Genomic DNA, 144,179 nt, shown 5'->3' with positions numbered 1-144,179 from the left:
ATAGGGACCTCTCAGACCCATGAGACATCAGTTGTGGGACTGCCTCCTGGACAGTTTATATAGCATATACTCTTAGGTCCCCAGGATTATGGCTGCAAGCTGTTGCTATATAGCTATACCAATAGCTACGGCCTGATTGGTACCTGTATTGGTTATGGTCATCAGGAGTAATGTCAATGCCACCAAAAGTAGTGCTGTTACTGCAGGATTTTTCTATGCTCTGTATTTTACAGGTTTCCTACCACTGTGCAAATATACTACTCACACTATTGCCATTAGCACACATGCTCTCAAACTGATTCTGCAACCCGGCTAGTGGAACTTCCAGTGAGATGTGTGTAAGGGGGCATCATTTAGGATGGTACCTGGACCTGTCCATTACCTTTTACGGACTTGCTGCACATTTTCTTGCGATCTTCACTGCCCTCACTCGGTTCCAGAATGTTTTCCATGGGATGACGATATATTGATTCTAATGCATATGTTCTGGGTGTGTCCATTAGCACCATGATCTCTTCATGCCCTATGCAGCATTGGCCTGCTAAACCCAGGGTTGTGAGTTCAATCCTTGAAGAGGCCCCTTAGGGATCTGGGGCAAAAATTGGTCCTGCTAGTGAAGGCAGGGGGCGGGACTTCATGACCTTTCAAGGTCCCTTCCAGTTCTAGGAGATTGGTATATCTCCAATTATTATATTAAGACTGGAATTTATCACTAATCCATAAAATGGTCCAGTGCTTAGCAGTTGGCTGAAGCTCACTAACAGTCAAAAATCCCATCATTCCCAAATTATGCAAATCTTGCATTTGGACACCCTGACAGTGTGTTTGGCTTCTCTAAGCCTCGGTAATGCAATTCCCATGTGGTTCAGGTGATCTTGCTAGGCTTCACTAAAGAAAGTCAAGTCATCTAAGTTGGCCGTAGTGAAGGTCTGTAAACCCTGAGGCACTTCATTGATAAGCCTCTGAAAGATAGCTCCTGAATTAATTAATCCAAAACTCATATAGGCCAGATTCCACTATTAAAGCTGATTTTTCCTGGTCATCTGCATCTAAGGGAATTTGCCAGAACCTAGGAGTCAAATCCAGAGTGTTTATGAATTTTGCAACCCTCAGCAGATCCAACAGGCCTTCTATCTGGGGCATGAGGTAAGGCTCAGGTTGGGTGATGGCACTTAACCCTTCTAAAATCTACAGAAAATCTCATGGTTTTATCTCTTCTAGATACCATCACAACAGGGGATGCCCACCCATGTTTAGCATGTTCTCAATTTCCTCCTGGATTTGTCTTTGCATCTCACCTTTAGCACAATATGCTTGGCTAGGGGCACTGTGTGGCCCTGTAATCTTAACGGAATGCACTTTTTGTCAGTTAAACCTGACAAGCTGGAAAATACCTACCTCTGATGTTTTAAAAGGGCCAACATCTCCTGCTTTTGGGTTGGGTTCCTACCCTCCCAAATCTCAATGCTCTCCAGAGGAGTCTCTTCCTTACTCTCCTGGACCAAATCAATTAAAGGGGCAATGAATGTTCCCTCATCAGAACAACATATCATATTCACTCCCCACCTCTCTTTTATAGTAAGCCTTCAGTCTTTTGACATGTACTGTTTGCACAGCACAGCTCCCCTGCCGTGGGGCTTTCTTACATCCTAAGCGATCTCATCCACTCTCTCTATCACCTTGAAAGGTCCCTCTCAACAATCTTGCATCTTGTTTTTCCTCACCGGAATAAACACTAGCACCAAATCACCCAGATCAAAAGATCTTTCTCCAGCATGCCTGTCCTACCAAGCTTTCTGAGACACCTGACTCCTTTCAAGGTTCTGATGCACCAAATCCATCATAGCCTTTAAGTTCTCTTTAAAATGAGTGACATACTCCCCAACAGGATATCCTGACTCTTCTATACTTCCCTCCTAAGAGCCTCAAATTACATCTAGGGGTCCCCTCTCTTGCAGGACCACCCGGGGGGGGGGGAAAGAGGGGCAATTTGCCCCAGGCCCTGGGTCCCGCCGGGGCCCCCACGAGAGTTTTTTGGGCGCCCTGGAGCGGGGTCCTTCACTCGCTCCGGGGGGCCCAGAAAACTCTTGCAGGGCCGGGCCCAGGAGCTTCTTCTGCTCCCGGTCTTTGCCGGCGGGGGGTCCTTCCGCTCCGGGGCGGAAGGACCCCCCACTGGCGAATTACCGGCGAAGCGGGACCCACCGCCGAAGTTCAGCTCAGTCTTCGGCAGTAATTCGGCGGCGGGGGGGCCCTTCCGTTCTGGGACCCGCCGCCAAAGTACCCCGAAGACCCGCGGCGGGGGCTCCCCGCCGCCGAATTACCGCCGAAGACCGGGCTGCACTTCGGCGGCGGGTCCCGCTTCGGCGGTAATTCGGCGGTGGGGGGGCCCCCGCCGCGGGTCTTCAGGGCACTTTGGTGGCGGGTCCCGGAACGGAAGGGCCCCCCGCTGCCGAAGACCCCAGGCCACCGGAATCCTCTGGGCGGCCCTGCTCTCTTGTCTCCTGTAAAGAGGGTGAACCCCATGAACTCTTGGTGTACACTACTGTATGCAAATAAGGGAGCAACATATCCCAGTCACTCTCTCGCCTGGTAACATAATCCTCAGCATAGATATCAGTGTCTCATTGAATCTTTCTACCAGACAATTGGTTTCTGGATGATGGGGGTGGCCTCACTCCACACAACTCCTATAACTTTTTGAAAACTGCAGACATGAAATTTGCACCACAGTCTGACAGGATTTCCCTGGGGAAACCTACTCTGCTAAGAAACGGTAATTAGGGCAGTAGCCACAGTTTCAGCTTCTATATTAGATAGAGCAGTGGCTTCAGGGTATCTGGTGGCAGAATCCACCACAACCAGTGGACATTCCTTTCCATTTCTGGAAGTCTGGATCAGGGTCCCACAATATCTACAGACACTCTGGCAAATACCTCCTTAATGATGGGCAATGGCTGCCTTGTAGGGCCCTTTTAACCCCTTACCCTTCTGACATAAGACAAAACTCTTACAGTAATTTTTTACTGACTCAAAGATGTGAGGCCGATAGAAATTCCGTTGGAGTCTATCATAGATTCTCTCCACTCCTAAGCATCCATCAAAGGGGAAATCACGAGCTACCTGCAGCAATTCTTTCTCGTACTTATTAGGCACAAGCACCTGCTTGCAAACCTCACCAGGGTACTTCTTTTTCCCTATGGGAGCCTCCCTGTACAACAAACCTCCCTCTAGAATCAATCTGCCCTTCCCTATCCCAGTTGGGAGTATTGTTTTGAGCCATATTTCTCTCCTTGTCTAGGCCTCTTGAGCTTCGAACTCCTTTTGAATTGCACTTAAGAGCAGAATCTGGCAAAGCAGTGGCATCTCCAAACCCCTTCTCTGTTACTTTCAGCTGACAAAGGACTGAGTGTGTTTCCCTCCCCGTTGCAGCCCTCCTTGCTGTCCACAGACAAAACAGGTGAGAGAGAGCCGTACTTTCTGCTTAGACATGGCTAAAATATCATTACCTATTCAAATATCAGTGGGAAGCAGATTCCTAATGCCTACAATAAATATCTCCCTTTAAATCCTTGCACTCTAGGTAAACCTTGGCCAAAGATACTATTACAGGGAATTCGGTCAAAGCTAATATATTTAAACTTTTCCCAGGAAACCTTTCTTCCTCCCGTACCAAACTTCCTTTGACCAAAGTGACCTGGAATGCTGTATCCCTCCAGCCCTTACAACCTATGCAACTTACCTTAGCATTTTTAATAAATTCTTCACTACCCTCCCAAGCCTCGGTCCTCATATAGTTCACTAGGATTTTCTCCTTTTTTACTACTGTCTCTGGAGCAATGGTAGAGGCATTCATCATGGCAGGTGGAGGTAGAGATCATGGGTTTACCTTAATTTGGGGGCAATTTGGTTTTATATGGCCAGGAGCCCCACAGTGATGGCAGACTATTTGCCTTCCCTTTTGGTAGGGGACTTTAAAACCCAGGCTCCCTTGGGCTTAGGTTTACATCCAGTCCCCTCTTCCCTCTTAATCTGGGTGATACATTGATTTCCCTTCCACTGCCATTTTCACCTCCCCCTCCCATTGTTGTGAGAGAAATGGATTTCACACAATCCGCAGCCACCTTGTGCACGTAACCCTCCCCGCCACCCTTCCCCAAGATGGAAGCAAGGACACCACACAGGAATAATTTGGCCTTGCTTAGGAAAACAGAATAAAAACAGCTGCAAGTTGCATTTCTACTGACAGGGATAGATAAAGTGAAAAACAGATTCATCATGGCATGAGGGAAGTGGGAATGTAGAGACCTTGATTTTGGTTGTCTGTGTTTGTACGGTTTTTTTGCTGAAGCTGCTTTGCTGATAAGGAGAATAATGAATTGTTATTGGCTGATTCTAGGGAAATGGTTAGCCTATTAGGGTCTATCATTAGTTATGTGCTTTGTCAGAAGAAAATCTATAAAGAGTTTAGTTAAGAAGTGGAGCAGTCTGAGGAAGCTTATCTTTGAGCAAGGCTCTGACACCAAAACTCCCCAGCAGCTTGATGGAAGGAGGGCCCCTGGAAGGCTGGCTGCTGATTCCTCAAAACCATCTTAGACTTTGGTAAATATAAAGGTTTAGGATGCTCTGGACTTACTGCTACAGCATGTGTGTGTGACCTAATAAAGAGTAGTTTTAGGTAAAAGCACTCTTGTTTGTATCAATTATTTATCAAACAGAGGAGCTGTGTCCCCACTGATTTATTCTTGTCACCACCTGGAAATAAACAGTTAAGTTACCACTGCTTTGGGTTCTGAAAACCATGGGTAACACCATGGGCCATTGATTCAACATATTCCTCTGCAATTTCTGCAGCCTCTGAAACAAAGGAAGGTTTTTAGTCACAGATGGCTGTCTTTACCTCATCTATAACTACCCAGAATAATTGCTCTTGGGCCATCAGATCAAACAGTTTTCCACAATCATCTTCATCCTCCATCCCCCTTATCCATTTTCTCATAAAATTACATATTTTATGTACATATTCAGAATGAGTGATATTGTCATACCTTCTGAGGTTTCGATACTTCAGTCGATTGTTCTCGGGGGTAATCTTCAATCTTTTCTATACATTTTCTTTCAATTTCATATACACTTTAGCATCACCCTCTTCATATCATTAAAAACTTGTCTGGCTTTCCCAGTTAATCTGGTTAAGAGGACAGGCATCTGTTTGATGTTGTTCATCCCACATAGTTTCTCCCAAAGTGGACAGGTACTCTTCTGAACAGGCAGTTTCTTTATATGGCAAGATTTCCTCCCACTCCCTTGTGTTGTGGGGGTTGTACTCACTGGATGGAGAAGTTCCTTCTGCTGCTTCAGTATTTTGAGCTGCATTGCTTGAACTTCCATCAGCCTCTGGTGGGCTCTCTTTTCAGCTGCCTCTGATGCTTTGGCCTCCCTGATCCGCAGTTCTGCCATCAGTCTCTGCTGCTCACGTTCTTCCTGGGCTGTCAGGTGCTGCAGTTGGGCCAGTTCCCCTATGGTGGTGTCTTCTATGGTACCTGAGACAAAAGAGTTCTCAGGCTCCACCACATCTTCTTCCCCTGGTGCCTGGTCAAAACTTATGAGCAAAGCTCTCAGCTCCTGATCTGGGTTTTCCTTTTAAAGGATATCCCCTCTGCAAGCATAAACTTTCAAGGTCTTTTCTCTCAGGACCATCATATGAGTGTGGTTCACTCACTGTGTCTATTCTATAACGTTTCAAACTCTCTATATCAAGTTTAAACGTTGACAGCACTAGAGTTATGAGCTGTAACCTTAACTGGCCTGTGGCAGGTGAATCCTGCCAAGACTACGCCAGTGTCATTCTGTCCTGCAGTGGCTGAAGCACCTGAGTACAAACCTCAGGGCAGGGCACAAACCCCAAATTAGCTGTGAGTTCAATCCTTAGATTTACCAGCCAATTATCAAGTATAAACTCCTCAGGCACTATAACAGCCTAACCATGGAGTCACAGACAGTCCCCTTGGACACTCCAATCTTTTGTCTTTGTGATAGATGGTCCCTTACACCAAAAATCGCAATAATTCAGGTTACTCCCTGTCTCCAAGGACCAGTCACTTACCCCAAGTCAGTACCTTAGCTATCACACCAAAAACAATGCTTGTAGCCAATCCTATAATAAACTATCTAAAGATTTATTAGCATGGAAAAGGAAATAAGAGAGTTATTTCCAAGGTTAAAGCCGGTAAACATGTATACACACAAATGAGTTACAGTCTTAAGTTTCAAAAAGTAATAGAAGCTTCTATAATAAGCAAGCTCTAGAAGTCCTTTAAGGCTAACCCCAGCCAAGCACTGGGGATTTTTTGCTTATGCTTAGTAATCCTTGCCCCTCAGAGTCCAAACAGCATAAAAGGTAGAATTTCTCCTCCTTAGGGCTTTTTATTCCTTCCCCCCTTCTGCTTCAAGTTGCAAATTCAGCTGTTTGGAATTTACTTGCACATCTCTTCACTGGGGAACTGGAAGGGGAAGAGCAATCAGCAAAGTCTTTTGTCTTCTGATGTTCCACAGTAGTTCATCTGGTGTCAATGGGCCTTGCCTGTGGGGCAGGAGATAACATCTCCTCTTATTGACACTTGTTAATGCTTCTCTCCTGTCTGGTGATTTACAATTTCAGAGCAAACACTTAAACATCGCCTTATAAGCTGGGGTGCAGATGTTATAAGTGACATTAATGCAGGCGGCAACTTACAAGCATTCAGTAAAGTCTAAACACTAAGCACATTTTTATAACTCTAATACCTATTTTAACAATATGAATACATAGGTGAACCAGACTGGTTCTAGCTATATATTTGTCTTTTCAGTTGAGATCTAGGGGCCTTGACATGAGCTGGCACCTGGTCTGACAGCATCACATTGAGCATGCAGCATAATTCCCCACATTGGTGATTGGCCAGAATACTGGGATGAACATCCCCGGGTTTTTGAAGAGGGCTATGGGATCTTTAATACCTACGGGAGCGTAAGAATTTGATTTTCTGTGAGTTTCAAACAATGGCACTTCCACCAGCACATTTCTTGGCATGATCCTGAGCCACAGGTTCACTTCTGACTTGGAGCAACCCCAGGGCCTATCTACATTAGAAACATTTGCAAAAGCGTACAGCAATGTTGTGTAAATCAGTGCACAGTCCTAATTTAGATGTGCTTCACCACTGCAAAACAGGGTTTACACTGCTGTGATTAATCCAGTAAATTACTGGAGTAAATTGCATTGGTGTAAACCCCACTTTACTACAACAGTGCAGTGCATCTATATTACAGGTTTACACTGGTGTAGTTACACACACTAATTTCTATTATAGGCAGGGCTTTAGTGAACTAGAAGTATCATTTCCTGAAACACCTTTTCCCCAGAGGTCTCACATCCAAGGCCTGGGCTGACCTGTCTCAGCTTCTGAGATCTGTGTCTCACTGGGACTTTTCAGCTTGGAAAAGAGACAGCTAAGGGGAGATATGATTGAGGTCTATAAAATCATGACTGTTGTGGAGAAAGTACATAAGGAAGTGTTGTTTACTACTTCCCATAATACAAGAACTAGGGGTCACCAAAGAAATTAATAGACAGCAGGTTTAAAACAAATAAAAGGAAGTATTTCTTCACACAATGCACAGCCAACCAGTGGAACTCCTTGCCAGAGGTTGTTGTGAAGGCCAAGACACTGAAGGGGTTCAAAAAAGAACTAGATAAATTAATGGAGGATAGGTCCATTAATGGCTATTAGCCAGGCTGGGCAGGGATGGTGTCCCTAGCCTCTGCTTGCCAGAAGGTGGGAATGGGCAACAGGCGATGGATCACTTGATGGTTACCTGCTCTGTTCATTCCCTCTGGGGCACCTGGCACTGCCTACTGTTAGAAGACAGGATACTAGGCTAGATGGACCCTTGGTCTGACCCAGTAGGGCCATTCTTATGTTCTTATGTTGAGGTGGGTATAGGTGCAGACCACACTATGCTTAGGGTGACCATATTCTCCAAAGGGGAAATGGGACACCATGTGGGGCTAGCCCGAGCCTTCCCCCATCCCCCTGTGCAGGGTTGGCCCATGCCATTCACCTGGGGCCCTTCCCCCTCCTGCCCTGAGTGGGGCTGGGGCTGGCGTCACCGCTTGCCCACACACACACGTTCCTCCACACCCCACTCTTTTGATAAAAGTGGGCATTTGTCCTGTTTCCTCCTATCAGCTCATCAAGCTGGCAAGAGCAAACAGGACACATGCCCACTTTTGTCAAAAGAAGTCGGGACGGCTGAGATAGGGCATAAAAAAGGGACTGTCCCGGCCAAAAAGGGACATATGGTCACCCTATGCTCTATGGGTGAGATTTTCAAAAGCACCTAAGTGACTTTAGAGCACAAGTCCCATTGACTTACTTGTTCTCCTAAGTCATGTAGGACCTTTGGAAACGTCACCTTATAGCTTAACTTCACGAGCAGAGTACATGCTAAAGTGTGAAGTCAAGGGTAAAAAAAGACTGCGGTCTCAATCACCTCCAGCCCAAATGTGAGAGGGACGCAAATAAAACGCTCAGAAAAGAGAAGGGATGAAATGTTGATGCAGAGACAGTCTGAATGAACATCATGAATCCCATTACCGGGGCTGGTATTAGACTCGCTTGAGGCCCAGAGCAGAAACCAAGGAGCTGGCCCCACCCTGCCTCCTTTGCCTGTTCACACATTGGATTTCTGCAACATTTCTGAAGCTGGAGCCTGAGCCCCACCATGCGGGGCTGAAGCCTAAGCCCGAGCCCAGCTGGGCAGGGGCCCCGGGCAATTGCCCTGCTTGCTACCCCCTAATGCCAGCCCTGCCCATTACACTTACATCCAGCATAGCAGACTGCTGCAGGCAGGAATTTCTGTCAGTCTAAGTTGCTGTAAAGTCTTATTACTTATAAAACCACAGTAATCATAATGCCAAGGAATAAGGCAATGATAAATGAAAAAGCTTTCAGACGTTAATGTTCACAACACTGTCAGCAAACCACAATCTGTTTAATTAGTTACCTGCCACGAGATGCCGTTCAAGGCTACATGCCGAGAGATTGTAAGTACACAGTAGTAGTAGAATACAGTGAGCTGGATACGTTAAAAATTGAAATGTACGTCACTGGTAAAATGCAGACATTGCACACTAAAAATAAACACACCGCATTCTAAATGTAACACACTTCATCTCATAATGGGCATTGAAAACTATGCCACCTATGAAACCAGCTGCACCATCACCAGAAGCTCCTAGTGACCCGGATGCATTACCTACTGCAGACCCAGATGGATCTCCCAACTCTTTGTTCTCAGATACAAAGACTCAGGTACTCCAAGGCCACAATCCTTAAGTCCATCCTGTGGTTTCAAGCTTGGTGAGGGGGTCACGTTGATTCATGTCATGCCCCTATTGACCCCCAAGGGTCCTCTTATTGCACTCACTATTCATCCTTCTGGCTCTTGGCAGAATTCCCCATCACTCCATACCTACTGTCACTGACAAGTGCAGGTTAGAGGGTGAATTCCATATTCTGTGCCAGACAAGCTTCAAGCTCTCTCAAACTCTCTTCCAGTCCATCCCCAAACTACTGTAAACTGGGTCCCAACCTGCTCCTTTACCTCCATGTCCAAATGGAACTCTGGCTGCAATCACCACTGGACACCAGTAGCAGATCCGCCTCTGTGACATCTCAGCCCAGTCTCGCTCTCTCTTTCTCTCTCCAGTTCCAGATTCAGGCTCCCCTGTTGCTTCTGCTGCCAGAAACTCTCTCCATCTGTCAAAATCTAACTCCCAGTGCTGGGATCACTGACCAGTTGCAGAGCCACACTTCATGGGAAACTCTACCCTCAGCCCACACAAGCCTCACCAACCCATGTAAGCTTCAACTAAGAACTTCTGTGCTCCTCTCTTTGGCTTGGCTATTTTCCTGTACCTCACAAGCCCCATTAGAAAAACAATCATCTTTCCTCACACCTGCTTCGCTGGGCTGACTTTTCAGTTACACGGTTCACACTAGAACACCACTATAACTGAATGCCACTGTTAACCCTAGTCTCCCTGGAAGCTGATGCATCAGGTTTGAATAGGTGATGAGTACGTTTCAATAACTGACTTATTGGATGCACTAGATGGCACCATGAATTCAGGTTTAATGTGCACACCTCAGACCTTGTTGATTCACCTTTCATGTACTGCAAAGAATATTTAATTTTTCTGGGGATATATGTGGCCCTATTGATATTTTTCCAACAGGCCATATATTCCAGTCCAAAAGTGGTAACTTTAATTTAGGATCTCTGTCTAAATCAGTTGATATGTGTCTGCATGAAGGGATAACCTGTCTGATTCAATAGGCAATATATCTGTTTCATCAAGCAATAATATGCTTCAAGGTGATGAATCAGGTTCATCGGGTAATCTATTTCCCTTTCTCACTAATTATTTTTAAATGGGTGAAGTGGATCAAATCCCCTGCACAGTGTATGTGTTTCACTGTGTGACGTATACCTGCTGATGTCAGTGTCTGGTTCAGATTTCCCATGTCTTTCTTGTTTGGGGACTGACTGGCACCTAATCGAATGCCACTTCATTAAGACTCAACCAGGAATAATCCAACCAGAACAATTTTCATTGATAAAGTTGAGCAGAGGAATATCAGGGTCACATCATTTTGTACATGGGGGGAGAGAATGAAATCTTTATTGGAAAATCCTATATGACAGGAACGTACTTAATCTTGTCAGAGATAACACACTCCCAGTAATATACTGCCTGATACATACAGCTACAGTAGATAGCCCTAACCAGATGTGCTGTTTCAGCAGTTCACAAGGTTTAAATGGCTTCATTAAAATGCCTTTGAAGTTTTCATTTCTCTGTATTTTTGCCAGGAAAATGTAGTGTCCATGCACTTTGTACATGAAGCTTGCACATTCTCAGCCTTGAGGTAGGGCATACAAAGCTTGTTTTGTTGTATGGCCACTAGAATTAGCCTGCGTTAGATAAAACTTTGACCTACATTTTCAATGTGGTGCATGGGCCTCCCCTAACTTTAAGAGGAGTAGCGCAACCAGCACCATGCACCGATCTTATCCCACTAATAGATGCTCTGTAAAGCCACTCTGTATTTTGGTTTGTAATTATGTTAACCCTTTGAACACTGAGCTGCATTTGTATAGCTCTAGAAAACACTACCACCTTGTGCTGTGATTCTAGCACATCTCTCAAGGAAAACAGGATCAAGCTGAGTCAGCAAGAGACTGGAGACCATCTGGGTGCTGCAAGAAGTGGTGGGGGTGGGGATGGTTCCCTATGTGGTAATTTGAATTTCCTGCTTTTGATTCCTTTGAATTAGTACTGGACCATTAGTACTGGACCATTAGTACTGTTGTGCCAGGGGACAGCATCCTGCTGGACATTATGTCTTTTAGCTGACCTACAAAGCTTAGGTCCTAACCCTTTATGGTCATTTAATGTGTCTTGTCACTTTTCATAGGCGTAAGACCTAGTATTCTGCACCAGTTCCAATGCAGGTAATTGCATCCTGCCCACCATCTAAATGTATATGGGATTTGTGTAGTGCTTTGTGCACCATTAGCTTTGTTTCAGTGGTGAAGTGATCTCTCTGCACGATGTACCTCTGGCCTTGCTGACCTGAGTGTTTAGAGTCTTAATCAGTTAATATTTTACATGCTTTAAGATTCTCCACACAAAAAAAGCTCTATAGATATGAAAATAATAATTCTTCTTAGAGTGCTTACTCATGTTCATTCCAAAGTAGGTGTGTGCTCACCCCAAGCACCGCCACTAGAAAGTTTTTCCCACAGTGGCATCTGTCGGGTTGGTTCTGATGCCCCCTGGAGTCACACACTCATAGTGCCGATATAAAGGGACCTGCCAACCCGCTGCCCCCTCAGTTCCTTCTTACCACCCTTGACAATTGCTGGAACTTCAGCTCATCCTTGTGTTTTCCCACAAGTACCTCTCTCAGTGGACTTTGTTCTTCTACTTGTACATAGTTATTTATAGTGGTTAAGTTTCAGTTATTTAGTTAGATTGATTAGTGGACCCTGCTTATCGGGGTTACCCTGCCCCTTGGCACCAGGGTATGCCTTGGTCTCTTGAGTTTAAGTCTTGTGCATTGTGCCAAAAGCCTATGCCTGTCAGTGACCCCCCATTCCAGCTGCCGCAAGTGTCGGTGGGAAGCTCACATGCAGGAGCGTTGCAGAATATACAAAGGGTTCAGGCTCCGCTCTAAGAAAGACAGGGACACCAGACTTAAGTTCCTCCTCATGGAGACAGAACTTTGTCCTCCCTCAGAGCCGCGCCACTCCAACACGGCACCGAATGCTTCAGCCTCAGTAAGAAGCAGCCCGGCGTCTCAGAGAGATGTAGCACTGTTCTGCTTCTCTGGCATCAAGAAAGGATGTTTCTTCTTCTGCTTCTCAGGTCTCCTAGCACTGTAGGTCATCACCGGTGTCGAAGAAGATTACTCCTGCAAGGGACTTGCGGCACCACTCTCCATTGCTGAGAAAAAAGCAGAAGACAACGAATGGGGGAGATTCCCAACCCCAAGGTCCATGGGACAAAGAGACACTGGTAGAGTGTGACCCATACTGGGCCACTCTGAGACACCAGCAGTTCACCCGGTATCATTGACTCTGGCCCCAGCACCTTTGGACTCTCCTCAACAAGAGACCCATCAGAGCTCAACTGCCCTGGCAATGCCAGCCATGCCAGAGGTGTTCCCACGAGGGAGTTATCGCTCCTGGTACTGCCATCCCCTGCTGTATGGGAGCTGTCACTAGCACTGGAGGCAAGAGTTCCCATGGCACCAAGGCCCCAGGTGCTGTCAAAAGGGAAACCAGCCATGATATCGCAGCACCGGTCTCCTACCGCCCGGCACTGCTCACCGGCACCAGTCAGCACCACTCCACCCTGGTCACCTGGAAGGGATTCCTTGGAGTCAGACTCAGAGGTGGAGTTGTACGTCTCCCACAGGAGCCAGCACTGCTTCAGCCAGCAATACCCAATGGAAGACGTGGACCAGAGCATTCCACCGGTGGCCTGGTCACCAGCACAGTGGAAGATGCCACTACAGTGGCCGTTTTGGAACCCCTGGGCCTTTCCACCACTCCAAGGGTCACAGTCCAGGAGATCCTACTCTATTGTTTCAGAGTCTAGAGTTCCCCCACCATCTCCCTCGGACCAGGAACCAGGGGTACTGGTTTGAGTTTGGTGCTGAATTTCAAGACCCGGCACTGTGAGACCCATCTGGTGCTGAGGGGGAGGAACAGTGCCCCTTGCCTGTACAGGCTTCCTCTTCCTCCTCTCCTGACAAGGCAGTGGCAGGAACAAGTATAGTGACCTCCCATGATGATTATAGGGCGCACCAGCAGCTCTTCAAAAGAGTAGCTCAAAAATGGGAATCCAAGTAGGAGAGATTACAGAGTCCTCCCATGCCATGGTGGACATTCTTGCTGCATCAGGCCCCTCACATGAGGCTTTGCCTTTAAATGAAGCCATTATGGACCCCATCAAAGCCTTATGCAGACCCCAACATCCCTGCAACCAACTGTGAAAAGGATGGAGAAAAAGTACTTGGTTCCAGTCAAGGGGTTTGAATTCCATTACACCCATCCCCCTCTGGGTTCACTGGTGATATCAGAAGCCAACAAGTGTGAGTGACAGGGTCAGTAAGGTCCAACCCCCAAGATCAGAGATGCCAAAAAATTAGACCTTTGGCAGGAAACTATACCACTAGTGGCCTCCAGTTCAGGATCGCAACCGCAAGCCCTCCTGAGCCTGTATGATTTTAATTCTTGGAACTCAATGGCAAAATTCAAGGAACTATTACCACAGGAGTGCAGAAATGAATTCACAGCCCTAGTTGAGGAGGGAAAATCTGTGGCAAGGGCATCCCTACAGGCTGCCTCAGATGTGATGGACTCTGCAGCCTGATCCATGACTTTGGCAATAGTTATGAGGAGAAGCTCTTGGCTTCAATCCTCAAGCCTACCCTAAGAGGTGCAGCAGACCTTACAAGACCTCCCTTTTGAGGGTACGTCGTTCTTCTTGAAGCAAACAGATGCCAAACTGCACAGCCTGAAGGACTCAAGAGCCACCCTGAAGTCCCTAGGGCTACATACACCGGCCCCTTCTAGGAAGCAGTATAAGCCCCAACTGGCTGCTTGCTTCTTCCCACCACATTCCCGACAGGACTATAGTAAGAGGCAGGGCAGGGGCTACAAGAGAAGACCTCCACCCCAGTCCTCATCTGCATCCATGCCTGCCCCACTCAGACGATTGATGGGGTCTAAGCAGGCCTTTTGATGGGCTGCTTGGAGACAACGTATCAGGACAATGTGTGGATCCAATTTCCCCAATTTTTGTGGACGTTATCCCACTTCTATTGGGTGTGGCCCCGTATTACCTCAGATCACTGGGTTCTACACATTATAGCACCCTCTATCTGTAGTCATTTTCTTAAGGGCTGGAAGAGGTTATACTCCCAGATATGGCAGCCACTCTGTCCCTGGGACCACAAATTGGTGTTGGGAAGGCTAATAGGACCTCCATTTGAACCGCTGTCAATGTGCTCTCTCATCTACCTATCCTGGAAGGTGGCCTTCCTGGTGGCCATTACTTCTGTCAGAAGAGTATCGGAGATCTGAGCCCTTACTTCAGAACCACCTTATACAGTCCTCTTCAAGGACAAGGTTCAATTGTGGCCACAGCCAGCCTTCCTTCTAAAGGTGGTCTCGTAATTCTATAGTAACCAGGATTTCTTCTTACCGGTCTTCTATCCGAAGCCACATACCAACAAGGAGGAACAGAGACTCCACTTGCTGCATGTCAGACATGCACTAGCTTTCTACACAGAAATAACTAAATCATTCTGAAAATCTACTCAGCCTTTTGTAGCCATTGCAGACAGAATGAAAGGCCTTCCAGTTTCAGCCCAGAAAATTTCATCATGGAACACTTCTTGTATCAGCACATGTTACAAAGGTCCCCGGCAAAGGTCCCCGCTCTTCCTGCCCTGAGAGCACATTCTAAAAGGGTTCAACCATCTTTGGCGGTGTTCATAGCTCAAGTTCCTATCCAGGACATCTGTAGAGTAGCAACATGGTCATCAGTCCACACTTTCGCATCTCACTATGACATCACCCAGCAGGCTAGAGACCATGCGGTTTTCGGCCAAGCAGTATTACAATCAGCACGCCAGTGAACTCCCAGCCATCCACCTGTGCAACTGTTTGGGAGTCACCTACTTTGGAATGGACATGAGCAACAAATCTCGAAGAACAACAGTTATGGAAAGTTAGCACTCATTTTTTCCATTCAAGTGTCAGTTTTCTCATATATATCATGTTTGTATAAAGCTGCCTTTAAACTTTAAAGACCCCCAAATTCTTGTTAAACCATAGAGTTAATATTTAAAATGAGCACTTAAACCATCTTTGGAGCAGTTCCTAGACTTCCAGAATAAAAGCCTTGGCTCCCAGCCCTTATCATTTTCACTTAAGTTCCTAATTTTTAAAAAGTTCTATACAGCAGAGAAAAAGTTTCAACAGAGTACTCTTCTAGAGAGAGGAACAATGGAAAAAAAAGTCCACACAACTAGCAAGAGATCCTAGGTGAGGGATTTTTAAATAGCAGATGATACAGTCACTGGGAGTCCTAGAGATCAGATCCTGGGGTGTGATGTTTAACTGGCCACAGGAGAATCTCACCAGTGTGGGAGGGGGCCTTCCTGTCCCAGAGTCAGCATAGTGGCTTCTACACCACCTATTCCTCTTTGCTGCCAGTGTGGGGGATGTTGCCAAGGCTTCTCTACGCTTCATCCCCCTGGGCCCTGCTGAGTGCTGTACAAATGCATATTCAGAGGCACTCCTTGCCCCCAAAGTGTGTGTAATCTAAATAGACAAGTCAGGCAAAGAATGGGGAAAAGGATGACTGCTCTAGCTTACCCTAGGACACCGGCCTAGGGTTGTAAGGCATGTAAAGGTGAGTTTTACACCACTTTTCCTACCCTCTCCTTCTGATCAGCCCAATGTGAGCCTTGGCTGCAGCTGAGGATCTGGCCCGTTGGCATTATTATTGTCAGCTTCTCCAGCGAGGGGAGAATTTGCTGCTAATACATAAGCATCTAATAGGTGGCAGAGTAGCTACATAAAATGAGATTGGAAAGGACGTCACTGAGAGCTGCCAACCAGAGCGTCTCAGAAAGTAGATAGGGATGAAAATCTTATTTCTGACTGGGAAGCCCGAATTGCGCTCCTTAAGGCCAACTGACCGATTACTGTGCTGAAAGATTGCCTAGAAAGTGGGTCATCCAGGAATAATGTAAGAGTGAATAGCCCATGGATAGATAGAGTATAAGACTGGCTTGCCCATCTCCTAACTGCTGCTTCAGAGAAATGCTTGGAAATGTTTTACCCACAACTGAAATACAATGCCCTCCAAGGTGGAACTCACCAGCTGTTTAATGGTGCATAGCAAGACGACACAACAGCTAAAGACAAGAAATAAAGAAGAATGCTGTATTCCACTGATACTCCCGGGGGAATTTTAAGTAAGCACAGTGTTCACCCAAAGCGGGACTTACTCAGGAAACTTGAGCCATCCCCCTTGTGTTATCTGGAAAAGCACCATCTGACATTTGATGACTATGGGTGGACAATACCTTCAGTTTCATGTCTCAAGCAAACTACAGCCGCTTCTGTGACATAATGCGTCCCAGCAACATCCTGGCACTTTGGCTCCATAACAATTCTGAAGCGTACCGCCTACTGACTAGGGTGGCCAGACAGTGAATGTGAAAAATTGGGACAGGTGGTGGAGGGTAATAAGAGCCTATGTAAGAAAAAGACCCCCCAAAATTGGGACATTTGGTCACCCTACTATTGACTGACCTGCCCAATTCTTTTGTTCTCCTTTGAGGCCACCCATTCAAGAACTAACCAGGCCCTGTGCTGCTTAGTTTGAGATCCGATGGGATCAGAATTCAGGGTGGTACAGCACTATGCACTCCTTCCCCACACACCACGCTGCCCTGCCACCTCTGATGATCAAATGCCATGGTGCATTTCCACTTGGACAGTCAATTGCATCTGGGCCACCTGCTGATTAAATGCATTGGACTGGTGCATAGTTTGGTTCTAGGGTCAACATAAAACTTGCAAGAATAATCCAAAAATGGTATGAGGCTGGTGTTTACTGAGAAGAGCTCTCAAAGGCACAAAGGTGGAATTAGCAAAATTGCAAAACTGGAGTTAGGCATCCAATTCCCATTGTCTTTCAATGGGAGTTGGGTACCTAACTGATCCTTATGTCTTTGAAAGTCTTCATCAATGTCATTAACTATTCCCCAGAGATACAGTTGCCCATGACATGATGTTGGGTTGTTGGGGTTTTTGGGTTTGGTTTTTTTTGGCACTCCAGCATTACACGTCTCATGAATATCATGCTGCCTACACTGATGTTCAAAACCAGCACTGCAACAGAAGTGTGATGGAGACAGAGGGGGTTCAGTGATAGGAATCAGAGTCTACCCAAATTCCTAGAAATATATAAACACTGAAATCCAAGATAATATTGTTGCTGAAGCACTGGAAGTGGAGGAGGACAGGAGACCTGGGTTCAGATTTCAGTCCTGCCACTTAATTCCTGAGAGACCTTAAGCATGTCACTTACCCTCTCTGTGCCTCAGTTTCTCCAGCTGTAAAATGATCATAGTACTTCCATACCTCAGATGGGGTTGGGACACTTAGTTAATAAGTATAAGACACTTTGAGAACCTGGGAATGTGCTACCTATACACATGTAAAGTACTAAGACTATTTTTCAAAAATTATACACAAGGGACAGGAAGGAGACATTGCCGGAAAGGGAAATCTGGACAATCAGGGTGTGAGATGGTTAAAACTTTGAAGGCCAAGAATTAGGGCCTGATCCAAAGCCCATAAAAGTCCCAAAGCAAGGAAAAAATTCACTGATAATCACTGCTTAGATTCAGCATGATTAGAAAATCATGAGTTATGGCCCAAAGGGAAGGATTGGCTTAAAAATAATGAAATTTTTAAAAATAAATTGTGGAGGGAGTGTATTTGCCTTCTCATTTTTGAGCCTTTAACATGTCACTTACCCTCTCCCACCCACCCCAACCCCTTTTAATTGAAAGGAGAGAGTTTCAGGTTATAACATGACTCCAGGAGCTGAGGTTTTAAGATAAATACCACATACTGAGAGACATGGCAATAAAATCACAAGAGCTGGCCACACTGCAGATTTACCCTTAGCAGCCAGAATTCAACTTAACCAAAACAGCGTAACTACAGAGCTGACCTTCTCTTTTCTAAAGACAAGACAGTCATACAGAAACTCCCCCACTAAAAGAGAGAGGAGCTTTTTCTGATATTTTGGGACAAAACCTGTTCCAAATGTTTTTTTTTTAATGCATGAACAAAACAAGCAGCCCAAGCCAGTGAAATGAGTACAGATGTTTCTGGACAGAAAGGCAGGGCTGGAATTGTGCGATTTTAGACAAAGGCAGAGCTCCCTCTAGCTCGCTGTAGCGTTTTCTGTAGCACCAGGCTGCATCCTGAAACATACAGCAATGCAGATACAGATCTAGTATTTTGTGAAATAAGCCTCAATAAATAATAGCAGCAATGGCATATCTACAGTATGACGTGATACTTTGACTTACCTTCAGAGAGGTATAAGTAGATAAGCCTTAGTAGGTCATCTAGTCAATTTCCCAGAGAAAGCAGGATTGCCCCCAAAGTACATTGTTACACTCTAGCTGAAAAAGAGTTAGAGATGTTTTTTCCTCCCTTTCCTTTCCCTTTCCCTTTCTCGACATCCTCAGAACCACACATCTCAGAGTAAGGATGTTAATCCTGGTTATTCAACTGAAATTTTCTTTTTATACATCTGTGAAGTGAGAATTGTTAAGCTTATACATAATGCAGCCACTTCTGGGGTGAAAGGCACAGCTGTTTAACAGGATGTAGCAAAACTATGTGAAGGATTTCTGGTTTTAGAAGGGGGAAAATAAAGAATTATCATCCCATTGAAATAATGTAATGGGAATATAGGGAATTTAGATAAACAAAATGGAGTTAGTAACCTCTGTTGGGATTTGGCCTGGAGACAAAGGCAAACACTGCTCTGGCAATACAAATGCTGTGAGATTCAACGAAAGCAGTGGTCTTGGTTTTATGTCTCTATTTTGCCTTATCTATTTAGAAGTTATGGCCTTATAAAGGATGATGCTGTACACTTCAAGCGTGCCCCACTGCAGACCACACCAACTCAAAAGCCTTGCAAATACTGTAAGCATTCTCGCCTAGTGCTTTCATCCTCACGGGAAAATCTCAACGCACTTTGCATGAAAGGAAAGTGTCATTTTCCCCATTTTACAGCCGGGGAAATCAAGGAACAGAGAGGTGAAGTGTCTTCCCCAAGACCACACAATGACTCTGTGGCAGTTAGGCATGGTCAGCAGAGCGAAGACAGTGCCAGGTATTTCAACCCCAGCTAGTCTTCACTATTAATATAGCATCCTGTGACACTGCACCCCATATTCTTCACAGTGATATTATTATGATAAGATTATGACATAGTTATGATGTATTTTTTGCAAGATACATCATGTGAGATATCACTGGAAAGGTTATGATTTGCTGAATATGATTATCCTATTTGTATGCATGTATCATTTTTGTATCTGAAGTTATGAATATTGACTATGTATCTGTATCTCACTGTTCCCTATCTGGAGACTTCCCATGCGGGGCTGGTCACACCATCTGCATGTAACTGCAGCTGGGTGTGTCCCTACCTGTATGTGGGCTGGGTAGCTTTTCACAGCAGTACAGTGCAAGGGGAGGCTAGGCTGGTGGGTCAAGGGGGCTCAGTGGTACCCCAGTTCCTTGTGGCACCCCGGGGGGGACCTCGTCACACATACCACTCACACACCACTTTTTTCTCAGGAGCCAGTCAATGTGTAGTTCATAAGATTTAGGTCACAAAGGGGGAACTGATGAAGAAATTAAATGGAGCTAAAAATAGACTGGACTAATCTTCTAGTTTGAGACCTAGCAGGGCCCAATTTCTTCCCAACCACTCTCCCAGTTCCAACCCAACCCAACCCAACACTATTCTTTGGCAGAACAATTGCATCCTTGTAGAGATTTAGCTTATGGTGTTATACCATGTTCCATTGGAAATGTCATATCTGGAGAGCCCAAAGCAAGGAAGGGAAGAGTAAAATCTATTATTCATACCAAGCAGTATCAGAACACTTATTTTTAGTTAGTACTCAGGCTGTCAAGTGATTAAAAAAATTAATCAATTAATCACATGATTAAAAAATTATTTGTGATTAATTGCATGGCTAATCACACTGTTAAACAATAATAGAATATCATTTATTTAAATATTTTGGATGTTTTCTACATTTTCAAATATATTGATTTCAATTACAACACAGAATACAAAGTATATAGTGCTCACTTTATTTTTTATTACAAATGTTTGCATTGTAAAAAACAAAAGAAATAGTATTTTTCAATTCACCTAATACAAGTACTGTAGTGCAATCTCTTTATCATGAAAGTTGAACTTACAAATGTAGAATTATGTACAAAAAAAAACTGCATTCAAAAATAAAACAATGTAAAACTTTAGAGCCTACAAGTCCACTCAGTCCTACTTCTTGTTCAGTAAATTGCTCAGATGTATGAGTTTGTTTACATTTGCAGGAGGTAATGCTGCCCGCTTCTTGTTTACAATGTCACCCAAAAATGAGAACAGGCATTCATATGGCACTGTTGTAGCTGGTATTGCAAGATATTTACGTGCCAGATGCTCAAAAGATTCATATGTCCCTCCATGCTTCCACCACCATTCCAGAGGACGTGTCCATGCCAATGACAGGTTCTGCTCTATAATGATCCAAAGCAGTGCAGACCGATGCATGTTCATTTTCATCATCTGAGTCAGATGCCACCAGTGGAAGGTTAATTTTCTTTTTTGGTGGTTCGGGTTCTGTAGTTTCCAGGTCAGTGTGTTGCTCTTTTAAGACTTCTGAAAGCATGCTCCACACCTTGTCTCTCTCAGGCCATGGCTACACTTGCAAATTTGCAGCGCTGCAGCAGGGTGTGAAAACACACCCTCTCCAGCGCTGCAAATTGCAGAGCTGCAAAGCGTCAGTGTGGTCAAAGCCCCAGCGCTGGGAGCCCGGCTCCCAGCGCTGTACATTATTCCCCACAGGGAGGTGGAGTAAGGACAGCGCTGGGAGAGCTCTCTCCCAGCGCTGGCGCTTTGACTACATTTAGCGCTTCAAAGCGCTGCCACGGCAGCGCTTTGAAGTGCAAGTGTAGCCATAGCCTCAGATTTTGGAAGGCACGTCAGATTCTTAAACCTTGGGTCGAGTAGTGTAGTTATCTTTAGAAATCTTACATTGGTTCCTTCTTTGCATTTTTGTTAAATCTTCAGTGAAAGTGTTAAAACAAACTTGCTGGATCATCATCTGAGATGGCTATAACACGAACTATATGGCAGAATGTGAGTAAAACAGAGCAGGAGACATACAATTCTCCCCCAAGGAGTTCAGTCACAAATTTAATTAATGCATTATTTTTTTAATGAGCACCATCAGCATGGAAGCATGTCCTCTGGAATGGTGGCCAAAGCATGAAGGGGCAGACGAATATTTAGCATATCTGGCACATAAATACCTTGTAATGCCAGCTACAAATGTGCCATTTGAACAACTGTTCTCACTTTCAGGTGACATTGTAAATAAGAAACGGGCAGCATTTTCTCCTGTAAATGTAAACAAACTTGTTTGTCTGAGTGATTGGCTGAAGAAGAAGTAGGACTGAGTGGACTTGTAGGCTCTACAGTTCTACATTGTTTTGTTTTGAGTGCAGTTATGTAACAAAAAAACCCCTACATTGTAAGTGGCACTTTCACAATAAAGAGATTGCACTACAGTACTTGTATGAGGTGAATTGAAAAATACTGTTTCTTTTGTTTATCAATTTTACAGTGCAAGTACTTGTAATAAAAATATAAAGTGGGCACTGTACAGTTTGTATTCTGTGTAGTAATTGAAATGAATATATTTGAAAATGTAGAAAAACATCCAAAAATATTTTTAAAAATTTCAATTGGTATTCTATTATTTAACAGTGTGATTAAAACTGTGATTAATCACGATTAATTTTTTTTATCACGATTAATATTTGAGTTAATCGCGTGAGTTAACTGCAATTAATCAACAGCCCTAGTTAGCGCTCATCCCTTGTGTGATTATACACAGTGCTCAGACTTAAGCTTATATGTCTCTTTTCTTAAGAACAAAATCCTGGTTAAATGCCTGTTCATCTCAAAGGAAAGTTTATGTATAGAACTGCAGTTGGACTTTAGAAATTAATTGCAAAGATGGTTCTTTCAGCTAAGCTTTAATTCATGTGCATTCTTATCAGGGTTTATAAAATTGCTGAAAAATCACAGCTTTAGAAACATTGTACAGTGCATATGAAGGTCTAGAATTTTCTTACTGCTGGAAATGATAAAAGTTTGATTTCCTGTGTGCTCTCTAATAGCCTAATAAACCGCAACTAACTGATTCTCTATTAAAGGCCAAGAGGCAAGAGTTAAATAGAAACGTCTTCTATCACTCTACTCTGTATATAAAGTAACATATAGATGTAATAAGAAAGTTAATTGGTTTCATGTTGCTTGGAGTGCATGCAAAAAAAATCATTTTAAAGAAGCCAGTTGATATCTCTAATTAGAATTTCTGAGAAACACGATTGTGGAGATGGATTGTTGGCTTCCTCAGGCATTTCCCTAGTCATGCTGGTCAAATTTATGAAAATCCTTTCCAATTAGTACCTTAAATCGCCTTTCCATAAGGATGGAACTTGCTGGAATTGGTTTGCCACTTTATTTTAATTCACACACTCAAAACGATGTTAAAACACATCTACCAATAAATGGGTGGCTCTCTGGAAAGATTACTGCTTGGTAGTGATGTCTAAACACTGCTATAAAGTGGACTTGTATTATAAAAGTTAAGCCAGAACTGAACATAATCTAAGAAGTCAGACTATTTTTAGTCCTGAGAGGAAAGAAGAGGAAGGTGGAGGAGAAGAAAGATGTTTTGAAACTGCTATGGACATTAAAAGAAGTTCAGGTTAGTAGGACGGCTTTCAGGATTCAGTCTGTCCATGTTTAGATTTTTCAGAGCTTTTTTTTAAACTACTTTTAAATGATCCCGCTTCACTCTAGAAAGCTCTGTGTAAACTTGAAAGCTTGTCCCTCTCACCAACAGAAGTTGCTCCAATAAAAGATATTACCTCACCCATCTTGTCTCGGCAATACATGAGGCAGGTAAACGTTCTTCCTCAAAGGAAATCTTGAACCAGTTTGGCTCATCATATCAGATTGTCGTCTTACTATGTAAAGTCAGTGAAATGCATTTGAAAACTAGGCTTTTAAATTAAGTTTTTTGTGTTGCTGGAGGACTGGATAGCTCAAGGGGTTGATAATATGATATAGAAACTTTCCTCTGCCCATCATTAGTTCACAATTAGTTCAGGCTGGTGGTGAATCATGGCTGAAAGTGTCCATATTATAAAGCATGTTCAGTATCTATGTCAGTGGTCCCCAAACTGTGGGGTGCAGCCCCCTAAAGGTGTAAGAAGGAACATTCAGGGGGGTGCGTGGTAGGGTCAGGGCCAGCTCCCACGGGGGGGTGAAGAGGGAGCGCCAAGCTTCCAGCCCCGTTCCACCCCCAGCCTCACTCCTCCCCCAACCCCACTCAGTCCCCAGTCCTGCTCCACCTCCAGGCCCAGCTCTGCCTTCATTCCCTCTCCGCCCTCAGACCAGCTCCGACCCCAGCCACAGATCCATTCTGCCCCTAGCCAGGCTCTGTCCTCATTCCCTCTCAGCCCCAAGACCAGTTCTGCCTTCAACCCAAGCTCTGCTCCTGAGGAAGCCTGGGCTGTACAGTAATGGGAGGGTGTGGGGAGGGAGGCACAGACAGATTCGATTACTAGTAAATGGGGATGTTACTGAAAAAGGGTGAGCACCACTAACTTATGCGAAATGAGTTGATGAGCTCAGCCTATTTCTGAGATACCAACATCCCTAAAACCACAATGACAAGTGGCAGCCTTGGGCCTGGTCTACACTAGAGAGTTAGGTTGATGTAAGGCAGCTTACAATGACCTAACACTGTTAGCATCTACACTAAAATGCAGCTCCCACCAGTGTAACTCGCCCACTACACTGATTTAATAGCTCCACCTCCATGAGAGGCATAGCGCTTAGGTCAGGGGAGGGCAAACTTTTTGGGTCGAGGGCTACATCTGGGTGGAAATTGTATGCAGGACTGGGGCAGGGGGTTGGGGTGCAGGAGGGAATGCAATCATTTTTCAAAAAATATTTCATGAAAACTATTAAAAAATTTAAAATGGCTCAGTTTCAAATCTTGTGAAATGGAAACATCAATTTTTTCACAAAATTGTTTTTCCATGTTTCAACCAGCTTTAAAAAGAACCCTTAAAGTTGGCTTAAATTCTGTTTGTAGAAGTATTCTGACCAAAGCATGGTTGTGCTCCAGACTTACCTCTTGGCAGTTATAGTAATTAGCACTTATCAGTGTTTCACATGTTGAAAGCACTTTACAAACAGCAGTCACCCCTCAGAATAACCAGGCAAGGCAAGTACATAAGAATACTATATTCCCATTTTGCTAAGCTAAGACTGACTCCTGATTTCCCTGCTGTGCACTAGACCATGTTCCCATTCTCTCATAGTGTACTCTTTGTCCAGGAAGTGGAGCAAATGAGCCACTCAAATGGATATTAAGTTTTGACTATTGCTGACACACAGCTAGCATGTGCGCCAGTTACATTTCAGGAAAGAGCAGTGGGGTCAGTGAGGAGCATTTTTCCATCCTCCAGGATCCTTCAAAAAGCACCAAAATTAACACCAAATTATTCTGATGGTCATTAAGGCCTTTAACATATAATTGCAATAGACTGTCAAATAGACTGTTCCAGCACATAATAATTCTTAATGCTGCTCACTAAGGGCAGCTATTGTCACAGCATTTGAGACGGAAGCTTGCAAAGGATGCTTCGCTTTACATCAGAGGCATTTTTTATTCCAAACATCAGAGAAAAGAAATCGGGCACAGCCCAATCTAAAGGAATTTGCATCTTGCAGGCTCACTGTGCCAATACGTGTAAAATGCAGTTTTGCACAGACAAATGCAAAACATGGGAATAGTACTTTTATCAATGAAAGGGTGCTCAGTAAGCTGAAGTCATGCAATGGGGAAGCTTCTGAGACCTTATCCATTTTGTAGCCTCCAAGACGTTATTCCTCTCAAATCCCAAGAACTTAGCTCAATTCCAAACTCAGCACTGAGGTTTCTTTATTGACATACAGTTAAACGATACTTGAGTCGATCAGACTTAACTGTAGGGGGTTGGGTACAAGGTACACTACACATCCAATGCATATAATCATGTATCAACTTATATACACACGGTCACAGGGTTTACTCATCGCTATAGGCACCACCTCCTGGCTGCTCTGAGCATTAGCTTCTTGCAGGTGCTGCACCCTCCTCTGGCAGATTCTCCACCCATCGTCCTGTCTCACCCTGCTGTTCTTCTCACTCCAGGAGCTGCAGCTTCCCCTTCGTGACTTGGCCAGGTCATTATAGGTATGTCTGCACTGCAATTAGATACCCACGGCTGGTCCATGCCAGCTGACTCAGCCTTGCAGGGCTGTTTCATTGCAATGTAGACTTCCGGGCTTGGGCTGAAGCCCCTGCTCGAGGACCCTACGAGGTGCCTGGGCAGTTAATTGGCCCATCTAGCCACCTTAACCCCTTCAAGCCTTGCATGAGGTGGACACATATCCTCCCCCTCAAGCCTGTAACCCTTGGGAGTATGGATGCCTCCTGCCCTACATTTGCCTGAGCTGAGCCCACAGGTCATCCCTCTTTTGTTCCACTTCACCCACAGATTATGCTGGTCCTCCATGGCATCCCTAAACTTTTCCCTTTGGTACTCAGGTCTTCTTCAGCTATTTGCAGGGCTTGCTATGCAGCTACTAGCTTTCCCTGGAGCTCCCTCGCTTGCCCCACAGGATCCCCCAGCATCCTTCACTTAGTGTCAGTCCCCACAGCAGCCTGCTCCACCTCTGTGTTAGTTCCTATGTCCATCTGGACCTCCACCATCCCAATCATTTTATCTTCTAACTCCTTACCTTCCACTACTGGGTGCATGGTTGACCACCCACCAAGTCCATGGTTATCTCCATCACATCTACCCTGACAGTCTCCAGCATACTCCAGTCCTCAGACACTCCCTTCTTTTTTCCTATCTCAGTGGGGTCCGTGCCTCCCCCTTTGCTACCCTGCAACTTCTTAAGAGGGCAATGTCTTTTTATATGGCTGACATTGCAGTACCCAAAACAAACCCCTTGTCCTTGCCTGGTCAATAGGCAAGGCTTCGGCCTTCTCTTGTCTAGTACTTCTCCTGTGCTAGCCTTCACCTCACAGTTCATAAATGGGCATCTCCCTTTCGGTGCCTCTGCTGACCACAGGAAAAACATGCCCCTCCCTTTCCTGTTCTCCCCACTCTTTGGGCTTCCTTGTTTTCCTGCCTTCTGAGTAAGACTTCTCTCCCCCATACAGATAGGGGCATTCTCTCTTTTTAGGTGTCCCCTTCACCCAGAGGCATAACACTCCTTTGGCCAGGCCCTGATCTCCTGGCCCTGTACCTCCTTTCCAATCTCACTCTCTGTGGCCTCTGCTAATTTCTTCCCACAGGAGCTTAAATCAATACAGCTGCTGTTCAGCCAGCTGTGTCAAATTTTGCAGGTACACAGTGCCTCCCATCATCTCTGCTTGTTCTTCAGCACCTGCCTTAGCAGGACCTGGATCCATCCATCTTGTTTGTCAGCCCCCTTCTTCAGGGGTGGTGACTCTGGAGTCCAGCCTGGGAGGGTATAAGTGGAGTCTGCAAAGGCGGCTTCCACATATTGTGGCTCCACTCTCTCTTCCTCCCACCCCTTTTTTTTTCCTTGCTACAGCCTTTCACACTCCCCTTGTATCAGAGGTGACTGCCTCAGTCCTTCACAGTCTACCACAGTCTCTTACACTCTCCTTTTATCAGGGATAATCACCTGCCCGTGTTCTCCATCAGTTGTCATGGGGGCCACACACCCACTAGGGCACCGCCTCTTGGCTGCTCTAGGCATTGGCTCCTTCCAGGTGCTGCAACCTCCTCTGGCGACCTCTCCACCCATTGTCCTCCCTCACCCTGCTTCCTGTCTCGCTCCAGAAACCACAGCTTCCTCTTCATGACTTGTCCCTCCAGCCAGGTCACGATGGTCCTCCCCTTCCAGGATATCAAACTCTTTCAGGGTAAACAGTCCCAGGCAGTCTACTCTCCACTGCCCGGTCTATGCCTCTTCTCCAAAGGCTGGTAGGGGAACCCAGACCTTCCCTCTTCTCTGGGTTCCAACTCAGGGGCCCTCTCTTCAGCGGCCAAGGTGTGCACTATCCTATACCATGCTGTCTTTCCGGCTCTCCCCTCTCTCTGGGTTTGCTTGCCCAAACTCCTTCCTCCTAGGGAGTAATTGTAGACTATACTCTATAGTTCCAAGCATGCCTCCCTTTACCCAGGGAATGACTGCAGACTACTTCCCTGCAGCCACCAGTTGCTCTCAGCTATTGGGCTTTATACAGGCCCCCACTGTTCCCGTCCAGCTGAGCCTTATCTAATTAATCCCTGCTCCCAGGATCCTCCTCCAGGTGCAGTCTGGGCATTTAATTGGCCCACCTACCTAGCACACCCAGCACAACACTCATACTTAATACTATCATATCATATCATATGCACTTTATGATTGGCCAATCACCATCTAGATCATGAACTGTTCAGACACTGCACTACATGCTGGGCCACAGCTGTACACATTGCTTACTATCCTACTAATCCTTTTCTACTAACTACATATTTTACATATATAAAAGGCTACTGTACATTCATCCTTTGTTCATTGTTTCATGTCCTTGCTCAGAATAGACTTCCACAGCGTACTGGCCAGAAAGAATTTTGCAATTATTGCTGAGAAGTCCTTGAAGCCATTAGCACAGTGAATGTCTGCAAATGGTGTAGCGGGAGACCTTGAAGGGATACAAAAAAAGAATAAAAACAAAACCTGTATTCAGAAAAAGCAAGGCCTCATCTGAAGTACTTGGGTTTTTATTCACTTTGCCTTATAAAAGAATGATTGCTCCAGAGAAGAGGAAACAGAAAGTAGCTAGTATGATTCCAAGTTATAGGAATGTTTGTTAAGAAGAAATTGTAAAGAAGTTAAGACCTTTCCTTACTGGAGAACACCACAAAGTCTTCTTGGTCCAGATAAGTCACATTTTAAAGGTATTGAGGCTTTTAATAATTTCCAATTAAATGGTAAATGTTATACATGCAAGAAATTTTCTTAAAAGCCTGGGCCCTGATCCTCACATGGTGTCCATTGGCATTGCTCCACTGGTATCATGGAGCTACACAAATTTACACCAGCTGAGGATCTGACTCATAATTTGATCTTAAGTGTCACTTTAATCAAAGGACAGAATTTAAAAATTAAGATTAAATTGACAATTTCTGGAGGACGTACAGCTCCACATTTCACTCTACTGGTACATGTAATGTTCAAGTAAGAGCAGCTAAGGCAAAATGAATCAGCCACAAATAAGAGAAATGGGTTTAACAATAAATACTAAGGAGAACAGCTGTAACCCAGCCTTTTCGTGACCAACAATTCTTTATGTTCCTGGAATGTCGTTTATCATTCCCACCCTGCACTGGCAATTGGGCTCTCATATGCTTTTGGGTGATTGGGTTACACACTCACTAGACCTAAACACATTGCTATCATAGTATTTCTCTGTAAAGGGTGTCATGTGACATATCAAATGAAAGCTAGTGGCATACCAGGCATTAATATCATTGTGTGATGTATGTACAGATGGTGTGTAAAGAGTATGTTTCTCTGCTGGAAAAGTGTTCCTAACATATGTTTTGGAGGCAGACTTGATCAACAAGTTTGTCCTAGACAAAGGAATGTTGATTTGCCTGCATCTCTCATGTAAATTGAGCACTGTGATGCCAGAGACAATGGGCAGTTCATTTGCATCTGAGGTAATCACATTATCAGGAGGATGAGGAAAGAGCATGGTGTCAGCACACCGGACACAAAAGCTGAACCCTGGGGGGACAGCCTGATGCTTGAGACAAAGACAATGCATTTTGGGAATCCAAAGAGAAGCAAAAGGGCATCTTGTTCTTCATCACTCAGGGAACAAAGAGTCCAGTGCTCTTTGCATCTATGAACAATGGATCCCCAGCCATGTGGGTTGGTGACACTAATGAACTAGCTGTAGGTGAGAACTGCTTTAGACAAAGCTTGGAGTCAACTAGCATTGTATGTAGGCTCTTCAAAGCATGTTATACTTTTGTTTTGTTTGTAATCATTTCTGCTTCTGTTATCTCTGCTTAGTAGCTCCAGGTTACTTAACTGTACCTGAGATTCTTCAAGATGGACTCTGCACATTCACACTCATGGCAGGCTCCAGACTGGTGCAGCCTGAATGGTAGAGCTTCAGCTAGCGGTAGCTGTTGGTGTGCTCACATGCCTCCCTTGCCCCTCCCCTCAGAGAACATTCCAGAATGAGAGTATGAAAAGGGCATGGCCCTCCAGCCATCTCAGTTCCTTCGCCACGACCCCAAGCCCTTTGATAAGTAGCACTCCAAGATAGTGTGGAAAGGCAGGCGGGAAGTGTGACAATGCAAAGTCCAGCTCAAAGAACCTCATTTACAGATAAATAACCTTCATTCCTCCTTTCAAATGTCCTCTGCATATTCCCACTCATAAAATAGATTAATAGGCAGACCAGACCAGGTGGGAACAAAGAGTTTGAATTAAATAAGAACTGCTTTGCCAAATCTTACATCAGATCTAGATTCCAAATCTACGGAGTAGTGTTAAGTAAAGGTGTGGACTGAACTCCACATTGCCACTCTGCAGACTTTTATTAGAGGAATTTGCCTAGAAAAGACCATAGACTCTGTCTTTAATCAAGTAGAATGTTTCCTAACTCTGTAGGGAAAGGACAACCACTTCAATTCATGTTACTTTAATACATAATCTAATGCAGCTAGAAAGTGTTTGTATAGAAATAGGTTTTCCCTTGTTCTTTCTTTCATAATCAATAAAAAATTTGGTCCTGTTTAAATAAAAGGCTAAAGCCCTTATAACATCCAGAGTATGCAACACAGTCTCCACATCATGAATATGGTGTTTTGGAAAGAAAACCAGCAAATGTATGGACTGGTTTACATGGAAATCTGATGAGACCACTTTTGGTAAAAAGCGTGGGTGTGCACAAAGAACTACCTGGTCTTTATGAGAAAAAGAGTGAATGACAGATCAGCCATCGATGCTTGCAATTCACTGAGAGGTCTTGCAGACGTAACGACTATCAAAACATAGTCTTAATGGACAAATGAAATAAATTACAGCTTTCCAAAGACTCAAAAGGAGATCTCAATTGAGAGTTTCAATCCCAAAATGGCATAATGCATCTTATTGGAGGGTATAAATTGTTAAGCCCTTTAAAGAACCTTTTAACTCCCTTATTAATAAAAATTAATTTCCCCTCCATAGGTACATGATATGCAGATATGGCTCAGGGCTTTACCTTTACCATCAGTGAGAGCGATCTGCTTTTTTTTTTTTTTTAAGTACCACATATATTATAAAATGTAACTAATTGGTGCCATATCTGACTCTATCCCATACATAGAAATCCACTTTAAAAATCCTTTCCATTTATGACTGTAGCATTACCTTACGGACTCTTTCCTAGAATGCAACAATACATTTTGCATCTCTGATGAGCAAGTCTTTTCTAACAGTCCCAAGGTGCTACATCCCCCACCCCCCATTGTTAGATGGAATGACTGAAGATCTGGGTGATAGATCATCCCATATTGCTGGGCCAGCAAGTCTCATACCAGAGGTAAGGGCTCCATTAGGCTTTGTGGCCGGTGAACTAAGTCCTGATACCACTGCTGTCTGGGCCATGCTGGCACTATTAAAATTACCCTGGCCTTGTCCTTTCTTCGCTTGTTTATTTGAGGGACAAGATGGGGGAGATAATATCTTTTATTGGAGCAGCTTCAGTTGGTGAGAGAGACGAGCTTTTGAGCTTACGCAGACCTGACAAAGAGCTCTGTGTAAGCTCAAAAGCTTTTCTCTCTCCCCAACAGAAGTTGGTCCAATACAAGATATTACCTCACACAGCTTGTGTCTCTAATATCCCGGGACTGACACAGCTCCAGCAGCACTTATCTTGTTTATGATTTTCTGAATGAGGGGACTTGGGAGAAATGCATACATCGGACTCTGACCCCAAAGTAATAGAAAGGCAGCCAATATTGATTATGTCTCAGCCTGCTCTCGAGCAAAAATTCTGGCACTTCTTGTTATTGCTGGATGCAAATAGATGTCATCAAGTTCCCCCATAAATTGAAAAGCTGTGTTATGATGTCCTTCCAAAACCACTCATGCATCTGACATTTTGACCTGCTCTGATGGGCTGCAAGGGTGTTTTGCTCCCCTGCTACATTGATTGCCGTGGGGTGAACATCATGATCTATCCACCTTCCAAGGCTCTTCATCTCCATGCATAACTGTAGAGAATGAGCCCGCTCCTTGTTTGTTCAAATAACATAAACCAGTATATTGTCTGTTCCTACCTGAACTACCTTGTATTGGACCAAAGTAAAAATGACTGTAAGGCCAATCTGATTGCTCTCAGCTCTAATATGTTCATATAAAGACTAACACACACTACGATAAATGGATGATAAAAGGAACTAATTGGCTACAATTAGCTCTAGACACAGAGGCCGACACCTGAGAAGTTATCTTTCTCTGGACTGTGTCACTGGACCTCTCAGAGTTGGAGGAAGACTATTTTTTTGTCTTGGTGGAACTATCCGGAGCTGATGATGGTCTATGCATCGTCTCAGGACTCTATTCTCTGCTGGTTCCAGCTGTATTTGCCAACACTACTGCTAACAGAATTGCTTGTAGTCTACTCTGTCTCTTTCTTTGCTCTCAATGTACATGTGGTGCAAACTGAACACTTGGAAAGTGAGTGTCCTGCACCTAAACATGACAACCACCAGTATCGGACACCAGCAAACCCCTGGACAAGATGCACATCTTTTGAAACCAGGTTTCTTCTTTTGTCTCCATTAAGTATCAACTATACTATTATAACTAACTGTAATACTAAACTACCTGCAGCCTGTTTAACTAAGATGTAAGCCAGCTAATTAATCATGAAACCAGGAGGATGCTGGAGCTCCACACAAATCATTCAGCTGGTCGCAGTTAGAAGGAAGTGAGGTGACTGGACTGCCATGCCCCTTTTATATCTTCACCCTGGAACACTCTACGTTCGCTGAGGGGAGGGACGTGCATGCATGTGCTCCAATGGCTACCGGTAGCTAATGCTCTGCCCGTCAGGCTTCACCAGTCTGGAGCATCCCAGGAGTGGGAATATACAAAGACGCTTGATTAAAACACTGAAATCTGTTTTTTTAATTAATAAACTTATTCTTGTTTTATTATAAATTCATCTCAGTTCAGATGTGCATCCTCAGCTGAGCCAACAGACTGGTGTGTATTCTGTCTCTTTGGAGACAGCTAACTTGGTAATTTCTGCAAGCGTCCAGGGAAAGGGGCTGGATACTGCAGAGGAACGCTCTTTGGGGTGGTTCAAGAATTGGGGACACCAAGAGTTATCTCCAAGGCAAGGGACTTGCAGAGCCCTGAGAAGTTTGTTGGGCTGGCAGCTGACGCACAATATAGCAGCAGCAGCAAATCTCTCTCTAGCTGAGGCAGAGAGGTAAACAAGGTTACTCACCATTCTAACGAAGTGTCACAGCACCATTTGGGCTACTCGTGTCTTTTCATTCACTCAGAAAGCAGTGCTGCCCACCTTTCCTGGGTTATGCATGAAGAAAATTTCCTTGTGATGAACCTAACCACCCCTGGATGTGGCTGGTGCCCCAGATCAATTCAGCTGAAATACCCTTTACATTAAAACACTGACTCCTCAGGGAAGCCAGTTTTATTAAGACAACATTAGGGTAGTTCAGTAAATCACACATTTGCAAACAATTTAATTAGAACTCCACCCTATGAGCAATATGTTAGAGCAACATCACATCCATAGAAGGAGAATGTTAATATCCAGGTATCTCTGTAAAGAGGGGAAGCAGGCAGGTGACAGAGGAAAACTATTCCCCACCCCCACCCCCCCAGTTCCTCACATCTTCTTGTCAATTGCTGGAAATGGGCCATTTTCATTACCACTACAAACAGTTCTTTTTCTCTCCTGCTCATAATAGCTCACCTTAACTGATCACTCTCCTTATAGCATGTATGGTAACACCCATTGTTTCATGTTGTGTGTGTATAATCTTCCTACTGTATTTTCCACTGCATGCATCCGATGAAGTAGGCTGTAGCCCACGAAAGCTTATGCTCAAATAAATTGGTTAGTCTCTAAGGTGCCACAAGTACTCCTGTTCTTTTTTTAGAGGAACTTCAGCATACCAATATTCTATTCCCAGCTCAATCATTGACCCTGTGTGTGACTTGGGGAATGTTACAGCCTTCCAGTGTCTCAGTTATCCCCCTTTTACAGATGGAGAAACAACATTTACTCACCTTGGTAAAATGCTTTGAGCTCTAAGGATGAAAACCCTATATAAATGCTAAGTATTATTAGTTTAAGTTTGCATAGTTTATTGTACCTATTTGGGGGTGATCATATTTCCTGCTAGGTTACAGCTTTTTAAACAATATGCAATTTTCAAGATGTTGCCTAAACAGACACTATCCTGCACAAACATCCATAGGTAAATATAGCATATGCACACATTTTCTGCATGCTACATTTTCTTTTCATTTGGTTTCACCAAATTCACAATTAAAGCAGGACACCCGATCACACTGACTGACCTTCCCGTGATGAGAAAAACTTGTGATGTGCCTCAAGATTCATTGATAGAAGTTCTTAAGGGGACGTCCATCTCTAGCCGAGAAGAGAGCAACTATGTCAGTAACCACTCTGATGCCGCACTATGTGAAGATATGTAGACTAGACAGATAATGACCTTGTGAGAAACAAAGATGGCTGAAACCAGAGATGCTGGAAAGTAACTTAGGCGTGTGTAAGGCATAGGCAACAAGAGTAAATGGATGCAAGTCACACAATTTTTTGGTTGGTGAGTGCCAATCTGAATATGGGCTATTTCTAGAATTGAACCACACATAAATTTAAAAAATGTTAGGTAATGAACCTTGCATTGGTCTGTATATTCATTTACAGTAAATGAGGGAAATACCTTATCTACTTTTACCAATGCCTTATACACACAAGCTAGAGGATTGCACAGCAAATCAGCCTAAGTCAAATGAGAAGAAAAACAACATTTCTTCTGTGATCTTCAGCATAAGATTGCATCACATTTTTCATAGACATGGAAGAGAATCTTAAGTTGGGTATTAAAATTCAAGGGCAGGTGCTGTCTGGCCTAGGGCATACGTCAATTAGAGACACGAAAAGCGGCTGATCAGTTGTTGAAAATGCTTTGTTACAGCAAAGACACATCTGCATCTCTCTCACTGGTGCCGTAATGGCTTTGAGGTCCCAGTAACTCCCATTAACATTAATGTGAGAACAACAGATGAGCAATCGAGATAAAGAGGTGGCAGTTATATGGCACCTTCCAGCCCCATCCATCTAGGTCCTTATCAAGCACTCTCCTCTGCAGTATCTGAGCTCCTCCTAAAAAAGAAACACAAGGAACCAGTACTTTGAATTTCTCCTTTCTCCCTCGAAGGTTACTGAAATGTTTTGTCCCTTTCGTGTGTGTGCAAGTGTGCACGTGTAAGAGAGAGAGATGAGCTCCTCCTCTTCCTCCATAGCCTTTTTTTCAGTAGCTCTTGCTCTCGTTTTGGACAAGTTAGGCTAAAGATGTGCAACCCAAAGGATCTCAGAGCAATTTACAAAACTGATTTGGGGAATTTGGACTTTGATTTGGCTGCAGGAATAGGCCCCATTATTTCATCTTCTGCTGAAGTATATCCGCTATTAGGATGACAGAGTGATTGTACAACACAACAGCTTAGAATAGGATGTAAAGTATATTTTATCCAGTTTAAAACTACAAGGAGACATTTAGGCAAAATAGTACTTACTCAAAATGGAAAGTTTCCTGGAAGCCAGTTTGATAAATTGTGTTGTGGGAGATCTTTAACAAAAATAATCAGGAACTTGCTTGTACATACCATCCACAAGACTACACCTCTGGTAGTACAATGATCCATAGTACCATGCTGTGGCCCATCATTCCAGAGGGTCTCACATGGTGGAGTGTCAACCATCTCCATTACTAAAATCCAGACGCCTGCAGGAAGTGGTTTTCCTTTGAGATCTCTGATCCAAGTATTGACTCTTTGAGGCAGGGGCCATCTTTGTCATGAGCTTGTACAGTGCCTAGAACAATGTGGCCCTGGACCGGGCCATGAGTAGGGCTCTTAGATGTTACCACATTACAAATAATAAACAAACTCAGCTTAATCTATGCCTATAGTATTGGTTAAGATCACAGTGAGGGGGAGTGACTGCAATGTTGTTTGCTAAAGAGAAGAGAAATGTTGATAGTTCTGTATAGATAGAAAGCAAGGTGGCCTCAAAAGTGGAACTATGAAACACAAATGAAGCACTTCTAGGGCTTCTTGTTGTGTGACCAGGCAAAACTCACAGAAGGGAGGGCCTAGGTGTGGCCATCTGACATAAGACAAACAGCCCTGTGAAGTGATGGTGTTGGATTCTGGAGATGAATGGAGGTATTCTGACTTAACAAGATAACTTGTGGAATAAGTCAGCAGGATGTGACTTCTCAGCTGCTATGATGGAAGAGAGGTGGGCTTTCTATGCTTCTTTCATGGCCAGGACCAGCTCGAAAAAATTCCTTGTGCTGGAGCCTGTTTCTATCCATGATTTCCTGCACTGAGCCTCAAGTTTTTTTTTCATTCCAACTTATGCTGTTACAGGTCTGAAAACAAAGGAGATCTGGGAGGCTGATGGGGAGGGAATTTATGCTTTAATGCCAAAGAGTGGGAGTGGCAAATGAGCAATCATATTGATTTACTAGACCTTCTATTCCATGGCCATTTGGTGGACTAGAAGGACTTGCAAGGAAGTTTTGGAATTTGACTGTATCTAGAAGATCCCAGGAGTAATCCATTATTGTTGCTTTGTGCCTGAAGACCAGAAGGATTCTGATCTCATCCCACAGAAGAAGGGAAGTCCAGCATAGGGACCACAGTTGCCAACTTTCACACAGTAAATAAGCACCCCGACTTTCACAATAAGCCAAAAATCAAGCTAATCCCATTTCAAAACAAGGCCAAAACAAGCCAATCCCTAAGAACTCCAACACTGTGTGTGAATAGATCCCCTCGGCGTGCAGTCTAGGACTGTGGTGGGTCCACTGTGCACCCCTGACTCTCTCTCCCCTAGCCCCCGCTTGTCCCCACCTTGTCCCTGCTGGCTGGGAGCCGATCAAAAAAAAAGAAGCAACAAGCTACAAGCCAAACAAGTGTAACCCTTCTGCCCCTCTGAGTTGGCAGCAACAAGGGCCGGGTTCAGTATCCAGGGATTCCGTTTCAATAACGCAATGCAAAACCGGCTTGAGCCCCCACCCAGTGACCTGGGACAATTACATACCACCCCCCCGGGCGCCTCTAGGAGGCAATACTTCCCCTCTCACAAGCACGGAGTCTGAGCGTAGCAAAATCATTTTAATAAAGGAGGGAAACAATGCGGCATTATGTTGGGGAAACACCACAAACAGGATTCATAACACAAACCATGAGCAACAGACCCACCTCCAAGTGAATTTGGCAATGTCCTTTTCCCCTCAGGGTCTTAAGTCCAAATCACCCCAAAGTCCAACAACCCAAAAGTCTCTGTCCCTGGTCAGTGCCGCCCCAGAGTTCAAAAGGGGCCCATACCATCAGGTACACATACCTGTCCCCAACCTTTCTCAACTCACTGGGTTTTGGAACCCATGTCCTTTGTCTAGCGAGTGATACTTAGTTGATGGTGAGACCCTCTGTCATAAAATAGTCTCATAGTCCTTCATTCACATAATCAGGGTAACACCACTTTATTCCTCCTGCCCCAATAACCGAGAAATTGGGGATCCCACAGCTGTGAAAGTGACCATTTTGGGCTGCCGTGGGCTCATGCTAGGCGGAGTGGGTGTGCCTATGCAAACAAGATCAGCCCCCTAAGTTCTTTTCCACACTCGCCATAATTCACCACCAGATATCAGGGTAGAGCTCATCCTGACTCTGCTTACACAAGCAACAGGCTACAAGCCAAAAACTAGCCAACAAGCAACTCACAAGCCAATTAAGCCAAAACCAAGCCCAATTCCTGTGTTTTTTCCACGGGTTTGGCATGTCTGATAGGGATGTGTTTCCTGCATTCCCTATATTTATATATAAGCTGAAAAACTGGTTCAGAGTGAGCTCAGCTGCATGACTATGTCCAGAGACTAACTGGGAGAAACCTAGGGTGAGTATTGTGAAGATGAAGTTTTGGGTCATTGCATCAGAAACATTGTCAACCTGGATGCTGAAAGCTCCCAGGACAATACATTTTAGTAACTTCACCACCATGCCAGACAGTATCACAATGTGCTCCCCTCCAGAACCCTTTGCTTTCTGCAGTTCCGTAAGTGAGCAGGATGCACATGTTGGACTTGTCTCTGGATTCAGAGTAGTTGAAAGTGCTCAAATGAATTTGCCTCCAAGTGTCCTTTCTTGCGTTCAAGTTTTTAGGGGTCTAGGTCTGAGATGCAGTGAGTAACCTGGCTGTCTGAGATGAGCTAGCACCAAGCCTGCAGCTCCCATCACGCGGGCCAGGTTGTGGCGGGGGGTTCTTCTGTGCTAAAGTTCTGAATAAGGGTCCTCCTAAGCAATGATCTTGCATTGCTCAGTAGGAGCTTGAGATCCTGGTGTTTACATGTCCCTGTTGCACACCTACATGAAGTGGTTGCTGCCTGACTGTATATGATTGGCCACAGGTGTCTAGTGATATGTGTTCCGAGTGCAGGTCTGCCCTTCCTAGGAGTGTTTATTCTGGATAAGACTGGGACTGTAGAGAAGTAGTGTTGGGTGAGAGTTAGTGTTTGGGAGTGTGCCAGGTGTGCATGGCTCAGTTAAGTACAGCTGATCTGAAAATAGGTTGGTTTGGGGGGGCATTCTACAGAAAAAATTGCTCCAAATGATATTTTTCATTGAAGTTCTCAGTGAAAAATTTCAACTTTTCAGCCAAGGATTGAAAATGAAACACTGGCTGAAAACTGAAATATTTCCATTCAAAATGGAATGTTATGAACCCACAGTTCAGGTGCATTATGCTCTCGTTCTCCTGTATTGGAGAAGCTCCCTGGCCAGATTGCATTCAAAAAATGAACATCTGTTGAACTCCATCTCAGAGGACCTAATCAAAAAACCTCTTGAAGGCATGGAAAAGACTCTCATTGACTTCAGCAGCGTTTTGGATTTGACCCATGGTTTCCAGTGATGGCTGGAGCAGGTGTAGAGAAGATCCTAAGGGCAGACCTGCTTCCCTATAATTTATTATTTGAGCGTAAAAGTTTAATGTGCCTGCTTTAAAAATTAAAATGTGGGGTTTTTTGCCTTCTGAGAAGACAACGGCTCATAAATCAATAAATACTACAGCCTGCACCCCTGAAGTGTATTTATTCATGAGCTGTTTGTCTCTGCATACACCCAGGAGGAAAAAGTAGCTTTAATAATAGACACCATTAAAAAAAGATTTTTAAGAAATTAGGAACATTGCACCAAAGTTTTTGGGCTTGTGACATAAATTTGCTCATGGCTAGAAGCCTAATGTGTTTAAGATTGGCTGATCCTACTTTAATGCAATTTTTTTATAAGGTTCTTGTGTTCCTGGTATAAAAACCTATGGTACCAATAATGATTTTAACACGCAGGCTTCCCCTTGGGATAAAGCTGATTTGGCTTTGCTACAATTTGTTTAGTATAATCTTTAGGATTTTTTTTACACTGTATAACTAATGATAATATGGGTGCAATGTCTGATTACATCTGTCCCCAAGGAAAGAAAAGCGGGATTGTTGTTTTTAAAGAAGTAGTAGTTATAAGTTAGGAATTCCCACAGCTGGCTGTCTATGCCTTAAGTAGTACAAATTTTATTCCCTTAGGTGTTTGATTGCTTATGTTTTACTTTGTGCATTTAGCCTTTCTGTATTATCCAATCCCAATACAGAATTTGAAAGAGAATGATCCAGGCTTAGTTGTTCTGAAAAAAACAAACAAAAAACCCCACAGCATACGTAGCCGCACTCTTCTTGGGCTAGTGTCACAATTTACCTTTCATTGTTATGCAGCTTCCAGACAAACAGCCATGGCAACTGCATCTAGCAACAGATTTTAATTCAGCTTTACATATTCATTAACTTTCCATCTTAGTTGGGATTCCACAGTTTTGAAAGATTATGACTTGCTGGATGGTGGTTGTTGCATTTTTTTCTTCTGAAACTCCCTGTGCAAACAGATCATGTGGCATTTTTAAATTGCTCAAGATCTTAGAGTAGTGTAAACATACTACACACATTAGACTGGAAAGAAGGGAATTTTGATTGCAGGTAAACCACTCTTGAGGGGAAGAAAAGACATGGGGCCTTTCCTGTTCATGCAGGACAGATGTAAAAAAAGTCAGTTCTAACTATGACAAAAAAGCACTGCACGGTTCCATGTTTTGCGTGTATCAAAGATTCCCAAATCAAATGTGCTCAGTTTACAGAAAAAAAAAAGCTGTTTTCTCTGTCTACCAGCCCTACAACCTCACCCTGTGATATGAGAGTCAAACTGGTTCCCCTTTCTTTCTCACACGCCATCAGCAGAAAAGATTCTGCAAGCCAAACTAGACCTTCAGTTACACCTTTGTAACCCTAGAGCCCTCAGGTAAGCTTACATAAATATAACTGATTAGTCCATAAATGGCTATTAGCCAGGATGGGTAAGAATGGTGTCCCTAGCCTCTGTTCGTCAGAGGATGGAGATGGATGGCAGGAGAGAGATCACTTGATCATTGCCTGTTAGGTTCACTCCCTCAGGGGCACCTGGCATTGGCCACTGTCGGTAGACAGATACTGGGCTAGATGGACCTTTGGTCTGACCCGGTACGGCCTTTCTTATGTTCTTATGTTCTTATTAGAACTGAGTAAACAATTATGTTACCGATGCAAAAAATATATCTATAAATAGTTAAATACATCATCTCACATTCTCTTAACTGTCAGCACTGCAGGGCTAACTGTCAGCACTGCAGGGCTAACTGTCAGTACAGAACAGTAAAAGGATGATTTAGGTCAGTGAAGATAGCAGCTATGCAGTATTGGTAACCCCATGCTCTCAAATTTCATGAGTCAGAATAATTAGAATGTCTTAAAAATCATGAGATTTTAAAACAATAAATCTTCAATCTTTTATTTACCACTGGTATCTCAGTCTTTAAGGTTCACATTTTCTCTGCACTCATGATAGCTAGAAACTTGCTTTTCTTTTTCTGAAAAAGCTGATATTTTCACATATTAACTAACATGACTCCAAGAGCTGGGAGTTTAAGAAACACACCAAATATCACAGGAGTCAAGTGTTGACAACACTGCCACTGCATATGCAGAGGGAACAGATCTGGGGAGTGAAAAGGTGCCATTTTTACACAGTCATTTTAGAGTAATTCTACGCAAAAAAGTCATCTAAAACAGTGGTTCTCAAAGCCGGTCCACCGCTTGTTCAGGGAAAGCCCCTGGCGGGCCAGGCCGGTTCATTTACCTGCCGCATCCGCTGGTTCAGCTGATCGCAGCTCCCACTGGCCGTGGTTCGCCATTCCAGGCCAATAGGGGCTGTGGGAAAGGCGACCAGCACATCCCCCGGACCGCGCCACTTCCCGCAGCCCCATTGGCCTGGAGCAGCAAACCGCGGCCACTGGGAGCTGCAATTGGCCGAATCTGTGGATGCGGCAGGTAAACAAACCAGCCCGGCCCACCAGGGGCTTTCCCTGAACAAGCGGCGGACTGGCTTTGAGAACCACTGATCTAAAAGACAAACAAAATAAGAGACATGCAGTTTTCTACCTACTGTAATTTAGGAGGACAGATAAGTCAACCCCAGTGGGATTTGAACCTGTGGCTCAAGGGAGCCTAGCTATTCCAAAGATGATACTTAGACTATTGTATTCTTATCTAACGTGACTGGTATTACTATTCATGTATCTGCAATACAACAAAATCGCTGCAGTTCTCCCTTTCAAAATCCCTACAATTAAAGCCCTCTCTCATAGTAAATCATTTTCTGATTTATAAGCGAGGGTCTAACACACTCCTAGTACTTGTGCAATATTTAACAGACAATCCATCACCCACCCATGCAGCTCCACCCCTACAACACTAAGGAAGAAGTCTGAGTCAATGGATGAGCCTTACACCATGTCCAGCTCTAGCAGACCAAGGAGAGGATCAAGTTTGAAAATCAAGGGCCCTGCACTACGGTTAGGGTTGCCAGGTGTCCAGTTTTTTGATGACATTCAAATCCGGTCCACGGCGCAGCGGGGCTAAGACAGGCTCCCTGCCTGCCATGGCTCTGCATGGCTCCTGGAAGCAGTGGCATGTCCCCACTCCTATGCGTAGAGGCAACCAGGGGGCTCTGCACGCTGGCCCCATCCCAAGCACCGGCTCTGCAGCTCCCATTGGCAGGCAACCACGGCCAATGGGAGCTGCAGGGGTGGTGCCTGCAGACGGGGCTGTGCGCAGAGCCACTGCCGCATAGGAGCCGGAGCGGGGACATGCCACTGCTTCCGGGAGGTGCTTGAAGTAAACGCTGCCCGGAATCTGCACCCCTGACCTCCTCCTGCACCCCAACCCTGAGACAGCCTGGTGAAAGTGAGTGTGGGGAGAGCGAGCGACAGAAGGAGGAGGGAATGGAGTGAGTGGGGGCGGGGCCTCAGAGAAGGGGAGGGGTTGGAGAGGGGCAAGGATGTTAGGATTGCCAACTTTCTACTCACACAAAACCAAACTATGGCCACTCTGCTTTCAGTCTCCAGCTATTTAGACCTAGGGATTTTTGGCTCAAGAACCTCAGCTGATCTCAGCTTCTGAGACTACTCATAGGGTGATAAATCTGAAGTGATGGACAGATGTAAGCAAAATATGATATGGGAGAAATTCCACTTAGGAACTGTCCTTTAATAACATTTCCAGGGAGAGGTCACTAACTCCTTAAAGCCACTGAACTGTAAATGGCATAGCTATGAACTGCATGGTACAAGAAAACAGTTTGTAATCCACTATTAATCCTTGCCATCAGGGCACATGCAGTACAATTATAGACTGCGGCAAAATCATTTGAAGCCTTTATTCCACAGGGCCATAATTATATCCGGGCCATAATCCTTTAATGCATTAAAGACATACCGTAGAACTAAATGAACAAATGAACTAAAACATTCTCTAAGTCAGCCACATAAAAGTGACAGCCGAGCCAGCAAAGCAGGATCTTAAACATGATGCATGGTTAATAAGGAATGGAAAATATGGTATAGAAATATCAAAATCCATAGTGCCAATCTGTATCTTTGTCACATCGACAGTTGGGTTCCCTAGGTCCTGGGATGTACAGAATATTAACTGCAGAGCAAAACGTGCCAAACGGCCACCAGTCAATCACATCAAGCAGAGGGGCAGGAATAAATGTCTTGGGACTGACACATGTTTGAATAGAAGTTATATTAATTTGATTGCAGTAAATGCTGACCCACACCAAAGTGAAATAAAACTGCAACCGAGCATTTACCTTGAGGTCCCTGTGGATTAGAGTGCAGCCATATCTGTAATTTATATTCTCCATGCTATTGTCAACATCCTCCCACTTTTAGCTCAGTAAACTGAGGCTGACAAAGCTTATGCCATTTTTGTAAATAAAAGAGCACAGCATGTACTACAGAGAGTGAGATTTGGGTGCAGTCCAGTATCTTTTTGGGCAACTTTTCATACACGGTTAGAGCACACTATTCACTCAGGGTGAAATTCACTCCTGTGCAGAAAGACAACAAGGTCTATATGCATCACTTCAGTTCCACTGAAGCCCTATCAGTTGGGCTGCACTGCACAGGCCTTGTGCTGGTCCTCAACATAGGTGGGAATTATAACCCAGACACAAAGTCTCAATCTCCTACACAAAACTATAAATCACCATGGGAATTGAGATTAGGCTACCATATGGGTCTGCGGGGGGAATCAATATCCATAATCCACATAAAAACCAACCACCCGTTCACACCTGTGCAGACTTTTTTCCCCCCCTTATAAAAGTAGCTGCCATTTTGCTGTTGTCCGCTAAGGTAGTGGGGAACCAACGACACACCAAAGTAGACATTAAGGATTATACCAGAATCTTACCTTCCAGCTTTAAAAATTGCACCATCCGTTTGTCTATCAAAGTATCGTTTTCATGGCTGGACTTTTTTATTAAATGTTGTTGCAGGGAAGCACAACATGGTCTCCGAGACATCTCAACATTGCAACGCCAAGAGGCTATCCCACCAATAAGTCATCACTCACCACAAAGCAGTGTGATGTTGAAACATTGCTTTTAGGGTCCAAATTAGTTCCTTCTCTCCTCCCGTTTACACAGACAAAAGGGTTAAATGTCACTGATCACATTTAACATTATTACTACTTGAATTTGTCCTGAGTGTGGAAAAAGACCAGTCGAAAAGAAAGAATTTCCTTTACCCTTTGCAATATATGGGAGATTTTCCATTTTCTTATTTAAGAATACTTATTAGATCATTAACCCTGTACCCCGCACAACACAAAAAATCCAGCTTGCGCTCCTATACTTAGTGCAATGATAAAACTTACAATACCATTTGAGCACGGCACAAATCATACCCTCCCCCCAATTCTGCTCAGTTTTGTTTGTATGCGAGGCCATACGTTTTGATTTATCTTCTCTTTTACTTTTACAATAACTGAAGGCAACGTATGTAGGTTCTTAGACTCAATCAGAAGACATTCATCTGACTGGAAGAATGCTGTAAGACATAACTGCCCTTTTAAAATGCCATCTATGTACTGGTGGATGGTGGAGTTTTCTCCTCTCACACAATAACGTGCCATAAATCAGTGCAGATTAGTAAAACTCACTTCCTACTGAATGGCATTAGTTATGTCCGGAATGCAACATAATATATATCATGGCTGCTACTGGAGGATCTGGCATTTCCTGCAGTTTGTCAAATCTGCTGTCTCAACACATGCTTTACCTGTAGGAGAATAAGCTGCATTTGATACGAGTCCTTTTTAAACTGCTGACAAAAACTATAGTAAATTGTCACCCAAAAATATTGGACTTGCACTGAGCTAGAATAAAGCTGTGAAAACCATGTACACTTACAGCAGTGTGTGCAGTACAGACACTGCACAGCCAGGAAGTAAAGGCAAAAACAGGGGGAGGGATAGCTCAGTGGTTTGAGCATTGGCCTCCTAACCCCAGGGTTGTGAGTTCAATCCTTGAGGGGGCCACCTAGGGATCTGTGGCAAAACAGCAGTGCTGGTGCTTTTTCCTGACACAGTAAAAGGCTCCAGCAGCAGGGAAAGGCTCTCGCATTAGGGAGCTGCCAGAGCCTTTCCCTGTCGTGTGTAGCTACACATACCCCACGCGCTGCTGTAAGTGTAGACAAGGCTACTGTAGGTTTTGAGGCATGAGCTGAAAGCATTTCCTGGAATCATTTTGAAGTAGAAGCAACATAACTCACTTGTCTTTGCAGAGTCACACTTTCCACATGTGGTGCAGTGATTTGAACGTTTCTCTATTACCCTGTCTCCTCCCACAAGCCTCACTGCATTAGTGCCTGCTCCATGACATATTACCCTACTATTATTGGGCTACGGCAGAAGCCCCAACCAAAATCAGAGACTCGTTGTGCTGGGTACCGTATAAGTACATAGTAAGACAGTCCCTGTGCCTAAAGATCTTACCATCTATAAATAGACGAGATGCAACAGGGTCAATACCCGCTCATGGCCGTAGGGCGGCCCTGCAAATGGCCCCCGGCCTCTGTTTCCCCTCTTTAAAGAAAACACCAGGACGACTCTTATTTTGTTCAGTAATGCGCCTTTTGGGGGCTAGATTAAAATAAATAAATCATTCCCAAAATAAAGTATTCAAGTCCACCCTCCCAGTCTCTCCCATTGAGGGTCTCCCAGGCCTTCCCTGCCTAGAGTCAGAGTTCCCTGCTGGTGCCTACTCCCCCCCAGCACTTTCCTTCCTCTCTCTCAATCCCACCTGATACCTCAAGGTTCCCTGCTGGAGTCTGTCACTCCAGCTTCATTCTAGTTGTCTCCCACCCACCTCTGCAGCTCCCTGATGTTCTTTATAGGCAAAGCACCCCATACATACCCATTTCTACTAATTAAGCCCCACACTCCGTTGTACCAGACAAAAGGGTGGGAGGGGAAATGGAGGCATACAGAGATGAAGAGACTTACCCACAGCCACACAGCATGTTGAAGGCAGAGTGAAACACACAAAACAACAGGGATATGCTCAAGACCATCACAGGCCTGATTCAAAGACAACGAGTGGCAGGAACCGAGGCATGGGCAGTCATGCCTACCAGTCGGAGCTGGAGTCAGGCACCGGAAAAGGAACAGGGGGTCAGAACAGAGTCAGAGGCCAAATGACCAAGCCAAGAGTCAAACTAGACTTAGAGCCAGGAATCAAGAGCCGAAAGTCAGAACCAGGATAACTGGAGTCAGGGAAGGCAGGAGCAGATCTGTGTCCAATGCAGGACCAAAGCTAGAAAAGCAAAGAAACAGAACCCAGTAACCAGGCAAGGATGCAGGGACCGGGAATCGGAAGAGGGTGCAGGAACAAGGCAGCGTTTGTCTCAGCAGCAGGTCAGGGATCTGGCTTGTTGCACAGAGTTTCCTGGAATTCCCTCCATGCTTAAATTGTGCACATGGAACAACTGAAGGTCATGGGGAGTGTTGCTAATTGGGTCTTCTGTGGGCAGCACTTCCTTTGGTGCCCAATCTCCCAGGGTTTACAGAACATTGATCGCAGGTCTGCCAGAGCTACCAGCTGGTGGTGTGGAAGCACCAGTCACCCAGAACCCTACAGACTCACATGCTAACCACCAGATCCTTACAATGAGAGTCTTTCCATTGTCATTGGATTAGGCCCTGAACCAGGGGTGGACAAACTACGGCGCACAGGCCGGATCCGGCCAATGGGAGCTTCAAGGGAGGTACCCACAGGCAAGGGCAGCATGGAGACCTCTATCCCCCCTGCCCCTGGGGCCAGGAGCGGAGTGGGGTGGGGTCAGGGCATGCAGGGAGCCTGCCTTAGCCCCACTGTGCGCTGTTGCCACCCCGGAGCTGCTCCAGGTAAGTGGCGCCTGGCTGGAGCCTGCACCCTTCACCACAACACCCTGTTGCACCCCTCTTGCAACCAAACACCCTGCCCTTAGCCCCCTGCCGCAACCTTCCTGTACCCCCTCCTGCACCCCAACCCCCTGCCTTGAGTTCCCTGCCGCACCCCTCCTGCACCCCAACCCCTTGCCCTGAGCCCCCTCCTGCATCTCAACCCCCTGCCCTGAGCCCTCTCATACACTCTGCACCTCTCCTCCACGCAACCCTGGCCCTGAGCCCCTTCCTGCACACTGCACTTCCTCCCACACCCCAACCCCCTGCCCCAGCCCTACAGTCATGACCCTGCATGGAATTTCCCCACCCAGATGTGGCCCTCGGGCCAGAAGTTTGCCCACCCCTGCCCTGAACCCTTGGCAGAATTGTCAAGAGTTGAAACATTGACTAAAACAGACCACAGAACCAACAAATTGTCAATCTACAAGGATTGTGGTTAGAGTCTAAACCTCTCAAATGTCACAAGCATTCTGTGTGGAAACTAAACCTTTTAAAATCACGCAAATACCCCAGGTGGCAGTTTTTCTCCTTACCATTTCTCTTTCCCTATTTAAAAATGCTATTACAAAAATCTGGCCATTCAAGAGTGACATAACTAGCTATAACTGTACCACACAATTTTACCTCAGAGCCTCCATTTACCATAATTATTTCACCACCGCTGCACATAATTTTAACATTATGTAATGCTCTTCAATTAGGCAGGAGGCGATCTACTCCTGCTTGATATCACTAGCAGGTTTAAAGAAACTTGATACGTGATCCATCTCAGCTGCATGTTTGACACAACCATATTTTTTTCAAAATGAGAGAGAACACAGCAATCATAAAGAATGAATTATTTACAGACAGATTAGTACTTCGGGTCACATCAAGTCTTCACTAATTGTATTTAATTGAAAGTACCACAGTGAACATATGCACACTATTCATTAGGTTCATAAAAAACTGTCAGTGCTATTAAACACAACTGGAAAAGGAGAAGGCTCAGGGGATTGGTAATGGAAGATGTTGCCTTCTGCCTTCAGGGTGCTAGCTCAAATCCAGCCTGAGCTGGACTAAACTAAAAATCATTAGCTGATAACTCTTTGGTGACGCAGTGAAATGGGCTGGTGGTCTCAATTCCTAATTGATAATTGAATGACCACATTATAAACCACCATCAAAATCTGCACCCGTTAGACCTGTGAAGTATGCAGTGTTGTAGCCATGTCAATCCTAGGATATTAGAGAGGTGGGTGAGGCAATATCATTTATTGGACCAATGTCTGTTGGTGAGACACAATCTCTCTCACCAATCTGTCTCTCAGTCTGCTCTACACAGCTCTAACTTCGGACAGCAATTCAGCTTGGTTTAAACACTAATACCTAGCTCTTGTAAACTACTACTGTCAAGGTTTCCTCCCCCACTCTGAACTTTAGGGTACAGATGTGGGGACCTGCATGGACCCTTCTAAGCTTAATTCCTAGCTAGATCTGGTAACACTGCCACCAGCCAGAGATCAGTGTCTGGCATACTTTCTGTTTCCCCAAAACCTTCCCTTGGGAACACAGATCCAAACTCCTTGGATCTTAAAACAAGGAGAAATTAACCATCCCCTCTCCTTTCCTCCCAGACTTTCCCCTCCCTGGGTTGCCTTGAGAGGCTTCACACAGATCCAAACTCCTTGGATCTTAAAACAAAGAGGAATTAACCATCCCCCCTCCTTTTTTCCCCCACCAATCCCTGGTGAGTTCAGACCCAATCCCCTTGGGTCTTAAAACAAGGAAAAATCAATCAGGTTCTTAAAAAGAAAGCTTTTAATTAAAGAAAGAAAGGGTAAAAATTATCTCTGTAAAATCAGGATGGAAAATGCTTTACAGGGTACTCAGATTCATAGAGACCAGAGGGACCCCCCGCCAGCCTTACATTCAAAGTTACAGCAAACAGAGGTAAAAATCCTTCCAGTAAAAGAAACATTTACAGGTTGAGAAAACAAACATAAGACTAATCCGCCTTGCCTGGCTATTACTTACAATTTTGAAACATGAAAGACTGATTCAGAAAGATCTGGAGAGCCTGGATGTACGTCTGGTCCCTCTTAGTCCCAAGAGCGAACAACAACAAACACAAAGAGCACAAACAAAGACTTCCCTCCACCAAGATTTGAAAGTATCTTGTCCCCTCATTGGTCCTCTGGTCAGGTGTCAGCCAGGTTTACTGAGCTTCTTAACCCTTTACAGGTAAAAGACATTAACCCTTTACTATCTGTTTATGACAACTACACATCAGTATGGCTCAAAGTGCTTTACAAAGGAGGTCAATATCATTACCGGCAACGGGGGCTCAGAGAGGTGAAATGACTTGCCTAAGGTCACCCAGCAGGCGAGCGGCACAGGGAGGGATAGAATGCAAGGCTCAAGTCCCAAACCAGAGCTCTATCCGCTAGCCCACATTGCAACTTGTGTCCGTTAGTCTCAGATACACGAAGAAAGGAAACAGAACTGGAAACAGAACCAATTTGTCATTCCTAAAGGAGATTCTTCTACAGTTCAGCACTGAAACACATTTGGCAGGAGCAGTGTTTGTGAGTTTGCATCGTGACTGTTCTTGGTCTTCTTTCTGTGCTTAGGAACCTTCCGTCTCCAGGATGGTGAACTAATTGTTTCTTTTCATAAGCACTAAGTTCACACACACAAAATAAACTTGCTCAAGTGGCCAGATATATTTCTTAATTATTTTACCCTTCAGTTTGAGTACCATGTAGCTTTGTCTCAATACCAACTGGAGATGGTCATTGCCCTTGGGTATGAGGTTCCAAAATAACTAGCATTTTGTGGGATTTTACAACCTGTTGAAAGGCAAAAATATCCAGTTTAATCCAGGCTGAACTCTTACAATGCATCTGTATTCATTTAAAAATGACTTGTAAAAACACCACACAGCTGATGTCTAATTAATGGCCTCTCTACTTTAACTGTCAACACTGGTTTTGTTCAATGAAATCCTACGTTTTATGTTTAGGCTCACTAATCTGCCCCATCACCTTCGTATTGGAGCACCTAAGACTATGTGTCCACCTCTATCCTCACCTACCACCTTGGTAGAGACCAGCTGAAGAGACTTTACTAATAACCTTTAGAATTCACATGTGGGAGCTGGAAGCAGGGCAATGGATTAATCTCAATGGATTAATTTCAGGATTAATTTCCTCTGATTTTTTGACAGTTCTAATTCATTGACATTCAAGCACTGGTTCCCAGGCTTTCCATTTACTTGGGCTTTTGCTTAAGGAGGTGACCTGAACTGGGTGGAATGGGAGTTTTTTGCCAAGTTCTTTGAGACCCTAGGTCGATACTTTATCATTCTATATCTGATTTAATGTAAGTGATTTAAATAATTATGTACCTACACCTACAGTTTGCAATAGGTGCATCATATACATTGATAAACATATGGAAAGCTGCCCTGGGAATTATAAACATAACTTTGGCAAACATAAAACAGAGGTAAAGGAATTTATAAGTCAGTCAAACTACAACAGTATTTGTAAAGACATTAACAGCTTTTATTTCACTGGTGCAAGGCAGCATTTCATACACCACTCACCAACACCAAAACAAAATTTAATTGTCTATAAAATAGCTTCAGAAAATTCAAACATAACAAAAAGTAATATATAGGCTGTAATAAATCTCAAACAATCCAGTAAACTGCTTAAAGTTCATGTCACTCAAACAAAATACCATTTTCTAGCACACGTGGCAAAACAAAAAAAGTTGTTTTTTTTGTTTTGGCACCAAGACACACCAGTACAAATCCAATACATGCCTCACAATTGGAAACTTGTAACATCACTCCATGCCACGGATAGCTCTTTGTGCTTAGAACTGGTCATTTCACCCTCTCAACATCCTAAAATTGAAAATAATGTGAAACCTACATTTGTATTCCAAGTTTAGAACATTTATGTACAAAGAAAGGCCCCAATCCCGCAATGTAATCTGTGCAGGTGGACACTTATACCCATGCAGAGTCCCACTGAAGTCAACAGGACTCCACACAGGCACAGCGATCCATCTATTGAAGTTGGATTGCAGGATCACGACCTAAGTAGGAAAGGCTTAAATCCTTTTTCCTTTCCAGAGGCAGTAAGACAATGTTATAATCACCTAGACTGACTCCAGTACTGTTTTGCACATTCTCCTAAACAGAGACTTGCCTATTACCTAGAAGCTCATATTTAGGAAGGAAATAGAGATAGGCTTTAAAGGCAGTTGGCACATAATTGGCTTTCACTGAAATGGTTCTGGGCCATATGTAGTGCACTATGAGATCCAAAAGCTCCAAGAGATGAACGTCCACATCTTGCTTCAGTATTTACAGTAACTGCTGCCTTCTTCCATTTCAGAAGAGTTTCTTCACCAGCAAGATATCTGACCCATGACTTCCATTAGACAAGTGTTATGACATGACTCCAAAGACAGGATTATGACAACAAATACTAGGGCCATCTTCTTCATAGTCCTCCTTGGTGTGACATACTTGGAAAAACTCTGGCTAAGAAAAAACAAAAATAAATCAAAAACATAAAACTGCAGAAACCTGTCAATAAAACTGTACACCAGTAAAGAACATAAGAACGGCCGTACTGGGTCAGACCAAAGGTCCATCTAGCCCAGTATCTGTCTACCGACAGTGGCCAATGCCAGGTTCACTCCCTCTGGGGCACCTAACAGGCAATGATCAAGTGATCTCTCTCCTGCCATCCATCTCCATCCTCTGACGAACAGAGGCTAGGGACACCATTCTTACCCATCCTGGCTAATAGCCATTTATGGACTTAGCCACCATGAATTTATCCAGTTCCCTTTTAAACATTGTTATAGTCCTAGCCTTCACAACATCCTCAGGTAAGGAGTTCCACAAGTTGACTGTGCGCTGAGTGAAGAAGAACTACCTTTTATTTGTTTTAAACCTGCTGCCTATTAATTTCATTTGGTGACCCCTAGTTCTTGTATTATGGGAATAAGTAAATAACTTTTCCTTATCCACTTTCTCAACATCACTCATGATTTTATATACCTCTATCATATCCCCCCCTTAGTCTTCTCTTTTCCAAGGCTTATCTATGTAACTGTCTTTTTTCTGGATTACAGTGCTTGAACAGGGTGCTATCCCCTTAAGAATAGAGCAAGCTAGGAACTCTTCAGGGAATCAAATGAAAGTTAATGAGTGGAAATCTGTCTGGGGAAGGGTCTAGTGAAGCCAGTATAAATTGTGCCCAATTTTCTTGTATTTGTTTCGCTTATGATTAATAAGATAGGATTGGGCCTTGAATCCCAAGAGTCTCTGCAATTCTTAAGCCCTAATTTATGGAATCCAGATGATCCCATGTTATAAATGTCAAATACAGGATATTTCAAAAGTCAGTCAGATTCTGAAGTCCTTAATCAGATAAAACTCATCAGTTCAATGAGGGTTTTTGCCAATTAAAAACTGTGTAAAGATTCCAAGATTTGGCCCAATAAGTTAAGTTTCAGTATAGCATGTACCATTTCACCAAAGTGAAAGCATATTAAACTGTGTATGCATATCAAACATGTCCAATAGCAGAAAAATTGCACAGAAAGGACAATTCAGAAGGATTTTCATAAGGACGTACTGTTGAAGCAAGCATGGAACCTCCAAACCAAACTGCATAGCGCTGCATATGGTGTGTTATCACTTGAACTTCAACCGGTTTGGGCTAGAAAGTAAAATGGTTCAAATTTAGTCAGTCATATGATTTTAGTTTGCTGGCAAGGGTCTCTTCTCTGAATGAGAGAGGCACACATCTTTACCCAGGGCTGGAAGCTCCCATGTTCCTCCACCCACACTGCAAAGCACACAATCCACACCTTCCTTCAGGAAAGCAGGTCTCAGCGCCTCCTCAGGACTTGTTAATGAAGTTCCATGCCCTGAGTTATACCATACATTGAAGAGCACTGCAATGGACACACCCTTCCCCACTAGAGATTAAGTTCTATTATCACTCTGCACCTAGTTTCCATTGTCATTGAGAGAAGGGACCCCTGATGCTGCTTAGTCTCCTATAAAGCAATACAACAGGTTGCCACTGCACCATCAGGTGTATGGTTAACCACCTGTTTTAATGGTGCATACAACGTAATTTTATTAATATGGTGCAGACACAGATGAACTCTACATCTGGTTACCCTCATATGTCCCATGCTCCCCAGGTTCTTATGCAGAAATGAAATCTCCTATTAATTAACGCAATAGTTGCTTTAAAGCATCCACATTCATTTCACTCACTCATGTAACTGATATATTTGAAATTCTTGTTCACCTTTATCCGACCACCACTGAGTTCTTTGCTAAGTTTCAATCTTGCATCCACTACTCTTTTCAAGTCTCTCTGTAGTCGACGTCCAAAATCCCTGAACATTGTGGATCCTCCTGAAAGAACCACATTCTACAAGACAAAGACAAGAAACTCTTCCTTGACATGCAAAAGTCAATTTCCCAACAAGAACTGTTCGGAAGCTGTCAAAATATACAAAATACCCCACCCCCTGGTTCACACAGCAGGCCTGCAACTGTGTCTTACTTGGAGGCAAGTCAGTTTTATTGAATTGGTTTCTTTACATTTCACTTTATGCTTGACAAAAAATGTTAAAAATACCAGCTTTGAGCTACATTTCAGGGTTTTAAAACAAGTATGTGATTAAAAAGAGAAAAACAGACATTAAAATGGCATGTTGGTGCTCCATGTACATGCTTATTGGTAGCCACTTCTGCTTAGTGTGTTTTTAAAGTTTTATTACCCTCATGCAAAAGCAATATAGCTGCATAAATAAAAGCACATGTATTCTATACTGCATCATCAGTGAAGTTACTGGCAACAATCCAGATAAGGAGTTTTATTCTTGGTGTCATACCATGACAAACCTAAAGCTTTATTTGTTTTGGGAAATCATAACAACGACAAGTTACATATTTCATTAACCAATTGACCTTTTCAGACCCAGCCCTCCAAGTATAGTTACTGTTGAGTTTTGTGTCACTTCATGATTTCAAAGGTACCTGGCCAACAAACTCTATAACAGAGAGAGGTACAATATCCCAGACTTCTCTTTTCTTTAAGTGTCTTACTTCAGAGGGTGCCCACCTCTACCTGATTGTCTTGTACTGCCATAGGTTTTCAGGGCCCTATTGAAAGCCCACTAGTCTGGTCCTGTGCACTCCAATGGATTGTGTTAAGACACTAAATACAGGACATTTAAAAATCACATGTACATTCACTTACTGTCCTGCAACTCTGAGAATTAATGAAATTGTTTCAGTGCTTTAGAATTTGACAAACAGGTCCCTGGAAACTTAAATCCTGTGTATCTAACACAGCCCAGGCAGTGGCACAGCAAGCACCTCTACAAAGTGTCTAATCCCTGACTGAAGACATCCTCCATAAGGGTCAGAAAGAAACTCAGCCTGTGTCCATTCAATCTACTGCAATTGCAAACAAAGGTGCCAATTAGTACTTACTGCAATCATTTTTGTGGTGCGGACCACATCTACTAGGAACTTAACTAAATGTGATCAGGCACTCATTTCATGCAGACCAAGCTTCTATCAAATGGTAACAGTTTTTTTTACACCACAGACCTAGAATGGAATTCAGCCAATGAACCAGAAGTGAAAGATTCCCTGTATCAATCCTTTGAACTATCCAGTCCCCATGTCAATTTTTTTTAAAATAAAGTCCTGGAGTCCATGACATCTGTAATAAACATTCATCTTGCAGGATGCGGAATTAACTGCTTGGGGTTATTTTAATAATGGATAGAAGAAAACCTTGTTTTCCCTTGTAAAATAAGAGAACAGCTTGCTTCTCTGTTTATGATGATAATCTGGGCATTTGTCATAAAATCCTGTTGACAGAAAAAGTGTGACTCGGGGGTTCATTCAGATTACATTTAATAACATAAGCAAAAAAAAGAATGCTATGGAGAAGAGGTCCTTGAAAAAAAACAATAAAGAGTTGAAATTTTTTTTGTAAAAAAAGCTTGAATCTGCCATCAAAACCAGAGCAGCTGCAGCAAATACCAAAATGAAGTGCAGAAAAATCAAGCAAGGTCTGTTCTCTGTCCAGATGAGTTACTAGCTGCATGTTCAATATGCAAAAGGAAAACTGAGAGGTGTTTTTTTTAAAAAAAGGACCACTGGAACTTATTTGATGACATGGCAATTAAGAAGATGCCATAAAAATCTATTGCTTGGAAGATAGCATAGAGAGGGACAGTGATAATTCTGTTCAGGATTTAAGCAAGTTCAGCTATAGATTTCTTGTGAGAGCAATATTGCTATAACTAAAAAAAAAAAAAAAAAGAGATTTTTAAGAGTCTTATAGAGCACATGATTTAAAATGGTCTTCCTAGAAAGGAAGTGTGCAACTAACTACAAACCTAATATCCTCCCACTGCTACTGTTGCTATTACAGCAAACTTTTTAAAGTGGCAAATTACACATTGTTCAGAAGGTACTTCCAACTTGGCTATACTATAACAGAACACAGAAAATATTTCTAAATGACTGTACATGAAGAACATCAGAGACATTAAAACATGTTGGGAAAATAGTGAAGCATCTCAACTGATATCTGGACAAGCCACATCAAATTTGTTGCAGATCTTAAGTATTTCTTTAATGGCACATTTGCTATACCAATTTTTTTTTAAAAAAACATTAGATCACACTTGGTAATAGACTATTAGTTAATCTCTCAGAGTTCCTCTGTTAAATGTGTGGCTGCCAGTGCTGGGCCAAACCTAAGACCGCCTTGGCAGAAGACAGCTGTGTTCACATCTAGGCTTCAACACACTGCCTGAACTCATGAGATCTGTTTTCCCCCAGGAGAATAAAAGCCCAAACTTTTTTGTGCACAAGGCAAAAAGAATCTGCATACATTTTTGTCACTCAACCAAAGCATCAGAACCATCTAGAAATCAAGGGCAAAGCAAATTGCCAACACCCTCCTCCTAAAAAAAAAAAAATGTAAATACTAAAAAAACCCCAAAACCTTATTGGTCTTGGATATTTTACCAGGTAGAACTCAGCATTACATTCCAAACGCTACTAGAGCGAAAGACTTCTGTGAAGCATGTTAAAAAAGACTGGTCATACTAAAAACCTCAGCATTTCACCACAGTGACATGCCCTGGAATTCTTCAGCCTTCTAGAGGAAGCCTGTCAGGGAAGGTGAAGTCTAAACAGCTGTTCTCAGCCAGGCAATTCTTTTAATCAAGATTTTTAAAATATTGTGCTTGAACATGGAGAATCTGTAGACTCAGAAGAAACCTAAGCAGACCACAGGACCCACTGCAAACTGATATTGCTCAGGAGCCAGACAGATCCAGTTAAAAGATCTTATTTTTCAAAAAGATAAGAAGTGGGTTTTAAAAAGTGCTTTTCCTTAATGGACAAATAACATATACACCTCTACCCTGATATAACATGACCCGATATAACACGAATTCGTATATAATGCGGTAAAGCAGTGCTCCGGGGGGTGGGGCTGCACACTCCAGTGGATCAAAGCAAGTTTGATATAACGCGGTTTCACCGATAACACGGTAAGATTTTTTGGCTCCCGAGGACAGCATTATATCAAGGTAGAGGTGTATATGCAAGACTAGCTACACGGGATGGACTGAACGATACAGTGAGCCCCATGTGAGTTCACATTTCAGGGACAAGTAGGAAAATTAATTCCACCCCTCCAAGTAGAGAACACATTACCCTCTAAAGCAGTGGGTTTCAATATTTTTCATTTGTGGACCTCTACAAAATTTTGAATCGAGGTACGGACCCTTTTGGAAATCTTAGACATAGTCTGCACACACTGAGAGGTCCGAGGACCACAGGTTAAAAACCACTGCTCTCAAGTGACCGTCAGGAAGAAAAGACTTCCCTTACACTTACATTAAGCAAACACCCCCCGGGATACTGAAGTCTGAGAGATGGTACAGATGAGACATCTCCCAGCCCTTGCTGTACTAGGCTGAACAGGTTTCATTGCCTTTCATATTTACCAGAGTTTCAACTTCTCACTTTCAAAAGCTTGTCAAATGGGTCTCTCCTTCCTATTGATTACCTGAAATAAAACTGGTTGAACATACCACAGAAATTTGATGCAAGCTGTGCATGGTGCACTAATAGGACTTATTGCTGGGCAACAACGGAAAATCAGTTGAAGCCACATGCGACTTAGACTCATAGACTTTAAGGTTAGAAGGGACCATTATGATCATCTAGCCTTACCTCCTGCACAATGCAGGCCACAGAATCTCACCCATCCACTTCTATAACAAACCCCTAACCTATGTCTGAGTTATTGAAGTCCTCAAATTGTGGTTTGAAGACCTCAAGCTGCAGAGAATCCTCCAGAATCCTTCAGCAAGTCAATTAATTTCTTTGTCTCAGTTCTCCGTTAAAAGGGACAATACTTACCAGCCTCTCAGAAACGTTATGGGGTTTAATATTTGTAAAGCAGTTTTAAGATAAAGTGATATACAAATAGCAAATATTATCATTCGGATAATTACACACACAAAGTATTACACTCAGACAAAAGGTTAGACAGTACTTTGCTGTAGGGAACATGGTCCAGACTTGAGTTTGGGCTTGGATAACTTTATTTGGTCAAATGCTAAATGGAGTTTATACTAAGGAATGCTAAAGCAGCTCTGATTTTAGGTGAAAGGGCACTGGAGTAGGCCATGCACTCATCCTGGGGTTGGCCCCCTCTCAGAGTCCCTTTTGCCCTGTCATGTTTACTGTCACAAGGAATGAGTGGAAGTGTGTGAAAGGATAATTGACAATTAACCTTTAATTATATTTAGCGAAGTGAGAATGGGCCTTATTCCATTAGACAGAAGTCTCTTGCCATCTCCTCATACCAGCCTCTTACATGTGCTGCTTACAATGAAGACATCGGCTTATGGTCAGCAACAGATTTTGCAAGAAAATATCGATTGGAATCTTCTACTATGACCTCAGATCAAGAAACCAAATGATTGGTCCATAACGAGCTATAGCCAACACACTGGAATCTCTAAGTGGAAAAGGATGGTCCCTGAGGCAAGGGGACACTTAACCCTCTACAAGACTAACCATGCAGAAGGAAAGCGGGGATTCTCTCGCATCAACACCTGAACCTGTATCCTGCTATCTTCCCTGGACCAGCCATCCGGAGAAGAAGTGAAAGACTGACCATCAGCTAAGCCAAGCCTTAAGTCTACAACTAACAGAGAGAAGAAAACGACCACCTCCCCTTGCACATGAAACAAGCTCAAGTTATTTACAACACTAGAACTAGTTCTTAGCTCAGACCAATCACATGAATTCCAGATGCTATGACAGTGGTCCCCAACCTTTTTTATCTGGCGGGCACCTGACGATGAGCCATGGAGGACCGTGGCGGCGGACGAGCATCCGCCGAAATTCCGCCGACAAGCAGCAACGTCAATAGGCATCACCGACGTCATCCAGAGGCGTCACCGCTGAAATACCACCAAAAAAAATCGGTGACACTTCGGCAGCGACGCCTCTGGATGACGCAGCTTGTCGGCAGCATTTCGGCGGATTCTCATCCGCCGGCCAGTACGCGGGTGCACTTAGACGCCCCGGCAGCCACCATGGTGCCCGCGGGCGCCTGTGACCTGGTGTACACTTAAAAATTAGATTGACCTAGCTACTTTGCTCAGGGGTGTGAAAAATGTCATGTCCTGGGCACCGTAGTTAGATTGACCTAACCCCAGTGTCCATGCGGCTAGGTTGATGGAACAGTTCTTCTGTCAACCTAGCTACCATCAGGGGGTGGATTAACTACATAGACCAAAAAGCCCCTTCCATCATCATGGGAAACATCTACGCTACAGCTGCAGCTGCGCTGCTGTAGCACTTCTGCTTTTAGCAAACTCTTAGCTCAATTTATTAGATAAAAGAAAGGCATTCTTCCTTAATTCCCTTGGAAGCACCGAAGTAATTCTTATGTTAACTTTATAAACTGATTTAATAATCTTTGTATTGGCAAGCTAGATAAATTGAACTACGCATCTATTGATTGAATTTCAATTGTAACCTTAATTTGATCATTTCATTGTGTTATATTTCATTAGTTTGGGGAAGTCAGAAGTAAATTGGATAGTGATTTTTTTACCTTCATATTTGTTTGCTTATTCTTTTAATTAATCTATGAAAGCAACTAGACTGGTTCCTCTCCCAAAACTTCAATGTAGGAAAACAACCTATTTAGAGGTAAAAGGTAAATAAATTGAGTCACAACCGGAGCCATATTTTAATTATTTGATTAAAATCCTATTACAACTATACTGCATGTCAGGAGGATGCCTTGTAATCAACAATGTATTTCTGAACTAAACTTGACTTTTAGACATGAACAAACAGGACTTAAAATCCCCTTAAAAGTACATTTTCAGTACATACTTAACATTTGGGTGTAATTTCCAGCTTGGGTAGACATACAAATACACTAAAAACAGCAGCGTAGCAGCACCTGCTGGCTGCCCCGAGTATGCACCTGGGGTTTCAGATGGGATTGCATTTGGGGCAGCCAGCCTGCCCCACCGCCTGTGCAGTCACAGCTTCACTGCTGTCTTTAGCCTGCTTGCACAGATATGTCTACCCCAACTGGAAATGACACCTCCATCTCCACTGTACACATCCCTTAAGAAGAAGAGAGGCACAGTATGTCAAGCCTGTAACCAGACTACATCAATAGTAAGTCTCCAATCAGACCGTAGAATATTTGAACAAATGTCCAAATAAATTAAGACATTACCACAGAATCAATTTAACAATTTGTTAGCAAATTCCAAGATCATACAGATTAATTCAGATCATCTCAAATAACAATAATGTAAAGTTTAACCTACTTTTTACACTAAATTTTGTACAAGCAGACAATCATTTGTTTTGGGTATAGTCCCCACTCACTTATAATTTGTAACAGCAAAGGTTTAGGTGATGTAACTGGTTCATGTACTCGTTCTTCATAACAATGAATAGGGGTCAAATTCCAGTTGTAACAAACTAAAATGGGCATTGCTCAATCCTAGTCCCCATTTGTCTGAACTGTAAAACCACCACAGAGTTTGGCATAAGCAGAAGCCTTGAAAGGACCCAGACTGTGTGGGTAAGTCAAGTCTAAGATACTTTATGCAGCATCTGAACACACTGTACTTGGAGCATGTGTCCATCACCACCATTTTTAGTCATCCATGTGCAGTATGTAGTCATACACTTCACAGCCTGCTAAGGGAATGCACATCACTTCTCACTGGATGAGAACAAGTGGAGGTTGGAGCTATCGGGAGATCTTTTCTCCTTAGCACAGGGAGATAGCAGCACCCATCTTTAATCTCTCCCAACAGCTGGGCTGAATGCCATAGAGTAAAGAAGTGACACAGGCTCTCTTAAGAGCTGCCACTGAAGAGGAAGAGAAGGGTTCCTCCTTAATGCTCCTGCAGTGGCTGCACTATGGCAACAATACTGATAGGATGGTGTGCCCCATGCTGAGTAGCAGGAAGAAAGATAGAAATAAGTTGTTTAACTTCTGTAGTCAAAACTCAGTGCCAAGAGATGATGTGACATGGACCTAATGGCATCACCACCAGCACTGGCCCCTCCTGCCAGCCTCCCTGCTCTGCACTCCCATTAAACTGCCAACTGTGGATTTTCTATTTGCTAACGCACAGATTAGCGAGGTTCTCAATAACATTTCCAAAGCTTCACATAGTTTTGGAAGAACCAAAAATGCAGAAAAGAAAATGATGACAATTGAGCTGAGAACCGCTGCAGAATCAATCCTCATTTGTAATTCACAAATCACCATATTTGGTTATTGGACCTGAAAACATCCACAGTATGATGGTCAGACAGTGCCACCTACCTATCATTCAGTGCATTCATTTTTTAAGCAACCTACAGAAAGGGTTTTAAATGACATGATACGTTAGAAGACTTCAGAGGAAAATTTTCCACCACCCATAATTGTTCTTAACCCTCCACATTCCAACAGATATGCACAAGTAGAACTCCTTTGTGCCACATACTGTGGAAAGTATCTTACAGCTTGGGGGAGAGACATGACTCTCTAGTTCAGAAGCAGAATGTGCTACCAGAAGCTGTCAGGATAGTTCAGCTGGGAGCTAGAGCTCAAGTCTCATAACAGAACACAGATTCACACCTAATGCTGATCCCATAGTGCAGCAGCAGTAAGGTGACCAGACAGCAAATGTGAAAAATCGGGACGGGGGTGGGGGGGTAATAGGAACCTATATAAGAAAAAGACCCAAAAATTGGGACTGTCCCTATAAAATCAAGACATCTGGTCACTCTAAGCAGCAGGGAGATACTGCACCCTGAAACTCTATTTTTCAAGTGAGACCTTAAACAGTGAGCAGAGATCACTGTTGCCCATTTGTGACCAAAAACAACCTACAGCTGCAATGGTGAAAAACAATGAGCAACATAGGTTATCCTTCCAACTCAGAGAGAAAGCTCACTGCAGGCCTATGTTTTAAAGTCAGACTGAGGATTTATGGGCTGTAGTTAAGGAATCTCCATTTTCATATTCTAACAAGCTGGTAACAAAGATCTCTCTTGGCTGAGGCCTGATAAACATATACAGGGTTAACAGCCTGGATTACATCATTATTTTTTCTTCTTTACATATTTTAATATCTAGCTTCAGTATTTAGCTATTGGGGCGGGGGAGGGAAGGGGGAAATGCAAGAGTCAAGATTACCAAAAACATACAGGTTTCCAAACCATGGTATATTAATAAATTTCTAGGAACTCAAGTTATAATCCCAGCTCTGCTACAGACTCCACATGTGGCTTGGGCAGGTTACTTAACTTCTCTGCTCAGTTCCTCCATTGGTAACATGGAGATAACACTTACCAATTTCACATGGCTGTTGCAAGAATTCAAGTGCTTCGAAAATGAAAAGCAGTAAATATTAAGTACCTTTCAATGAGAAATCCAAGTTATTTGGATTCCCCAAAAAAGTTTTTTTCTAGTAGTACTTATACCTAGAACTTTCCCTTCCCATACCAGATGGGAATGGTTCTTACATAATTAAATAGTTCATTGTGAGAATATGGAACTTTAATTTTCAGGTGAAGTGAGTCAGTCTTACCCCCAAAAGACCATACTTTATATAATGGACGACGAACATCAATGGGACAGTTCTGTATAACTTCATCAACTACATCCGAAATGGATTCCATAAAATCTGGATTAGCAAGCTAAAAGAAGTGGAATACAGACATACAAATGACATGAGAGGACTCTAGAGTTAATTTCCATGAACAATATGTTACAGCAACATTTTTCTGTAAAAAATTCACAGGGGCTGATGTTGCTTCTACTTATTAAATATGGTATGTACTTGTAGTGACCAAAATAAACTCTTTTCTATATAAATAAAAGGGAAATAATGCCACAGAGGTGTTAAACGTTTTTACAGTTGTAGCAAAATATAGGCTTCGTTTCACTCAAATCTTTAGACTAATCTTAATATTTGCCCTGCCTTAACTCCAAATGGTGTATTTCACTGCCAAGAGTTGATATATTGAGGGTCTATCTACAGATATGTAAACATACACAATAACTAAAGTTCAAGTGTGTGTATATAATATATATATATATATATATATATATATATATATATATATATATATATATATATATATATATATTTAGGAAGTATACAAAAATTAAGATTGAGAAATCAAGCACTCATGCTTTAGGAAATTAATTATGAGCTCTTCTGCAATATTAAACTCAGCCATATTGCGCATATTAATAGTATTTACATTTAAGGAAGAGGGACAGAAGAAGACATAACAAATATGCAGCATGGATAGATTAACGTTGAGGCAGGAGAGAGATTTGGAATTTTCTGACTTCAGTGCTAGACATCTTAACCCTAACGTAACAATGCTCCTCTTCTGCTGTCTGCAGGGATTGAACGTTGGATCTCTGGATCTGAAAGTTTACTGAGATAATGAATAAGGTCCACTAGCTCAGAGGCAGTAGCAGACTCAAACCTATATAAATGATCTGGCCACTAGAGCGGACAGAGAGCCACAACGTTAGCATGGATCACTCCAATACTGCATTAACATTAGTTTAATTCCCCTTAACAAAACAAAAAAACAAAAAAAAGGTATAAGTCTTGTTCTTATCTGTACATGCCCAAGCATACACTAGGTTAAATGCAAACTTGGCTAACATCCAAATGCCCTGGTATCCAAACATTCAAGTGTCCCAATATCTTTATGTAAGTTAGACTTAATGGACATGTTTTTTCTAAGGCTGTCTTACACTACGAGCTAGGGGTGTGATTCCACTGTTCACATGCACATACTTGAGCTGGCCATCACTGAGCTAGCGAGAGTATAAACAGTAGTGTAGACACAGTAACACTAGTAGTGGCAGCAGAGGTACAGCTGAGCCCTGCTGAATACAAACCTTTGTGAAACCAAGGATATGTACTTGGCACAGCTCTGCTGTCTCTTTACTACCACTCCCCACGCTCCCACTGCTACATCGTTATTTATATTTGCTCTAGCTCGATGAGTGACAACACAAGTACGTGTACACAAGCACTACACACCAGTAGCTTGTAGCCTAAATTAATGATAGACTTTGCTCACATGTGGCAGAGTAATAGAGAGTTACAAGTCAGTGAGCAAGTCACTCCAATAGATGACAAAGCATTTCACTACAGCAGGGACCTCCTGTGGTGTGTTTATTAAAAATGTCACAGGATATGTTTCTTGCAGACCCTGCAGCATGGTGTGGCATAAATGGACTGAAGCATTTTTTGTTTAGTTTTGTGTTTTAACAGAATCGACACATTCGGCTGATATGCCAACCCAATTCAATCTGGGGTAGGGATCAGACATTCTACAGTGATTCTTTGCTCCCGGATTCTGGAGTAGTGCAGGCAGTGTACTTGGCCTCCTGTCATGTCAAGATCAGTGCTAGAAGGCTCCAGAGGAAACTACACCCAGCCTGCCATATCTTTGTAACAATGGTAGGGGCCTGAAGAATGATTAAAAACATTTTAAAAAAATTAAGCGAGCAGAGATCTTAGGACTTTCAAGGATCACAGATGCTAGGGATGAATATGGGCTTAGAGGTGCTGTCTGAAGCCAATGCCAATACATAAGATGACACATATGGGTGAAACTTTTTCATATTGTGGATCACTTTTCAGAGATTCCCTTATGGGGCCAACCTTTCCTTCCAATTATAACAGTTTTTGGTGACATACATTAGTAACATTCGGGCAGTATTAATGAGACAAGATGAAAATAAATGTTTCTTTAATGGGGATGGATGCAGCTGTTACATTAAATTCTCCCACATTTTGCACCTGTTGTTTTTCCCCCTCTTTAGATATATGATTTTTGTATTAGTCAGTACCAGATCTCCACAACTGCCAGTAGCCAGCATTATTCTACTCTTTCCTGATCATGCTGCAGCTTGGATCTAGCTGTATGTTCAGTATCTCTCCAGTTTTGATCATGATTGACTTTACACCAAACATGAAGCATTTGCACAGATGCTGAAAGGGTTCTCGGTTTTTTGTCTTTAAAGTTTGGATGTCAAAAAAACCCTTCTGTGTACCCTATAAGAGCTCTAAACAAGATACACCCAGCAGGAAGAGTAACTGTTTTCAGGGTGGATAGATGCTTTAGCATTGTTCAGAATCACTGCAGTATACTCCATGACTTAAAGCAGGTGGGATAACTCACTGGCCCATGCACCAGAAAACACTTTCCAGCCACAGGATTTCCATCCCTTTCCTTTCTGGGTTCAGTTTTATTTCTTCAGATTAAGCTGTTTAACACAAGTTCAACATGTCAATTATGTCCTTTTCCCCTCACTCAGGGTCTTTTGCAGAAGCCTGCCTAGCTACCACCTACAGGATACACTCCACAGGCTGTCTGCCTGGAAGAAAGGTGAACATCTCTGCTTCCTTCTCCTTCCTAGCCTTCGCCCTACAAGCCATCTGTCTGAGTCATATAAACTGGGTTCTTTCTCCTGCCGTGGGGGGCCTACTTGACACAGCTCTCGCAACTGAGCTACTTGCTGGCGGGTTGGTTGTTAGGTGGGAAACATCATGACATGTCAGTTATGCTTATACAATCAAGGAATATTTCTGGTTACGTGACCCATAATTCCATTATCAGAGGGGTAGCCTGTTATTCAAATCACAGGGCAGGAAGGTGCTGTTAGGCTGGTATATGCTCTTTACTCTAAAGGGGGAGGTTTCTATCACATACATAATTTCCTGTTGGACATTCCCACACTTCTCCTAACTACTCCTGGCCTTCAGTTTTACAATGACCGTCACTATAATAAGATCTGTTCATTGGAGTTTCCTTACCTAAAAGGCACCTCAAATATAAGTGTCCAAGAATTAAAATACTACTTCTGGTAAATTGCTATAAGCAGGAGTGATATTCAAAGGGTTTGATTATACAACTAAATATGCTGTATAATATAAAATTCATGAAGTTTGCTAATTTAAACCAGTATTTAAAAAAAAAAAGAAAGCCTCAGTCAAGATCTGAGATTTTTCTTGTTTTAGTTGATGTTTCTGAAAAACTGAGATTTAGACATTATATACCTCCACAGGAAAAACAAAGGATTAGGCAGTTATTCACCTATTATTGTGCGTCTGTGCCTATATTAACCACAAGTCTTCCAGCCCTCTCAGACAAGACTTACTGGTATTTATAATTTCCACAAGGTGGTGCTCTTGCATCAAGAATTATATTGCGCTTTTTTACACACACACAAAAATGTATTACTAGGCACTATCATTCTTACCTCAGGATGAAAGAAAATTTCAGGACCAAGAAACTTTCATAGCCAATATCTATAATGAATTTATTTTTGTTGATTGCATTGATGCCTGTGTACTGTTTGATCCATTTTTGTGGATCTATATCATATTTGGCAAATTCTTTTACCATGTCAGGGCAAATGTAACAATATTTTTCCTGTAAAGAAATACCATGCATTAAAAGTTGCCTAAATTGATCATATGTAATTGTTAAATACACTAAGGAATATTTCAGAAAAACTGAAAATTACTTAATTGGAGAATCAAAAGCAAGGTCTAAATCTATCAACCTAGGGTTCACATTTGGTAACTACTGTTCTTACAATTCTAACCTTATTCTTAAGAAACAGAGTGTTCAGGAAAAGTCCTACATAATCAATTGGTAAGGCCCCCAATCCTGAATTAAGAGATGCACAAGACCCCATTGATTTCAATGGGGCTCCGTGCTGGCAAACTCCTTAGCTTACATGGAATGTCACTGAAATCGCTGGGTCTCTGAAAGCAGAGGGTCCACCTGTACGCATTTCATTGCATGATCAGAATTAGGTGATCATCCCAGTAATATTATGCAATATATGCAAGACTCAGAGGTCCAGGTTTTATGGAGAATTTTCTTAACTAGCATAGTTCAAATTTGAAGCAAACTCTAAAGCCTGAATCAAATCCCAATTTCACCTTTAAAACAAGTACATATTAATTCTAAAGAAAGTCTTGCTTGATAATTATTCATATTTCTCCTTGTTTCCCCTTTACATCTTTTCCCCCTCATTTTGTGAAGAACTTAAATAGAAGGGAAATTATAGTTAGACAATTCCTATATTTGTATATGTAAAAAGGGCCACTGGTTAAAACGAAACACAAAAATCTACCTCTCTTAAAAGAAAGGTAAATTTCACATCAAATTTTTACCTTTATGGCTTTTGCTGTCTCCAGAGACTGTTCAGGAGGAATTCCCACCTCTCTCCCCCTTAGGATCTGCTGAATGAAATATGTAATATCTCTACCTGCAATAGGGATATGTTTGATGCAACTTCCAATTACATAACCTTCTGCCTATGGAAAAAAAATGCTTAGAAAAAGCTGGTGTATGAAGTACCAAAAATTAACAGCAGAATATAATGTTCATTTTTACACAGCAGCATCTTGGATTTTTTAAAAAAAACTAAAAGTGAAACTTTGGCACCTTTTCAAAGTGACCTCAAATCTGTAAACCCTAATGATGCTAAGGCCCTTGATTACTATTTGCAGAACTGATGATGATGCTTAATATTATCTAATATAAAAATCAGCAGTGAATCTAAAAAAAAAAAAAAAGTAAAAGGATAATCTTAAATGCATGCTGAAGATAGAGACATTCCAACCATGAGGTCTTTTTCAGGAATGATCTAAAAAGGCAAAAAGTACTCATGAGAAGAGAAAGCAGGTATCCTGCATGAGAGACTTAAAAATGGATAGAGAAGAACAAAGGTTACAAAAATACCGAAGAGACAACAACAAAAACTATTAAAGAAAGGGAAAGTGACCAAAAAACACAGTAAGGAAAAGTGATGTTTTAAAATGCATCCGGAAAAAGGCAATAAAAAAAGACAAGAGAAAAAGGAACAGGGTAATATATTGGCCATAGCTAGTAATAGTAAACGCAGCAACGACTATTCATATGGCAAGCTTGTGTTGTTTCTAATAGTTCTCATTTTAAGTTCCATATAGCAAATACTGCAGGGTATAGATAACTACCAACATGCAATAAGCTTAAAAATGTTAATGGAGCCCACAGCACTATAATATATTTCAGTACTTAGATGTCATTCAGGCACATTACCTGTTTCACAAATATACTGCATGCCGTAATTGGAACAGAAATTAGAGTGCATAAATAATGATTACATCTTTGTATCCTGAGAGGTTTAGACAATTAGAAATTGACTAGATGCTTGTGCTGGGTTTATATAAGCTTGCCTTTGTTTCACACAAGCAACATGTACTCTAAATTTTTTACAACAGCATGAGAAAATACCCCATATTTGAAAGGTAGAATACTATACAAATATCCAACCAAAAACTTTTTGGATATGGAACTCAACACATAGAAAAGTGCTACACATTCAGGCAAAGATAAAATCTCTCCATCATGTGAGAATATCCACTACACTGACCAACTTTCCAAATTTGAGCAATATTAACAAATATTGGTCAAGGGAAAATTATGGATACAGCAGGATGCATGGACAGGATTTATACAAGAATAAGAATCTCCAATAGGCATATTGACTCCTTTTTCATGGCCTTCATGTCGAAAGACAGGATACTGGGCTAGATGGACATATTGGTCTGACCCAGAATGGCAGTTCTTACTGACCTCAAAGAGAAAGAGCTGTAATGGTATTTAATGAACTTGGATTTCAATTTTTTCACAAAACCACAACTATTGTAACCACATTATGAAGAATCATTTGAAAAATGCTGACTTTTGTATGTAAATATCACCACTATAAAGTTTAAAATTTTAAAAATCTGATTTATAGTTACATATCCTCTATTGCATAAATTTCTAATGCATTATCTATAGTTTGGTCCTAAAATTAATATGACAGTGTCCCTTTAACACATTATATATACACATTCCTTTTCCCTAACCTCCAATACTCCTCCACAGTGTCACAATTAATATCCATAAAATCCAGAAAAAATAAAATTGGTCTACTAACTGAAGACCAAGAAAACTTTCACAGTCACACAAACAGTTTAAGATCTTAAACTGTATCCTACCACAGGAATTACGTGTTACTCCATCACCACTGTCAATGACTATTCCTGTTAATGTACATTCGCCAACCTGCCGTGAAGTCCAAGATGCGGCTAAGGCCAACACTGCCTAGATAAGAAACAAAGTTAATATTTAGATATGGATAGAACACGTTAACAGATAATCTTAGAAGATCCTGCTTCAAACATTTCAGGTATATGCTTGCAGAAGACATACATACTCCAGCTATACTGTACTTTAGAAGTATAGATTCACTTTGTTCACCTGAACAGCAATGTTAAAAGATTCAAACATGATTTCTGCAAGATACTCTCTGTTTTCTGGAGTGTTCAATGGAGGTTCTGTCTGTAAAGAAAAGTCACCTTATTAAATATCTAATGCAGTTCAGACTTATTAAACTTGGCTCCTGATGCAGCAGTAACTCAATTTTTAAGTTTATGAGTGCACTCAAGAATCCCAAATAAGACCCAGGTAAACGGATCAGATCCATTTACTCTTTCGTGGGTAGATACAGGCCCAACCTTCCACAACATGGTTGTTAACATTTCTTTGAAAAATTACTTATTAGCAGGAAAAAAGTTTGGTTTGACATGTGAACAGAAATGACATACTGTGAACACAATAAGTAGTATGACTTTGACATATAAGTACATGTAAGGAGGAAACACATCCAGAGTAAGACACTGATCCTGCAAACACTTATGCAACTGCCTCACTTTCCTACTGCAAGTGGTCCCATTGATCTCAATAAGACTACTCACCATAATAAAGTTAAACACAGTGTATGTGTGTTTGCAAGACTGGTGTATAAGGGATAATCTGCATTATGTACAGGAAGCAGACTTAACGTCTAAGGATTCTTCACATTGCTGCTACTCCTACCTGGGAGGGGATGAATTACCAAGGAAAACAGATGAAAAAATGTGCATTAATTTTAAAATAAACTAAAATTAGATTGTATCAGAGGGGTAGCCGTGTTAGTCTGGATCTGTAAAAGCAGCAAAGAGTCCTGTGGCACCTTATAGACTAACAGACGTTTTGGAGCATGAGCTTTCGTGGGTGAATACGAAGTGTTCACATCCGACGAAGTGGGTATTCACCCACGAAAGCTCATGCTCCAAAACGTCTGTTAGTCTATAAGGTGCCACAGGACTCTTTGCTGCTTTTAAAATTAGATTACGCGGAATCCTGCAAAACAAACAAGGAAATCTGGTTGCATATAGCTACTTAGTGTAATAAATTACAACCATCTTTCCAAACAATTCATATAAACAGCCTGATGTTTAGTGATGAACAAGTTTCAAGGCTGATCCAATTTGGGACCTTAACTACTTAACAGTGGTCTTTAGTTAAAAAAAAATCCAGCTATGAATTATGTATTCTTTATATTTATCTCCTCCTATGCAAAACAACTGATTTTAAAAAAAGCATTTTGCATTAAGTAACTAATTTCATCTTCAACAGAAACCTTTCACAGAAGGTAATACATAATTGTGCACGATTGCTAACATACAGCATATTGCTAAGTGACATTTCCCCCTATTTCGCTGTAATGCTTTATTTTGTTTGACTGAAGTCAGCCAATTATTTTAAGCAGCATCTGTAATTCAATCAAGCCATTCAAAGCTTTTAAAAAAAAAATAAAGCCCAAACCAAGAAGCCTGCTTCATAAGTGTACTGGAAACTGGCTCTAATATGATTTTATATATTATTTCTACAGCAATAAAAAAATGAAAAGTTACAAAAGTCTTCTAGGCTTTATATACATAACAAAACCTACTTGTGCTGGGAATGTTATCCACCACAATTATACCATCTCCCATTTGTGGAAGCATTTTCTTACCCAGTTCTATTACTCACCATTAAAAAGTAATGATCCTCAGGTTCAGCAGGAAGATACTTAAAAATTACTTGCTCCATGAATCTCTCCATGAGATCCCAGTCTTCAACAAGACCATGTCGTATGGGCCACTGAAGCAAGAGAACATTTTAAACATGTCAGTGTATGAGCCAGTAGGTAACAATACAATGAACACGAGAAGCAAAATCCTAGTATCTTCTATGAGAACCATAAATACTAGCCTATATAAACATTGTGTCACTGTTCTACTTTTAAAAGAAAGCCAATAATTTTTAAGTCATCATCCTCTCCTGGGTGTCTCATTATGATTCTGTTTGTGGATAGGGGACTGAACTGGGAGTCAGAAGACCTAGGTTCTATTCTTAGTTCTGCCACTGCTTTACTGTGTGATCTGGGCAAGGCACTTCACCTCCCTGTGCATCAGTTACCCCATCTGTGAACTAGGGATAATGATACTTCTTACCCTTTGTAAGCATTTTGCAATCTATGAATGATCAGAGGTAGGAAGACAAACCAAGACTTCAGTATTATATTATTATAGATCTATTATTTTAGTTCCTGTAAGCAAGGGCTATCTTTGCATTTTGTTTAGTGCCCAGCACACAGTTGGTGCTTAAGCTAATATATAAGGAAGTAATATCGGATATGTATTTTATGAATATTTAACATATACTTTACTTTATTAATCCCCCACAGAAAAGGGTCCTTTAGAGGAAAAAGAAAAACTGACTCACAGAGAAGTGGACTTATAGGATGACCCTGTGCACAGGGGCCAGTGGACATGTTCTGACATTTCTCAAAGCAAACTGATCAGCACAAAAATAGTCAGTAATTTTATCATTAATACAAGTCCCATGTAATTTTCGGCAAGAGGAAATAAAAAGATTTGATATCTATGACTATATCAGCTACTGACATTACTGGCGAAAAGAAAGTGCATTATATTAATGGACTCTCCCAAAATGGATCAGTCATCAACTGTTACTAAAGCATTGGTAGAACTATTTAAAAAACAAAAAAAGAGAGGCCAACCAATCAAATTTGCACATGCTAAACTGAAGCCAACTAAATTCAATTCTTTCATTCTGCAACTGCAATGACTTAATGATAGCAAACTTTAGATAAGTGTTTATTTCAAATCTTCTTGACAGGCATTTAAACAATCTACAATAAAAAAAATAGAGAGTCAACTCAAAAAGATTTCTGAAAGATGTTTAAAGCTTCATTATATATTCTTACTTTTGTAGCATAGGTAGGTTTATCTATGGCTTCATCTCCTATGAAAGAGTCTAAATCATCAACTCCCTTCAATACTCTCCTCTGGGCTTGGTCACCTACTTTTGCTGACTCTCTGATTGCAATACCTAAATAAATAAACAAACAAACAAATAAATAAATAATCCATCACAAAAGAATACATTAAAAATGAAACCTTTTCTAAACATAGAACAATGTGAGGTGTTAAGCATTTCAATACAGCAGGCAAGACTTCTTTTCTCAAAAACAAAGACTGGAATGTAGGAAGTGATAAGCTGACACACTAATATGTTAGGGTACATTTTCAGTGCAGTGCAGGGGATTTGGTCACTTATCTCCAATTAACATCAGTGAGAGTGGTGACTAAATCCCCTCTCACTCACTCACACCACTTTAAAAATTTCCCCCATTACCAACTACAGCACTCAAGAGAACTGTATATTTTTTATTTCCAATCCAGTAGGCACTCCTGAAGTGAGGAAATGACAGGTTTTTCTGGGTCTCAATATACCAGGCAAGTTGGAGAATTAAGAGAAAGAGGAGGAAGTGGGAGCATGAAGAAAATATTCTAAAACATTAAATTACTGAGCCATTATTCTGGCTGGTAGAAAAAAAAATCAATTTGCAGCCATACAGAGAAGCCTATTGAGACATTCATGCTTGCTTTTAGCAGGCGGCAACTATCACTAAAATCACTAGCAGAAGGCTGGTGTAGACAGAAAGATTAAGCAGCAGGAAATCTAGGGTAAACTATAAATAAAAACAGAATAAAATGTAGCCTGTTTATTTACAATCTTGTTTCAGTAAGCCAGAATCACACACTCAACCACTTATAATGGAGAAAAGGCAGTATGTAGAATAATCACTTAAGAGTGTTTTTAATAGTATTAGGACAAAGGACTTCTTCAGTTTGAAAACTTCTTTCAGAAACATACACCAGACCCCCACAAAACATTCCAATTGACAAAAGCAGGATTTACATTAAATTAATAGTTACTGGAAATATTTTCTACCATATGGTGAATACATGAACCTATTTAGCACAACACATACATATATCTTTATAAAACTCTTTGTCATAAACAGATAGTTAAGGGTTAAAGTCTCTTTTACCTGTAAAGGGTTAACAAGCTCAGTAACCTGATGAACACCTGACCAGAGGACCAATCAAGGGACAAGATAATTTCAAATCTTTGTGGAGGGAAGCCTTTGTCTGTGTTCTTTGTTTTTCTCCTGTGTTCGGCCTCTTGCTTCTCCGTCTCTCTTTTGTGGTCAGCCTCTTGCTTCTCCATCTCTCTCTTGTGGTCAGCCTCTGCCCTGGCCGTTTCTGCCTTAAGTAGCTCCATCTGCCTTTGATGTTCTTTCTCCTTTTCTTGTGCTTGCAGCCTGGCCAGTTGGAGTTTGTCAACTGTTTCACTGGTACTCATGTTTCTGTGCTTTCTGGTGCTGACCACACCCTTCTGCAGTCAGTGAACTGACTATGTTGCTTGGTTCAGTTGCTTGGATTACAAGTTCCTAACCTTTCTATTCACGACTGAATAAAAACAAACAAAACTGGACTACCGTAAGCTGAATGCTGTAACTCGCCCCGACAACTACCCAATGCCGCGCACCGATGAGCTATTGGAGAAATTGGGACGTGCCCAGTTCATCTCCACAATAGATTTAACCAAGGGGTACTGGCAAGTACCACTAGATGAACCCGCTAAAGAAAAGTCAGCTTTCATCACCCATGCAGGGGTGTATGAATTTAATGTGCTTCCGTTCGGACTGCGAAATACACCCGCCACCTTCCAAAGGCTGGTAGATGGTGTACTAGCAGGATTGGGAGAATGTGCAGTTGCCTACCTCGATGATGTGGCCATTTTTTCTGATTCATGGCCCGAACACCTAGAACACCTGAAACGGTCTTTGAGAGCATCAGGCAGGCAGGACTAACTGTTAAGGCCAAAAAGTGCCAAATAGGCCAAAACAGAGTGACTTACCTAGGGCACCAGGTGGGTCGAGGAACCATCAACCCCATACAGGCCAAGGTGGAGGCTATCCAAAAGTGGCCTGTCCCAAGGTCAAAGAAACAGGTCCAATCCTTCTTAGGCTTGGCCGGATATTACAGGCGATTTGTACCACACTACAGCCAAATCGCTGCCCCACTAACTGATCTAACCAGAAAAACCCAGCCAAATGCAGTTAAGTGGACTGATGAGTGTCAAAAAGCCTTTACCCAGCTTAAGGCGACACTCATGTCTGACCCTGTGTCAAGGGCCCCAGACTTTGACAAACCCTTCCTAGTAACCACCGATGCATCTGAACGTGGGGTAGGAGCAGTTCTAATGCAGGAAGGACCGGATCACAACTTCCATCCTGTCGTGTTTCTCAGCAAGAAACTGTCTGAGAGGGAAAGCCACTGGTCCATCAGTGAAAAAGAATGTTACGCCATTGTGTATGCCCTGGAAAAGCTACGCCCATACGTTTGGGGACGGCGGTTCCAGCTACAAACCGACCATGCTGCGCTAAAGTGGCTTCATACTGCCAAGGGAAACAACAAAAAACTTCTCCGATGGAGTTTAGCTCTCCAAGATTTTGATTTTGAAATTCAACACATTTCAGGAGCTTCCAACAAAGTAGCTGATGCACTCTCTCATGAAAGTTTCCCACAATCAAATGGTTAAAAAGTGTTCTTGAAAAGTGAAAAATCTTGTTGTTTACATACTTAGTAGTATATGTAATAGTGCATGTGTTTTATTAATCTGTTTATTTTAAAGTTCTAAAAGGAAATCACCGCCGGTGTGGTTCCCCCACTGTCTGCGATTTGGGGGGGCGTGTCATAAACAGATAGTTAAGGGTTAAAGTCTCTTTTACCTGTAAAGGGTTAACAAGCTCAGTAACCTGATGAACACCTGACCAGAGGACCAATCAAGGGACAAGATAATTTCAAATCTCTGTGGAGGGAAGCCTTTGTCTGTGTTCTTTGTTTGAATTCATTCTCTTTTTGGATCTAAGAGAGGCCAGACATATTCTTCAAGTTCTCCAAGTTTCCTGGAGTATTTTCTTCTATTCAGTATAGTGAGTATTAGAAAGGCGAATTAGTCTTATAATTTAATTTCTGCATTTGCAATTGTGTGTTTGCTGAAGAAATATCTTTATTTCTGTTTGCTGTTACTTTGATTATTCTGAGGAGGAGGGAGGGGAAGTCTCTCCAATTTTTATAAGTTAGACCCTGTAATTTTTTCCATCCTGGTATTACAGAGATAATGTACTTTCTTTCTTTTAATAAAATCTTTTCTTTTTAGAACTTGATTGATTTCTTCCCTTGTTTGGATTTTCAGGGGAAGGGGAGGGGGAAAAGTGAATCCCTCTTTGTTTGATTCAAGGAATTTGAATCCAGGTATCTCTCCTAAGGACTTGGAGAGGGGAGGGGGGAATGGATTATTTCCCTTTGTGTTAAGATTCAAGGAGCTTGGATCTGTGTTCCCAGGGAAGGTTTGGGAGGAATGGAAAGTGTACCAAAACACTATATTTTTGGTTGGTGGCAGCTTTACCAGATCTAAACTAGGATTTTAGTTTAGAGGAGTCCATGCAGGTCCCCATCTTGTGAACGCTAAAGTTCAAAGTGGGGAATAAACCTATGACACTCTTGATTTAGAAAATTGCTTTAATACTTAAAACTATGTTAACTGAACTACATAGTTACTGCACTATAGTTCTGATACAGAGTGCTTCCCTAGTTAATTCCTTGGATCTCTGGGTTTATTTAATATTTCTTTACCTTGTAGTATCTATCCAAAAAAGTCAGCATTGAAGGCAGGCAAAAAAATACTGTGGACATTAGAAAACTAGATGTTTTGTTAGATTAACTGAACAAAGTCCCATAAACCTTTTCAAATACAGCAGAAGCATAATTAGCACCTCAAAGTTAAGGCAATATGTAGTCCACACAAAGTTTTTAAGCATCAGATACAAGACTACAAGACATTACTGAAATAAAGGACAACTAAAATCAGTGGAGTTTAGAAAGGTATCAAATTTAGATTTTAACATTTTTGGTGTTAATATGGGTCAATAAAAAAAATAGGTAGCAAATTCAAATAATGAGACCATTTTAATATGCTATGGGCACAGCACGTATGCACCACAAAAAGTGGTGCAGTATACTGCTGATTCTTCTTCGAGTGATGGTCCCTATGGTATTCTATTGAGAGTTATGCGCATGCACCACGTCTCTGGAGCTGTTCAAAGTAGTATTGCCTGGCGGTCCGCACATGCGCTCTTGTATTGGCCTATGGTTTCGCCTGAGGCGATAAAGGGTGGGGAAGATCGTCCACGTCTCCAGTTCCTTCTCATGGCCACATGGTCCAAGCTGGAGCTTCTGCTGCCCTCTCATTGTTAGTGATGCATTTTCAAACATTTTTTTACAAAATTATTTTAATTCCTTAGTTAAAATTTTATTGTTTTTCGTTGTACTTTGTATAATTAAGGATTTGGGACACCACTTCAGCAGTTTTTCTCTCCAAACAATCTCTCCCCCCTTTACTCCCACGCAGCTCCCAGGTCTGGGTACTGGTTTATGCTGAAGATGCCAGGATTCAAAGTCTGTGCTTCCTGCCCTTGCTCGTTTTCCATCAGCAACGAACACCAACACTGTTTATACTGTTTGGGGGAAGGCCACATGGCAGTATCTGCCTCTCCTTCACAGCCCATACACAGGAAGGCTGAGCTCTCCACCTCAAGAAGCACCCTGTGGGCCCAAAGTAGGATCCTGGCCAGGAAACTCCCCCACGCCCCATACATCAGTCTGAGCAATACAAGAGCACTCCCCCTACCCTGGAGCCTCCTTCCAGATCAACCAGTATCCGTGCTACAGACCCCACGTTGGGGTCTAGCCATGAAAGCATGCACATACCAGCTTCTTCTACTCTTCTCCTCCCTAGGAGTGAGAAACAACATTGAAAAAACAACTTTGCACCTTACTCGGCCCCTGGAATTCATAGGAGCTCGCATCAATTCGACCTTTGCCTGAGCTTATCTGCCACAAGACAGATTCCAGAGCCTAGTGGAGCAAATAGCACAGATAAAATCCAATCCTTCTGTCTCGGCCAGAGGTCTTACCTCTCCATCCTAGGGCACATGGCAGTGTGTACATACATCACCTCCTTCACCCGCCTGCACCTTCACTGTCTACAGCTATGGCTGCAAAGAGTCTATTCCCTTATGCACCATGCTCAACTTTCCCCCAGAAATCATCTCTTCTCTTCAATGGTGGACAGACCCAATACAAGTCTGCTCTGGGATGCCCTTCCTCCCATATTCACCGAACGTGACAGTCATAACAGATGCGTCACTCTCAGGCTGGGGCACTCACACTGGAGATCACATGACACAAGACACCTGGACCACGCAAGAGGCCAGGATGCATATAAACATTCTCAGACTTAGGGCAGTACACAAAGAATGCCACGTGTTCTTACCAGCTATCCACTATTGCCACATCCTCATCATGTCAGACACCACCACCACAGTATACTACATAAACAAACAAGGGGGCACGAGGTCCCCAGCACTGTGTATGGAAGCGATTTGCCCTGGGAATGGTGCATCAAAACTACATATCCTTTTGTCAGCAGCCTACCTGCCTGGCACCTAGAATGCGATTGCAGATTCTCTCAGCAGGAACTTTGCAACTGACCACAAATGGGAGTTGCATGACACAATAATCGTGGACATCTTTGGTCCCTGGGGTACACCAGAGTCCTTTTTGCATCTCACACCAACACCAAATGTACCCAATATTGCTCCAGGGGAGGACTCTGTGCCCACTCACTGGCAATGCTCTGGTCATGGATTGGTCAGATCAGATGAACTATGCCTCCCCCCCACACACTCCTACTCCGCTTCCTCCATAAACTCTGGCAGGAGAAAGTGACAGCCATTCTGATCGCTCCATTCTGACCTCGCCAATTCTGGCTCCCTCGTCTTCTCTGTCTGTTGAAACAACCTCCACACCTGCTACAAACATTTCTGGAACTTCTGACATAAAACAATGGCAGACTCAGGCATCCAGACCCATGGACACTATAACTGACAGCATGGGTTTTGGATGGACACTTCCATTAGTACGAGAATGCTCATTGGCAGTGCAAGATATCCTCTCCAGTAGCAGAAAGGACTACACAAGGCGATCCTATCAGGCAAATGGACACGCTTCACCTCCAGGTCAGATTGGCAGAGACCTGGGGGAGGGGAGGTGTTCGCCTTCCTCTGCAGCATTGGGCCTGGGTCACTTGCAGATTTAAACTAGTGTAAATGGTGAATTCTCTATAACTTGAAGTCTTTAAACCATGATTTGAGGACCTCAATAACTCAACCAGAGCTTAGGGGTCTATTTTAGGAATGGCTGGGTTACGTTCTGCAAAAAGAACAGAAGTACTTGTGGCACCTTAGAGACAAACAAATTTATTTGAGTATAAGCTTTTGTGGGCTACAGCCCACTTCAACGGCTGCATAGAACTGAACATATAGTGAGGAGATATATATACACATACAGAGAACATGAAAAGGTGGGAAGAGGCTAATTAATTAAGAGAAAAAAACTTTTGTAGTGAAAAAATCAAGATAGCCCATTACAGACAGTTTGACAAGAGGTGTGAGACTACTTAACATGGGGAAATAGATTCAATGTGCAGGAAGTCAGACTTGATCACAATGGTCCTTTCCGACCTTAAAGGGTACAAGTCCTGGGCCCAACAGCAAGGTCTTGCCCCCAAAGCTGTGGGCATCGCTGTGCTCTTAGACTATTTCCTCCACATGAAAACCTAGGGACTGGCTCTCAGCTCTATCAGAGTGCATGCAGCAGCCATTAGCACTTTCCATCCTCCGGTGGAAGGGCATTCCATTTTTATCCACACCTTGACCACCCAATTCTGGAAGGGCCTTTTACGTAAATATCTTCTCATTCAGCCCATTGCTTCCCAATGGGTCCTTATCTCTTTAATGAACTCTCTCTTTGAACCGCTGGCCTCCTGCCCTCTCTCTCTCCTCTCCATGAAGGTCACTTTCCTTGCTGCCATTACCTCAGCGAGGAAGGTTGGTGACCTGGGAGTCATGATGGCAAACCCCCCTTTTACCGCGTTCCATAAGGACAAGGTCTACCACAACTGCTTCCCTAGTTTCTGCCAAAGGTAGTTTTCCAATTCCACCTCAACCAACCCATACATCTGCCTACCTTCTTTCCAAAACCACATGCCTCGAATGAGGAACAGTGGCTTCATTCCCTCAATGTGCATAGGGCCCTGGGACAAGCCATTCTGGCAGTCTCCCAGACTATCTGTCATCATAGCGGAGAGAATTAAAGGATAGGCCATTTCCTCCCAGAGAATCTCTAAGTGGGTCTCAGAGTGCATTACACACTGCTATCACTTTTCAAGGCTCTCCCCACCAAATGGGATACAAGCCCATTCCATGAGAGTACAAGCATTGACCACAGCCGCACTCCACGACAAACCCCTTGCGAACATATGTAAGGCGGCCACATGGAGTTCGGTAGACACCTTTTCATCTTCTTATCCTCATTTGGTGCAGCCGCGGAACCACAGAACAAAAGACCATCTTCCTCACACCCTCCTCCTATCTAAGTACTGCTTGTCAATCACCCTCAGTGGAATACAACAGGGACCATCACTTGAAGAAGAGGAGGTTACTTACCTGTAACTGGGGTTCTTCAAGATGTGTAGTCTCTCTCTGCCACGGCTCTGTAGGTCTACAGTGGAGAAAGAACTGGAGATGTGGCCAGTCCACCCCACCCTTTATCACCTTGGGTGAAAACAGGAGGCAAGACAAGGGCGCATGCTGTGACCACTGTGCAATACTACTTTGAAAAGCTCCAGCTACAGGAGCAGGTGTATAACCCTGAGTGGAATACAGATAGGGACCACATCTCGAAGAACCTCCAGTTACAGGTAAGTAACCTCCTCTTATCTGAATAGCATGGAGGTTATTAATTTTATTCAGATAACTGAGAGGGCAGGAATCATTCAGCTGCAGGGTGGTCTCCCCCACAGCCAGGAGCTCTTCCTTTTCCTCACAGTGCTCGCCAGGGGTCTCTGCTCTGCCCCGCAAGGACTGCAGCCTCTCCCCACACCTTGCGTTGCGCCTGCAGGGATTAGGTGTCATCAGCCCAGCAGCAGCACAGGAAGCTCTCTGCAGCTCCAGCGTCACAGCCCCACTGCCATGACAGGGGAACTGCAGAGGGCTACCTGCACTGCCGCAGAGCCAGTGATATCCAATCCCTGCAGGTACAAGGCGCAGAGAAGGCTGCAGTCCTGGCAGGGCAAAGCAGAATCTTGGCCAGAGATCTCTGCTCTGCCCTACTAGGACTGCAGCCTCCCTGCCTACATCTTGCACCTGGCCGGGGTTGGGTATCACCAGCCTGAAGCAACAACTGTCACAACCCTGCTCACTGACTCCCATGACGGCTGGGCAAGAGCCATTCAGCAGCAGGGTGGCCTCCCTGGCAGCTAGGGGTTTGTCCTGCTCCTCCTCCTCCTCTTCGGTCTGGCTGGGGGCTCTGCTCTATTATCCGAACCGCCACATTATCAGAATCCCTTCCTTGTCCCCCAGCATGAGATGCATGAATTCTATGCAGTCTGCAGCATGTATCTCATGCTGGGGGACAAGGAAGGGATTCTGATAATGTGGAGGTTCAGATATATAGGAGTATACTGTATACAACTCCCAGCCAGGGACACTGTTATTTAATATTTGGTTTGTTGTTTTTTTTACTCTGTCTAAAGCAGGGGTAGGCAACCTATAGCACGGGTGCCGAAGGCGGCACGCGAGCTGATTTTCAGTGGCACTCACACTGCCCGGGTCCTGGCCACCGGTCCGGGGGGCTCTGCATTTTAATTTAATTTTAAATGAAGCTTCTTAAACATTTTAAAAACCTTATTTACTTTACATACAACAATAGTTTAGTTATATATTATAGACTTATAGAAAGAGACCTTCTAAAAACGTTAAAATGTATTACTGGCACGCAAAACCTTAAATTAGAGTGAATGAATGAAGACTCGGCACACCACTTCTGAAAGGTTGCCGACCCCTGATCTAGAGTCCCAGTCAGCATAAAAATGGATACACATTGCTGCCAAGTGGTACCTGCATTTCAGTACTTAAATTGACAAGAGGCCTCCCACATACTACCCAAGCTGTAACCACAGAGTCAGGTAGAGAGGAAGTACCTTGTATTCTGTCTAAGCCAGAGTTCTGGAAGAAAAACAATAGCAATAGGAAGGAAATGGTACTAGATACTTTTCATCTCAGTCATAGCAACCAGAAGCTGATTTAATGAGGAATAGTACTGGCAAACTGCAGGAAGGGGTTTTCATTAGCTATACTCGAGTCAAGGATGCAGATATAGAGAATATGGAAAGAGACCTTGGAAGAATGAGTTAAGATCTGGAAAGCAAATTATTTATTGCTCATCGTTTTCATGAATAACTTTGTACATCAGAAGCTGAGGCAAAAGTTACTTACATGATGGAATAATGAACTGTGGTTCCGTATTTCCTGCATAGCCAAGTTTTGTGTACCTAAAAGAGTTATCAGTAGGTCTTTAGATGCATCAAGAAAAAAAAATCAGTTCATTTGCAAGCTCAATATTGACTATATAAAGTAAAGACACTAATCATGCTTCTTGCAGTGTGAAAGCCAAACAAGAGTACGGACCATCTACATTGTTAAGCACAGCTCTGCTCTGAAAAATGACTAAATATCACATAGTGGAGCTCCATATTTATGTCCAATTATTTAAGTATCAAACATTCTTAGTTTACAAGTGAAAAGGTATTTCCGACCCCCCCCCAACTGTCTACTCAATTTAGGTTTTCTCCATCTCACTTATCACCTGTTAAAAAAAAGAAGAAGAAAGAAAAAGATTCTGCAGGACATATTATTCTGTTGAGAACATAAGAACAGCCATACTGAGTCAGACCAAAGGTCCATCTAGCCCAGTATCCTGTCTTCCGACAGTGGCCAATGCCAGGTGCCATAGAGGGAATGAACAGAATAGGTTACCATCAAGTGATCCATCCCCTGTCGTCCATTCCCAGCTTCTGTTCTCCAACATCTGTGCAACCCTATTGTCATTGACAGGGTTAGCAGAATGACTACTCACAGTTACCTCTCTAAGCTCATTCTGTGTTAGCTTTATATTGTCTAATGGAGGCAGATGAGAACAAGAAGTTTGTTCAAAGCACAAGTCAGAGAGCCAGGAACTAGAGTTCTAAGCCTGGCTCTGATACAGATTTTCTCTGTGGCATTGAGCAAGTTACTAAGCATCTTCACAGGGTGGATAAAAATCAATTTAAATTGGATTTTTATTTAAATCAAATCATTTTCAGTTTTAAAAATCAACTTATTTGAAATTCTGATAACCTATATTAAGGCCTAATATTACTATAATCTGTTTAATCATTTAAATTAGAAACAAAAAAAATAAAGTTAAGCAGGACATGTTTGCTGCTGAAGTTTTAAAGAAAGTCAAACCACTGAACTGGTAAAAAAAAATCACTGTATATCCACCTGGCACTAGAGTTTGTTGAAGTGTTAAATCAGCTTTTGACAGCAGTAACCTCTTCTGCAGGTGCAGAGAGAATATATTCTTCACTTCAGTTTATTCAACTAGTTCAATTCAATAACTGGGTCATTCAAACTTAAGAAACCAACTGGGAACTGAAACAGTAGGCAAGCTTGTTTCTCTCTCTTCCTATCTATGAATAAAAACTAGGTGTGAACAGATATCCACTACTTCTAGAACAGAGGTGGGCAAACTATGGCCCGCGGGCCACATCTGGCCTGCAGGACCGTCCTACCCATCCCTTGAGCTCCCGGCCGAGGAGGCTAGCCCCCGGCCCCTCTGCGCTGTCCACCTTCTCCTGCAGTCACGCCACCACGCGGGCAGCGCTCTGGGCAGTGGGGTTGCGCGCACCTGCCGAGCAGAGTGGCAGCGTGTCTGGCTCCAGCTGGGTAGCACGGCTGCCAGACATGCTGTTCTGAGTGGCATGGTAAGAGGGCCGGGGGGTTGGATAAGGGCCCAGGGGGCAGAGGTGTGGATAAGGGTCAGGGGATGGGGAACGGGGGGGGGTGGGATAGGCATGGGGTCCTGGGGGGCCTGTCAAGGGGCAGGGGTGTGGATACGGTCAGAGCAGTCAGGGGACTGGGAGCAGTGGGGGTTGGATAGGGGGTGGGGTCCTGGGAGATTCATGAATCTCTATCAAAAATTTTAGAGTTAGGCTACTTTTCCATAAAAAAAGAATCAGGGGGGAAAACATCTAGGTCAAGCTTCATAAATATCGCACGTAAGGTCCTGGACTATAGTAAGGACTTGTTCCTATGGGGGACCCAGGGGCTAAGCTACTTGGTACAAGAAACTGGCAAAGTCACCACAGGCACTGGGACCCAGCCTCTGACTCTATGAGGTACCATCAGGTATCTCACCATCACCCGCTGAACCCACCTGAGTAATCTCATGCTCCTATTTTATAGCTTCTCCTTACCTGAGATCTGATTGGCTCAGTTTTCAAATGATGAATATTTATAACTCCACCCACATGGATATTTACTATCCAGCTCATGGAAAAATACTCATCTACCCAGTAACTAGCAGCCCTTGCTTCTGGATGGTTCTAGGCACTTCAAGTAAATGGCCTTGCTCTGCCTCTTTGCAGGTATATACAGACAGCCACACAAAACCAGAAATCCACTAATTTCTCAACTGCCTCCCTCTCTGTCTCTAAACAAATAAAACACTGCAGCGCAAAAGACATGTGGGTCACACAAGCAGAAGTCTTGGAATGTTGTTAGTTCTTTTGTTTTTCTGGAGGTGGGGTGGGGGGGAGGTATGTAGCAAGGGGGAAGGAGCAGAGAGTGTGCAGCCAGAAAGGAGCAACACTGTTGTCAAAGCAGGACACTGTGGGAAGAAGGGACAACATTCTTCAGAGTGCAGCCTCTAGTGTTGATTTAAACACCTGGGAATTGGAGGAAAAAAAAGTCAGGGCTGCAGGTCGTAAAAAAGACCATCCAATGCACTGTCTTTTGGGAAGTTTTGGAAATGTATAATGGGTCCAAAACAAGTTGTGTAGGGATGACTGGGAGCATGTGATCAACTTCCAAGTGTGCAATGGTCTCCATCCCATAATGTCACCTGCATCCCATAATTTTTGTGCCTTTTCTCAAAATCCCACAAACCCACATGGCCCTCCTTACCATCTACCATCTTTGACAGAACCATGAGGCCTGCACAGTTCTTCACTATCATCATGAGCATTGCAAGCAGAGGGCATATAATCTTGCAGTATTTGCAAAGCCACTAAAAAAACCAAAACAGTGGGGAACATGATTTCTTGGAGGATAGATTGCTGTGGGACATAATGAGAACCAATTCAAGGCTGTTGGTGGCATGCACGGAGCAGCTGCAGATGGTGGAGTGCCACTTCTGGGACCAAGAGATGACGCATCGTAACATAGGCTTGGGATGACAAGCAGTGGCTGCAGAACTTTCAGATGCGCAAACCAACATTCCTGGATCTATGCTCAGAGCTCACCCCAGACCTCCTGTGCAGCAGCACTAAAATGAAAGGTGCACTGACAGTGGAGAAGCGGGTGGCAATCACACTGTGGAAACCTGCAATACCAATTGCTACTGGTCCGTTATAAATCAATTTGGAGTCAGGAAATCCACCTTGGAGGCCACTTTCATGCAAAGTGTGCTGAACCACTAATCGCCTCCTGCTATGTTGGACTGTGATTCTCAGGAATATGAGCAACATAGTGGATGGATCTGCAAAAATGGGGTTCCTGAACTGCGCTGGAGTGACAGATAGGGATGTGTGTGCTGTTTTGATATCAGATCATCTTGCCACAAAGCATATCAACAGAAAAGGCTACTGATGTTAGTGTGAGCTGGTCAGGGAAGGTAAAGGACACAGGACTTTTCAGAAAGCTGCAATCAGGCACTTTCTTTCCCAACTTGTAGATTACCACTGGGAATGTTGGAATTGTCAATAATGATCCTGGGCAACCCAGCCTACCTATTGCTCTCCTGGCTTATGAAGCTGTGCACTGGCTATCTCAACAGTACCACCATCTGTAATGTCTACAATTTCAGTCGTCTGCTGGTACCACTAGCAGTGCTGCAACTAAGCGTATGTCAGTAAATTACCTGTATCAAAAAAAAAAAAAAAAAGGCTGTATTTGTCTAGTAAAACCAAGGATGAGTTCATAATCACGACAGCAAACTGCAACATGACTCCATTTTGACTCCAAGATGAAAAGATTGCTTGGTTCATTTACGCAACAAATTTTCCCTTTCATCTTGTTCAGAAGGGACATTTCATTGACATGATTCAATCGTTATGACCAGGATATACTAAACCTGGCAGAGCAGACGATGCTGTAAGGTTGCTGGATACAGCGTACGAAAAGGAAATTGAACAGTGTGCAAAAAACATTGACAGGAAATGGGTTAACCTGAGTTTTGATGGGTGGTGCAATGTACACTATGATTCAGCAATATGTGATTATGTGACAACAGAATATGGCACTGTCTATCTTACAGAAACAACTGACACTTCAGGAAATGCCCATACAGCAGAACACTTAAAGTAGTAGCAGTCAAAGCTATAACAAACTGAACAAAAATTCAAGTGTCAAGTGCATAGCTTTGTCCCGCACAATGCTGCAAATGCAACAAAAACTAGAAGAAATCAAGAAGAAGATAATGAAGAGAATCTGACACTTCTAAAATGTGCGTACAGGGCTTATTTGACGCATCTTTCTGCCAAAAACTGAAATACAACTCCAGAAATAAAGGAAAATGTTGCTCAAATTGCAAAATACTTCCATTACAAACACTTCCTTCAGCTTCACTGAAGAGAGCAGGTGAATCCAAACTAATTCTCCCACAAGAACTATGATGGAATTCAGTGGTTGACTGTTTTGAGCTATTTATTAAGAACTGGCCTATTCTGATGCCAATTTGTGAAGAAAATTGAGAACAAAATAAATGAAACTAGTACAGCCAAAGCAGTGAACATTGGACTAAACAGAAATGTAGAAGATATACTGAATATACTGAAACCTATTTCCATGGCCTTGGACAAACTGCAGAAAGATTGCTGCTGTATTGCAATGCCGTTGAAATTTGGAAACAACTTTGAAACACTGGAGAAAGAAATACCCGATAACACAGTTAAATTGCAGGCGGTAAAAAAGCAGATGGATCTAGCACTTACTCTGCCTCATTTTCTTGCGAGTATTATCGATCCAGGGTAGATGCCTAACCACTGAAGAAGATGCTGCTCCTATGACACGGGCATCTAATAATCACCCATCAATAGTGACAGCCATAATAAATTTCAAGACTGGAGGTGAACCATTCAAACACTACACATTTGCTGAAGTTTAAAAGGAAGTCGTATGACTCTACTGATAGATATTACTAGCAAAGCACCTGGAACCAGAGTTTTTTGAAGACCCAAACAGGCAGTAGCCTCTTCTGCAGGCACAGAAATAATATTTTCTTCATTCATTCAAAGTTGAGAAATAGAACGGGAGTTGAAAAAGCAGGAAAACTTGTCTCATTCTTCCCATCTATGAATAAAAATGAGGAAGGAGGGGACGAGATCTACCAGTTTTAAAAGTTTGGAAGACAGCCTAACTAACTTAGGAGTCAGTCTCCTTTTCAAGAGATTTAGACAAGTGAGAATTTAAGCTCCTGTCACTTTCACTTAGGCACATGTGAAAATTTTCCAGGCTGACCTGAAATAATCTGTTTAATTCACTGACTAAAGTTAATCCCTCTGTTTCTTTAGTAAATCATTTAGTTGTAAATGTGAAACATGTTTTGAAAAAAGAAGTGCAATATCCAAAACATTTACGGTTTTGTTTAATAAAAATAAGTGTTATATGCTGGTTTGTGTGTTTAATTAAATACCATCTTCATGTAGCTTGACACAAATCAGAAGCAAAAAGTTAATATCATTCACCATTTTGTAACATACTAAAGATGTAGAGTTTATAAGAATCTGAAATATTAAGCTGTATAATTGCTTAAATAAGTGTATATAGTTAAAATGTATTCCCCCCATAGAGCAAAAAGATGTACCAAATCTAGTGTAATAGTGCTATTTAGTTCTAAATCCACATTTTTAATGGTTATATCAACCAATCAGAATGTGCCTTTCTTTAGCAAATAACTGAAATACAAATGGAAAAAGTTGATTATAATCAATTATTTAAATCAAGGCTTTCCACTTGGCAATTTAAATCACTCCACCCTACTTCTTTACCTCAATTTCCTGCATCTGTGAAATGGTGATATTTACCTACTTCATAGCAGTGACAATTAATTGATAAATTGTCTTGACAACAGAATGGAGAGTATGAAGAAATCATTACAAGTAGGTTGAGAGAGAGTCAGAAAAATTCCTTTTATATCCGATCAACAGAGAAAAGAAACAGAAGGCTCTGGAAATGGGTGCTCCAATGTGGAGCCTAAATCTACTGCATTAGATCACTGGTTGCTATCTAGCTCAGGTCAGTAGCGAGCAAAAGTAGTTAACATCTGAGACTACAACAACTGGTTGCCTCATTCACAAGTGTCCACATTACAAAAGTAACAACAACGGGTATCCTGAAGATTGAATTGCCTTCCTACCCCTAGAGGTGCTCTCCCCCAAAGTCAGGATAAAAGCAGACGGACAGTGCAATGCAGGTAAACTGCACTCTTCCCACACAAAGCTAGGGAGCTGCACTGTCAAGTACTGTCAATGCATAGGCACATTTAAAATCTTACACTCTCCATAGAGCCCACTACAAATAGCTCAAAACACTATTAGGCTATCCCTATAGTAGAAAGTGTTTTCCTCCTTACCACATAGCAGCTTAAACAATAAATGTCCCTTTATGGAGTATGTACTGTAAAAACTCATTAACCGTCAGTCTGTTTAGCTTAAGAAATTAAATCAAATTAGTTGTAATCTTGCCTGTTAGATATTGCCCATTTCAAAATCTTTTCCAAGATCCAGCCACAATTTTCAATTATACAAAAGGATCGTACTTGTATATTATCTGGTCTCTTTAAAACCTTTTCAAGGCTAACAAGATAGGGACAATATAATTTTACCTGGACATATGCTATAGCTCTAATTCTGAAGTGGAAATTTACTAAGGCTTCAGAGAGCCGGACAATTTACTAAGGCTTCAGAGAGGTTTCAGTTACAGTCTCTAAATGGACTGGTTTATGAACAAAACTGACTCTATGATTAGAGCCATAAGAATTTGCTTAATGTTTTATGATGAAGCCTGTAATGAATATCCAACTAAGTGAGTGACAGAACCATGCTTCTACAGAGTATGAATAGGATCTCAAGAACTCTGATATTTACCTTTGTTTTTTTGTTAAGTGGGCTTTGCTCAAATGCCTGCCGCAAGAACAAGCGAGGCTGTAATCTAAAAGATCTCTGTTTCTCTGACTCAGAATTACAGAATTATAGAATATTATGTATGGTTGGAAGAGACCTCAGGAGGTCTTCTAGTCCAATCCCCTGCTCGAAGCAGGACCAACACCCACTAAATCATCCCAGGCAGGGCTTTGTCAAGACGGGATTTAAAAATCTCTAAGGATGGAGATTTCACCACCTCACTAGGTAAGCCATTCCAGTGCTTTACCACCCTCCTAGTGAAATAGTGTTTCCTGATATCCAACCTAGACCTCTCCCCCCACCTTAGTGTCATCTACGAACTTGCTGAGGGTGCAATTAATCCCGTCATCCAGATTATTTATAAAGATGTTGAACAAAAACGACCCCAAGACCGACCCTGGGGCACGCCACTTGATACCAGCTGCCAACTAGACATCGAGCCATTGATCACTACCCGTTGAGCCCGACAATCTAGCCAGCTTTCTATCCATTTTATAGTCCATTCATCCAATCCATACTTTTTTAACTTGCTGGAAAGAATACTGTGGGAGACCGTATCAAAAGCTTTGCTAAAGTCAAGATACATCACATCCACTGCTTTCCCCATATCCACAGTGCCAGTTATCTCATTATAGAAGGCAATCAGGTTGGTCAGGCATGACTTGCCTTTGATGAATCCATGTTGACTGTTCCTGATCACCTTCCTCTCCTCTAAATGCATCAAAATGGATTCCTTGAGGACCTGCTCCATGATTTTGCCAGGGACTGAAGTAAGGCTGACCTGTCTGTAGTTCCCCAGATTCTCTTTCTTCCCTTTTTTAAATAGGGGCACAATATTTGCCTTTTTCTGATTGTCTGGGACCTCCCCGATTGCCACGAGGTTTCAAAGATAATGGCCAATGGCTCTGCAATCACATCAGCCAACTCCCTCAGCACCCTTGGAAGCATTAGATCTGGACCCATGGACTTGTGCATGTCCAGCTTTTCTAAATAGTCCTTAACCTGTTCTTTCACCACTGAGGGCCGTTCACCTTCTCCCCATACTATGTTGCCCAGTGCAGTCTGGGAGCTGACCTCGTCTGTGAAGAGAGAGGCAAAAAAAGCATTGAGTACTTCAGCTTTTTCCACATCATCTGTCACTATGTTGCCTTCCCCATTCAGTAAGGGTCCCACACTTTCCCTGGCCTTCTTCTTGTTGCTAACATACCTGTAGAAACCCTTCTTGTTATCCTTCACATCCCTTGCTAGATGCAACTCCATTTAATCACAAATGGGACAGGCATCAAGTGGGAACCCCACAAATAATCTCATGGTCCTACTTCAACATACTGAGACCCAATAATCTGATAGACTGAATGTTAGGACAAAATATGTATAAGTTTCCGGAAGCTTTGAATTATTCAGGATCAGTTTCTCTAAAATAAACACTGACCCAAATTCAGAGAGAGTCTAAATTGGTGTAATTTACACCTCCTTCACACTCCCAGAGCACATAATTTGGACTCCTCCATACTTACTAGACTCATCTCACTTGCCAAATTACAACTTAATATGAAAAAAAAATCATGTTTCAAGAACCTCTTTGGACTGGAGTTTGAAACAGCTTTTTCCCCCAAATGATGCATCAGAGGGGGCCTGTAGGGTAACTTAGAATGCTCAACAAAAATGCACAGCTCACTATCTTGCAGGCTTACTAATGTCCTTGACTGAATTTCTCTGCTAAAAATATCCTATGGATCTTGAGGCATAGGCTTTACCCAATGGAAAGTAGATTTCTGATTAAGATAATTATCTCAAGACAATAACTTTGGATATTTTATTTCTTCTTCACATAGGACTGAGAAGACAACAAAGTCATGGTTATTTCCTCAAAACCTCAGTTCTTTTACTCTTATTTTTTCTGAATTTTCAGTTTATGCCTTGCTTTTTTTCTCCTCTATTACAAGATAGTAGAATTATGCTAATACAATGTCCTGTGATCTGTAAATTGAGGAATAAATCCTGCGATGCTTATAATTACATCTTAATTTCACAAAAATCACAGCATTTATTGCCAATGAGATAGGAGCCTATTGGAAACTCTCTTGAGCATATACGATAGCTGAGAAACCATTTAAGAGGACCAAGATGCTTTTTTAAAAAAAAGGCATTTAAAGGACCACTGTTATTAAAAGTCATACTTTTGCCTGAAAAGTATGATCTGTTGTGACAAGTAACCCTTAAGCTTAATAGAAAAAAAAGACATTAGAAAAAGTATATTACATGCAGAGAAATAGATATCTTTTTTCAGTTGTTTAGTTTGGGTATAATCAATGTTACTGATTCCCATATAGGGCTAATCAATTTTCTTGTGAGTAGAGAAAAACTTTTTTAAAATAGGAAAAAGTGGATTGTAAAGATGACAGGACGACTCAGAAATGGATACAGCACCCTGAACTACTTTTAACTAATTTTTTTAAAATGACTATATTTCTGATTCAAATCCCAACCCAGGAATTGACTTTTGGAGCATAACACCTAAAGCTATATAATCTAGAAGTATAAATGCTTAAACTCAGGTGGCTGACTTTATCCACCTCAATACATGGCTCACCGATGTTGCTTCCACTTTTATAGTAGTAAAGTCAAAACTCAAAGATAAACCTTGCTATTGAAGCTCTCAAATTAACTCAGTTCTTGCTGCTTTTTTATTCAGGATACAACAGTTCTTGCAATTTTAAACAAGTTTTAGAGTCTGTGATAGTTATTAAACTGTTACTTACTGCCAAAAGCTTTCGTGAATGCCTTGCTAAAGCAGCTCCCACCTAGGCTGCTTCAGCAAGGCATTGTAAAGTACCTAAGGCTGCAAGGTGGGGGTGACAGAGCCTCCCTCTGGTCTGAATTGTACTCTAGTATGTCACATCCCCCACTGCAGAGGAGTAAGCTAATATCAGTGAAGGATTTCCATACAAAAGTTTGAGTTCCTTGTATTTTCTGAGACATTATGGTCAACACTGCTCACATATTCCCCAACGTTTTGAGAAGTACTAAAAAAGAAGAGGGAGTAGAGATCAAATAAATGCTTAAATAGGGTCAGCAGAGGAAATAATATAATGTTGGTGTGTTATGGCTGTTCAAACATTATTATGGAGTGTCAGTAGATACTTCGGTAATTAGAGGTGTATCTGAATTTCCATTTTAAGCCCAATTTTGGACTACCACTTCTTCCCCCAAAAATCCACAAACAATGGAATATCTGCCTCGAAGCTAACAGATGACATTGGGCTAAAGGAGGATATTTTTAACAAATGTGAAGTGAATTAAAAAAAAGAGGGTCCAGAATTATCGCACATGCAAAACAGAGGTAAAGTTTTCTAACTTCCACACACACACTTTGTAGCAAAACTGTATGATACAGATTTTTAAAAAAAAACAAAAAAACAAAAAACCCACACGCACACAATTTACTGGGTCTATCTAGTAGCAATCTAATACACATGACTAAAGATTAGGCAATAAAACTAGTTTTGAAAGTTGACAACAATTTAAATAGTATCAGAAAGGCAAATCAGCTCTAATAGTCTTAAAATAGATCGACCTTTTCCATGTGGAGATTGATATGAACATGTAAACTGATCACTAAGTAAAATCATCCATGGAGAAAGGATGATTTAGTCCACCAAAAATGAAGTTAGTCAGACAAGCTGTTTGCAAACTAAGACATTTTAAAAAGCAGTGGTCACCCCAGATAGAAAATACTTCCTATCACAACTTTGTTTGCAAATGAAGATCAATGGAGAAATAATTCAAATTGTTTTTTAGATTCATCTTTCTGACAAGGGAGATATGCATCCCCGTTCTGCTGCCATGATAAGTTCCCAGCTAGCCCACTATACCCACTTCCTGCACACCCTATAATTCCAAATGTCCACCAGTTAAGCAACTCTCCGAGACACTGCGTGTTTCCTATGTACAAACCTCCTAGTAGACCTACTTACATGAGACGAACAAAGGTTAATGCATGGACAAAGCATCAGACTTCAGTGTCAGAGAGATGTATGTAGGAGAAAATATAAAATCAATCTGTGTGGTGCACATTTTCAGGATTCAAGATGCAAAAAAGGAAAGCATCTCTACAGAGCAGAATAAACATAGTTTGGCTAATTTAATTATGAATGTCCATACCTCCAAATATTTCAGGTTCTTCTAACTTTAACCTTCACTCTGAGTTCCCCAGAGAAGGCTTGGGGGATTGGGAGAAGGGATTGTTTTTAATGTTAACCAACAATTTTGTTCTAGTAAGGACTTTTATCCTTCAGTTATTGTTATGCACTCCCAAACATCTGCTTTTTAAAGTTTTTCCTTGGGAATTTGAATCAATTATCTGAAGCTTGTATGGGAAATGTATCAAGTTAAATAGCATATCCCAAGGGTGGCCAACATGTGGCTCTTTTACCATTAAAGTGCAGCTCATGGAGCCCCCTACTCCTCTGTCCATCCTCCACCTACAAGACTGGGGAGGGGGGGGGGCTTGGGACTCTGCCTTGCAGCAGGGTGTTGGGGTAGGGGCTTCTGCCCAGCAGAGAGGAGGTCACAGAGCTTCAGAACGAGTGGGGCTGATGCCCCGAGCTCAGTCAGGCACCTCTCACGGGGCTGAAGCCCCAAGCCCCAGCAGGTGTGCCCTGGCTCTCGAACTTCTGAAGATTGTTGTATACTGCTTGGAGGGTCAGTGAGTTTGGCCATCTCTGGCATATCCCTTTGCAATTGGACTAGAACCAGGGGATACTATACAGCCCCAGTGCCTTAGCTGAAATTATCAGCAATTGGAGAGATACCTATCTCAGAACTGGAAGGGACCCTGAAAGGTCATTGCGTCCAGCCCCCTGCCTTCACTAGCAGGATCAAGTACTGATTTTGCCCCAGATCCCTAAGTGCCCCCCTCAAGGACTGAACTCACAACCCTGGGTTTAGCAGGCTAATGCTCAAACCACCCCCCATTGGCCTGGAGCTCACCTATCAGTGTCTCTAGACTAAACAAAAAAAAAAGTCTTAGCTTTTATGATTGGGAACATAATTTTCCAAAAGTTAAACAAACACAACCAATGCAGTGTTGTCTTCCTGACTCTGCTGGGAGACTGATCTCAGAGCACAGCTTGAGTTGCCAAGGTGTTCGCAGGATAGTTCCTTGGGGGACAAGATCTCCTCCCCTCTTCAGACCACTCTGGCAGTGAAGCTACTATATGTTTGCTACTCCAGCCTCAGGTTAAAGTAGCTTCTGTGCCTTCCACCGATGACACATAACAGGAATGGCCAATAAATCTCAGCAAAAAGATAGTGGTTCCACACGATGAGCTTCTGTGGCCAAAGACAAGTGGTAGGATCTGTTCATCAGAGAGGCAACCTGCCTCCTTTCACATCTACGGGCTGTGAGCGCTGAAGCTGTTGTGTTCATGTTACCCTCCAATGAAGTGCTTATCTAGAACTTTCCCGAAGTTTCATTCATTTCCCACTCACCATCACAGGCAGCAGGTAAGATAAAGTCCCAGAATGATCTGGAAAGACTGGGAGAAGATGCCCAATACCCAGAAAATACTATCAGCATAAAAGAGCCAGCTTCCCAACTGAGATCCCTTTGCTAACTTAGCAGCAAAGAGTCCTGTGGCACCTTATAGACTAACAGATGTCTGTCAGTCTATAAGGTGCCACAGGACTCTTTGCTGCTTTTACAGATCCAGACTAACACGGCTACCCCTCTGATACTTTGCTAACTTAATCATTTTGAGTAATTAATTCACATTTTAACCATGATCCATTAAAGACCTTTAACACAAATTAACGCAAGGGTCCTGGTGCCATGGAGGACATCTGCAGGGGGAGGGAGGGAGGGTGTGCGAGAGTCTCCAGACTATGAGACAGGGAGCTAGAAGTGATTTCCCAGGGGACAGAGGGAGGATGCCTCCCGGGGGTTAGGGGCCGGCTCCCAGCAAGGAAGGGAAGCAGAGGGAGATGGTTCCCTGGGACAATGGGCAGGACAGTAGAGGAGACTCCCCAAGGGCAGAGAGAAGATGGTGCCCCTGTGGGGGAATGAGGGGCTGGCTCCCGAAGGGTACGGGGGGCGAGGTCGGGTTGGGGCGTCGTGGGGAGCCCGTTCCCGGGGCCGGGGGAGGGGGAGCTGCGGGGCGGGAGCCCGTTCCCGGGAAGGGAAGAGAGGAGCTGCGGGCGGGGCGGGGAGCCCGTTCCCGGGGGGAGCTGCGGGCGGGGAGCCCGTTCCCGGGGCCGGGGAAGGGGGAGCTGCGGGCGGGGCGGGGGAGCCCGTTCCCGGGAAGGGGGGGAAGAGGGGAGCTGCGGGGCGGGCCGGGGGGAGCTGCGGGGCGGGGGAGCCCGTTCCCGGGGGGAGCTGCGGGGCGGGCCGGGGGAGCCCGTTCCCGGGGCCGGGGGAAGAGGGGAGCTGCGGGGCGGGCCGGGGGAGCCCGTTCCCGGGGAGAAGCTGCGGGAGGGGCCGGTCCTGCCCGCACTTACCCGGTGCCTCCGTCTATCACGCACGGGGGCAGGACGCTCGCCATGCTCGGGAGGCGGCACCACGGCCCCTACACAACCATCCAGGCCGCCGAGGCCGAGACTGCCCCGGCCGCTGCCTGCCACCGCCGGCTCGCCCGGCCCTCACTGCCTCGGCGCAGGAGTCCCGGGCACCATGCAGCCGGCTGACAGCGCCGGCTCCAGGACTCATGCGCCGCGCACGCCCACGCCACGTGACCCGGCTTCCCCCTCGGGGGTCTGCCCGCTGGGAGGGCTCCGTCCCCGGGCAGCGCTGCGGGCCCGTCTCACGCGCCAGCCCCGCCCAGCGCCCCGAGCCCCGCGGTCTGCGCAGCGCCCTCCGCACCCCAGTGCCACAAACGCCGGGGAGGGAAAGACAGAGCCACCCTCTGCTCCGCACTTTACAGGACACCCCTTCACTGGGAGCCTAGTGGCCGCCCTGCCACCCGAGACAGGCCATGTCGCGCAAGGGCCAAGGTGCAGCTGATCCGATCAAAAGCAGCTGTTTCAAGCAGTTAGCGCTGCAGAGGATGCAATAGGGATGCGGCGTTTCCTGTGACTGTAACATTCTGGGTGCCGACCCCTTTCGAAATAAACTCTGCCGCCTTTTGTATTTTTCAGTCAGTATGAGGTTTCATAATCAATTTCTGGCATAGGCACTAACCCTTTATTAAATCATAAAAACCTTCTCCTGTGTTTCTTTAGGTGTAGGTGGGTACCCTACAGTACAACACTCGCCAATTGAACCCACAGTCCTCATTTTATAGGAACAGTCCCAATTTTTGGGTCTTTTTCTTATATAGGTTCCTATTACTCCCCCACCCTATCCCAATTTTTCACATTTGCTGTCTGGTCACCCTAATCACAGGTGGTATTTAGCACACTAAGAAAAGTATAACACTTTCGAAAGCACTCTCATCTTCCATGCAAAGAGCTCAAGCTTGAAACAAAAATGATGAATTAAGTTTCAACACCCTGGTCAACTAGGGGGTTATTAGCCACCACTTCACAAATGGGGAAATGTCTTATACCCATGATCATATTGCAAGTCTGGTAGAGCTAGAACCCACATTTTTCTGACTCCTCTCAATGCTTAACCACAAGAATAATAGAATATCAGGGATGGAAGGGACCTTGGGAGGCCATCTAGTCCAAACTCAAAACAGGGCTAATCCCCAGACAAATTTTTACCCCAGTTCCCTCAATGATTGAGCTCACAACCCTGGGTATAGCAGGCCAATGCTCAAACCATTGCGCTATCCTGCCCCACCATCCTGCTGGTAAGAGTATGTATTTCTATCACCCACTCTTCAACCTCCAACTCTATGCAAAGGCTCACATATTAAGAGAATTGGGGTTTATATTAAAAAAAAAATTGCTCTCCAAGTTATAGGAATTCCATATGTTCAGGCTGATAACAAAAAATACACTATGCATGTGGCTTGTTCAGTCACTTAACACAGACTGAGTGTATGTCTACACATAAACAAATGTAGCACTTTGGTTAAGACGCTACCTACATTAACAGGAGGGGTTCTCCCACTAGCATATCCATCTCCCTGACAGGCAGTAGGTGCACTGACGGGAGAACTCTCCCATCAACTTAGCACTGTCTATACCAGGGTTTAGGTTGGTTTAACTGCATTGCTCAGGGATGTGGATTTTTCACACCTCAGATGACATAGTTATACCAACCTAATTTCCTCATGTAGACCAAACCTGAGAGTATGCACTTAGTATGCTTGCTCATGCCATTTTTCTCACAAATGTTGGAAGATATGCTCATCCACCATGACATGATGGAAGCCAGCCAAATTTAGTTTGCTGGGAGGGCTGTCTTAGCAATTTAAGCAGTCAGTATAAAATATCTATACTCCAGAACTACAGATTCAAAGCCTGATAGGGATCACCCAGCATCCTTTGAAAGTAGTCCAAGGCATTGATTAAAGATCAAATAATATGAGAATAGGGATTTGTCCTACTTCATTGACTAAAATTTTCTCTCCCTCACACTGTTGTGCAATATATAGTGCAGGGCTGAGAAAAAGCTGTTATGCACCCATATGGACACCTCTGTATAGATACTATCCTTTTCTCTAGAATCTCAGCATTCTTATTTTTTTTTAAGTAAGACTCTAACTGTTACGGTTGTGGAGAAAAACTTCAAAAATGTGAACCAAATATAACTGATATAGCGATGAGTCAGCAGAAAGTCTGGAACAACTGTGTCATTGACCTGTGACAATTTAAACCCGCTGAGGATCTGCCCCATGAGCTCTGAGCAGTATGAGCTGCCTCATTCATCTCAATGAGGTATTACTCAGTGACATCAATTTAAATGCCAATATTGTTAACTATTTAATTCCTCATGGAAGCATGGAGAGGGAATATCTCTGGTCTGGACAATTTACTGTAAGTTAAGTCTTCTTTTGGTGCCCCAAGTGGCTGGGATTTGGGAGATACCACTGCTTCCCCTCCCTATCAAAGAGCCAAAACCAAGGGCCTGTAGAGCCCAGCAGGGGCATATGCATAGATGCACAGATTTTAAGGCCAGAAGGGACCATTTTGATCATCTAGTCTGACCTCTTGCATAACACAGGACATAAAATTTTACCTAGTATTCAAACTGCATCAAGGAGGAGACAGATTTAAAAGAGGAACCAAGCAGCACAGACGATCATATTTTGAATATCTTTAAATCTACTGTGTGTTGTCTCATGTTTGCGACTCACAGGATGGGGCTATTCTAAATAGGTTCTTATACAATCCTCATCACTGTAGTATCTGAGTGTCTTCCAACAGAGTATTAAATCACATGACTAACACTTCTCATGTATTGTTTGTTCTTTCTTTTATCCTCTTTTCAGAGGGAGAATTGTGTGTGTGGTGTTTTGTACACACTGGTCTGTGTTTATATTAGAGAAGGGCAGGATGAAGAAGTGCACCTTGCACTTGGAGCAGAAAGTTATGAGGTTACTGATGATCTTTAGTTCCCGTGGGCATTTGTTTCACAGTCTTAGACCAGCCCTCAACAAAGCTTTTTCTCCTACACAAACAAGATTTATCCTTATAGTAGAAGGTTCCATTGTACCTGAGGAGGGAAGTTGTCAACAACAATCTTCATCCTGGAGCTTTAGGCAATCCTTTAGATATGCTGGGACCAGGCCATGTAATACTTTGAAGAGAAGGACCAAAACCTTGAATTTGACTCAATATTCTGTAGGAAGCCAGTGAACAGAACAGGTCTGATGTGTTGTTGAGGCAATGCACTACAGCATTATGTATCAGCTGGAGTCTCCAAAGGACTGATGGTTTCCTGCCCAGGTATATTGCTGTAACTGGATAGGACTCACCCCTGCGGTGCCTCCTGCTGGTGGTCTCAGGGAATTAGCGTTTTGCAGCTCCAGAGCACCTTCTGCAGGCCAGTATCCCACTTGCCGCTGGCCCCATGTCCCTCCAGGACCCCCGCTGCCCCTTGTCTTTGGGGCACTGCCCCCTGGCAATAGCCCCACGGTCTCAGGGTCTCCCCACCCAGGGGAACCCCCAACCCTCTAATCCCCACCTTGCCTCAATCATGGGCTACTGCCAGTCACCATCTAGCCCCTGCTCACTGGGGCAGACTGCAGTGTAAAAGCCACTCATCATAGGCAAGGGGGGTTTGGACCTGCTGCCTCTGGCTACCAGTGGGCTGCCCCCTACAACCCCAGTACCTAATTGGCCTTACTCTAGGCCTGCAGCTTGGAGAGGTTCCAGGCCAGAACTCCCCAGCTCCTCTGGCCTTCCCCCAGCCCTGCTCCAATGTAGGTACCCTGCTCAGCTCCCAGCAGCCAGGTAGGTAGGTCGGTCGGTCGGTCTGTCCGTCCGTCCATCTCAGAAGGCAAGAGAGAGAGTCTCTACCAGCTCCTGGCTTTTTATACAGGCCAGCTGTGGCCTGACTGGGGCGTGGCCACAGCTGTGGCTGTTTCCCCAATCAGCCGAGGCTTGCTGCTTTCCTAGCAGCAGCCCTCTCGCAGTCTCAGCCCTCTCCCAGGGCTGATTTCCAGCTCTTCAGGGCAGAAGCGGGTGACCACCCCACTACAATTGCATAGCTGTAATCCCATAACGAGGTGATGACGGCTTTTATAACTGAGGCCAGGTCACCATATGCCAGGAAGAGATGGAGTCTCCTAGCCACCAGAGATGGTAGAAAGCGTTACTTAGGAATGCTGTTATGTGAGAGCTTAGCAGCACCCAATCCAAGAGTACTCCTAAACTAAGGATGGAATTGACTAGTTGTGGGTGTGTACTTTCAAATAAAGAGGACTGTACAGTGGCTGCAAACTCTTCAAAATGTTTTCCTCTGCCCACAAATATAACCTCTGTCTTGCTTGGGTTCATGCAGCTGTTCTTCATCCATGAGCTGATCTTATCCAAGCATTATGCCATTTTGGTCACAGTGGTGTGGTCAGATGTGGTTAAGGATAGCTCGAATTGTGTGTCATCTCCATATTGCTGGCTGTGAGTTCATGTCACCTGACCAGTTTAGCTGCATGGAGATGTTGAATAGGACCAGGAAGAGAACTGATCCTTGTCGGACTCCACAAGCAAGGGATCTAGTGGCAAAGGTGCAATTTCCCATCACTGCTGTTTGGGTGCATCCCTCTAGAAAGGAGTCAAACCACTTTAGTGCATTCCAATGGACCCCGGACCCCGCTCAGGTGGGACAGCAGAATCTGGATGCGGTAGGCTGGAAGAGTATCACCACATATGCCTGAGGCTGTGTGCTGGCAGACTGCCACTCTCCAAAAAAACAATTAAAGCAGAGTACTATAAAAAACAGAGAGAAAACTATAATAAAAAAATCTGGACAAAAGGCATCTTGGCATTGATTATTTACACTTTGTTCTAGCGAGTACAGGGTGACAATCTAATTCTGGTAGACATTATCAGATCCATTACTTTCAAGTCATTTACACCATACCCTCCATTTTTACTGATCTGACCAGCAAAGGTCCATATTCTTTTCCTTAGTCACAAAGATTCGATTGCAGCTTCAGCTGGTCCAGACTTTTTGTTTTCTTGGGAGCAAAAAATAAAGATAACAGACAAAAAAATTCAAGAAGTAGGTACACAAAAGACAAAGTTATATTCCTGATCAGCTGAAATATGACATCAGTTTGGAGACATAATTGCAGATATTGTGCAGCTGTCATCATACAATTATTAGGAAAGGTTGTCAATGGTACGGTGTATCACTCTTGCAGGTATGGAGCAGATTCTGGTATTTTCCAGTCAGTGGAAATGCAATTGCTGGGAAAACTGATCTTTCCTCCGAGCTGCTGATTGAAAAAGCAGCAAGACAGCATAAGTAGCAATGCAAGTAGACATCTGTAGAGTACAGATCAAGTTGTTGGAGATTTTCTTTCTTCATATCTATCTATCTACATATAAATTGCCATAGTGGAGCAGACCAATGCTCCATGTTGTCCATATCCTCTCTCAGACAGTGGCCAGTGTGACGGGTTGTCACACCTGGGGTACAGTCTGGGAGCTGTGGGAACTGCTGTGGGCTCTCACTCCCCAGATGGGCAGGCCTCTCTCACACTGCTTTGCTGGAGATTCAGCCAACCTCACCAGGCCCTGTTATCACCCAACATGGCAGCAGGTGGCACCACACACCCAATTGAGTTACCTGAGTGCTTTACCTAAGCCACTCAAGGACATAAAGCGAATTTCCCAGCTTCTCAGCCTTGCACTCCTGCTGAAGTATAAACCCAGAATTATACCATTTTACACTTCACAGGGTTTTGTACAATGTAAGCTCATTAATATAGTTTGCTTTCCCCTCAATGTGTGAAAGATATGCACAACAAACTGGTGTTACTCAAGCTGAGATTTTCCCCAGACATTTCACTTAAAGGCACTCTGGTTTAGATAAAACATAAAACAAGTTTATTAACTACAAAAGATAGATTTTAAATGATTATAAGTGATAGCAAACAGATCAAAGCAGATTACCTAGCAAATAAAAATGCAAACTAAGTCTAACATACTAGATAGATAGGATTTGAATTAGCAATTTTTCACCCTGACTAATGATACAAGCAGTTCACCAAGTTTCCATACACAGGTTAGAAATCCCTTTAGCCTGGGACCAGCACTTACCGCAGTTCAGTCTTTGTTCCTCAGGTGTTTCCAGGATTTCTGTGTGGACAGTGAGGCCCAGTGATGTCACACCCCAACTTATATAGCTTTTCCATATGGCGGGAATCCTTTGTTCCAAGCTCAGTTCCCCAGTTCAGTTTGTGGAAAAGTACAGGTACAGAAATGGAGTTCAGTGTCATGTAGTCTGGTCACATCCCCTTGCATGGCTTGCTAAGTCATAGCACCCATTATCCATAGACTATCTGGACTGACTGGCTCACCAGGAGGGGGATAAGCCAGGAGGGGCCTACTATATCCCCTAATGGCCCATTACCTTGAATAGGCCCTTCACTACCAACTGTCTAGACTGGATGCATTTTGCCTAGTGGGTGTCACCCAGGTGTAACCACATTTGAAGTACAGATATATAGTCAATATTTATAACTTCAGATACAAAAATGATACATGCACACAAATAGGATAATCATATTCAGCAAATTATAACTTTTTCAATGACACTTTATAAGACATATCTTGTACCAGATGCATGATAATTATGTTATACTCATATCATAATAATATCACTATGATGAATATGGCGTGTAGTGTCTCAGCCAGGACTTAGATGCTTAGAGGAAGATCCATAAATCTCCTAAACAGGCAATTATGGAATAACCAGCCAATATGGGAAGTTTCTTCCTAACTCTATAACTTTGTAGTTCACTTATGCCTTGAATCAAGAGGGGTTACATCCCTTATACTATTTTATGCTATTTAATATAACTGTCTTGTTTTCATTATCCTTATAAATGTCTAATACCTTGCTTCAGTAAGGAACTTAAACTGTTTCAATCTTACTTAGCTCTTGGACTCAGTGTCTTATGGTAGCAAATTCTACAGGCTAAAGATCTATTGTGTAATTGTGTAAAAAAGTACTTCCTTTATCACTTTTAAATGTGTTGCCTTTCAATTGCATTGGATAGTCTTGTGTTATGAGACAGGGTAAATAAAAGCACCTAATTTATTTTTTGTATGTCTTTCATGATTTTATATACCACTGTCATTACTCATATTTGTCTCATCAGGAATTCAGGGCCCCATTGTGCTAGACACTAGCAAACACTTATTAAAATGACAGAACTACCCCAAAGAACTTTCAGTCTATCTTCATGGACGTCTTTCAATGCCTCTGCTAATTTTCATTGCCCATTTCTGGATCCCTTCTATTTTTTCTATAACTTTTTTGAGCTAGGGGCATAGGTGCTGGAACTAGAGGTGCCGGGGGCGCTGCCACACCCTCCTGGCTTGAAGTGATTTCCATTATATACAGGGCTGACAGTTTGGTTCAAGGGTTCTCAGCACCCCACCCCCCTCATAAAAATTGTTCCAGCACCCCTGGGTAGGGGTGACTAAAACTGAATCCTGTATTTTAGGTGGTGGCAGAACATCAATATATACAATAGCATTAACTATTTCCTATCCCATTCACTGTACAGTCTATCATTTTTGTTTGCTTTTCTGACCACTGCTTGCACATTTAGCAGATGTTTTCCTTGAGCTGTCCACAATGACTTCTTAGTTCTCTTTCCTGAGTGGTTACTGTTAATGTAGAATCCAGCAATGTGTTTGAGTAGTTCTAGCTAATCTATGTTCTATTTATATCACACTCATCACCATGGTAGCTGAACACATTACAATTTTTTAAAAAATGGGAGGGGGACTGACACGGCTTATATCTTAAGTTGCTTGCATTCCCTCCAACTAAACAGGCTTTATTTCTTTGCTTTTGGTTTATTATGGGAAAGCTAAGTCAAAACAGTGAATTTTGGGGCTGAGCATCAGCTGGTATAAATTATCATAGGCCCATTGACTTCAGCTCACACCAGCTGAAGAGCTGCTCCTGTGTATGTTGCCCTGAACACCATGAGAACTAAAGTCAGTCTAATGTGATCTAGGAGTTAGTTCCACAGTTGAGAACCATCCGCCAAGGAAGCTCTGGCCCTTGCACTCATGAGTCTCATTCTTGTAAGTGGCACTCTCCTTGTTCTAGCTGAGGATAGCTGTCATCAATATTTATGGTCTTGTAGAGAGGCAATTCCTCATGTAACCTGGGCCAGTCCAGCAGAAAGCTATGAATATGCCTCCCATGCTCACCTTTCCACCTCTTAGCTGTGTAACGCAGAAATGTTTTAACAGCTATGCAAATTTCAAATGCATCTGACATTGCTGCATTACAGAAATAAAAGAATGGAGCAAGCAATTTTGTACCATATACTCAGGGCGCAGAGTACTCCATGATTCTGCACCCATAGAATTTGCCACAAAATTAACCTCTTGCTGATAAATAGTGCTCCACAATCTAATCCCTCATGTTTGTGAAGGAAACCTTGGCAACAAGTGTAAGAAAACTTTGAAAACAGTGTTGTCTTCCTGAATCTGCAGAGAGCCTAAACAATAACTCTAAAGGAGGTGTGAATCACTCCATTCATCCCCACCTTCCCCTTGACAACATCTGAGATGTAGTTATGTTTTGTCCATACAAATATTGGCCCATATTGAAAATGGGAAAAATGGGAGTAACATAAAATAAATTGAATTTAATATCAAAATAAATAACAAATGTCTATCTATCTTTGGTACTTATATGGACCCCATTACCATAGTATCTGAGTGCCTCATGATCTTTAATGTATTTATCCTTACAGCACCCCTGTGTGCTAAAAAAGTAGCATTATCCCCATTTTACAGAGGGCAATTGAGGTACAGAGAGGCTAAGGCCTAAATCCACAAAATGGATTCAGCATCACAATGCCTAATTTGTAGGTGCATAGAAAATCATAGGAACAACACTACCATCCACAACACCCAAGTCAGGTACTAGAATCCCTATACAGTGAATGAGGAGAAATAGGCACCTTAGAATGGGATTCACAAAGCCAGCATGCTAGGCGAGGAGCTGCCTAAACTCGCCCATTGAAGATGCCAACTCGCTCTGGACCCCTGGGGTCTCCACACCCAGAGGGAGCAATGCAATCCCGATCTCTAGACTGCAGTGACTCTGAGCCAGCGTAAAACAGAAGGGTTTATTGAACTTCTGAACGCAGCACAGGAGGTTCTCAGGGCCCCCGAGCCTAGAAAGTCTCAGCACTATCCATCTGGGTCTGTCCCAGTCCAGGTGGCTCAGGCTGCACTTTGTCCACAGTCCAGCACCCCCCTCCTTTCAGCCGATCATCCTATATCACCTTCCCAAAAGCCCCTCCCCCATCCTTTGTCTTCAGTCCCAGGCAAAAAGGTTACCTGGGCCCTCTCTCTTCCATCCTTTGTTCCCCCACTGGCTGGAACTGGCTGGTCAGATCGCTGGGGTCCTCTCTCCTCAGCCCTTTGTCCTCCCACTGGCCAGAACTGACTGACTTCCAAGATGGGTTGGGCCTCCGGGTCACCAGTTGCTACAGTACCCAATTTCCAGGCCATTGTCTGGGGTCCAGTGTGGTAAGCAAGGTCACACCTGGTCCTCTGCAACAACAAACACCCTGTCCCACCACGTCGTTAAATACACAGCACACAGGGGAAACTGAGACACACATAGTATTCACACAAAACACTAAGAAAATCCCCCACTTTGTCACAGTGGGTAACCTCCTGTAATGGTGAGCAAGCAATACACTGAACATTTTCCAGCAGGCTCATCTCCTGCTAACAGAATAGGGGTTTCAGGCAAACACTGCCAGCCTGCTACTACAGTATATTTCCCTTTGGGTCTTTGTGTGTGTCTGATTTTGTCTCCGGGCATTAGACAAATTCTCACTTAAAGCAATATTGCAGTCAGGCATGTCATAGAATACAGATTTCACACAGCCTACAGCACAATCACAGAACCTGAGAACAACTCAGATATATTTAGAATCTACATTGTCATTACTTTCACCCTACCAAAAAAAAAAGATTATAAACTCGCAGCTAGAGAATATTAGCAATCTTCTCAATGCAGGCTAGGCCTGATTCACCTGTTGTTTGTTTAACTGGAAGGGATTGGATAACCTATGTGGAAAAAATCAAAGAAATCTATTTTGTGTACTGCGGTCACCATGTGGTTGTTACTGTGAAGGCAGTGTTATAATAATCACCCAGCAAGGGCTTTCTGGGCCAAGCCACTGATGCCATCGAGAGTCCAACATGCCAGTGGGAAAGTGCATCCTACCACAGGAATGAAGTAAAATAATGCTTATGAAGAGGGGAGAATGTAGCAGCCACCTGCCTTGAAGAACACCCACATGCAGAGTGCAGCATGCAAACCTCAGTATACAAAGAAGAGAGGCATGTCATCAAATAATGGAGGGGTTGTCACAGCAAGGGGCACATCGATCTTTGCAAAGGCCAAGGCACATACACCCAAGAGTGAATTCTTGAAATCAATGGCTTAGATCAAATTGTTGGCTGAATGACTTAGATTGTGCAATATGAAATCCTACGGTTCATCTTCAGTACTACATGCTGCCAAGAGAGAGTGAGAGAAGAAAATACTGAAGATTCAGATAAATAATCAACAAAAATTTACCTTGAAGGAACATTGCCAATGTTTACTGATTCAAAATTGTTACCATTTCATCCAGTTTTACAGCCTTTTTAAAGACATATGCGGCACTACTTACAATGAAATCAAGCTGCCCTGTTTGTGTTCTTCTGTCCCCTTGTCTGTTTGTCCTTAGAGTACGAGCTACTCAGAGCAGGGACCAATCCTTCTGGAAAGTCTGGAAAGCATTTTAGCACTTTGTAGCCACTCCTGTAAATAAATAATAAGAAGAAAAAGCCTCCAGATTATAAAGCTTGAGTTTTGTGCTATATTTAAAACTTAAAACTCCTTTGTGGATAATTTTTTTTTAAATAGCTCCTATTTCTGAAGGAGCTAAATAACTCAGAGCTAAATTCTGTAGTCCTTAATTGAGCAAAACTTCCACTGACTTCAGTTGTGTGCAGTGTTGTTGTAGCCATGTTGATCCAAGGATATTAGAGAGACAAGGTGGGTGAAGTAATTAATATATTTTACTGGACCAACTTCTATTGGTGAAAGAGACAAGTCTTCAAGCTTAAACAGAGCTCTTCTTCAGGTACGCAGGGTGCCACAGCTAAATACAATGTGGAACAGATTGTTTTAGCATAAGGAGTTAACATGTTGTAAGAGACAATTCAAGGTGAAGTGGGCAGTTAACACCTCTGCAGTTGTAGGACAAAGAAGGGTTAGTGGGTTATATATTTAAGGCTATGTCTACACTACACAGCTTATAGTGACATGGCTGTGTCGCTACAGCTGTGCCACTAAAAGTCGCGCAGTGTAGCCGTTGTTTGTCGGCTCTCCTAAAAGTCGCACAGTGTAGCCATTGTTTGTCGGCTCTCCTGCCTACAAAAAACTTCCACCCCCAACGAGCTGGGTTAGCTTTGTCAGCAGGAGAGCTCTCCTAAAGTGCTGCTCACACCGGCACTTGTCGTCAGCAAAACTTATCTTTCAGGGGGGTGTTTTTTTAACATCTCTGAAAGACAAAAGTTTTATCATTCAATTACCAGTGTAGACAAAGCCATGGTAATGAGCCATAAATCCAGTGTCTTTACTGAGTCCATGATTTTTAGTGCCTAACAAAGTTATGAATTTAAGCTCCCAGGCTCAGCTTTTGAAGGTGTTGTGCTGGTTTCCTGTGAGGACAAGGACTGGGTGATCAGATATGAAATGATTGTTTTGTCAAAAATGTTCACACACAGGTGATATGGTGTTTTTGTCTTTTATCATTTTTCTGTGTGAGTTCATCTGAGAGCATAGTGATTGTCTCTTTTCACCCACATAGTTGTTATTAGGGCATTTAGTACACTAGATGAGCTGGACCACATGTTGTAATAGGCATATGTAGGACCCATGAATCTTGAAAGATGTGTTGTGGAGGATGTTGATCATCATAGCAGTAGAGATATGTCTGCAGCATTTGCATCTTTTGTTATGGCAAGGTCTGGTGCTGCTTTGAGTTGCTGGGTCCTGGTCTGTGGGGAGCTTGCTTCTGATGATGAGCATGGCAAGGTTGGGGGTTGTTTAAAGGGCAGAAGAGGAAGTTCAGGAAAGATTTATTTCACAATGTGGTCCCCTTCGAGTATGGATTGTAATTGTTTAATGATACTCCATATGAATTCCAATGCAAGGTGGGTAGGTGACAACAAGGAGTGTGACATCAGAGGGGTTTTTGTGCGTGTGTGTATTGAAGCAGGTTCTCTCAGGGGTATTATGGCCCATTCCATGATGCTATCTACTCTGGTGGAGGGTCCTTGTTTGACATATCCGAGGTAGTGCTCATAGCCAAGACTTTGTTAAGGAATGTATCAAATGCTGCAGTACAGGCTGATGTATTCTGCCAATCTCATTTCTGATGCAACTCCATTGACTTCAATGGACTTATATCAAGGATGAGTTTGCCCACATACCTCCTGCATTTCCTTCATTCATTGTGGGGATGAAACTGCCCCCCAGTGAAATAATGGTAAAATTCTCAACAATGATCAGAGTAGGAGCAGGCTCAGGCTACGGATTGTAACTATTGAATGGGCATGTCAGATTTATTAATACCTTTCTTCCAGTAGAACTAGCGTCTTTTCTAGCACAAATAACTCTTTATTATTGTTAGGTGAACTTTAAAAGATTAACCAGGCTAAATTGACTTTTGTTTCACTACAGGATATGCAAACATAGCGTCAGATCATAAAGTCTGGTCTACACTAAAAAGTTAGGTTGACTCAGCTACATCTCTCAAGGGTGATGTCGTTAAGCCGACCTAAGCCCCAGTGTAGACAGTGCTAGTTCAAGAATAGAATTCTTCCATTGAGCTGGCTACCACCTCTCGGTAGGTGATTACCTAGACTGACAAGAGAACCCCTTCCATTGGCGTAGGTAGGGTCTACATAGAAGCACTGCAGCAGTGCTGCTGTAGCTTTTCAAGCATAGACAATCCCTAAGAAGGCTGTTTTGTGCTGCTCTACCTTAATAGAATTCTTGGAGAGCTACACCATCTCTTTGCTAAAGTAGGGCAGGAAACAATCTTCCCATCTGTAATGGAGCCCTTGGAGGGCCAGGTGGTCTACTGGATAATGCACTCAGTATCATCTCTTAGCGGGAGGCCCTTTCAGTCCAGTTCCTCAGCCAAGGATGGGCTTAGTTTCACCCCAGCAGGCTCTGAGTCGGGGCTCTGTAAGGGTTAACAGTGGCTGGTACCTTGGGGTGCCCTCCGAGTTACATTCCCTGGGTCACTTCCTACCATCTCTCTCTCCCCATGGCTTCAAGTCCAATAAAAGGTAACAAAAGAAAAAGAAAACACAACTAAACCTTCAGCCCCAATTGGGATCAGCATATAGTTCTGTTGCTCGCACAGGAAGATTTCTTTGGCACCTGTGTTCAGGAGCCCTCAGGGTAGGTCTGCCTTCCTCCCGAGCCCCATCTTCTGAGCTGAGCTGCTCCCTTTTAAGTTTTCTCTCCAGTTGGAGCATGCACTGCAGGTCTGGAGGGGTGGGGCTATCAACCCAATATTGTTCTTTAACCCCTTCGGTACCAGTGTGCGGTCTGTACATTCTATCACACCATCCAAGCTTTACCAGCCTAAAGCAGATGAAAAGTCAAAATCTCAACACATTTTTGCAAATTGACAGCACAAATAAAAAATTGGTTTGGATGTTAGAAACCATTAAAAAAGGGATAGAGAATAAGATGGAGAATATTTTATTGCCCTTATATAAATCCATGGTATGCCCACATCTTGAATACTGCGTACAGATGTGGTCTCCTCATCTCAAAAAAGATATTCTGTACTGGCATTAGAAAAGGTTCAGAGAAGGGCAACTAAAATGATTAGGGGGTTGGAACGGGTCCCATATGAGGAGAGATTAAAGAGGCTGGGACTTTTCAGCTTGGAAAAGAGGAGACTATGTGGGGATATGATAGAGGTATATAAAATCATGAGTGATTTGGGGAAAGTGAATAAGGAGAAGTTATTTACTTGTTCCCATAAGAACTAAGAGCCACCAAATGAAATTAATGGGAAGCAGGTTTAAAACAAATAAAAGGAAGTTATTCACACAGTGCACAATCAACCTGTGGAACTCCTTGCCTGAGGAGATTGTGAAGGCTAGGACTATAACAGGGTTTAAAAGAGAACTAGATAAATTAATGCAATCTAGAGTGCTATCGCTGGGTTGAAAGTGTGGTCTAGCTTGAATAAAAGTTAATATCCCTCTATAGAAATAGACCTTTTCCTATTTTTACTGGTAGTAGATCTGACAGCTATTATCCTTCTATTATATTTCATGCCTCCTAATTCTAACATATGGTGACACTTCACTTCCCAATAGCCAATTGACATTCTTTTGATGTATCTTTTGGGCTGCTGCCTAAGTACATTTGCAAATAGTTTAGTACTCAATTTAAGCTGAATATATTCCCAGAATTCCTTTGGCAATCAATTATTTATTACTTACAAATGTTAAGATCAAAAAGAAAAGAAATAGATGTATATTTTATTCTGACAGGAGGTCTATGGGGATTACAAAAAACAGAAACTTTAATGCTAAATTTGTGTAGAAAAGGTAAAAATGGGGATTCCCTAGTCAGTTTTCTTCCCTTTAAGGGAACAAATGGCCTGGATTAATCAGTTCTTCTTGTTTTTATACAGTGGTTAGACATGAACATTGGACATTATTTCTCAGTATTATTTGACTGTATTTCTCAGTATTTTCAAAGGACAATCAGGGGCAAATTCTGTTCTGCTACATCTGTGTAACACTATTAGGCCCAGATCTCACCCTCACCTACATGGATGCATCTCTGATTACCCTCCTTCTGGAACAATTAAATATAAATCTGCCGGAGAGCTTGTGCCAATTGCTTGGGAAGATCATGCTGGATGAATAGCTCTTTTGTTACATTTACAAAAGTTGCTTTTTATAATGGGCCTGGGCTGTGACTATGTAGCATACATTCCAGTAGGGTGGTGGGGGGCACAACAGGTGAACTTTAGGGAGATCATTTCCACTTCACTCAATAGCTAGGCAGCCATAGCAGAGGACTGAGGAACACTTTCAGAAGTGCCTTTAATTAAGGCATGATCCTGTGCCATTGATGTTAATGGGTGCAGGATCAGGCCCTTCATGAGTATCTGAACAGCTATGGAGGGATACAGGCCTGTCCAGTGGATTCAGAGGGATTTGGATCAGGCCCAAAATGTCCAAAATGAAATTTGACAGAGACCCATCACTGGCTATTAAGCGTTTTTGATAAAGCATTCACTCACTCTTGACCACTGAGAATCTTAAGGATTCTAAACTAAATCCATGAAACCAGATTATGTCCCAAATAAAGGCAACTTCTGTAGAAGTAACAAAAACCATTCTCCCAACATAACCTCATGTAATGTACACAAAACCAGTATTCACCCATATTAGTTAATCACTGTGGCAAGGAGCATCTATCTGTTCCACTGTGAGGTGGGACAGAGCTGCTCTAAAGGAGGAGAGAAGAGGAGTAAAGGAGACAGCCTGGCATGAACAACAAAAGGATCATTCCAATTCAGTAATGCAAAATGGTGAAAACTGGCCTTTAAGAACAGGAAATATTTTCAAGGTATGAATTGGCACATAGGCCTGATTCACCCTGATGTAACTCCATGATCTGCAATATTAAGAATATTATTAGCAAAGAAATAGAAAAGTGTCAAGTGTCAAACTGTGAAACTTTCACATAGTAAATGACAGAACTCAGTCAAAGCCACAGATCCATTTCACTAGAAGTGGCATGGCTATCAATGGGCTAAATTTTCTTCTTGGTTGATATTTTCCATTTTATACAGCGAACTCATCATACTATTGCTAAAATCCATGAGGTTGCACCAATGTAATTCAGTCTGTCATGAATGGAAAAATGTCAGTCTCCTCACAGGTGAAAAGTGTCAGGAAAGATCCTGCTCAGGAAAGACCTAATGAAACCTACTGACAGATCACGTCAGTGATCAACATAATTTTTGGAACACTGGGGCAGAGAATTGCCACATTAGATTGGAAACAGAAGAGGTGCACCCAAAAATGAGTAGTAGTTCCCTGTTTGTTTTGCCACAGGTGGATTCAGTGTCTGCCTGAAGGCTTCCTTTTTTATTCATTTGTATTGCATCTTACAGCTCTATAATATAATAGGAGATATACCAATCTCCTAGAGCTGGAAGGGATCTTGTGTCCAGACCCCTGCCTTCACTAGCAGCAGGACCACTTTTTGCCCCAGACCCCTAAGTGGCCTCTTCAAGGACTGAACTCACAACCCTGGGTTTAGCAGGCCAATGCTCAAACCACTGAGCTATCCCTCCCCCCCAAAGTGCTGAAGTTAGGCTTTACTTGGAAAGCCTGGTATTTTCTGATAGATGGGTAGATTACACACAGAGGAAATTAAACTTTTTTACTGTCTCTCTCAGGGTAGTTCTGCTGCCTAATGAATTTGGGGCTTTCAATTTGTCATGTTTGGAGTAAATGTATTTAATAATCTAGAGGTTAATTAGAAAAATAGCAACTGACTTTATTAAAAGAGTTTAACTCAACAATATGAATGGAGAGAGAATCTTCTCCAAGCAGGAGAATTCAAGCCCAAACCAGTGCCAAACGAATGTCACCCATACAGTTCCATCAAGTGAACATTAAGTGACAATACACATAACAAAACTCCTGTTGGAAGAAACTCATTGGCAGAATGAACATTGAAGACAGGAAGCTCTTAACTTAGCTCACTTTAATTCCAGTTTCTAACTCAGCTGTTACCTAACTTCTGAGGGTTGATGTCTTTTATAGACTGAGCCTTTCACAGATGTCTTTATGACATATTATTAGATTCTTAGTGTGTTTTTGCTTCCTTAATGCTTTTGTTTCTTGCTTTTAAATACTTAGACTATATCTTTGTTCAAGGAATTTATAGGCAAATGTAAAATTTGGAACAGAACGGTAATAATTCTTCAATGACGAATTGTTGATATAAAATTAAGCTTTATTTTAAGAAAAGAACTTTTGCTGTACTGAAGATTAAATTCTGATGTCTCTAGAGCACTGAGAGCTGTGCTAGCCTTTTCCTCCCCAGGATCCATACTAACCACATGACCCACACTAACTAGCCTCCTTCTGTTGGATTAAACTAGTTGTGACTGACATATAATCTTCAGTAGGAAAAGAGCAGAAACCAGCAAACTCATTTTGCCTAGGGCTGCAATTCAACTTTAAACACTTTCTTCTCAAGCACTGATCTAGCACAGTGAGTATCTTAAACATGTGCAATGGGAAACACAGAAACTCACCATGCAGGATGCTCACTCTGTTTTCCAAACCTGTAAAATCCGCATTGAGTGGGAGGGAGATACTCCAATAGACAAGTTCAGAAAGAAAGAGATGCATGCCCATAGCATCTGCTCTCCCTGCAGAAAAGCTATTGCTTTGGCATCTTTTGCAGCTGTAACTGCTATGCAAGCAGTGCTGATGCTGTTACATAGACAGTGCTGATAGCTCAAGGGGCACCCTCAGGCTGCTCACATTCCAAGCAGAAGAAGCCTAATTTCCTACCTCTATTAATGGAACTGCTGGTGCGCAAGGTCCCTGGACACTATATTCTACTGTCTGGCCCTGCTTCACTAAAGGAGGATTCTATTTTGTAAAAAAGAGAGAGCAATGGAAGTGTGAATAGCCTCCTGCACTCATGCAGTATATTATCTCTCTGGGCTACTACTTGAGAAATGTGGAGGAATGCAAATAAAACTAAAGAAAAGAGGCAAAGATTGAGGGTGAAACCTTGGCTCCATTGAAGTCAATGTGAGTTTTGCTATTTATTTCGCGGGGCCCAAGATTTCACCCTGAGGGAGCAAAGAGAGTTGGCAGAGATGTACTGTACAAGCAGATTTAAGCTCAAAGAGGTGAGTCAGTGGATGAAGAGTCAATGGAGAGCTTTGAAAAACAGCAGAATGTTGAATTGGATAAGGTTTGATACTTGCACAATTGTCACATCTACACCCAAAGAAAAGATAATGGTATTGATAATTAAATGAAAAAAACATGAATGAGGGTAGAAGCAATGTCAAGGTAACAATGAATTTTGCTAACTGTATAGTACCAAGCACATTGTCTTCCCTACAGAATAAAAAAAACAACATGCTACAGATGATGAAAGACAGACTGACTTTAAAAAAAAATTGTGTGTGTGTGAGAGAGTGATGGAGTTTACCAATCCCACACTATACCAGACCAAGGCACGGAGCAATACTGGGTTAGGGAAGCTCTGCACCTCAGCAGGTGTGATCCAGGCTCCAGGTGGAGGGACAATTTAAAATGGCACTGGCAGCCCCAGGGAGATACGGGCTGCCCTAGGAAGTGAAGCTGAGGCCCGGAGCTGTGGGCAGAGTGATCAGGGCCCTGGTAAGACCACTCCAGAAATGGCGATTTGCATTCCCTTCCCCCTTCGATGGCGGGAATCCACAAGAGGCCCTGAAGAGCAGTAAGTTGCATCACCGGGCAGACTAAACTGCTACTACTAAGACTGTGACCATGCCCCAAAAGGAGGAGCTCCAGCCTGGTAGGAAGAGACCCAGGGGGAGTATAACTTGGGGTAGACCAACGGGTGCTTTGGACACTATAGCACCCCTTTAGGGCCCTGGGTTGGACCCAGTAAAGCATTCCCCCCCACCCTGTTGTGACAGAGCCCCAAGAGGAAAATAGGAAACACACAGGAGGGGCTGAAGCTTGCTGTATACAACCCGGCAATGCTCCCCCACCCCTTGGACCTCCAGACCAGAGAGACTGAACAGAACTGTGGAGCTACGGCCTGACTACTAGGCCAGCTGGCTTTCAGACTGACCCGCTACAAAAATTCATGGTGAATGCAGGCAACAACTTTGTAACTAAAGGGAGCCTGTGTAAGAACCCATGGGCCCAGAACCAGGGTATGAGGGGGGCACTGCTTCCTCATCACCCCTAGGGGTCCAGGCAGGGTTGCTACCAAGACATACTGAGAAGCTGAGGCCTGCAGGAAGTCCCACCCTAAAGGGCATAAGCGATAGCCATCCACGATTCCCTGGTTGGCTGGCACTCCCCATATAAACCATGAAGACATTTCTAGGAGCTTGCTGAGGAATACAGACCTCTAGTGGGCTTTTGCCTTGGATCCTGCCTCACTGCAACTTGTCCTCATCCCAGACTACTGACCCTGATCCTGGTTTACTGTCTTCGGCTTAAGACCATTGCTGCCCTGGTGAAAGATCCTGCTCTGGCGCAATCCCAGTTCTTGTTGGTTGCTCTCAATTTGGTAATGGACTCTGACTTGGTTATTTTAACCTGGCCTGGCCCTGATTGATCTCTGACTGTTGATCCTGCTACTGAGCAGCTCACTCTGTGCCCATGAGTCGCCCATGACATGGCTTTGATGGCCTGAGGTGTATTTTTTTTTAAAAGAGGGGGGAGGGGAGCCCTGGTGATGGATCTTGACAAATTGCTAAAATGCATTTTGGAGAATCAACAACAGACCCAGTTGCTGTAGCAATTGGCAAAAGAACAACTGCAACAGGTTCTGCTGCAGCAGCAGCAGCTTATTAGGCCACTCAACACAGGGAGCAACAGGAACAGCTGGTGCAACAGGTGGTGCCACTGGTACAGCCCCGAAATATGCCATCTAACTCATTGGTGGGAGCAGTTAACCCCAACTTAGCTTCAAACCTCCCCTTGAAACTGACAAAAAAAAGGAACCAGCTGATGAGCTTGAAGCATTCCTAGTCACATTTGAGAGGGTCGCCATGGCAGCCTTTTGGCCAGTTGAGAGTTGGGCCATCCTGGTCACCCCATCCCTGACAGGGATGGCCCAGGCCATATACCGAAGCCTCCACATGACAGCTGTGCGGGACTATTCCCTACTCAAAGTAGCTATCTGAGACACTTTGGGCATTTAAAACAAGACCCACCACCAGAGGGTCAGCAAGAGAGATTTTCAGCTGCAGTTTGATCTAGGCCGGTAGCCCAGACTCTAAAGGACCACTGCTAACAGTGGCTCCAACCCCAGAAAAGAACAAGAGTATGGGTGGTGGAAAATACTGTGTTGGAGCAGTTCCTCCAAATTCTCCCACTCAGAGTATGGGAGAGGATGGTACAACATCAACTAGGGATGTAAAAGGTTAACCAGTTAGCATTAGGATTACCAGTTAACCAACCATAATCGTTAACCCCAGCGGCCCTGTGCCAGCGGGATGGACCCCGGCCGTGCTGTGCCGTGCCATTAATTTTATTAGACAATGCCCTTGTTTCTCAGAATTCACCTGTAACAATAGTTATACTTTTCCAAGATGTTGTCAGGATTAAGACAGTAATGTTTGCAAAGTGCTTTGAGACCTTCCGATGGAACATGCCAGATAAGTACGGTGTTAGAGTCCCACATTTTAAAATGTTGTCCTAAATTCCTGCCTGATGTAATTACCGCCAGTGAGAGTTGCATGCACTTTGTCAGGGCTGATTTTGGCCCAGTGTTTCTATTTCACTCTGGCCACCAAATAATAAATTAAAAATCTCACCCCTTAACATTACTGGGCTCTGACGACCACAGAACATATTTTAAATAGAGCTATGACCATGCAAGGTGCGTAATTAACCCGTCCCCATAACAACCTTAACCCCACCCTCGAGCTCGCGCATGCTGAGCTGCCTAGGGAATAAACCCAATCACGTAACGCGCAACCGCAAAAGAACAAAAATACTGCGACACTGCGCATGTGCAGCATCAGCTCCCCAAGAAGGGCTGGTCGTGCCAGGCTAGGGTGGCGAAGTGCGCACGCCCCCTAGGGACGTGGTACACTGCGCATGTGCGAGGAGGGGGTGGTGGGGCGGGAGGCGCTGCTGCTGTTGCTGGGCCCGGTCCCCTCCTCAGCGCGATGAGTGACGGGTTCCGGAAGGCGGAGTCGGGCTCTCAGGTGAGGCAGCGCCCCGGGCCTGGCCGCCCCCGCAGGGCCCGGCCGCCCCCCCGCACCGCCCCCAGGCGGGGCTCGGAGTAGCGTAGCGCAGCACGGGCCGGCCAGGTGGTGTCGCGCCGCCCCCAGCAGCTCCCAGGCAGGCAGGCAGGGCGGGGTCCCCCTCTGGCGGGGCAGGGCGGACGCGGACACGTTGAAAGCCCCGCCTAGTCTGTGGGTGCTGCCCGCGCTGGGGAGGGAACCCAGGGGCTGCCGGCCGCGGTCTCTGCCCGCTGGCGCGTCCGTTTCTCCTCGCTGCGGAGGGCATCCTGCCCGGCCAGGGCGGGGCTGCGTCCCAAGCGCCCGTCCGGAAGATGTGCGCGCCGGGCCCGCCCCCGCCACGTGTTGAAGTACAGGATGTGCTTAATTCACCTGGGAGAAAATGGGACTTAAGTATGTGCCTAGACTTAAGCAAATGTTTAAATATTTTGCTGAATAGGGTGAACTGCTGAATCAGGGTCTGTATCCACACGCGCAGGTGCACACTGATACTAACCATGCATGGGACTTGTCTACACCTGTAGAACTTCAGTGCAGACAACACTACCTATCCTGCTGCCATAGGCGGCAGGTTTGTATAATTTTTGGTGGGGCCCAAAATGGTGGTGCCCCCCCCGCTCCCGCCCTGTAAGCCGATATAAAATGAAGCTACAACGCGTCAGCGCCACAAGATGAAGTGGGAATGTTCTTAATATTTTCTCTGAATACTGTGTGGGTGCCTCAGTTTCCCCTGCAAGATGCCAACTGAAGGTGTTGGGGACAAAGAGATCAGGTGGCCTCCTTGTCTGGAAGAGAGACAGAGGCCAGAGGAGGGAGTGTCAGTTTGGAGCTGGCTGGGGAAATGGGGAGAGACTCAGAACTTGGTTCTGGGCTCCCCACCCCGCAAGATGGACCTGACCGAGGGGTTCTCTTTTCTGTACCAACAAGCTCTGTTTAAACTGTGTTCCCATCATCTAATAAACCTTCTGTTTTACAGTCTGGCTGAGAGTCACATCTGACTGCCGAGTTGGGGTGCAGGGACCTCTGGCTGCCCCAGGACCCCGCCTGGGCAGACTCACTGCGGAAAGTGCATGGTGTGGAAGGGCATGCTGAATGCTCTGAGGTCAGACCCAGGAAGGTGTAAGCTTCTTGCCCTGGAGACAGTCTGCTCAGAGAGGAGGCTCCCCCAGAGTCCTGACTGGCTTTGAAGGAGTGGTTCCAGAGCATCCCAGCATCCCCTTCCACCCCATGCACTTCTCAGAAGTCCACACAGGCACTAACACTCCCTCCTCTGGCCTTTGTCAAGAAGGCTAACATCATTTTGAGCTGTATAAGTAGGGGCATTGCCAGCAGATCGAGGGACATGATCATTCTCCTCTATTCAACATTGGTGAGGCCTCATCTAGAGTACTACGTGCAGTTTTGGGCCCCACATTGCAAGAAGGATGTGGAAAAATTGGAAAATCCAGTGGAGGGCAACAAAAATGATTAGGGGGCTGGAGCACATGACTTCTGAGGAGAGGCTGAGGGAACTGGGATGGTTTAGTCTGCAGAAGAGAAGAATAAGGGAGGATTTGATAGCTGCTTTCAACTACCTGATAGGGGGTTACAAAGAGGATGGATCTAGACTGTTCTCAGTGGTAGCAGAGGACAGAACAAGGAGTAATGATCTCAAGTTGCAGTGGGGGAGGTTTAGGCTGGATATTAAGAGAAACTTTTTCACTAGGAGGGTGGTGAAACACTGGAATGGGTTACCTAGGGAGGTGGTGGAATCTCCTTCCTTAGAGGTTTTTAAGGCCCGGCTTGACAAAGCCCTGGCTGGGATGATTTAGTTGGGAATTGGTCCTGCTTTGAGCAGGGGGTTGGACCTTATGACCTCCTGAGGCCCCTTCCAACCCTGATATTCTATGATACTCTAAACTGACCACCAAATTTAAGTTGCGTTTTTCCGGTCAGGTGAGGACTCTGGGGCAGGGCTAGGGATAAGGAACTTGGGGTGCAGACAGGCTGCCCCAGGGCTAGGGCCAAAGAGGACTCCCCTCCACCCTCCCTGACAGCAGCAAGCTCCAGGGGAGGGACCCCTCCTCTCCCCCGCAGTTCACTGCACATGCTCCTAGGGTCCCTCTCAGGTTCAGAAGGCCCACTTGGCTCCCCTATGGTGGGTACCGAGGGGGGAGGTTGCCATCACGTATGGCCTCCCCTGCTGTCACCCCTCACCATAGCCTCACTGGGGATGGGGCTGCCCCTGCCTCAGGTGCAGCTCCCATGGGCCCTGCTAGCTACTAGACTGGGAGCCTCCCGGCCAATGGAATGGGCTGGGCTGGGGGGCGGAAGGCAAAAGGGGAGATTGTAGGGAGCTTTGGAGGAGGGGAGGCAGTGGGGGAGGGGAGTGGGCTGGCACAAAGGGGAGGGTTCTTTGGAGAGGAGTGACAGGGGCACAGGGGTCATTGGGAGTCTCTCGAGGGTTGTGTGGGTCTCTGTGGGGCAGGGGGCTGTGATGGGCAGAGCCAGCTGCAACCTGGGTCTGCTCTGCGGGGGGTGTTACTATAGTCCCCTCAGGAAGCCCCCCCCATCCTGTGTATTTTATACCAGCCCCGGGGTGCCCATTGCTGCTCCTTTCCCCACCCACGACTCCATCTGTCTGTCCCCACATCTCCCCCGGCTGTGTCCGTCTGTCTGTCCCCACAACCTCCCAGCTGTGTCCGTCTGTTTGTCCCCACCAACCCCCCCACCCCGGCTGTGTCTGTCTGTCTGCTCCCCGCTGTGTGTCTGTCCCACAACCCCCAAGCTGTGTGTTTGTCCCCACCAACCCCCCCCCTCCCCGGCTGTGTGTGTGTGTGTCTGGCTGCCCCCACAGCTCACAGGCTGTGTCTGTCTGTCCGTCCGTCCCCGTGTGTGACAGTCCCCCAACCCCCTGGCTGTGTGTGTTTGTCCCCACCAACGTGTGTGTGCCTGCCTGCCCGCCCGCCCCCACAGCTCACCGTCTGTGTCTGGCTGCTGCTCACAATGGCTGCCCAGGGCTCAGCCGCTGCCTGTGGCTCGCTCCCCCTCCCTGCTGTGGAGGCGTGGCCAGGCAGCTCCGGCACCGCCCCCGGCAGCTCCCATTGGCTGGGGCTCCCAGCCAATGGAATGGGAGTCCAGTCGCTCCTGAGGCCCCTCCCAGGAGCTGCCGCAGCCGCTGCGGTGAGTGAGAGCCCCGGGTGTTGCAAAGTGGGGACCCCCAGCACATGGCCTGGGGCCCAAACATTGGTGGGGCTGAGCCCAGCTCCTGGATTATTGGTGGGGCCTGGGCCCCACGGGCCCATATAACTTGCCGCCCCTGCCTGCTGCCAAGAGGGGTTCTCCCCTCAGCGGTGTAGGAATCCATCTCCCCTAAAGGTGGTAGGTTGACAGAAGAATTCTTCCATCAGCCTAGCGCTGTCTACATGGAGGGTTTGGCTGTCTTAACTGCATTGCTCAGGGTGTTGGATCTTTCACACCTCTGTGTGAGGTAGTTAAACAGACCTATTTTTATAGTGTAAACAAGGCCTCACAATAAACCTTGAGAGACTGTTGTTCACCTTAATGGATGTGAAGGTAGAGATGAATTGTAGTCACTTAAGCACTTCTTTAAAAACTTGGAAGATTTTAAAATTGCTCTGTGAAGTTTTGCTCATAGCAATAAAGCTTATGTTTCTTTAACTCTTCATCCAGTTTTTCTCCACCCTCTCACCACCCACCCTTTTTCTCTGACCTTTTGACCCTGACCTATGCTCTGAAAGTCTTTAAATCTTGCAGCAACACTTCCTTGTAGAATGTTGTGTAACTCATAAGTAAAAAATTCTGTGCCAAATAAATAATTCTTCAAAAATCTCATAAAATGAGCTTTGTAAAAAGTGACGATGGAAGTTGTAAGAGGTGAAGGTAGTAAAAGAGAGTAAGTGAATTTTGATTAAGCATATAGCTTGCGAAAGGTAAAAATGTCTCGCTCTCATTTTTTGACCAGTGGGTCTCTTAACACTTTTAATATATTGCTTAGAAATATTGCATATTATTGAATGGCACCCAAAAATGTGAAGAGTACCTCCCAAAAGACAGGAAAAACTCTTTAAGTTCCATTGAAGCACCATTAATTTTCAATTGGACTGAGGCTCCTAAGTGATTTTGACATTTTTTTTTGAAAATTTTTCCCACGGTCCTTTCCTCAGCAAACTTACCATTTAAGGCCCCTGTCCTGAAACTTATTCCACATGGGCAGATGTCTTTTGTCCACAGGAACCCCTATTTTCTACATACTAATAATCATATAAAAAGATCCACTGGGATAGAATGTAAAGTGCAATTATTCAGAAATGTATTGAACACACATCTAGGCTATTTTATTAAGGTAGATACACGCAGAAAAGCACTGGAAGGTAATCGTTTTGTGGAAAAAAGATAACTTATGTGAAGGAAGAAGTAAGCACCCATAATTAAATTATGGCAGGCTGATCTCAATAGTGACCAGATGTTGCTGTATCTTTTCCAATTTTTCTGTTCAGTTACTTTCTTTAGCAGTGCTGTGTTAACTGTTTATTTAAGCCATTCACAACAGAAGGTAGAAGCAAGTGGTTACTGTTATTGCAGACTGACCCTTTGATCACTACAAATATTTTACCCTATACCAGGGGTCTCAAACAGGCGGTGCCCGTGGGGCTATTTCCTGCGGCCCACCAAGCGGCCTGTGCCCGCCCCGTGGCCTACCTCCAGGCCAGGGGTGGGCAAACTACAGCCGCAGGATTGCCCCCCTCAAGTGCCGCGCCGCTCCCTGAAGCAGCTCAGGTCTCTGCAGTCAGGGGTGGGAACGGGGAACTGTGGCCAATAGGAGTTTTGGGGGAGGTACCTGGATGCGCAGCAAGCAGCGGGTGGAGCCCTGCATCCCCCTCCCCCAGGGGCCGCAGGACATGGTTCCAGCTACTTCCCGGAGCGGGGCCGGGGCCAGCAGCCTGCCCTGGCCCCAGTGTGCACCGCTGCCACCCCAGAGCCCGAAGCCCTCCTGCACCCTGCCCTCCAGCTCCCTGCCCTGAGCCCCCTGCCTGCACCTCTGCCCTGAGCCCCCTGCTGCACCGCACACCCCAACCCCGTGCCCTGAGCCCCTTGCTGCATCCCATGCCCCTTCTGCACCCCAATCTCCTGCCCTGAGCCCCTGCCTGCATCCCAACCCCCTGCTGCACCCCAACTCCCTGCCGAGCCCCCTGCCTGCACCTCAACCCCCTGCCCTGAGCCCCCAGTTGTATCCCACATCCCTGCCTGCACCCCAACTCCCTGCCCTGAGCCCCCTGCCTGCACCCCAACTCCCTGCCCTGAGTGTCCTGCCTGCACTCCAATCCCCTTCTGCACCCCAACTCCCTGCCCTGATCCCCCAGCTGCATCCCACACCCCTTCTGCACCCTGAGCCCCCTGCCTGCACCCCATTCTCCTGCTGCACCTCAGCTCCCTGCCCTGAGCCCCCACCACACCCCTCATGCACCTTCTGGGGGCAGGGAGGGGGTGGAGTTGGGGTGGGGACTTAAGGAAAGGGGTTGGAATGGGGGCTGGGAAGAGGCGGGGCTTCATGGAACGGGTGGAGTGGGGCAGGGCCGGGGACAGCAAGGAGGGGTGTCAGTGATGCGGCCCTCAGGCCAATGAACTAGCCCTCATGTGGCCCTCATGGTTCTTTGAGTTTGAGACCCCTGCCTTATACAGTAGAAATGTTAAGAAGGTAACATGAAATTGCCTATGCCAGAATATGGCTAAGAGACTAGTTAGTCCCAGCTCTCATGAAAAGTTCAATATATCTTTAACAACCACAAGTGGTAAGGTCTCCTCTCTTGTGTCTTATCGGAACATAGTTTTGCTTCAGCCTCATTAGGTGTAGTATGGACAGACCTTTCACAGAGTTTGTTGCAAAGTTGTTTGTTGATCCTGCCAGGAAATCCCGTGGTGCACAGAATGATACCAACAAAGCAAGTGTTTGTGGAGATTCTGCTTCAAAACTAGGAAGAAAACACAAGTTTCATAGAAACACAGGTGCATTATCATCAATGAATTTTGAATAATCTGTTCAGTGCTCAAGATAAGCACCTGTAGTTATTTTCATGGCAATATGTAAACATTCAGTTCAGATAACTACAGGTTCATATTTAAACCATAATGATCAATGCACCAGATATTTTCTGAGGACTAATGACTTAATGAAAGGAGCTGGAACAATCAAGAACTACTAACTAACCCCCGGGAAATGCCCTATACAGAAAGTATTTTTTATTCTGAAATGAAAATTGGGGAGAGGAAGAGTATGGATTTAAAAAGAAAAGTGATGCACATTAGCTGGAACTGAAATGGCACTTCTTTAAAATGAACGCTGCATCCAGTAGTCAGTACCTTAGCATTCAGCAACTAACTGTGAACAACTACATGTACACATTTGCAAAGCCTTGTAAAACGGTAGGAACCTACAAAGCAGATGGACGGTTTCCAGCACACTTCATATTCTCTTGAGATTCCAAGGAGCCATTAGTTCTAAGACATGCTTGTTTTTATAGTTTTCATAATGTACAGAGACTTAAAAAAACAATTACATGATTTCAATACAAATTAATACAAACTAGGAGATGCATATTAAGGTAATCTTTGATGCAATGATATGGCAGATTTTGAAGTGGTGCATACGTTCAGCCATCATAGCAGGGTACCTTATATTTGTAGAGCAGTACAAAGGACTTAGCCTCACATCTTCCATTCCTTTTAAGATGTGTGGCTAAATCCTGCACAGGTCTGAAAATCTCAGTCATAGTTTCTAAATTGAATTTTCTTGTCCATGCAAAACTGCCGAGTTAGTTGAATGTAATTTTGTCTTAATTTGTATCAGGAGAGTTGTTGAATCATCCATACTACTAACTTTTCCAATAAAGTGTGTTCTGTTTAAAAAGTAGGGAATAATTTCAGTTTGAACACCACCAAATGTCACAGATCTTCCTTTTTTAAAAAGAAAGAAAAACTTGAACACTATACCAGCTAAACATTAAGATTGAGTTATACCCTTTTAAGCAAGACCATTTCAAAACATACTTAAGTCTTCCCCCACTCATGTTTAGGGGCATTCTAGTACAAGGAGTTTCAGAATGGTGGATGAGCATTGCTGTGATAAATACATGCAGTATTGCCAACCTCAGAAGATCAACAATCATAAGTCAGACTCCAAAAAAAATATTTTTGTAAAAGATTATATTGTGGTGGGTTTTGGTCTGTCTTGGGTTTTTGTTTTTGTTTTTTAACTCCCCTTGCCCATCCACAGTGTGTGTGTGTGAGATTTTGTTTCTCACTCTTCCAAAATTATTGGGTAAGATATTTTGACCTCCTCAGCAGGAGCTCTCATGACCACATCTACACATCATTTCCCCGATATTAATTCTGCACCCCACTATCCAAATCTGTCTTGTCCTGTCTGTCCCTGCATCAGTTCTTCCCCCACATCAGTTCAACTCATCCCTCCACACCCCATCAGTTCAGCCCCCACAGCCTCATCTCTGCTCCTCCTAGACTCTTCACCCCCATCTCCCAGGCCTGGGGAGAGAGGAGCTGTAACAGCATCTTCCCAGGCTGGGTGTGAGGGGGGAGGAGCATAGGAGCTTTCCCCTTTGCTCAAAAGAGTGGAGGAATAGGGAGCAGAGCGGCTGGGCTCCATCAGTCCCCTGTGCTCCCTCCCTGAGAATGGCTTCAGGTTGCTGAGGGGAGGGAGAGAGAGCGCTCTAGCTATAGCAGCTCTGATTGATTACTTTGCCCTAAGAGGCTGGCAAGTGAGGTATGCAGCAAATCGGAGGGGGTTTCCCCAGGCAGGACTCAAATTTGCATAAAGGGTGGAGCTTCTTGCATCATCTCGAGACAGGCTCCAGGCCCAGCCAAAATCCTGTCATTCACAAAAAAAAATGAGAGTTGGCAACACTGTTTGTTCAAAAGTCTTAAATATATTCTTAGTGTCTCAGCTTGACAGCCTGTGTCTCCTGATGGCTGAGGCCTTCTTAAGCATCAAAGTAAAGCATTCCATGCTCTTGCGAGGCTTGGATCTCTAAAACAGATATTCATATAATATTACTGTTCCCAGCCACACTGTTATGTAAGATTTTTAGTAAACTTTATTTGACTTGCAGAACAAAGTAGACTTTGTGTTTTGTCTAGTAAGTAGCAGCAAAATAATGTAAGGAGAAAGAGACTAGATAGTAGGATAACAATCTAACCTTTTCAATGACTAATGGGCATGTGTTATCTTCTGGACATATATAAAATGAATGACATTTGTAAATATGAACCATTTGCTATGAAAATGTCTCACAGCTAAGTAAAATGTGTTAAAACACTGTTTAGAGTTCTTGCATATCATGATATTCTGGTAAATTTCACTTGGCTGCCATCATATTAAACACAGTGGAGCAGTAAAAGTCATGGTTCAGAGAAAGCAGGTAAGCAAAGACAGAAGGGGACAGGAGACTCACAATGGGGAAAGATGCAGTGCAGGATGATGAGAATGGAGAGAACATAAACATAGGAGGGAGAGACTCCATAAGCACGAGGGAACAGCAGCAGCACAGTATAACAGAGCAAGTTATATTCAGTCTCTTCCCTGATCCTGTTTATACAGAATACTATATTTTTTTCAGTGAACATTGGTAACAAGTTGCAGTGTCAAAACTGTAACCATGGATCTAACATGTATTATACAAGTATTTGATGCATTGAACAAATGCATGAATCATGGATCCAGTATAATGTCTATTTAAGTGTTTTTATTCTACTTTTAATGAGCATCTCACGAGACTCGTATCAACACACCTGAACAGAACAGTTACAAAGGCAAACACATTGACATTTTATTAATGGAAATGAATGGTACAATGTCTGTGGAAGTGTCTTACTTGGACTCACATCATAACCTCTTGAAGCAAATTTAGTGTCATTTAGAGTTTTTATACTACCATTAAAAGAAAACACAGAAAATTGTTTTTTAAATAATTTAAATTGACAATAGCAAGGAGATTCAGAAGAAAAGTTGTCCATCAAATATAGTTTGGAGGAGGGGAAAATATGTGCTGGGAAGTTATGTTTAGAGTTATGTACTGAGTGCCCAAAGGATATGGCTAGGAGGGAGATTTGATACACTTGTACAGAATTTATTTTATTCTAAAAATCATTAATTTAGAGCTGATGGATGGTTCATGGAAACTGAAGTGCTCTGTCTTCAGGACATATACTCTGGCTTTTTTGCCTGTGTGCTTTAATCCATGTATGGAAGGACATTTCTAGCAGTGGGTGAAGTATTCGTTTCTTGAATTGTTGGCCTCTTTGTTGAGACTGCCAACTATAGTACATTTGTTATGTGGACACCTGTCCATTTAAGAACTGGCCCAAGAACACCCACTTGCCTTACAAAGGCTGTTGAACAGCCATTGTGTAATGACTTTTGATAACTACCAGCCTGTGCTGTATTTGAACAAGTGATGGTTAGGTGATAGGATCTGTAGCCCATCGGAGTCCCACATCTAATGTAAGTTGAAATATGTAAGACGCTTTTACTTATAAATGAGCTGAGGGACTGGATGACTCAGAAGATTGATAATGGGGAATACAGCCTTTCACCTCCAGATCGTTACTTTGAAGCCACTGTCTGATGGCTGTTACAAAAGGACCTTCTTTCCTTTCATCCTATAAAATGGCAACATTTCCATATTTCAAAGACATTCATTCTTGCAGCAGTTTTATCTGCCAGTAGCTCATTCTTGTGGTTCTGTAAATACAGGTTCTTACATGGCACTTTATCGCCATGGAATCCTGGTGCTCGTTGCTAGGAGAGATAGAAAGTCAACGTCTGTTACTGTACTGTCCAATCTCTGAGCTTGCCACATGTCTGCAGAAAGGCATTTTAAAATCAAATTAATCTGTTGACAGAGCTATCATTGAAAAGACACTAAGTTCTGTGGTTCTGTTGTATCTTATAAACTTGATTTCCATGACCCATTTTTTTTAGTTAACACAACATCTTTTTATCTTTTGTTTTTAAAGCTACTTGCACGACTTGAGGGCAGAAGTTCTCTGAAAAATCTTGAACCTTGTCTGTTTGCAGATGAAGGATTTCCCATTCATGGTAAAAAATATATATATTTTATATAGGTGTGTGTGTGATATCTTACAAAACTATACAGTATCAAAGTAAGTTTATGTCTGTCAGGTTACCTCGAGCATGCAAATAGGTATAAAATCCTGAATTCAGGGAGAGACTAAATGTTGACATAATATACTTAGACTTCTGTAAGGCAATTAACTTGCTATCGGTACTGTAAAACATTTTGATTGAGACTGGAATAGTACATCAACATGACACACATTTAATGGATTGAAAACTAGCTAAGTGATAGGTCTGAAAATATAATTGTAAAAGGGGAGTCATCTTTGACTGGGTGTGCTACTAGTGGGTCCTGCGAGGATCAGTCCTTGGCCTTGTGCTATTTAGCATTTTTATCAGTGACATGAAGGAAAATATAAAATTATAGATGACACAAAGAATGGGGGAATGGCTAATAATGAAGAGGACAGGTCACTGATACAGAGCAATCTGGATCGCTTAGTAAACTGGGTGCAAGTGTAACCCACACATCTCCTGGGGGTGGTGTTCTATCACATCTAGTGGCACCAAGACCGCTTAGAGAGAGAGAGAGAGAGATTAATGAGTCTGCTCTACAGCCTTAGCTAACAGCCAGTTGGCTTTTAACTTATGCACTAGAGGCTCATGCACTAAGCTCCAGAGGTCCCCGGTTCAATCCTGCCCGCTGATGACCGGGATCTGTCGGTGTTACACAAGCAAATAATATACTTTTTGATATGGCCAAATGTAAAGTCATTCATGTAGGATCAAAGGCCATGCTATCCTGGGAAGCAGTGACTCTGAAAAAGACTTTGGGGTAACAATGAATAAGCAACTGAACATGAGTTCCAAGGGCAGTATTGTGGCCAAAAGAGCTAATGCAATTCTTGGGTGCAGGACCAAGGGAATCTCTAGTAGGAATAGGGAAGTTATATTACCTCTGTATTTGGCACTGGTGTAACTGCTACTGAACTGTTGTGTTCTGTTCCAGTGTCCAATTCAGGAATGATGATAAACTGGAGAGCCACAAGAACAGTGAAAGGATTGAAAGATATGCCTTATAGTGAAAGACTCAAAGACCTCAATCTGTTTAGTTTTACAAAAAAGGATTAAGGGGTGACTTGATCAGTCTGTAAGTATGGGATACAGAAATTTGATAATACAAGACTATTCAATCTAGCAGACAAAAATATAACAAGATCAAATGGCCGGAAGTTGGCGCTAGACAAACTGAGTCTTAAAATAAGGCACAAACTTTTAACAGTGGGGGTAATTAACCAGTAGAACTGCTTACCTAGGGCTGTGGTGCAATCTCTTATCACTGGCGATTTTTAAATCCAGATTGGAAATTCTTCTAAAAAATATGCTGTAGTTCAAACAGGAATTAATTCAGGGTCTTATGGCCTGAGTTGTATAAGAGGTCAGACTAGATGATCACAGTGGTCCCTTCTGACCTTAGAATCTATGAAATCTATGAAAATAAACAGCATACATATCTATTTGGGGACCACCATCTGGAAAGCAGCAACTAAAAGGACCTTGCAGTGAGATGCCAATGCTGTTATGTTTGTCTGAGGGAATTTAATGTAAAATTAGAGAGGCAGTAGTGCCACTCTACGTGACTCTGGTGCAACTCTATTCGACATTGGTGAGGCCTCATCTGGAGTACTGTGTCCAGTTTTGGGCCCCACACTATAAGAAGGATGTGGAAAATTTGGAAAGAGTCCAGCGGAGGGCAACAAAAATTATTAGGGGGCTGGAGCACATGACTTATGAAGAGAGGCTGAGGGAACTGGGATTGTTTAGTCTGCAGAAGAGAAGGATGAGGGGGGATTTGATAGCTGCTTTCAACTACCTGAAAGGGGGTTCCAAAGAGGATGGATCTAGACTGTTCTCAGTGGTACCCGATGACAGAACAAGGAGTAATGGTCTCAAGTTGCAGTGGGGGAGGTTTAGGTTGGATATTAGGAAAAACTTTTTCACTCAGAGTGGTGAAGCACTGGAATGGGTTACCTAGGGAGGTGGTTGAATCTCCTTCCTTAGAAGTTTTTAAGGTCAGGCTTGACAAAGCCCTGCCTGAGATGATTTAGTTGGGAATTGGTCCTGCTTTGAGCAGGGAGTTGGACTAGATGACCTCCTGAGGTCCCTTCCAACCCTGATATTCTATGATTCTAACTGCATCTGACTCATTGTGTATACGTCTGATTCCTCCAAATCACTATGAGTATAGGAAGAATTAGAACAAATAACAGAATGGCAATAAAAAGGATCATGATGACTGAGAAAAAGGAAGTGTGTACAGTCTAAAAAAAGATTAATTGTGGAGCATTTGTGTATTTATAGCATTTAGACTACATGTCTAACAATGAATGATCGATGCCCCAAGGTACTTTCAAACTCAATGGAACAAAGGTGATGGCTAGTTGGGAGAACAAGGCAACATCAGTAAGACTATATGAAGGGTAGAGCACAATATGATGACGTGAAGAAGATTTTTGTTATTGGTTTTTAAAGATGAAAAAATAACTAGATGATTTAGATGACTAATTTCTTTTAGTCTTTGCAGAAGAACTGGGAGATCAACAGGAGGGATTTGAATGAGGAAGAGGGTAATGGCCTGGAGTGTCAGCTCAGGAAGACTGTTCCATGATAGTGGGTAGCATGAAAGAAAGCATAAACCCAGCTGTAGGAAAAACAGGCCAGTATGATCTTACAGCAGTTGTTGCAGCCATATTGCATGTGTATTTTAAGGCTATCAGACACATGGAGTGGCTGGATCATAATTGGGGAGATATGGCAGCTTAAAATTGAATGAGAGAATTCATGGAAAGCTTTTGAACCAACTGTATTTCAAAAGGTCCTTCTTTGCAGGTAGCAAGGGCACAGATTCTCTCTATGTATCCGTGGCTCCCCCTCACCTAGATCGGTAATCAGTGTATGAATTCATAACCTAAATTAAAATTTATCCAATGGCTTTTGCAACTCCTATTTGTACTCTATCAGTGTACGGACTTTTACTGAGCTATTCATCTTCTCAACATTTACTTTTGTTGAAAGATAGAAGCAATTTAATATTCGTTTCAAGAATTTCATTTTGCAGTTGTAATTTTCCAGTGGGAAAGCATTAAACAGATTCACTGTAACAGCTGCGCTTTTGGGTGCCTGTTCCAGCTTCCTTCACCAGGAAACTGTCATACAGGTGATACCTTTGGGTTCAGAGAAGTTTGAACACTTTCACAATAAGTGAAGTTTTCTCAGCTCAGGACTGCTTTCTTACTCCATAATAGTAATAAAAACCAACTAGTGAAATTAGTAAGTACTCTAAATAATGCTCAGTAGGGTTTGCAGAAAGGATAACTTCTCTCTTTTTAAAACAAACACAAAAAAAACCCAAAGACTTTTCAGTCTGTTCTTTACTTCTTGGGTGCAAAGTCCCAAATAGAAATTTAGCTGGGACTGTTTCTTGATGCCGTTCTCTTTTCTCTGGATGCAAACCAAAATAATACCAATCTTAAATGTGTAGGTAGGGCCAAATATGGCCTTCACAGAAGTGGAGTTGTACAGGATGTAAACTAGTACAGATTTTGACCTGTATTAATTAATTTTGTTATGCAGACCCATAATATTACAAGTTAATTTAAAAGAGCCCTGCAAGTCATTTTTACTTACCTGAGCCCATATACTTGTTATTTTTATCTTTTTTCCTAGTTTTGTTGGTTTAAACTCCTGATGAAAATCTAATTTTCTATTAGTCCTCTCACCTTAATTAGTTTAATTTTTGTTTGTCTTGGCCATGTTACCATGCCTTATATGTGAATTGTTTCATATACATCTTCACAGAAAATTTTATTTATTTTTTAGCATTTTATTAAATTAGCTAGGTTTTTTCCTGTTTTCATTGAAACAGAACAATATGTACTGTAATGTTTAAATAAATTATACACGATTCCATTATAGGCAACCAAGTATTCATAATGTATAGTCAGAGCATCATAAAATAGAAGCAACGAACGTTTGGAGCTGTAGTGATATTCCAGCCACTGTTCCTAATCATGAGGGAATTGTGCCTTTAAGGATACATCAGCACATTACATAATACTTTACTGTATTCCTAAATAGTGGAAATGGCATGAGCTTTAAAAATAATCTTCCACTACTGCCAATCAAGTTTCTCTCTACCACCTTTGAATATCAAGCTTAGGTGTGGGTGTAAATGTACAGCTCTGATTTTCAGCTTTAATATGACACCCAAAATTAATTTGAAGTAAACATTTCCTCCCCCTACCTTCACTTGCAAAAAGTAGAGAATAGTGACAGCCTCTGCCCAATTTCCTAAATGACTAACCTATCATTGTCACAAAGTATCTGATAGTGTGAAAGCTGCAACAGCCTGTAGTTACGGCTGCGATTTAGTCACGAGTATTTTAGTAAAAGTCATGGACAGGTCACAGGCAAGAAACAAAAAGTCACAGCCCCTGACCTCTCCATGGCTTGTACTAAAAATACCCCTAACTAAATCTTAGGTGCTGGGGTGGGGGGCGGGAGTGCTCCAGCGGGCGCTGACGCTGCTCTGGGAGGGGACGGCCCGGGGCCCTGCCACTGCTGCTCCAGCCAGGGGACAGTCCAGGGCCCCGTTGCTGCTGCTCTGGGTGGGGGGTGTCCCAGGGCATCACTTCTCTGGGGCAACGCCCGGGACCAGCTGGTGGCCCCGGGCCGCCTGAGCAGCCGATGCAGCTGGCCCTGGGGTCAGCTGCATTGGCCGCTGCAGAAGTTACAGAGATCCCAGAAAGTCATGGAATCCGTGACCTCCGTGAAAGACTTGTAGCCTTACCCTATAGAATAATACACATCACTACCACTAAGTGTGATAATAGCCTGACTTGAATTGTCTACTGGGCTGCAATGCAATGAAATAGTTCTACCAGCATTTGCTTCTGCTGTGTGCTCTCTGAGATAGGATGGCTAGAACTAAGCACAGTATTCTAGGTGAGGACTTCCCATCTATTTATATAATAGCATTTGAGGGTATGTCTATACAGCAACGTAAGCCCGGGCTTGAGCCTGGGCTCAGCCTAACTCCCTTTGCATGCACACACCAATTGTGCTACCCTAGGGCTTAGACCTAGGGTCCCAGGACCCTACAGGTCCCAGAAGTCCTTTGGATGTATCCCAGAGTTCCCAGCAGCAGAGGAGCAGCGCTGCAGGCAGCCGGTGCAGTGGCCAGAAGCACCATTACTGCCTTCCTGTTCCAGCTCCTCCTTGCTGCTACGTGGAGCTTGCCTGGAGCAGGGAGCAAAGCTGACAGGCAGGAGGTAACTTCTGGCCACCAGGATGTTGGGAGTCATCCCTCGCCCAGCTCTACAGCTCCCCTTCCCTGCAGGGAACCTCTTGGTCCCACTCCGGTCTCTGGCCCTTGCTCCTGGGTCAGTGACACCTAGATCTTTTCCTCTGTATGATTACAGCTAAATAGATCCATTTTGTATTGTGAATAGTCCAGGGTATTCTTTACAGGGTGCATCAACTTGAATTCAACAGTACTGAATTTCATCTGATACCAGGCTGCTCATTCACCTAGCTCTGATAGGGCCTCAATCTCTAGTCTTGATTAATTTAATTAGCTTTGTGTCATCTGGAAACTTTGCCATGCCATCAGCACATTTTTTCATGTTGCTGTTCATCTACTTTGCGACTATTAGTAAATATTAGGCATCACCAGTCCTAATATGGAAACCTTCTGTTAACCTCCTTCCATATTAAACTGGCCATTTATTCCTGCTCTGTATCTTTGTCTATGACAGTACAGTACTTCTTATCCCATAGTTATTTCCCCTCTTTTAGAGCACTGTGAGATCTACTGACAAAAATATAACAGGTGGTATTAGGTAGTATTAATATTTATTACTTTGTTTCCTTAACAGCCTCTTGTGAGTGACTTTGTCAAAGATTTTTTGAAAGTCCAGTTGTCAGCCAGTTCTCCTTCCTCTGTTGTGTCATGGTTTGCTTGCTCTGATCCGCAAGGGTGAACTTCCTCCTCTTATCTTACTGTAGCAGCCCAGTCACTAACTTCGTGAAAATCTAAATTTATAAATTATGCTATAAAGGGCTCTCATTACATAGTGGTTCTTATTGCGGGCAGCCTCTTTGATAATCACAAAGGCACAGAAGTTCCCTGCTCCTTCAAGTTTTTTTTACAGTCCAAAGCGCACTTCTTTTGAGAGAATGGGTGTTAACTTCAAAGTCCAATTCAGACATAAGTCGCACCTAACTGTATCCAACAAACTTCAGAGGGACTTTAAGTAAGGTGTCTTGTCCTTAGATTAAAACTAGTAAACCCTCCGAGAAACTTTTAGAATAGATTTTCATGTAACTTACCATTTTTTACGTAATTAAACTTTCTGGAAGCGTTTATCAGGTCATAACGGTCCCCAATGCTTGCTGAGAACTCTTCCCCCAGAGCAGGGCTTTACAGAAGGTAACTTTATATGAATACACACACAAACTCCCAAAGGAAAACATCTTTTAAACTCACAAAACCAAATATTTACTTCATAGAATAACTTGCAATTTTCTTAAACTCACCACTGAGAACAGTGAAACAGTGCTATCCCCTACTCATAGACTTTAAGGTCAGAAGGGACCATTATGATCATCTAGTCTGACCTCCTGCACAAAGCAGGCCACAGAATCTTACCCATCCACTTCTATAACAAACGCCTAACCTATGTCTGAGTTATTGAAGTCCTCAAATTGTGGTTTGAAGACCTCAAGCTGCAGAGAATCCTCCAGCAAGTGACCCATGCCCCGTACTGCAGAGGAAGGCGAAAAACCTCCAGGGCCTCTGCCAATCTGCCCCAGAGGAAAATTCCTTCCCGACCCCAGATACTTCACCTAAACCATTGTGTAGCATTGTTGTGTGCTTTTTGAACAAGCTGTATTTCATTTCAGAGATGAATGAAACAGCTCTTAATGTTTAATTGACAAATCCAGTAACCGAGCGACATTCAAAATTGCCATTGAAGGCAATGGTCCTGCCATTGGCTTCTGCACAAGACTTCCGAGCCCATATTTTGTAAAGCACTTTTCAGGAAAAGACAAATTAGTTCTAAAATATTTCAAAGGCTCAGAGAAGGAGCTGGAGGAAATAACACCACCCAGCATATTTGAGAGGACTTCTTCATGCCATGTTCATATTGTAACAAGGTTCTGTGATTGTTGTCATGTCCTCAGCACAGTATGTGACACAACAGAATAACAGATGCCTGAAAGTAGCAGTGTTAAATATTGCGAACTCTGAATAGGAGAGGAAAGTGAGGATTTATTTAATATACAGAATAGTCCTTGCCCTTAGTCTAGCAAGGGGTATTCAGCACAAACAAATAAACCCTGACTGCCTCCCAGGCGCTTCCATGTAATTTTGGAAACATCAAAAATTGAGAAAAATAGAACTCCAGTTTGAAAAGACACTGCTGAATTGCACGTACTCTGTATTATGGAGAAAGAGTTTACATGTAAGGCTGAAGTGGATAGAACTGTCACATCATGTGTAAATTACCTCTAACACTTCCAGTGTGTGAAGCAAGAGTCTCAATTCACTGCTTCTTCCCTTGTCTCAATTTCTCCATGATAGTCTGTTTAATTGTGAACAATAATAGCCTATGGAAGTTGAGCAATGACTTGAAAAACCCTGTTAACTCAGACAGACACAAACATATTGGAGCAAAGCTGCAATTAATTCTCTGCTCTTGCCTTCCTCTGGAAAGCTCTTACCCCCTTTACACTTGCCTTGGTCATGGAAATGCAAAGCTTGCTGCAGTTACAGTTGTGCAGTTCTAATTCTGCCAGAGTAGAGCAGTTAAATGTCCACCTTACTTCAGATGCTTTCACCATAATGTGTGAAGCCCTACATGAAATTAGCGTACACCATAAAAAGAGAATAGTAGCTTTCTAAAATGAAAAGGAGAGCAATTAATAAATACGTTAACTTTTATCTTCTTCTGATGTAAGCCTGAATTTTTAGGTGTCCTGCATGTGTATTTGACAAAAGAACCACCGCCCTACTAATGGGTTATACTTTCTAATTTGTCTTTTTAACACTTCCTTGCATTCGGTAGTGTGTTTTTAATTATTATTTCAATTGTGGATGAAGCAGAATTTTCCCCATAGGTTGCATCTGCCTGCAAAGAGAAAAATCCCCACCTCAGATGGCAGAAGAGTAGCTTCCTAGCTCCCATGCAATCTGCAATTCCGTCTTCCCAAAAGATGCAGTTTCATAGTGCAATATGTAATAAATCATAGAATCATAGAAATGTAGGACTGGAAGGGACCTTGTTAACTTACCTAGTCCAGTCCCCTGCACTGAGGCAAGGTAATCTGCTTACTTTCCTGTTGTCAGTCACAGGTACACATCACTGGCTAGTGAAGGGGAACAAGCACATTGCATACCTGAAACACTACAGGCCTGTCGATGCTACAAAAATAGACATGTCTAAACATGACAGTGACATCTAACATGTTTTTTCTTCCCAGTGTTATCTCCATTTTTATTTTTTCTTTGTATATTTATCAGAAATAAAAGTACAGTCTTAGTCTATTATGTAGCAGCCTCCTCTTCAAGCCCTATCCACCTGTAATGACAGAGGTGCTGCCAGTCAGTGTCATCCAGTTGCCAATCTTTCATCAATAGCAATTTCTTTAAAACTAAGTCCTTGTCTATATGGGGGGGGCGTTAGTTTGCACACCAACTAGTACACCATAGTAATAGCATGCACTCAGGATAGCTGTGTCTTTTTTCAGTTTGCATCATTGTATATACATGACTGGGGTTTGATGCATAGAATTATAGAATATCAGGGTTGGAAAGGACCTCAGGAGATCATCTAGTCCAACCCCCCATACTAAGCATATGGTAGTCTAGGATGGTATCCCATGGTCCTTTGCTTCATTGCTGACCTATGTGCATTCTGGGATTTTTCTCACTGCACATTGTGGGATGAATAAAGGAAGCCAGTGGAATATTAGGACTTGGGGTGAAATTCAAAGTATCCCATGATTCTGCTGTCTCCACCTCATGCTTCCTCTCTGTCTGGGCAAGCTAGCACCATTTTAAATTGCTGTCTGTTGGTCAGCGCGGACCAACAATGCATCTTGCAGGTTTGGTGGCAACCTCAAATATGCAGAGGCTGTTTGGGCTTTTTTTGAGCTGTTGAAGCTGCGGAGCTTTGGCTTTGGACTTCACCCACTGCACCGATGATGTGGCAGCGGTAGCAGCTCCTCCAGTAGCAACAGCAGTGTTGGCAGAAGATGGAGGATGAGGAAGATGACAACGATCAACTACAAGTACATGAGCTCTTTCTGAAGCAGCTTCACGTGGTGCAGCATCATTTCTAGACTCAGAAACCCAGTGTTGATTGGTGGGAAAGGATCATTGGTGGGAAAGGATTCATTTTTGACTGGGAACCAGGCTCACTTTCTACACAGCTGCTCTCATGATCTGGAGTACTAAAGAAATCCTGGCTTCTGTGTCACTGCCCTCCTCATTGTTACCTGGGGTTCTTTCAACCCAAAGCTCTTGGTAACTTTTACTCTGTGTGAGGTGGTGTCAGGAAATAAATCAGGGGAGACACGGCCGTCCGACCGATCGATGGCTGGCACAAACAGGACAACACAAGAGTGCTTTCACTTAAAGCTGAACTTTACTAGTCTCAAGCACTTACACACATCCTCAACAAGATTAGTAAAACACACCCAACCCTTGATAATTACCAAAGCTGAGTGTGGCTCTTGAGTGACACAGCGGCAGGCTTCCGGTGGCCAAATCTTCCGGTGGCCGGTGGGGACCACAAGATGTATCCAGAGGGAGAGTCCAAAGAGAATTCAAAAGAGTCTCCAAATAAGTCCAACTATCTCAAGGTTTTTCCCCTTATTTATACATTAGTAATAGAATGGCGTGTCCCTTAAAGAAACCTTGTTAAGTAAGCAGTTTCAATGATCAACAAGAAGTTCCTTCTGATTATTGATTAACCAGGTGTGGGTTTTTCCAGAGTCTGCAGCCTTGAGACCCCGATAGACATTCCTGGGGCACATCCTGCTCTTCTAAAATGTATCCGCAACTTCAACACAATTCTTATCAGGAAGGACATGGGGTCAAGCTGCCCTTGCTGTGGCACCCAAAACCCCCTTCCCTCCTGCCTTTGTCAAGCTGAGATTGCTGAATGGCCAATTTACAGCTTGCTGACTAGGCCGCCTTTAACAATAAGCCATAGTGGTTTTAGGCACTTTACTGGTTTGCCAAAGTCTCCCCATACACTCATGTCCCTCATTCAATGACTCTTGCTGCTTGTCCTTGGAGGGGAGGTGCAGGGTCCACAGCCTCCTTGGGTTCAGTAGTGGTGTAATCACATAATATCTTGTCCAACTTCTTAAAATATAGATTATATTTCCATGGCTGGACCAAGAACATAAGAACGGCCGTACCGGGTCAGACCAAAGGTCCATCTAGCCCAGTATCTGTCTACCGACAGTGGCCAATGCCAGGTGCCCCAGAGGGAGTGAACCTAACAGGCAATGATCAAGTGATCTCTCTCCTGCCATCCATCTCCATCCTCTGACGAACAGAGGCTAGGGACACCATTCTTACCCATCCTGGCTAATAGCTATTTATGGACTTAGCCACCATGAATTTATCCAGTCCCCTTTTAAACATTGTTATAGTCCTAGCCTTCACAACCTCCTCAGGTAAGGAGTTCCACAAGTTGACTGTGCGCTGCGTGAAGAAGAACTTCCTTTTATTTGTTTTAAACCTGCTGCCTATTAATTTCATTTGGTGATCCCTAGTTCTTGTATTATGGGAATAAGTAAATAACTTTTCCTTATCCACTTTCTCAACATCACTCATGATTTTATATACCTCTATCATGTCCCCCCTTAGTCTTCTCTTTTCCAAACTGAAGAGTCCTAGCCTCTTTAATCTTTCCTCATATGGGACCCTCTCCAAACCTCTAATCATTTTAATTGCCCTTTTCTGAACCTTTTCTAGTGCCAGTATATCTTTTTTGAGGTGAGGAGACCACATCTGTACACAGTATTGGAGATGTGGGCATACCATGGATTTATATAAGGGCAATAAGATATTCTCAGTCTTATTCTCTATCCCCTTTTTAATGATTCCTAACATCCTGTTTGCTTTTTTGACTGCCTCTGCACACTGCGTGGACAACTTCAGAGAACTGTCCACGATGACTCCAAGATCTTTTTCCTGACTCGTTGTAGCTAAATTAGCCCCCATCATATTGTATGTATAGTTGGGGTTATTTTTTTCCAATGTGCATTACTTTACATTTATCCACATTAAATTTCATTTGCCATTTTGTTGCCCAGTCACTTAGTTTTGTGAGATCTTTTTGAAGTTCTTCACAGTCTGCTTTGGTCTTAACTATCTTGAGCAGTTTAGTATCATCTGCAAACTTTGCCACCTCACTGTTTACCCCTTTCTCCAGATCATTTATGAATAAATTGAATAGGATTGGTCCTAGGACTGACCCTTGGGGAACACCACTAGTTACCCCTCTCCATTCTGAGAATTTACCATTAATTCCTACCTTTTGTTCCCTGTCTTTTAACCAGTTCTCAATCCATGAAAGGATCTTCCCTTTTATCCCATGACAGCTTAATTTACGTAAGAGCCTTTGGTGAGGGACCTTGTCAAAGGCTTTCTGGAAATCTAAGTATACTATGTCCACTGGATCCCCCTTGTCCACATGTTTGTTGACCCCTTCAAAGAACTCTAATAGTTTAGTAAGACTTGATTTCCCTTTACAGAAACCATGTTGACTATTGTTCAACAGTTTTTATGTTTTTATGTGTGTCTGACAATTTTATTCTTAACTATTGTTTTGACTAATTTGCCCAGTACTGACGTTAGACTTACCGGTCTGTAATTGCTGGGATCACCTCTAGAGCCCTTTTTAAATATTGGCGTTACATTAGCTAACTTCCAGTCATTGGGTACCGAAGCCGATTTAAAAGACAGGTTACAAATCTTAGTTAATAGTTCCGCAACTTCACATTTGAGTTCTTTCAGAACTCTTGGGTGAATGCCATCTGGTCCCGGTGACTTGTTAATGTTGAGTTTATCAATTAATTCCAAAACCTCCTCTAGTGACACTTTAATCTGTGACAGTTCCTCAGATTTGTCACCTACAAAAGCCAGCTCAGGTTTGGGAATCTCCCTAACATCCTCAGCCGTGAAGACTGAAGCAAAGAATCCATTTAGTTTCTCCACAATTACTTTATCATCTTTAAGCGCTCCTTTTGTATCTCGATCATCAAGGGGCCCCACTGGTTGTTTAGCAGGCTTCCTGCTTCTGATGTACTTAAAAAACATTTTGTTATTACCTTTGGAGTGTTTGGCTAGCCTTCCTTCAAACTCCTCTTTGACTTTTCTTATTATACTCTTGCACTTAATTTGGCAGTGTTTATGCTCCTTTCTATTTGCCTCACTAGGATTTGACTTCCACTTTTTAAAGGAAGTCTTTTTATCGCTCACTGCTTCTTTTACATGGTTGTTAAGCCATGGTGGCTCTTTTTTAGTTCTTTTACTGTGTTTCTTAATTTGGGGTATACATTGAAGTTGGGCCTCTATTATGGTGTCTTTAAAAAGCGCCCATGCAGCTTGCAGGGATTTCACTTTAGTCACTGTACCTTTTAACTTCTGTTTAACTAACCCCCTCATTTTTGCATAGTTCCCCCTTTTGAAATTAAATGCCACAGTGTTGGGCTGTTGAGGTGTTCTTCCCACCACAGGGATGTTGAATGCTATTGTATTATGGTCACTATTTCCAAGCGGTCCTGCTATAGTTACCTCTTGGACCAGCTCCTGCGCGCCACTCAGGATTAAATCTAGAGTTGCTTCTCCCCTTGTGGGTTCCCGTACCAGCTGCTCCATGAAGCAGTCATTTAAAGTATCGAGAAATTTTATCTCTGCATTTCGTCCTGAAGTGAAATGTTCCCAGTCAATATGGGGATAATTGAAATCCCCCACTATTATTGGGCTCTTAATTTTGATAGCCTCTCTAATTTCCCTTAGCATTTCATCATCACTATTAGTGTCCTGGTCAGATGGTCGATACTAGATCCCTAATGTTATATTTTTATTAGAGCATGAAATTTCTATCCATAGAGACTCTATGGAACATGTGGATTCGCTTAAGATTTTTACTTCATTTGAATCTACATTTTCTTTCACACATAGTGCCACTCCCCCTCCTGCACGACATGTTCTGTCCTTCTGATATATTTTGTACCCCGGAATGATTGTATCCCATTGATTGCTCTCTGTCCACCAGGTTTCTGTGATGCCTATTATATCAATATCCTCCTTTATCGCAAGGCACTCTAGTTCACCCATCTTATTATTTAGACTTCTAGCATTTGTGTACAAGCACTTTAAAAACTTGTCCCTGTTTATTTGTCTGCCATTTTCTGATGTGTCAGATTCTTTTTTATGTGACTGTTTATCATGTGATCTGGCCCTCACATTATCCTCTTCCATCCTCTGCTCCTGACCATAACCTGGAGATTCTCTATCATTAGACTCTCCCCTAAGAGAAGTCTGTGTCCGATCCAAATGCTTCTTGGCATCCTGCTTTTAAATTAAGCTTTCTTGCCCCAGTTCTGCTCCCCAGATGGCAGTGAGCCTCAGCACAGCTCGAAGCAAATGCTTGAGGCATGTTGTAAAGTCTGTGGGAGTAATATTGCTATAATGCCGATAATATTGGAATCCAGGCGCAAATGGGGCGATCCTGGCACTGTGCCAGCTTTTAAACTGGAGTGGGGACATCTGGTCAACTTCACCCCATAGCTGTGGAGAGCACACAGGGGCACAGATAGGTCAGTAATGGGCGCTGCAGAGCAATGTGGGATAGCAGTTGGATGAATGCCAAAGTAATGTGCAGCATCGTTGCATCCACATGAACAATAGATCACACTAATTTGCATCAAACTTAATACACTTTGAAAGAGGACTCCAGAGTTTGTGATAAATACAGAGTTAGTGCACTCTAAGGAATTGCGTCATGTACGAAGGCATTTTCGGGACACACCAACTTGAGTTAGTGTAGACTAAACTCCTTTGTATAGACAAGCCTTAATTAACAGCAGGTGAAACTTAATTGTGTGTTTGCGGTGGGAGGGGGAATAGAAAAAGGAAATTACTTGTTCATGTGCAGTCATCAGTAGCATATAGTTGTTAAACTATTAGCCACAAAATGGATTTTTCATGTGAAATGTGATTTTAGTTTCTATTTTATCACATATTGCATTAACCATTGTAGTAATCGTAGTACATACTGATAAAGCAGCATGAAGAATTGTATTTTGCAGGGTTTAATTAGACATCAAAATTAGGCAAAATAATGCAAATGTACTGTTGGGGATTTGAGGGTAAAAAGTCAAAACTCGGTTCTTTTTAATTTCTTTTAGGAGCTCTCTTTATTTTATGTTTTAGTACTGAATACCATTGACATGCATCATCAGTTGCATCTGTGATGTATGTTCCCTGCTTCTTTCAGGGGCCTGACTGGGACAGGAATGGGAGAAGGGAGTGTTCTACATTTGTTCTACTTGTCAAAACAACAAGACGCCACAGAGCTCCCTGGGCCAAAAGGAAGAGTTGGCTTCTTTTCAAGAGTTCTGATAAGGATGTAGCAATCTGGTTTAACAGTAACAAGTAGAGTGATTCTCAAACTTTATATTTACTGGTGACCCCTTTCACATAGCAAGCCTCTGAGTGCGACACCCCCCCCCCACCTTATAAATTAAAAACATGTTTTTATATATTTAATACCATTATAAATGCTGGAGGCAAAGTGGGGTTTGGGATGGAGGCCGACCCCCAGTTTGAGAACCCCTGAACTAGTAGATGTAGATCAAGGGGACTCAAAATACTCTTCTGGCCTGATTTTTCTGAAGCAATGAGCACTTGCAGCTGTCAATGCGCAGTAGCAGCTCCGAATTAAGTAAATGAATTGTGGGTGCTCAGTGACTTTGAAAAATCAGGTCAATAAACCTTGAAAATGGAGCACATATTGCTTACAAACTCTCTCATGTGCTTGGTTTTTTTAAATTTTGTTTTCTTTTTTATTCTCAGGAGATGTTGTTGAATTCCATGGTCCAGAAGGAACAGGAAAAACAGAAATGCTTTATCACCTGATAGCCCGCTGTGTCCTTCCAAAATCGGGAGGAGGACTGGAAGTAGAAGTCATGTTCATTGATACAGACTACCATTTTGATATGCTTCGCCTAGTTACCATTCTTGAACACAGACTGTCCCAAAGCACAGAAGAAATGATCAAACAGTGCCTTGGAAGGCTTTTCCTGGTTAATTGCAGTAGCAGCACCCAGTTGCTTCTCACTCTTTACTCTCTAGAAAACAAGTTTTTTGCTCACCCTTCTCTCTGCATTGTGATTTTAGATAGTATATCAGCTTTTTATTGGATAGATAGAAGCAATGGAGGCGAGAGCTTTAACATTCAGGAGATGAATCTGAAGAGATGTGCTGAATTTCTTGAGAAGCTAGTAAGAGAGCATCATTTGGCCCTGTTTGCAACAACACAAACGATTATGCAGAAATCTTCAAATTCCACAGAAAGCTCCATTCATTTAAAACTTCACTGTGAAGCTGATGTAGAGTATAGGCCTTATCTTTGTAAATCATGGCAACAAATGGTAACACACAGAATATTTTTCTCTAAGCAATGTAATTTTAACAGTAGCAAAACTTTTTCGATTGTTTCTTGTCACACCAAAAAAAACCATGTCATAAAATGTTCATTCAGTGTTGCAGAATGTGGAGTTCAGTTTTAACTTCAGTCTGTCTCTAAAACTGTAGTAAATCTTGGCACATCACAGTCTAACTTTAAGTAGTTTTAAAAAAAATCTTTTAACCTCTTTTATTATCTCAGATTGTTAATTAATTTTGTCACCCACATTTAAACGTCTTAAACTCAGTAAAGGGCAGAGGAGTTTAAAGCTTTGAATTTCTGCAGAAGGTCAACTTAAAATAGAGGAGAATGTTGAAACTGCTTGTGTGTGGTTGATGTATAAAGAGATTAAGTCAAGAAGACTAAAAGTTTAGGGCATCTTTAACTCCCAATATACTTATGTAATGTAACATAGAGGATATACAACCAAACGCACTGACTTCAGCTCTGTGACATAACCATCTTCCAGCGACTTATGTTAATGATTGTGTTTAGGCAAATGTTAGCTCTTTGTAAATATTGGTCTTAATTCACTCCCATTAGCGTGGGGCTATACACTGTGCATACATCCTGTGTCAGCAGGCACAGTTACACCCAAGGGGAGGGATTCATCTCCTACAGGGAAAGGTATGTAGTGTTGGTCATGGTGGTCCTAGCCAGCACTGCCCATTTGTGGAGTGTCACATGCCTGGGAGAATAGGGATTATGGCTGTCACTGTTCTGCCAGCAGTCTTCAAGCATCTGCAGCCCTCCCAAAGTTGAGGGACACAGGGCCATAGTTGACTGATCCTAGGAGGTAGCCCAAGGCCCCTGTAAGTTAACGACAGACCTAGCAAGTAATTAACATTTGAAGGGAAAAGGGCTAGAAACTTAATTTTTTTAAATAAAATTTGTAGCTCCCCTCCTCCTCTAAATCTGCAGTGCCGTGTCTCGGGGTTTTATGGGCCGAAATGCTGTGGTTGCTCACAACCACAAGTAACGTGGTTTATGTTACAAGTTTTAGATCCTCATGTATTATTATCCCAGCCACTGTTTGGAAAATCAGTCTAGCCACAGAAATGCTCACCCAATTGTGTAAATACCTAACTTAAGGATCTCTTACTTTCAAATGTTCATCAGTCCACTACCCTATGTCTCCCTTTAGGTGTATCAGCTCTACAAAGCCAAGGATTGCATGGACCATCATAATGCTAAAGTGTATTCTCAAAAAGCTCCTCTACATTTCATTTTCTTTGATCTAGGTTTTATATCGTGTCCTCCAGTACTTGAGCATTCTTTGTACCATGCTATCTCCTGCACGCTGTATTTTAATAAAGACACACAAGTCTAAATCATATGATTTGAAAAAGGCAGAGGAGAAGACTCCTGGCTAAACAGCATATATTTCTTGGTGCACTTTATGTTCAAAGCCATGTGCATCAGTTAGTTTAGCAATCATACAGTAAGTTCCTTATTGCATAATCTTTTAGAGGTATTGTTAAATGTTACTACCCTTTTACAACTGTTTCGCCTCTGTGAAATGAATTTTCATCCAAATATAGTTCCTAGCACTAAGGTGTTACAATTACTAGTCTCAGAAGCCCAGAATTTTCAATAAAGAGAGACAGACACATTTTCACTCCTAGAGAGGAAGTAGATAGAGAATGGAAGATTGAAGATATGGAAAGCTTGCACACCTCCTGCCCCTAATGGTAGATAGAGAATGCTTTAGTTTCAATGGCTGTTAATTTTAGTTCCTTTCACAGATGCTAAAGACTGATTTACAGTGGTGAATGTAATATACTACCACCACCATCATCTTATGTTTGTATCTGTTTAAGGGAGAATGGAGGCACTCTGACACAACTTATGTATTATAAAATTGTGATTTGAAAGGCAGATCAAAGTAAACATAATGAGTGGATGAACAAAAAGATGTATATGCACTGCTACCATGGTAAGAAACAAGGAGTATATGGAGAGGATAAGGAATCCAGAAACACTTCCTAGTAAAATGAACATCATGTATACAGGAAAAACAAGCAACATAGTACATACACCTCTACCTCGATATAATGCTGTCCTCGGGAGCCAAAAAATCTTACGCATTATAGGTGAAACTGCATTATATCGAACTTGCTTTGATCCGCCAGAGTGTGCACCCTCCCCCTCCTGAGCACTGCTTTACCACGTTATATCCGAATTCGTGTTATATCAGGGTAGAGGTGTATATGAAAACTCAAATATGTCCTATAAAATTATTGAAATAACTGAAGAAACAAACTTGAGCTTGTTCCTTCCATGTTTAGTCAGAAACACTAAATATGCAATCCAGTAAATTTACTTCCTCTTTATGATTGTATTTGAGGAGATTGTAACCACTTCTGTATGCATTGGCCTGACATGCTAGAGCTCCACTCCTTCCAAGAAGTTGTGCCTCTGAATTCAGATTCCCTTGGAACAGTCCTATCAGAACCCTTCTCACATGGAAAGCAGATAGCTTTTCTACTGTGCCTCATCTCCCTATCCATTTAACACCCCCCCCCAAAAAAAATAACCTCTGAATCATGATAGGTTCTCTGAAATGTGTGTTTGTATGA

At 43.2% G+C, this 144,179-nt stretch overlaps 2 protein-coding genes and 1 long non-coding RNA gene across 4 annotated transcripts; 1 reads left to right on the top strand and 2 right to left on the bottom strand.

The window, feature by feature from the left end:
• Positions 1-49,950: 49,950 nt before the first annotated feature.
• On the bottom strand, positions 49,951-94,749 carry ACTR3B (actin related protein 3B). Its single transcript, XM_039524957.1, is given in 14 exon segments — positions 49,951-51,322; positions 52,428-52,511; positions 53,115-53,240; positions 62,006-62,098; positions 65,700-65,734; positions 65,737-65,872; positions 66,625-66,768; positions 68,482-68,497; positions 68,499-68,587; positions 68,744-68,824; positions 70,340-70,450; positions 71,580-71,704; positions 81,126-81,181; positions 94,571-94,749. Coding segments are annotated over 14 exon segments (1,236 nt in total). The 5' UTR covers positions 94,615-94,749; the 3' UTR covers positions 49,951-51,226.
• A 10,620-nt stretch (positions 94,750-105,369) lies between these two features.
• LOC120398034 lies at positions 105,370-118,735 on the bottom strand. Its single transcript, XR_005594150.1, has 3 exons — positions 118,692-118,735; positions 108,063-108,332; positions 105,370-105,488 (listed from the first exon to the last, which is right to left on the bottom strand). It is a non-coding gene; the product is annotated as an uncharacterized LOC120398034 (long non-coding RNA).
• XRCC2 (X-ray repair cross complementing 2) lies at positions 115,457-142,934 on the top strand. 2 transcript variants are annotated; one of them, XM_039524956.1, is made up of 4 exons: positions 115,951-116,124; positions 125,764-125,845; positions 128,400-128,540; positions 140,988-142,934. In XM_039524956.1, the coding sequence occupies exons 3-4, from the start codon at positions 128,489-128,491 to the stop codon at positions 141,701-141,703; spliced, it is 768 nt and encodes a 255-aa protein (XP_039380890.1). In that variant the 5' UTR covers positions 115,951-116,124; positions 125,764-125,845; positions 128,400-128,488; the 3' UTR covers positions 141,704-142,934. The 2 variants fall into 2 exon arrangements, with proteins under 2 accessions (XP_039380889.1, XP_039380890.1); XM_039524955.1 differs by lacking the exons at positions 115,951-116,124; positions 128,400-128,540 and adding an exon at positions 115,457-115,695.
• The last annotated feature ends 1,245 nt before the right edge of the window (positions 142,935-144,179 follow it).

Source organism: Mauremys reevesii, linkage group 2 (assembly GCF_016161935.1).
Source record: "Mauremys reevesii isolate NIE-2019 linkage group 2, ASM1616193v1, whole genome shotgun sequence".
NCBI classification, from domain to species: domain Eukaryota; kingdom Metazoa; phylum Chordata; order Testudines; family Geoemydidae; genus Mauremys; species Mauremys reevesii.
This window is presented reverse-complemented; position numbering and strand designations above follow the sequence as displayed.

Excerpts from the sequence above, each read along its gene's own strand:
- XRCC2 (XM_039524955.1), top strand. The coding sequence starts at position 115,657 with ATGAGTGACGGGTTCCGGAAGGCGGAGTCGGGCTCTCAG. Across the intron at positions 115,696-125,763 it reads AGGCGGAGTCGGGCTCTCAG|CTACTTGCACGACTTGAGGG; the intron begins GTGAGGCAGCGC and ends TTGTTTTTAAAG. Across the intron at positions 125,846-140,987 it reads TGAAGGATTTCCCATTCATG|GAGATGTTGTTGAATTCCAT; the intron begins GTAAAAAATATA and ends TTTTATTCTCAG.